The sequence below is a fragment of the Anopheles marshallii genome, chromosome X, assembly GCF_943734725.1.
Source record: "Anopheles marshallii chromosome X, idAnoMarsDA_429_01, whole genome shotgun sequence".
NCBI lineage: Eukaryota > Metazoa > Arthropoda > Insecta > Diptera > Culicidae > Anopheles > Anopheles marshallii.
The window spans coordinates 2,627,012-2,738,220 of record NC_071325.1 but is presented as its reverse complement, the minus strand read 5'-3'; the positions used below and the strand labels follow the sequence as shown (position 1 = coordinate 2,738,220).

General features: G+C 46.3%; 4 protein-coding genes across 4 annotated transcripts; 1 reads left to right on the top strand and 3 right to left on the bottom strand.

The window, feature by feature from the left end:
• Positions 1-19,184: 19,184 nt before the first annotated feature.
• On the top strand, positions 19,185-63,629 carry LOC128713029 (paired box protein Pax-1). The gene is made up of 2 exons (XM_053807929.1): positions 19,185-19,242; positions 62,605-63,629. Exons 1-2 carry the CDS (start codon positions 19,185-19,187, stop codon positions 63,627-63,629), a joined length of 1,083 nt encoding a protein of 360 aa, XP_053663904.1.
• An 8,410-nt stretch (positions 63,630-72,039) lies between these two features.
• On the bottom strand, positions 72,040-73,765 carry LOC128711548 (high affinity copper uptake protein 1). The gene is made up of 3 exons (XM_053806432.1): positions 73,706-73,765; positions 73,441-73,634; positions 72,040-72,241 (listed from the first exon to the last, which is right to left on the bottom strand). Exons 1-3 carry the CDS (start codon positions 73,763-73,765, stop codon positions 72,040-72,042), a joined length of 456 nt encoding a protein of 151 aa, XP_053662407.1.
• Positions 73,766-75,490: 1,725 nt separating this feature from the next.
• On the bottom strand, positions 75,491-76,359 carry LOC128712918 (splicing regulator SDE2). The gene is made up of 2 exons (XM_053807820.1): positions 76,267-76,359; positions 75,491-76,174 (listed from the first exon to the last, which is right to left on the bottom strand). The coding sequence occupies exons 1-2, from the start codon at positions 76,357-76,359 to the stop codon at positions 75,491-75,493; spliced, it is 777 nt and encodes a 258-aa protein (XP_053663795.1).
• Positions 76,360-84,531: 8,172 nt separating this feature from the next.
• LOC128712318 (signal transducer and transcription activator) lies at positions 84,532-92,276 on the bottom strand. Its single transcript, XM_053807217.1, has 7 exons — positions 92,149-92,276; positions 91,076-92,049; positions 90,865-90,988; positions 90,648-90,771; positions 90,046-90,535; positions 89,619-89,958; positions 84,532-85,270 (listed from the first exon to the last, which is right to left on the bottom strand). Exons 1-7 carry the CDS (start codon positions 92,274-92,276, stop codon positions 84,532-84,534), a joined length of 2,919 nt encoding a protein of 972 aa, XP_053663192.1.
• Positions 92,277-111,209: the final 18,933 nt, after the last annotated feature.

Genomic DNA, 111,209 nt, shown 5'->3' with positions numbered 1-111,209 from the left:
GCCCCGGGCCGGATGAATTCGGAAAAAACCCACAGGGAAACGGGTGTTTCGGTTCGGGCGGCGACAGTTCTCGTTCTACCGCTGGCTAGTGAGTACGGTTGTGGTACACCGAGAGAGAGAGTAGCGCGTGTGTGTGTACAGTGTTGCGTCGGCTTCCGGGGGAGCAACAGAAGAAGAAGAAAAACCGAAGAAAACCACACACCCACAGAAAACGGTAGGGAAAAAACCACCCCAGCAAACTACGGGCGGAAACTAGAATCGCGCGAAAAAACAAAAAACGAACACCACCACCGCCCCTTAGGAAAGCATAGAAAATACGCGGCGCGGCTAGTTGTGGGTGCATTTTTTTCAAAAACGCGCGCGCGACCAATTCGCGGGAGGTTCCCTTTTTGGGGGGGTTTTTTGTTCTGTTCCGTTGCCGTTCGTTGGGGGTGTTCGAATTTTCCACCAGCGGCTAAAGGTGGTGTGGTGGGTGAGGGTGGTTCGGCTACGTGTGCGGTGCAGGTGTTTCCGTGTGTGACCACCCACCTGGGTGTGTGGTGGATTTCAATCGTCACTCAACTATTGCTCATCAACAAACCACACCTGCTCGGACAGAACAGGCTGGCGAATCCTTTCGCTGTCGATGTACTCTGGGATCGGCAGCAGTACGCGACGACTGACTGCCGCTGCTGAGTGAAGAAGCATCAATAAAACGGGAGCGCAAGGTGTACGAAGGCACGTCGGAAGACTCCAGTTAGTGGAAGCCATCGCTAGTAGCTACATTGCGGTACCTGCCCGCATCCAGTACCTTCAAGACGCAGAGAGTGTTTTAAGTTGCGAGCTTTAGATCATCCACCGGGAATGAACAGCCTCACGGGTTTCACACCCCCCAGTGAAGCAGTGGCGTTAGGGTGTTAGACGAACGATGTCACACAACCGTTGGTGGACTTGCGGCAGCAGTCAGTGACCGGCAGGAAGGGCCCCACCCCGAAAGCATCCGTACGGACACCGAACCGGTCGGTTGTCGGAAAATCGTGCCTTAAAACCGTGGTGTTGTGCAGCACTCAGGGAAGAACACACTAGTGAGCGGCACGTCTGTAACGCGATACAAAGCCGGGTCCCCGCCGGGAATGACGGAACCGGCGGCCGTAGACGCTGGTGTCCAACTCTAAATCGCCTTCAAAGCATAAGCACAAAAACCTGAAATAATTAAGTACAAAAAAAGGGACCGTCTGAGTTCAGGGTTGGGTGATCATCTCCTCCCCCCTCACTCCCTCATTCTAAGTACCCTGACACACTAGCAACCTCATCCACAGCTGGGGGGGAACCTCCAAACCTTTACTCTATCTGTGCAGACGTCCTGTTCGGGGAGGGCAATCACTTCCGCGCATCGTACAGCATCAAAGACAACTCCCGCGTGTACAATCCGCCTGGACCGATGCAGGACCCCCCGAACCGGGCGAAAGTGTTGGGGCAGTGCCGTCGTCGGCGTACTTGCCTGTAAGCCAACACACGGTGGTTCCGTGCCGAATAGCTCCACCCGTGAGGATATTACAACAACAACAACAAAAAGGGGGTGGAAAATTCGCTCCAAAAAGAAAACCAAGCCCCTAGCAGCGTGCGTGTGCCCCCGGCCCGGTCGGGGTGTAAAATTCGCTCGGTGTTCGCGCGTGTTTCACTGTGTGTGGGTGGAAGGCGGGTGTGTGCGGGGTTCGGGTTTTGCCAACGGAGCCTGTCTAGTGTGCATGTGTGCTCGGATAGAGATCCCCGCGCCGCGTGGAGCGTGAGTGTTTGAAACAGCCAACGGGCCAACCCTTAAGGCGGGGTGGGCCACCCCCAACCCGGTTTGAAAAGGCAGCGCACCTCTTCAATCAAGGCGTTCTCACCGCAGAAGGGGAGACTGTAGCGACCCTCCAACAACCCCCCCCAAACCTCCTCCCCCTCCCCCCTTGGCCGTCGTTTTTGTTGGCAGCAAATCGGTTAGTGTAGCGTGCCACAAAACCCTTTTCGGACGGCTCGTTCGGAACTGTTACCGGAGTGCAGTGCACCATCAACTATCAACGCTTGACTCTGCTATCAAAAGAGCAAAACGAACCGAACAGCCCAGCAGCGATGGAACCAGGTAAGTGTTTGGGTTATGTTAAACCGCCTGATAGCGAACTCCTCTTCTTCGCCACCAACGCCACGCCACAGGGGCGTTAATTTTTGGAAGACTCCTGGGGAGGAAATCTTCGAACTCTTCTTGGTGCTTGGGCTCGTCTAATCAGCCGGGGGCACCAGTACTAGTCCCCAAACTGCTCCACATTCGTATCGACAGGCCTGACGCGACCAATAACTCTCACCTTCCATAAACTACCACAGCGAAATCGGGCAAAAACCTTTCGCTCAGCTTCAGGGCAAAACAAAACCCCGTCCGGGGTCGGACGAGCAAATCTTACACTTTTTTATCGAGTTGGGGAAAACCCGGTTTTTCTTTTCTCGGGGCGACCAAAAAACAAAATCGATAAAACCCATTTTCCAACGGACCATTTACCCGGGCCGCCCCGGAAAATGTTCCAGCTCGCGTGCCCACGTAAAGCAATCCGGCAAAAGGAAAGTACGTGAAATTGGTTTAGCGGCAAAAAGGGAAATGGGAAAATTGTACGCACAGCTACACCAACACACCAATCGTCCTTATTTTTATTTTTTTTTTGAACCAAGGACGAATGGCCGGAAGTGATCCTTTAAGAGGAGGCGACGGCGTTTTACGGTTTGGATTCTGCGCAAACAATGGATTTTGGTTGCGGGCAGTGAAATTGGAGTGAAATGGGGAGGGGGGGGGGGGGAGTAATGCTGTTATTATGATGGATGAATCCCCCCACACAGTCACTGGTCGAACAGGACCTTCCCGGCCCTTGAAGCCTCTCACAATTTTTCTTCGCTCGCGATCAAATTTTCCATCAAATCAAATTCGCGACCCACAAAACCCCCCCCTAGAGCTGTGATGCTATTACAACGCATGGTCCTCGCTCGTTGTAGCAGTCCACACTTCAAGAAAGCACCCGAAAGGAAGAGGCCGACGTGGGTTTTATTTTTTAAATTTCGGAAGCGTTTGATACTGATTTCGACTGGACACGAACAGACGCGCGTGCAAACAAAACAACCTGTTCGGGTCCGTCGCTGGCGCGGCATATGTGCTCCCGGGCCTGGCGGAGGAATGTGTGTTTAGGTCCGGTCACTAAGCGAACCTTCCGATCCTAAAACCAAACACCGGGAGCCCCTTGTTTCGATGGGACTAGCGGCCCGTCACCGCGCCGCCCTACACTCACAGGGGTCTGTGTGTGGTTTTGAGGGGTTGGGGGGGGTGGGGGGGAATGGCGGAAGGGGTGGTAAAAATTTGTTAATTTGTTAACTCCCGGTGGCCGCTACCGGAGATGAACAATAACAAGCGAGAAGGGTCCGAAAAAAAAGGGCGCACCGACACAGCGCACGAAACCACACAAAACCGCGGAACAAACCGTTGGGCGCGCGTTGGTGGAGCGTTTTCTGGTCGGACCTGGGAAAGGAAAAGGGGTAGAGAGAGAGAGAGACCCAAAAAAAAAAAAAAAACGCCCAGGAGGTCCTTCGGATGTGTTCTGTTTTCGGTGTTTGCCTTTCGCCCGTATGATGTTTGCGCACCGTTGAGGGAGTCTGGCCAAGAAGGGCGCGAGCGATGGTGCCGAATTCTTGGTGCTACTGGCCGTCGGACGATTAGCGCACGTTAATCGCTTCCGAGTTCCGACAAGAAGCCGAAAACTGTAACCCAACGCTGCAGTACTCGGAGTCGAAGAGGAGTGGAGCCGTAGACGACGGTGGGAAGATTTGACAAAAAATGGAGTGTTCTGCTGGAGGTTGAAGATCTTGGGGCCTCTGACACTATCCGCACTATGGGGCGCGACGCGGACAGACTAGAATTTAATCTCCAACAAGCACACACGTGTCGGAGTGGGAAAAGGTGTAAGCACCCAGCGGGAACCCGGCTCCAAACAACACTCCCGTTGTTTAAGGTTTCGAAAGGTATAAATAACGACTCAAACGATCCCTCCGATGACTGATAGGGAAGCTCCACTTGACAGCTCCAGGAGCACCAAACTGCCGGCAGTTTGCGAATGGTGAATTCCGACGTGTAGCATAAACAAATGCGCCACTGCTGGTTCACCCATCGCGGCCTCCGGTGAAGTCCGAACCCTTAACCGATCGATCCAACGTGATGTTTTTCGTTGGTGTCGTCTGGCCATTGTGTTGTGCTTGATTGTGGCACGGAGCAGCGCGAAAATCAGAAGGATTGCTAATCAAACGGGCGCAGTTCGTTAGCGGGCAGAACAAGCGAGTGGTGTGGTCCTTAGCCTGGGATGATGTAATTGTTTTCATTCTAATTTGTCGGCGTCATCGGACGTGTTTCTGGGGACTTGTGGAACCTAACTGGGGTGTAAGAAGATCGTTAACAGCTTTAGTATCTGACTGCTGGCGGTCAATTGGGGAGTTGATAGCATTTCATAAATTGAAGCTATTAAAGTAATTAACTTATAACCACTTTTTGTATGGATTTCTTGTTGGTATTACTTCAGAATCTTGAAGAATTAGTTACCATCCTTAATAAATTCCAAGAGTTCCTAAAGTTCGGAACTTGCCTCGCAGATTACTATGATCTCCAGAAAAACTGATGCCGTCCTCAGTAATCTCCAATATTATATTTGAGGTTTACTCCATTTTGGTATTGATTTTTTGTTGCAATTACCTCATAATATCGAAGAATAGGTTAGCATTCTACGTAAATTCCAAGAGTTCCAAAAGTTTGAAACGTGCCGCATAGATTAATGTAACCCCAGAAAATTTGATCCCGTCCTCAGTAGTTTCCAGAAGTTTATTTGAAGTTTACTCCTTTTTTTGTACTGATTTTTTGTTGCAATTACCTCATAATATTGAAGATGTTCTACGGCATTCTACGTAAATTCCAAGAGTTCCAAAAGATCAGAACGTGCCGCAAAACTTAATGTGATCTCAACAAAAAAAACCCGTCCTCAGTAATGTCTAAAATTATATTTGAGGTTTACTCACTTTTTGTACAGATGTTTTGTTGTAGTTACCTCATAATCTTGAAGAATTAGTTACCAACCTTCATAAATTCCAAGAGTTCCAAAAATTCGGAACATGCTGCAAAGGTTAATGTGATCTCCTGAAAAACTGATCCCGTCCTCAGTAATGTCCAAAACTATATTTGAAGTTTACTCCATTTTTGTTGCATTTACCGCACAATCTTGACGGATGAGTTACCATCGTTCATAAATTCCAAGAGTTCCAAAAGTTCGGAACGTGCCGCATAGATTCATTCGATCTCCAAAATTGCTGCTCCCGTCCGCAGCAATACCCACAGTTAGCGCACCAGTGTCACCTTTCATCGGAACCTGTGCCGGCTCTGCTACCTGTCAGCTGCCTGACAGTGCCAGACCTCCGGTCGATGACGGTGCCGCGGAAGGCCGCAGAAGGGCGGCGCAAAGCCAGATCGGGATGAAACCGATGGGTAGATAGAATTACATTTGTTTTGATTATATTTGCCGTCCTGTTCTGGTCGCCCACCTTCGCCCTCACGCGCCGGCCCCGTCCAAACTAACCTTTGTCGCCTGTCAGAAGCGATTTGAGTTGGTTGGGTGCCGCGTCGTCCTTCTTTCCCACTTTGTGTCCCTCGCTGTTTCGGACCTTCGGCGCAGATTTCGTGGTGCAACATCACGACGTGATGTAGATTGATGTTGATCCGGGGAAGGTTCTGATTAGTTGCTACCGTTTTCTGTTTTTGGACGTTGCTCGATTCCCTTTTTTTGTATTATTCTTTTGGACATGTCTAGACGACAAGTTGCGCGTTAAGATTCCAGCGGTTGTGCAGCAGTGTGTGTGTGTGTGTGTGGATGAGGATGTGATTGCTTTGCTGCTACACATCTAAATATCCATCGGAGCCACGTACGCGACATTTCGCCCAAACAGAGCTGTATTTACGCAAGACATCACGGCGCGCTTCGACACCGGAGCTACGCGAATCCCAACCAGCAATGGGAAGAGTTCGAAAAGACGGAAAAAAGTGTGCCCACAATAAGCGGTTTTTGGGGGTACAATCCTGTCAGCATTTACAACAACCCGGTTCGGTGCCGGATTCGGCCGGCAGGCCTTCGCCTGCAGCAGCCACTTGAAGTTCGGAGTGTCCACGGTTCGCAGCAGCGCACACCTGTAAGGCGAAAGATCCGCTTACGCAGGCGAGGCGAGGGGCGCACCCAGAATACAAATCGGGTGTACACGCGCTTAAAGCTATTATCGATTATCGACAATTAAGCCATTCATCGATAAGAGGGTTCTCCGGGGTCCCGGAAAGCTTAATACAGCCGGGGTGGACAAACATCCTTACGCCCGGCTCAAGTACCTGGCGATGTAACGCGCACGGACGAGGTACGCCACCGGCGAGTGCCAGCGTTGGATTGGATAAGCAAATTTGCCGTGTTCCATCAGGCCGCACACACGAAACCGAGCAGCCAGAGCACGGTTAAAGCCGTAGCCCAACAACCCACCGAGCCTCCGCCCACCACTCGAGTGGGCCACCAATGCTGGTAATAGTTTTAAGTGCGTCCGCGATCCTTTACAAATCCGCCTTGTTTCGTCCTAAATGTGATCCGGTTGTTGGGTTTTTTTTTTCAAAGCCTTTGCGATGAGGAGCTGAGTGCAGGGCGGCTGCGGAGGGGTAGGCAAGTCCATTTTCCTCATTTCGCACGAGGTCCTCGCATTGTTCTTCTCTTCGTTTCGCATTGTTTTTGGTGCTGTCGCACGTTTACTTTTAATATTTTTAGCGCGGTAAAGCGGTTACTGTGTGGCCGACCGTCCCTTCCCGGCCCTGCTGGCCGTCTAAGAGCCCGGGATCCTATTGGTATCCTTTCTGGGCATCAAAACCAGAGTACCGCTCCTATTGAGGTCCATTCCTGTATTTCCCGGGCCGTAAAAACCTCCTTGCATCGCACCGTGTTCGCCGCTGGCGGGATTAGAAATTGATCTGATGCGGCACTCGAAAGTAAATGAGTAAAGCCGACCCACCCGGTCCGTCTACTTGCCGTTGGAAGCAAGGGGGAAAAACACCAACAACCCAACCAAAAAAAAAGGATATTAGCCTAAGAACGGGCGGAATGGGCAAGAATGGGAACAATTTTCAAGCCCAATGATCCGCACATCATAATCAAACAACACAAACCATCATAATCATCATCCTCTTGAGCGCTTTTTCAATGGAGGACACGATCCTTTTGCGCGCGATCCTCTTTCGTCCTTACCGGTGGACCACTCGCCTAAGGGACTCTCTGCGCTGCTGTAAGGCGCAGGCAATACGAACGGAGGAAAAGGATTGGCCCGGCAGTAACCTTTTCTCCTCTCCCTCGTGCTGTTGTGGTGCTGTTGTGGCTTGTGGAATGTATCCTTGTGGTTTTTAAAAATTGTGCCCTTTCTGTTCCCTTTTTCATCGCGCCCCGCTTGAGTGAGGGATTTATTAATGTGCCCCGTACCGGGTATCTGCTGCCCCGGCCCTCCCGCACGGTTCCCTGGGTTTTTTTGTTGTTGTTGGTTGGTTTCGCTTTATTATTATTAGTATTATTATTACTGCACACTTTTCCCATCCTGATTATTAGCAAACGGCCGATAAAGGAGAGGATCACGCCGTAAGGATCATGCACAATGTTGCTTGAGCCGATGAGAGTGTTTCCCACTTGAATATTGCGGATTTGTGCATTTTCCCATTTCGATTTTTTTGTTGTTTTGCATTACGAAAGGCTCATGTGTGGGTTTGTGCATGCGAGCTCAATTTCACCTCCTTCTTAAGGACCCACACACACACACACACGACAGGCACCATTGCCAAGACGTTTCATCAAGCCATTTTCGGCGAAACAGTGTTACAGACAGATGTTAACACCGACTGAATGAAGGATGGCGTATTAATTTTATTTTTTTTGCCAGTAAATGACATCATCACCCCAGAAGGTTTTGCTTTGCGGTTATCCTTTTTTTTTTTTGATTCGCCTCCCGGGTATCCTTTCGCCGCAAGCTGCGAAAGTATTGTGCGCAAAAACAACGGGAGCGTTGAGATTAATCTTGCCCGGTGGGAAAGATCACTGCGGTTTGGAGTTCCATCTCCAGCAAGGTGATGACTTCATCGGTATCCTTTCTCGGTAGCCGCGAAGAATCCTTTTTTTTCCATTTCACTTACTGAGGTGTGTGCCAGGTGTTGGGTTAATCGGATTCAGACTCATGAAGCTGAATGAATCTCAATCTCTCCAAAGATTTATGATCCAAGGGGCTGGTCCGTTATGGACCTCCCACCCCCCCCCCCCCCTCCTCCCCCGGTCATCTGTTTTTAAACTTCCATCTCGCTAAGGGGCTCCAAAAAAAGAACAAAACTCCTCTGAGGATTCATGAACCTTTTGGGAGTCTAGTCCTGCTTTGAGTGATTTCTCGCTGAAGAGTCAATTGAATAACTCTTCTTATAAGACTCATTAAGCACAACGCCAGTAGGGGTGTTTAGAGACTTCAAAAAAGAACGCCACTTCTCTGAGGATTCATGAATCTTTTGATAGTCCAGTCCTGCTTTGAGTGATTCCTCACTAAAGAGTCAAATGAATGACTCTTCTTAAAAGATTCATCCAGCACAACATCAGTTTGTATAGTTTGAAGAATACATTAAGCGATTTTCTTGCAGTGAGAAGTTACGGTTCAAGTAGGAGTTTAAGCGATGGCAAGATATATTGAAGAAGGTTAAGGATAAGTTGGAACACCTGACAGTCTGGACGCTCTTCATGTATTTGGATGAAGTATAATTAAAGGATGCCAAAGAAAGTAACACATCCAATCCAGAACTCATCGAAAAGATGAGGATACACATCCACCATTTCGCCCTGCGAACCCTAGTCCTCCTGTTCCCGATTCCGCCCTATCTCGGCAGGATGAAAATTCCATCAATTTTCCGGCAAGAAGCGACGCATAGGAAAAAGAAAAATCACAACACCACTAGAAGCAGGCCAAGGATAAAACGAATTCTTCCCCTTGGAAACTGTGGAAAAGCACTTATCCGACAACCGACCAATCATGGTTCGCGCTTCACTTTTCTTCCGATCCCGCAACTCCCCTCTCCCCTCCCCCCAAAAACCGTCTCCTTCGCTCGCCGTCTGCTCCAGCAGCTTCGGTTTCGGTTCACCGCAATCCAATTCCACGAAAATTCGTCTTTGCTTTCCCTTCTTTGCTGCGTTTTCCCTCTTGAATATGCGGACCGGATCCGGAACAGTCTTCGCCTACTGCTGCTCCCTGCTTCCGCCCTGCTACACCCCCTACACGGACACACACACACACAGATACCGACTAGCGGATTTCATTTCGATTGCCATCAAAGGAAAAACAAATCGATATCCATTTCCCGGAGAGTTTGCCAGCTTTTCACGTCGCTTGTTGGAAGATCCTTATCAGCTCGTTGCGTTTCGCGTTCCCTCCCTGCCGTCCCCGTCGCACCATCCCACAAACAGTTAATCCCGGGGAGGGTTGCGTTAAACCATTCGCTGATCGGTGAAAAGTTTGTACGGGGAGGGCAAATGGAAAAGCGCGCGCTGGCGGGTTTGGAAAAATTCGTTCCCCTTTTCATCGCACCCGAGAGCCCGATATCCGATCAGCACCCGGCTGTATATGTATGTATGCCAGGGTACGCGATCTCTGCCAGCTGATAAGATGCAGGAACCACCACCGGAAAGCGGAAAACGGTACCGCGCAACAGTCGGTCGGCACAAGTGCCGGGCACGGTGGACAATAAAAACGCATTATTGTCGAGACAAATGGAAATAATTACTTTAATGTCACCGTCAGATAACACGCACCGGCGAGGGACGGCGTGGTAGGGGGTGTGTTTGCCACTTCCAGTGCCCGGGGGTGGGGGGCCAGCGGAAAACCTCCGATCGTACGGTTGCGATAGCCAGACAACGCCAGCGATTGCGATGTTTTGACGTTTTTCGGCTTTTCGTTCGCGGCCGTCCCGTTCAAGTGGCTGCGCGGCTGGAAGAATCTATATCTGCCCGCGGCCAGGGTGTGGCTGGTGACTGCCGGCGAGAGTTACAACGTCGCTAATCCCTTCACTCGCACATCTGCGTCACTTATGCTGGGCAAATGTATTGCGCCTGCTATCGGACAGTTTAAATCTCGCCCGAACACACGGCAATCTCTCGATCGGAGCGCGACTGTGCGACAAAATCCAGGGGGTGGAAAGGAGCACCCCTCCCGAGAGGCGAAACAATGCAACGGCACTTGGCGAACACAGCGCTCAAATGCGATTAGTTTGTTTCCGCATGTGCGTTGTTTTTTTTTGCGCCGTTTGTGTTCCTTTTTGTAATGCAAAGATTGATAATGGGTGCCATTGTGTGTGTGTGGGGAGGATTGCGAGGTCCGGAAAAAAGGGTGAAAAGAAAACTCGGTCCACAAAAGCTAGTTTTGGGCGAGTAATTGTTACCGAAACCGTAGCTCGTGTAATCAAATTGTGGCTCAAACAGTTGTGGCGAGGTTTGCAAAAGGGAAGCAGTAAGTTTGTTACTTTGGAAAATTATATCGTCTACAATTACCGTGCGTAAGCCGATAGGCATTAAGGGGAAACCTTTTGCTCTTAGTGCGTATTCGAGTATAAAAGGCACATTATTAAGTGCTTAACGAGTTTCTTCGGTCGATCCAGCGATAAGCCATTTCGCTCAAGAAAGCTGTTGCTTTGTGAAAGTTTACATTTTGAAATTAAATTGAATAAAGTGAAATGAAGGAAATTTAAAATTAATTAATAGACAAACAAGATTATCATACGTTTGCTATGCTACGCTGAGAATTGTCAACTAAATTCGATCCAGCGTCGTGTAATTGGCAAGTCCCTCCCTCAATATGAATCATCAGCCATAAACAACTATTCCATGCAATGTACTTCTCCGCATCGCTTCGAAATATGGCGATACAGGAACAGGACTATTTCCAGTGGGGATACCTGTGGGATTTATCTGTGAAGATACCTGAATGAGCTCTCTTTTATCATTGGAGATACCTGGAAGAACTTTCTTATCTTTGGAGATACCTGGAGGAGATACCAGAAGGGAATCTGTGGGGGTACCTGTGGGATTTATCTATGAAGATACCTGTAGGAACTCTCTCATTTGTGGAGATACCTGGAGGAGATACCAGAAGGGAATTTGTGGAATCCATCTGTGAAGATACCTGAAGGAACTCTCTCACCTGTGGAGATACCTGGAAGAACTCTCTCATCTGTGGAGATACCTGGAGGAGATACCAGAAGGGAATCTGTGGGGGTACCTGTGGGATTTATCTATGAAGATACCTGTAGGAACTCTCTCATCTGTGGTGATACCTGGAGGAGATACCAGAATCTGGAATCAGAATGGAGGAATCTGTGGGATCTATCTGTGGAGATACCTGAAGTAATTCTCTAATATTTGGAGATATCTGAAGAAACTCTCTCATCTGTGAAGATACCAAAAGGAAATCGCTGGAGATACCTGTGGAATCTATTGGTGGAGATACTTGTAGGAACTCTCTCACCTGTGGAGATACCTGACGAGGAACTCTCTCGGACTCCGTGGGCCAATTTTCCAAAACAAACATCCGTATTGATATCCATAGGCCAAACTCTCTCTACAACGCATCTACTCTCCGAAGACGCAATAAACAGGGAAGTAACAACCAAAACCCACTATTAATCCTCCTTGCAAAAGGTGAGCTTTGTATGAAAATAACATTCCCAACACCGTGCCACATGTCCTGCAGCAGTTTCTTCACGTCCAATAAAATGGAAAGGAAAAGATTAACACGGTATTCATTCAACACACCCGGAGTGGGTTGGGAAACCGCGAAACAGCAAACACCGCCAGCCCGGCAAAGGTGTTCGTATCTGCTTTCGCATCCATTGCTTCGTTTCTGGATGCTGAAGATGCAATTTTCCTATACCTTCCGGATGCGCACCCATTGATGGTTTGATTGATGCGCAAACACACACATATCTTCTTCGTTTCGAGTGGCGACTAGCGAGGTTTAACTTTCGCTTAGACGAGATCCTTCTTGCCTAAACAGCGAATGAAAAGAAGTTACTTTCGGAGCGCACAAACAAAACCCTCCCAATTTCCTTCTTACTTACGCAATGTGTGTGTGTGTGTGTGCTTTGGTACATTCCTTCACTGGCTGTCGGGTAGGCATTATTCACCATTCATCCGTCCAATAGAGACAGAGTAAGACAGTTTCGATTCCTTTCATTTTCGTTTTGCCTCGCAAAGTAATTTTCCTCAGGGGTGCGCCCGCACGCCCTGCTGGGTTGGTCCTGCGAACCGGAACGCCCGGGATTTAACGGCCGCTTCTGCTGGATATTCCAACCACGCCGCCGCAACAATGGAAGAGTGGCGGTTCTCGTCGGAGGGGTTTTCTTCATTGCTTTTTAGAAGCAGGATTAGCACCGGCAATTGTGTAAGAATCTCTTTTCGCTTGGCGGGAAAGACGGTTGAAGATTTGCCGAAATAATCTCTATCCCTCGCAACTCCCCGGGGAGTTCTACTTGCGCAATTGCGTTCCTTCATTTTAGATTTTCCTCTTTTTACGTGCGTGTTGCAACATTCAGCATGCCAAAAAGTGCATTTTGACGAGATGCTCCGGTGGATAGGAATTGCATCCTCATGGTGTATGCGTGTTGCATTATGCTGCACTACCCTGCGATCTTCAGAGATCTTCTTTCCCCTTCACTGATGCACACACACACGCACATACACGCACAATGTCGGTCGAGGTGACTCCGTTACCGGTGTTGAAATTCGATCTCGCACAACCGCCCCAAACCTCACCAGCAAAGGGTAAGATCTTCCATTCCTTAACCCAAAAGGGGGTTGATGATGTTAACATTTTTGCACGCATAATACAAAAATAAATTACCAACAAAAGAAAAAAAACAGAAATAGTATGAGTGCGTAAACCTTTTTTTTTTGTTTGGAGTTTGTTGCTACCATTGTCTCCTTCGGTTACCAATTTTCCACCGAAGGAAAAATATAATGAGGTCAAATTTAGGATCTTTTCACCTCGGCGAAGAGAAAGGATGACACGCAACGCGGTGCGGTTTGGCTCCCGATTGTTGGCTGTTGTTCGGTTCGGAAACTTTCTTCTAGAATCTTTGTGCCCTTTTCCTTCGGCTACCTTTTGTTTTTTTTTTATTTTTGCTCGTCGGAATCGAATTCGTGGCGCGCCCGTGCTCTTGGCAGAGGGTTGAACGGGGGAGGGGGTGGGTAAGGAAGAAAGGAAAGGGCAAGACGTCGTTTGTCGTCGCCGTTGCTACTGTACGCCAGCGTCATCAGCAGCAGCATCCGGGGGCAACATTGACTAACCGGTATCGGATGTCACACAAATCGGCGACCTAACCCCCCACCCCTCGTCTTGTTCAGTGTGAACCCCATGAAGGGGGAAGACTAGAGGGAGAGGGAGCAGAAGAGTGGATGGCCCCATCCCGAAGAACCCGTGGCCATTTGTTTGTCATTTAATATTCCGATCAATCAGCCCCATAAGCCCCGAGTGTGGAGTCGCGTCGGTTTGAGTCAACCGATCAAACCCGTCAGACCTTGCTGGACACCCCACGAAACACACAGCAAAAAAAAAAAATCGTACACAGACGTACGAGGGAGGCATGGATTTAATTTAGGTCTGTATATGTATATTTATGTGTGTGTTTTTTTATGATTGCTTACTCTTGTTGTTCCCTGCGCTGCAGTCAGTTCGGATCAGCTCAGGCTGGAAGGCGAAGAAGCAAACATAACCAAATATGCAGAGTTAAATAAAAACCCCAAATCTGATCCTCGGGAAGTTGGGCATTTTTTTTCTGTTGTTGTCTCGCCGTTGTTGGTTGAAACTTTCGATGCTACCGGTGTTTACTGCGACCGCACCGACGTTATTCGAGACGCACGGCGCAAGATTAGAGCACCGAACAGAACGTGCAAAAGGCAGCCCGATTGTCGGCATTGGGACGCACTGGTCCATGCTATCTGTTTTACTTTCCGAGGGGGTTGGGGCGCTATCACCCGGGCTCGAGCGCGGTGAGTCTGATCGGCGAGGGTCGGGGTGTATGCCACCTTTCACGAGCCGCATGAGCCACGCATGAAAGTGGATTCATGCTCAGACTAAACAAAGGATCCCCCTCGGTTTGAACCACACGGCGATGAAGGTGACACAATCGGGAAACACTGCCAATGTATGGAATTCTTGATGATTGCTCCCCGGGGCAAATGGAGCTGGTTTTGCAGTCGATAAAGATCTGTCCTCGCTGCGATAGAACTCCTACTCATCATTTTATCCACACAATCGGATGTATTGTTACAAAACGAATAACTGCATCACACTTCCCGGTATGTCTAGAATGCCTCTGTATCGGTAGCGGATAAGATCGCGTTAATAGACAAAGGGCACACAACTGCAATGGTGTTTTGAGCGATATGCAGCAGAAGAGTGGGACCGAGTAGCTCATTATAGTAGAAAGTGTCCAGGTGAACAGACGTGTCTTCTCCCCGCAGACTAAGGCTCCAAGATATTACTTACCAGAAGAAGGAAAGGTGTATCGTTTAGGATCTTAACAACTCTTGGAGCTGTGAGTTGTGAAATACTGACCGAAAGGCATCAAACTCCAACAAGAAGCAGGAAAAAGGGATTGTTTGTCTAAACAGTGAGACACTCTTGAACGATTTGCTCTGACAATTGTTGGTGATATTTGTCTGGAGATATTGGGAAGAATCTGTTGTGTAGCGTGTGCTCCAGGGTTCTTAAGAACTGTTGGATCTATTCATTAACGCGAGGTTGTGTGTTGTGAATTACTGAGCAAAAAAGTTCCAGCAAGAAGCAGGATAGCGAGCGAGATATTCTAAAGGTCTTCGCTTCATTGTGTCTGTGGAGTTGAAGAATTATCAGAATACAAAATCCAGCATTTAGTGCATCGTGCGTTAGGGTCTTAATCACTATTGGATCCCTAAATTACCGCGACTAGTGGCGTTGTGAATCGCTGTGAGCCAAAGACATCGAATCTAGAAGATCTGGAGATTGATCATCACCTCGAATCAGTGAAACAGTTGCTCACGATGGAAAATCAAGGACATCCCATACATCCCGATTACTACTCATGCACTGAACAGAGTTATGCTCAAATGTATGGTAAGTTTAAAAGGCTCTCAGTGAGAGCCTCAATTCTAGGAAATGCCTTAGCTGATGTTCCACGAACACTTCTTCGCTAATATCCTGAGGATAGCCTCGATAAAATTGAGAAGATTCACAGATTCTCAGATCCTCAGATCCTCAGATGAGAAGATTCGGATCCCCAGAAGCCACCTTAAGCGAATCTCGTCTAAGTTTTCGAAGGATTTAGACATCAGCACATCTCAGACATTACAGAAGTTCTTCGGTAGCGAAGTAATACAGCGCCAAAAAGGGCAGAATGTCCTGCCTTGCTGGACGACAACGGCAGAATATGTTACATCACACAAGCGCAGCAAATCTACAACCATCCATACCTCCCATCCCCACCCCACGCACATTCGCTTGCCGATGTATGGACAGAACCAAAAAGTGCGCGCACTTTGGAAGGGGGAGGAAATGATATGCGATTATTTATATTTGGATGACATTTAGGTAATGAATTGTGCCGAAAACATAATAACACGAAAACCCCGGGCCCGGGCCCTTTTTTTCGCTTTTGGTGATTTCTTCGCCCCTGCCCCTGCCCCTTACCCCCCCTCGGGGCCGCTGTGTCCTGCAGACGGTGGCAGATGGGTGCGGGAGAAAAAAAAACGCGGGAGCCGGGGCAGGGCGAGTTCGACGACAGCCGAGAGCTGACGAAGATGAATAATGGTGTTTCAAGTTGTTGTTTTGTTTTTTTTTTATTGTTGTTATGTTGCCTAAGAAGGGGAAGGAGGTTAACAAGTTGTAACTTCATCATGCTCGTCATCGTCGATGTTTTCCCCCTCGCTGCTGTATCTCTCTCTCTCTCTCTCTTTTGGACCTCAGAAAGGGATGTGGATTGTCCTGGCTCGCACCCCTGAGCGGGGGGTGGCGGTGCCCCGATCGAGTGACAGTGCTTTCGAGCGTAATTTATTATCCACTTTCAAGTGAGTTCGCTTTCTTCCCCCTTTCGGCGTTTGCGCCCCTCACTCCCTTTTTATATCCGCGGACGCATCATTGTGACGCGGGGACGGGAACAAACAAACCGAAAACAAACGGCTCAAAAACGGTTCGGCGGGAAAATAGATCAGCTACGGGCAGTGACGACGAAGTCAGCTTGAAAGCGGGCGAGTGGAGTGGATATGATGCTGCCAATGATGATGATGATGATGTCCCAGTGGGAAACATATGTTAACAGCGATTTTTCTGGGATGTAATTTTCCCCCGGACTGAATATGGTCGAGAGCCATTCGCTCCTCGGGCCAATGTCCCTAGGGGTCTGTTCCTGGCCTGGGTCGCGTCAAGTGGCCGGGACGAAGGAGTTCCGGTGCCATTGCACACCAATATACCACCCGGAAAACTACACAACCCCCGGAGCCGGGCGTAGCACACGTGTACCGATGACAGAACGCATCGCGAATGCAATTCCGCACGGAGAGACGGTGACGGGTTCTCCGGATGCACTTGAAACACAGCGAAAAGCGATGATCGATTCCCACACGCAACAGCATACGGCGTGTGGAGGGGGAGGGAAAACTGATGGTTGATTAATGAATGAATGCAAATGTTTGTGCGTCCGCTTGCTTTTTTTTCTCGTCTTAGTTGCGCTCCTCCCACCTACGCACCGTGCAGGAGAAGTGTAAATCAAGCGTTGGGAGTTAATCAATTTACGACCACATTCCTGTATTTTGTTGCTTTGCGTTGCGACTTTTTTTTTTGACAGTGACAGCTAAAGCAAGCTGAGCATATAATGGGGTTACTACGGTGCATCAGGTGTGAGTTATGTGTGCCGGAAGTGATGGTACTAATTGAAATTAACATATTAAAACTAACATGTAGCGGAGAGAGAGAGAGAAAGATGTCCGCGGAATGGCAGCAGGCTCGAAAAAAAAGGGCCAAACACACCCTTGGCGAACACTGACGAACGGAGAGAAATGAAGGATTTCGTTGAGTGAAAATGATTGATTAAGAAGCAGGCTAGCGGGAATTATTTCGACCACACACAGACTCAACGATATTTAGCGGGAGAAGAGGAGTCGGTTGGGAGGGACGGAACAAAAGGAAGGTGTGCGCAGCAAAAGGTAACCTTTTGTCACCTGGCAATCACCGAGCGGAGTGAAGCATGCACCTGTAGAAGCATAAATTACGGTACACGCGACCTAACCGAGAAAGCCGTCTCTGACTCTGGTTTTGTTTTTTGCCCTCCAGAATTACACCGTCCGGTGGAGAACAGCACCGCCAAGTGAGGCAGGGTGCGTGCGCGGGGTCAAAGAAACAGGCACCGCCGGGAAGTGCTAATTAAAAACGGTTCCGGAGCGCTTTGGCACAACGAAAATATTTCACCCGAAAGGTCTAATTTGCTTTTCGGTTTCTGTGCCTCCCCCTTTCCCCCATTCGACCACCCTGCCTGGAAATAGAAGAAGGGAATTGATTAGAAGGAGGAATGGTTAGTCGAACGGAATTTATGTCTCACGTGTGGATAGCTCACTTCCGGTTCCTTCGTTTGCCTGTTATCGCCTTTTTGTGTTTGTTTCAACGGGAATTAAAATCAAAACTGTGGTACTGAAATGTCACATCAGTAAATTTAATATCACTTGTATTCGCAACTGTCAAAATAGTAGCTAGGGACAGCACAGTTGTAAACAATCGTTTTTTTTTATAACAAACATCTGTCAAATGTATAGATACAAAGTTCATTAGTATAGATACAAAGCATTTACAATGTTAGGTTAAGGTTATCTGGCACTCAGCTGTCAAAGTGACAGATATTTTGGCAAACAATTTTTTATAGCACATGATAGTGTGCGCGTCCTGCTAAATCGTAATTTTGTTCGTACGTCCTCATAGTGAAAGCGTTATCCGGGAAGTTTTCAAATATAAAATATAAATTCATTAAGTATAAATATAATTTTTTTAATTCACGACGGACAATATTTTTATGACATAAATCTTAAAAACAAGTTATTGTCAATATACACAACACATATGAAAGGTTCATAAACAAAACCTCACCAGCTATAAACACCGCCCATAAGGTTCTTCTCGTCCCGTCTCCCCCACCAGTGGTAACACAATCCCCACCACCACCAGTAAAGGATATTCTCGCAACAATTGGTACACCCACCACCCACCACGAGGAGTCTACCACCGGAGGTGGTTAATTTCAGTATCAATAAATTGATTTCACTTGTGCGCACCCCGCAGCGGCGAAGAGACCAATCCGAGCCCTTCTTTCAATTAAGGGTTTATATCAGAGGGGGTGGTACGGTGGGGGATGTTTTGCGCCATCAAACCCCCTGGTTACGTTTTGATTGTTTTATTGCATTACGTGCGGCACATGGTCGTGTCGGTTTGGCGATCGTACCCCGCCACACCACGCCGCCCCGCCGCCCATCCAGTGAATCCGTTACTGTCATTGTTGTTTAGTGGCCGCAAAAGCGCCGGAAGCGGAACACGTTTTGCTGTCGGTAATCGCGCTGCCGGGGAGAGAGTTTTTCTTCGTCTCTCGCACACCGTGATGACCGCCCACCGGGAGTGCAGCAAACCCTCGGCCTTTGTGCTCATCTGCTCCGTCGGGAATCGTAACAGATGGATGCCCGAACCCGTGTCCGGGGATAAATTCGTGACCGGGTTGGCCGGGTTTGGGCCGCTGCGGTTAATAATAGTCCATTGTTCAACAGAGGTAGCGCCTCGGCGGACTCACACACAATCACTTTTTCGATTGGTGCGATAACAAGTCGATAAAAATGCCGAACATCCCCCGCGAAAGGGTCTGCCTGGTCGTCAATCGAACGCCAAAGGAAGAACCAAAACCGCAAGCCGTGAGAGCAAGGGAAGAAATGGAAATCCATCGGGGTTACATAGGTGGGGGAGGAGGGGGTGGGAGGGAGGAGTGGTTGAGGACGAGATTATGAGATTAGCCGATAAATCACATTAAAATAATTTGATTATCGACGAGAACAATGCCGCACCGTTGTGGTGCTGCCAACTATATGCCGGAGTACCTGCACCAGTTGGGTGGTAAGGGAACAGGGCTTCACAAATGCACATTTGGCTTTCTAGCCCACAATTCCTGAGCAAAACTGTCCCCCCCCCCCCCCCCCTTCTAAGCCCTTATTAAAGTGCTAAAGACGTTTTACGGGGGGAGTTGTGGGTGGGGGTTTGTTCCTGTAGCCTTGTAATCCACCACAAAAAAAAATCGCCCCAACATCAGCAACAACAAGCGAAACAACTCATGTATGGGTTTGGGACTGTATAGGTTAGGAAGGGCGGCTTGTTCTAATACGTTAAATAACACACCTCGAAGCGATTTTGCCCGCGATTAGCCCCAGGTAAAGCGGGATTAGACGAAGAAGGGCACAGGGGGAGGTTGCGAGAGGTGTCTTATCTTGACCGAGGGGGTAACCTCCCACCCCCGAAAAATGAACTTTCGTAGAAATCCACCCCCAGCGTGACTTTGTTCCACCTTCTTAAACCAGCAATGTCACATTCCCAAACGTCAAACGTAATGGGTCACATTACCCACCCCACCCCCCGGGAGGGTGCGCAGGATTAAGACCACCCCTGTTGGTGCTGTTGTCGTTTCATGGTGGTGGAAAAATTATGTTTTCCATATGCATAGCGCCACACCAGCCGCAGCAAAAATAAGCCTAAAACTGTGACTCACCAAAGCACCGAAAAAAAAAAACGGAAGCGAACAACTCCAAACTGTTCAACGCTTCAAAAGGTGCATTTTTGACACAAAAAAAAAAGAAATAATCACAACCGGATGGCCCATGGATACCGCCGGGAAGGGGCGAGCAAGGTGGAGAAATGCTTGGGCCGGGGAGGGGTTGAAGCAGTTGCACATGCTGGGCGGGGTGAGCGCGCGGCGTCTTGATTCAATTAGCGTGCTTAGGATAATTTGGACATCCGAACCGGTCAAACCCAAAACTCCAAACAAATCCATTTCCAGTGCGTGTGTTAATGCGGCATTTTGTGTGTGTGTGTAGATAGGAGCAAGGGATCCGCAAGAGGGGAGGAGAAAAAGGAAGGAAAAATAAAACAAACGAAATAGATGTTGGCATTGCCTTGCGTGTGTTTGCGGGCGAAGAAAAGGCGGATAGGTTAAGGGCTAATGCCGCTGCGCTGCCGTATTACATCACGTTAATTATATCGTATTTACATTTCATAAGCGCTGCCGCGCGCTGTACAAATAACGCGTTCGAAAGCAAATGAATCAACAAGCAATATATATACACACAGGGCGGTGGAGAAAAAAAATACATACAGGGGATGTGTGTATTATTAGGAGACGGCACCGCCAGGTAGGATGCGAGGTCTCCGGTACCGAAGGGGTGACCGACAACTGAAGTGATTTCTTCCGTAGAAAGGACATTGCTTGGAAGGCAACAGCAGCGGCAGCGTGCGCGCCAAATTTGCTTTAATCGCCCCGCAATACGGTAATGAACCTAACCGATAAATTCCCTTCCTTCGATACGGGAGCGAGTAGAGATTTACCTTTCCCGGGTTGCTACCGACCCGATGCACACCGACAGGCCAATATCGGGGACCAAAAATCCGCTAACAGTCGACAAATATTGACACAAAATCGACCTAAAGCTGCGTGTGCTTGTTATTTTACTGTTTTTTTGTTGCCGTTGCTTTTGCTATCCTTCCTTCCGAACTACGCGCACAATCATGGGCCTAACGGCCTCATAAAAACCATCCATTTCCATCAGTTTGCGCAGAACGGCGGAAACACAAGCCAACCGAACTTGCCAACCAACCAACAACAAAAAGCGGAAGCAAAAATCCCCTGCTCATTCTCAAACTCTCGAGAAAGTGATCCGAATCCGATTTTTCCCCCTTGCTTGCGGATGCCGCAGCAAATGTCCTCTGTTTGTCCAGGAGAATTTGTCGTCTGGTGCGGTGGTACATATATATATATATATCTCGGTCCCCGGCCAACGGCGGCATGTTTGTTTTCATCTTCTTAATTAACTTGTAGCTAAATATTGTTGCCCGGTGTTATTGATTTTCTACCCTCCCTTGGTGGGTTCCTACCAACACCGCCAAATGCTTACCCTGCGAGAAATGGGGTGTTACGGTGCCGACTCTCCTAGCGATCAATGGTGTGTGCCGAACAGCGAGGAGATGACACGGGTAGCCCAAACGCTCCGAATATCACGGGACTCCATCACGGAGACCCCGGCCGAACCATTTCGGATAGGTAGGACATTGTGCTTGAGATTTTGTTTGCAAAAGTGTGTAAGCGCTGGAACGATTGGGATATTTCGGATGAGAAGTGGGTAACATTTGGTTGAGCATGGGAGCCACTTTACAACCGAGTGGAATTGTAGAGGAATTTAAGATGTTTCCATTAGTGGCACAACCGTTGACTTTCGAAGTCTCAAGAATAAGACATTGTGAGGCATCTCTCCACGGACATTTTTAACAGATTCACCTTAAAAGTCTCAAGAATAAAACATTGTGAGACATCTCTCCACGGACTTGTCTGGACATCATTCACAAATTCACCATAAAAGCTTCAAGAATAAGACATTGTGAGGCATCTCTCCACGGACTTGCCTGGACATCACTAAACAAATGCACCTCAAGAGTCTTAAGAGTAAGATATTGTGAGGCATCTCCCCTCGGGCTTATCTGGACATCGTTCACAAATGCATCCGCGTTGTGAAACACCCTAGGATTTCGGGGCTTGTAGACTTCCGGACGCGATGATCGAGAGGTCAACTCTGGATCACTGGAAAACATACATACTCATGAAGAAGAGATCTTCGGATTTTTTGTCTTTTTTGGTGTTGCTTGGCCAGGAATGAAAAAAAGGTGTCCAATTTCACACACCCAAACCTCGGGAGGAACGTCATCCGAGACTTGCAACGCATCTCAATCGCCCTATGCTCCCTGTTTTCACGACGCCTTAAAGTTGTCGTTTACTTACATGATGACTTCCAACAACAACGGCGAGCAGAAAGCAGGAGAGAAGAAAGACTCAATTGGATTTATTTTCCAATGCTCGTAAAATCCCTTAATTAGTCTCATTATTTCGAACCATGCTCGCTGATACGTTCGAATAGACCCCGTTGCGTGTCTTCAACATGTAATGACGTCCCGAACAGCCGAAAAGCGACTGTCCAGTCCAGGACAATCTCCAGCAACAGCAAAAAAAAAACGAGAGGCCTCGAATAGAGAAAGGTCAATCCACCGGAGGCCGTAGACGTACGGCACGCAGCCGAGATTGCGTAGCAAATTTTACGCCCGATTGCACACCAGTCCAAAGCCTCCGAGTATGTGCAAGTACGCACCCAACCTGCGGCGGGGTTGGGCAATGGCGCAATGGGTGAGGTGGGTTTTGATTGCCGAACGGCGAACTGCGAACTGCGGAGATGCATGATTCAATTAGCCTGCCACTGGCAGGGTTTCTGGCCGGGGCGGGCAAGAGGAAGCACGGCAGCGGGAGAGTTGGTAAAGTCGTTTCACAAATGCTCTGGATGTGACACGATTAAAATCATTTGTCGTTCCAGCACGGTCGTCCACGCACCAGTCACCTACAACACCCGACCTCGGCAGGTCGGCTCGTTGAGTCGACCCCTCGTAGCGCACTGCTGGGTGTGCGTATGTAGGGTATCGTAAATTTTTATTGACTATACTTTAGCCGGGCTTACTGTGCGTATGCGAGAAAGCGCACTGCACCCGGTGCTTCGATCTCTTTCCCTGGCCAACTGGCACGGCACACTAGTCGGGCGAGTCCAACAAGTGGGGAGAACACACAATGTTACGAATAAAGGACGACGCGGGATGAGCAGTCACCGGCGGAGAACAACATAAAATCGAACGATTTATGGTATTTAAGTGCTACTGCTGCTGGGGGAACATTTTTTTTCCCGAGTCGTTCCCGTACATTCGGGTGCGTATCATCATGTCCAAGGGAATCCTTCCGCCGAAATCACCGAACTTTGACTTTCCTGGACGAGCGCGCGCGCGCTCGTCCCACGGAACAAGCAGCACCACACCGCTGATATCCAGGGTGCCTCTCTCTGCCGGGATTTTTCGCACGGGTGGGAGGACGGCATGGCCCGGGACGACACAACTACGGGAGATGAATTATGGGTGCCGTACAGCATCGCCGGGTAAAGGATACGGATGGACGGACGGACCACCTATTCCTGCCGCCGGATTTAGGGGTTGCGATAACATTAGTTTTATGTCAGTTTTATAGTCCTTTTAAAACTGACTCTACTCCTCCGGTCCCTCGCTGGCACTGCCACTAACCGAGGGTGCTTCTTTTGATTGTTTCCCTTGCTCTGTTCCTGCCTGCCATCACCGCGCCCGGCTGCGCCGTCTCCCGCCGTAGCAAAAGGTTCTAACTTTCGTCCACCGTGCGGCGACCCTTCACCAGGCAGAAGAAAACGGCACAGTGGAGCGAGCGCACGACTCAAAGGGTAATGCGGCAATTTGTTATCCAGTCAGTAGTGCACAATCGGCACAATGGCACCAGGGGGAAACCCACCACCGAGCGCACAAACCCGGCAGAGTTTCTCCGAGGTCCTTGCGTACTCCTTCACGTCAGCGGCTGGCTGTTGACTCACTAGAGTTTGTGCGTGTACGTATACCCCTCGGGACCGATACGGATACGGTTGTTGCGAGCGGCGTTGGGAAACACGGCCCAATGGTGGCAAAGGGACAGTCACATGCTAACCAGGCCGGGACACACAGCTACCTTCCCGTACGGTCCACGGGACCCTTTATTTTAAAAAGGTTATTTGTTGGCATTTGTGCAAATGTCCATAATTGAATACAATCAGCGCAACCGCTTTTGCACCAAGCTCCCGGCGGGCGGTGTTCGAGACATTTGTCGTGCTACCACCAGCGAGGACGCTGGCACCGAGGTGGCGAATCCTCCAGTTCCAGTGGTCCAACGCGTCCGAAACCACTCTAATTGACGTCCAATTCGTACGGGGGCGCGAAACATCTTTTCTCCCTCCACACGGCAGGGGCGGATGGAAGCGGGTTGGGGTGGCTCCGGGACGGGGTTTTGGGATGGTTCCGAATTTTCGACCAACCGCGCAACGAAATTAGTATCCCGGCGCCAATTGGAAAGCAGCAACGACAGTACTGCAGGATGGTGCGCGCGATTTTGCGTTTTTTTTTTTTTTGGGGGGTTTGCTTCTTTGACTTCGCATTTGGCAAAATACCTATTGAAGCACCCCGCACCATTTCGCACCCCGCATGTCTTTCGGTTGCCCGGTTGGCACATCAAAACCCAAGCACGCACGCGAGTTACCGAGGCGCCATTTTCGCCGCGACGTGGCGAACCCTTTTCGGTGGGTAGTAAACGGCATCAAAGCGAATCGATATGCTAAAATCCTTCGTACGTCATCGCTACTAATTATGAACGGTTTGAGATTTTCGCTCTGCCGGCAAGCAACGGGGAGAGATCGATGGGTGGGAGGGTGTTCGTGGGGGAAGGCAAAACTAGCAACAACTTGCGGCTGATTAATCAATATGTGCAACTATTTACTCTTGCTGACGAAAAAAACACTTGGAAGGTGAAACAATCAGAGCCTCCAAAACAGGCGGTTTGTAGTTTGAGGTTAGGTGTTTTTGACAACCTTGAAAGCTCAAATGTCGTCTATACCTTAAACAGAGTATTGAACAATCTAAAGGTGCTTTGAAGATAACTACAACTGAGCCTTAACTATCTAATAAACAGCTACAGATAATCAAACAGGTTGGTCTCTTGGTATTCTACTTTGGCGTCAGCTCTATACACTGGAGGTCGTGGTTCGAGTTTCAGAACAGGGTTGAGATATTGAATGACTTAGTAGCTATGATAGACGCAATAGAGGGAATTAACCTTTATGACACATATGAATAACATGAAGTTCCTCGTGAAGTTCCTCCAACATGAAGTGTTGTCCTTAAAGATATGACCTCATCCTACAAGGTATCTCTCCTCAGATGCCGAATGACCTGTTGTTCAGCTGACTGTTCAGCAGATGGCTCATGTAAATAACATCAAGTTTCCTGTAAGTCCTCAAAGAATTGACCTAATCCTCCAAGGTATCTCTCTTCAGATCTCGAAAGTCCTCCCAGCTAAAGCTAATCTAAAAATCGAAGAAATTAACCAAGCTTTTCTGCAGTTGACTCATGGACATCAAGTTTCTTTGTTCAATAAAACCCGCTCTGAAGGTGAGATTGCTAAACAACACGTTCAGCATCAAGATTACGCTCAGGTTGCTAGTATAAACGCGATCTAGACGTATAGACCCACTGACACTGATTTCCAAGGTCCGGACGTTTGTAATGTTCGCGTTGAATGCGCCACCACGCCAGCAGATGTAATGAGTCATCATCGAGCGTCGAACGTAAGCAAATGTCAAGAGCAATGTTTATTGGCAGCACCGTCTCGTCTAGCACATGCACTATATATCGGTCACTGTGCCAACACATCAAACACCCATTGAAGATATGCAACTTCAAACATTCCAGTGCGAGACGTCAAACACACACCTCGCCCAACTGTCAAAACAAATGGGTGGAAATTCAGCACGTGGGGATTTGTTGCAAAAAGGCCTGTAGTCTCGTGCATCTCGTGCATGCGTTGCGAAGAAAGCAAAGAAACGTCTTACGTCTTGCACATATTCGCTAGTGGTTAAACGTCAACCTCACACCTGCCAAAACATCACCCGAGGTTGTGGATGTTTTAATTCACAACAATAGCCGTGGACGATGGTTGCAAGTCCAAATACTGACACACCAGTACACGGGCGGCAGTCTCGGCAAGAAGAGCGGTGAATCCGGTATGTAAGAGGTATGCCATGCATCCTGGAACGCGTTACCTTCGGCGTGATAAACGTCAACAGTTAGAAACCACTCACAGCGTTCGTACTTCCACAGCAGTTTGGTGTGATAGCTGCGTTCCTGTGTGCGGTGGAAGGTACATGTGTACAGAGGGTTGTGCAATAAGCGGGAATAAAGGGGTGTCCCCTTCTACTTGAACACAACAGCGCACGATTATGGATGCAGGATACTACACAAATGCCAAAAATCATGATGATGATGATGATGTTGTAAAAAGGGTCGACTCGAGAGCGACCCGGCGAAATAGGGTCGTCGACGGTTCCCTGCCCGAAAAGGCCCCGGCCGGAGCGTTGGTGTGCTGGACGGGAGCGGCGCCCGAGTGGGCGATGTAATTTATCCAATACTAATTCAACAATGAAGTCAAGCCGTCCCAAGATGTGCTGGGATGACATTTCGCCCTGCCTGACAGGGGGTTAGAACAGATATTCCCGGCGCTCGCGTGCACTAGACAATGCCGCTCGATTTCACGACTCAATCATACACGTTTATTTAATTACTTCAGCGAGGCAATAAATCGCGGTAGCAACTTATAACAAAAAAATACACACACACACACACAGTGAGCATAACACGCGACAAACCCGGGGTGACACATTGGTTATGTTGTGTGTGCCTTTTTCCTTTTTGTAGTTTTTCGGTTCACCATCCACGCGTCACCCTTTTTTTTGGTTTAAGCTGCGTGCCTTTATGGGATGGTAAGCGTTAAAGCGAATGGAAACCGTCGCGAATTGGGTAGCGCATTCGCGTGGGCCCCGGGCGTTTCCGGCGCGAATTCTCCGGGTGGACAATTTTCCCAAGTGTGGAGAAGCAGAAAAAGATTTATTTACTTACCACTTGAAGGTATTGTTTTTTTTTTTTTGCTTTCGCGAATGATGTCGCCGAGCGAGCGAGCTTAGCGTGGCGCACGGGAGTGTCCCTTCCCTACCCAAGTAACGTTTGTGTTCGATAAGGAAGGAATTGGTTGTTGTTTTTTGGGAAGCGGTAACGAACAAAAAAATCACAAACCTTCCGTTATCAAGAGGGCGAGGGAAGTAAAGCGAGAGGGGTCGAACGGCGGTGCAGAGTTATTAAAGATCTTTAGGATCTAGTGATGCCTCATTTCGTTTGGTTTTTAGCCCCTCTCCGAAATGTCACTGTCATCGGCGTTTTGTGTACTTGTGTGTCATTAAAAAGTAAATAAATTCGTTGCCGCCCTTCACCGCGCGTACCCGAGCAGAATGCATTTCGTTCCGGTGTGCTTTAACATTTCACCGTACAGAATCGGTTACCTTTACCCGTCGGTTTGGATTCCTTTCCCTTCATAGTTTGATGCCCGCAGCCACACTCTTCCACCGGCGCTGAAAGGGGGAACAAAAACACTTGACAGCGCTACTCCTGTATTAGGCACGCAAAAATTGATCACACTACTACACGCAAGTGCAAGAAGAAGCACACAGCAAAGCGAAATAGAGAGAGAAGCAACAGAGAACAGACGCCGTCAAGTGTTCTGTTTTGTGTTCCAATCCGTACACTCGCACACAAGCTGCACACCACGATAGTGTCGTACGCGTACTGTACTCGCTGTTGCAAATGTCAAATGTTATCACAAATGGTTCCAAAAAATGCCCGGTAGCCGGCATCATTTGTGTTTTCTTCGCTCATTAAGCGCACACACACACGGTGCTTCCGTATTTGTTTCCGGTTGCGAGCGTTCGGAACCGCTGAGTCAACCCAATATTCTAATCTCCACACGCACACACCCAGGTCGGTGCAGTTTGCCGTGTGCAAATAAACGTGCCTAACACAACACAACCACCCGATCGGACGTCTGTGGACGGGAACGGTCGTTGCTTCTTAATATTGAACAAATTTGTTATCCCATTTCGGTCGTCCTCTCGAACGAACGCTGGAGAGGGATTATCGTTGGCGGGATTATTAGCCCCAGGATCGGTTATTCTTCCTCCATTTCAATCAGCCGAGATCTCTCGTCTATTTTTCGATCTCTGTTGGTTTTTCACTTATTCCACAGCGAAGCCTCCGGGACGGATCTCTCGTTCACGTTTTGTTTTCTGATCGGTAAAATAGCTAAAACCGGGAAAGCAAAGCAGTAAAAAAGGAAAGCTTAAAAGTCGAAGTCTGGAACAAAAAAAAAAAAAACCGAACAAAAGCAGAGGAATCGATCGCAAGGACTCCCCGGGACGGGGGGTGGGAGGCATATGTTTGTGTGTCCCTGTGGCACAGAGGTCGGCTTGTTTCTTCTTTTCTCTTTCCCTGTGTGTGTTCTTTTCCTGTGCGTGCATCTCGCTGCGTTTGTTCGGGCTTTTGTTTGTGTTCGCACTAAAACAGCGTAAGTGACTTGACAAACACTGCTACCGGGACCGCGCTTCTGGTGCTCGCTTACACACAAGCGGGGGAAAGATCATAACCCAGGCGGCCTCTATCGGGAGTTGAAGATGCGACCGGACAGAGAGAGAAAGAGAGAACAAGGTGAAGATGACGGATCAAGCTCTTGTGCGGCTTGATGGTGTTTACCTTCGACTCTCCTGTAAAGACTATACACACCATCGGCTCCTCCTGGCGACTGCTTTTGATGCTTCCATTTTTTTTTTCGTTGTTGTTCACCGTCTATATGCGTATCTGTTGACCTCCTACCTTCCCAAAGTTCCCGGCCGAACCGGTTTCGGCTGTCAATAGCCTAGAACTGGACGATTCGGTGGTCGGTTTGGTGATGCTTTGATGTCATAGATACCACCAGTGTTCACACACGGGTGGAGTAGCGCGGGTGTGCACATCTCGTCTGCGGCATCCCGGAACTGCCCAGGAGCCCCGCCAGCCCTAGTAACTCCGCAAGCAGACGGGAATCGGCGATCTGACACGCACAGATTGAACGGAATCGAGAGACAAACAGAACTCATCCGTGCGGGTCCACTGCTCCGGGCGCGACTCCCTGTCAAGTGTTATTAGTCGGCAAACACATAGCGCACAGCGGCTGATGAGACGGCGCAACGCGGAGCAGAGGTTCCCTTTTAAAGTGCCTCTGTCATCGAATCGGTTCGGATCGGATCGGAAACGGACATAATGATGGGTAATGGACGATCGGTCAATGTCTCCAAAAAGGAAGTGCCTTGCAGACATGGCTTGCAAGACGTATCTTCGTCTGGTTCGAGTTCGCGCTAATATAGTCGCACCTTCCAGTTTCTCAAGAGGGGGAGAGAGAGTCATGCATCAAAAAAACACCCCAAGATACCGCTACATTGTAACAAAATGTAGAATTCGTTACGGCTTGAACCACCGGCTGAAAAGACAACACAGCAATAGGTCAACAGGGGGACACGCGCGCGCTCTACCTTTCTGTTGATGCTGCGGTAGACATCTCACCACCATCTGCATCCACCGAGGCAAACTTTTGACGTGCTAATTATCGAATAATGAAGCGCGTGTTCGCGTAACGTTCGAAAGGCCGGAGCGGGAGCGGGAACTCTGCCGGCTTTTGTTTTGGACGTTAGGCGTTTACGCGCCCGCCCATATGCCTGCGGATCCGCATCTCTCCACGGCAAGAAACGCACACACTTTAGGCAAAAAACAAAGACACATGTCCACAGCTAGACGAGCTAAAAACCACCCACTAAAACAGGCACCGAAGCGTACGGTCGCGTCGCCACAATATCCTCCGGTGGCGCACAGCCACGCGGATCGATAAATTTGGGGGGGAATGTGTTTGAAGCAAACGAGACCACCTGAAGCTGCATTTGTGGAAGGTGGAAATTGAAAGACCAACCTTTAGCCGCCACATTTGCTGAGGAGTAGTGGGAGATGGAGTTGAAAATCTGTAAGCGACAATGGAAGGACAACATTGCTGACGCGGTGGCGTAAATAGCTGGACAAACGAAGGGCAAACAACACGGCAGAGTCAAACAAATCGGGACGACCTCCTCCCGCATCACGACTCCTATGCAGCGGACGATGCTGGAGAATCCTATACAGCCGGACAACATCAAACAGGGGCGGCTATTAGGAAGGAACCACCCTTCTGAAAACGGATCCTTGAGGGTCACTAATCGATAGAGATGGGTTCCACGGACGCGCAATGGTTTATAGTAACACAGGACAAACACTTTCGAGATGCGACGATCAAATAAATTAAGCCACGGATGAAGAGGCCTTCCTTTACTGCGGTCGACTGATCGGGTTCCCTTCTGCAAACCCACCGCATCAAGTCGTCCACAGGTATTTAGCCGCAGGGCTCTTAAACCGTTGCTATAGTGTGTGTTTGTGTACCTCTGGTGTCTTTGGAGATGAGCCGCGGTCTCCTTTTTAGATTGTCTTTGGCTAAGCTAACTCCGCAGATGCGTTGCGTAACGCTGGTAGCTAGACAGTAACGCACCGTGAAACTATTTGACTCCTCCGACAGATTTCTTCCACTCCACCCGTCATGTACATGAATCTATCAATACCTGAGGTGTCGGAACATGTCGGAACTGGACGGGGGCGACTTACAAATGGCAGTTAGTGTCCGATTGTGTTCCACAACGTTCTTAATTCACACACGCGAAATTTGCACCGACTTTGTCGGTGGTGCCGTGACCAGGAATATCGCTTACATTTCTCATTCGCACCTGCCGCTGCACCCGCGGACCCACCCACCCCCCAGAACAGCACCCGCAGGGAACAATCAGTGCGCCCTGGCGGCCGCGTCAATCGTGGCTTTCTGTTTGAGCAATGGCCGGGTAATCCACTTCTCCCACTCGCGCACTATTCCGACGCGCTGCAATGTGTAAGACACTTGGAAGCCGCGTGTGCCACGCCGAAGGAACGGATGAAGACATTACCCTTCACAAAGCGAACAACACGGCCGGGCAGCACAAATCCATTATCATCGCTAAATGGAACCATTAATAATGAATAAAAGCTTATCACGCTCGAGCCGATGCAGGGGACGGACACGCGCCCGTGCGGCGTTGCACACAGAGGAAGCAGAGGAGTACAGGAGGAGTCACAGAGAAAATGCTGGGAAAAAGTCATCGGCTGTGCGGTGGTTGCTGCTGCTGCATCACCCTTCCCTTCGTACGTACGCTAACTGCATTGCACCTTACCCCTAGCGCTCGGTCCCGTGCTGCACAAGCGAAAGGTGTAGTCGGCGCTTCGCGCGCCATTCACGAGTTCTCGAGTGGCACTAATAAAAATATCGCCGGCACACGTTTCAGCGGTCGCGCGACACAATGCTTTTCCATGTTTTTCTCCTCCAACCCCTCCCCCACCACCCTCCCTCCCGGTTGCAACACTCCGCACACTCTTCCAGCTTCAAAAGCGGAATGAATTTGCACACCCAAGCCACCACCCCGTTTTCCCATTGCCTCCCTCCCAGTGGTACCCGTGAGGCGCTTTGTGGCGCACGGCCAATAATTATTATGTTTTTGCTGCCTTTTATTTCGCATCCTGCTCCCGATGCCCGGAACGGACGCGTGAGCAGGAAGGCCTGTGTGTGTGTGTGCGCATGAAGGGCCAGGGCCATGTGACGAGGATCATAACGCGTGTGCGCGCTGTTCGGGTTGAGAAATTCAATAAAAGCATCGCTTACGCTATTTAAACGTAATTTGGCATGTGACAATTTTATGATACTTAACCGATACCCTTTTTCACCCTACATCCACATCATCTCGCTTTGCTTTACACCGCAGCGAGAAGCGAGAGGCGAGTGTGGTTGGCGGCGGCCTCGGTCACGTGTCGTCTGTTTCATCCCGAAAAGTCGACCGAAATTGCCAGCCGCCTGGATTATATCACCAATGGAATTGGGGTGGGAAGGGTGGGTAGGCGAGTGGGAAGCAAAGGAGAATAAGGACGCGATTATTGCGCCTCGAACCACTTCAGCTCCGATGTCCATCGACGGCTGTATAAATTGTACACCGCAATCGAGGGAGTTTTGCCAGATCACTATCGCGCACTGTCTGTTTTCAGTTATTAAACCATCAGAATCACGGATTGCCGCGTGCCACGAGTTCCGGGCGCGTGTTGCAGGAAACGGACTCCTTCCGGGCGAGGACTTCCTTCCCCCTCCCCCAGGGGTCTGCCACTCACACGCGGAATCTCCCGGCCAGGAACTGACATCATTTCGCGCCGACTGACAAATGCCGTCATCGGTTGGATATCTGCACCCGAGATCGATCTGTTTCGACAATGAAAATAGGATAAAACTTGAAGGATCTCCCGTCTGGCGCACTCAACACACACACACAGGGACAAGAATTCGCGAAGCACTTGGGAAAACAAAAGCCGGGAAGGAACGCAGGAGGGATTACACACCGGAAGCATAAAGGTCATGACACGACATTTCGCTCGATGTCATCGGTGGCTGCAATCACGACGACACAAAGCACACCCCTGGCAACTGACAGGGCCGACCTTTTGACAGCTCACTTCTTCATCGCCCAAGACCCGCGCAACAGCGGAACATCCAGCGGGGAGGGAGAATTCGGCAAAAGGTCCAGCCACACTCGGGCACTCCAGTGGGTACACGCCACCACCGCTCGCTTCCCAATGAATCCAAGGTCATTGCGGCAATTGCTGAGCATTCGTATCAAAAGTCTGCCAATAAAGCCAACATTTTGATAGCGATGTTGTGGGCAGCATTCTGTAATCGCCTCTTCCAGTGTTCCAGAGTTTTCCATTCTTCGGGGGGAGCGTGCTCCTAGACGTCGAGAGTTTGATACGTGTTCTTGGGAGTGCTTTACGCCGCCAATGAAGCCACCTATCAAACCATCGTCCAATCTCCGACGGAACGTGACAAATCGTTGGTAACGACATCTACCAAACAATACAAAAAAACCCTCGCCGGAAAAACTGCGTCGTCGAGCTCTTTCGAGTTCGGCGCAACTCCCCCCCGGGGTGGAATCTTCTGTGCGCTACTCTTCTTGGCGCCAGCAACCTCTTGCTGTGTGGCATTTCCAGAATCCGGTTATGAATGCTTTGCACCTGGAGACACACACACACGCACACATCAAGTGGGGTATCGGAGCAATAAATAGCTCGCTACCGGACATGGCCGTTAAACAACAGGAGAGTTGTCAAATGTTTAGTTTAATTTAACCCTCGCTAAATAAACACTCCATCCCGGCAGGTGAGGGGGTCTCTCACAAGACACGAGCAGTGCTGCGGCTGCTACCATAATGGCAGCCAGCCGGAAACACAGCGTAGTAAGACAAGTACCACGGAGCCCGCGGTGCCCCGGTGAAGAGGAGACACGGAGCATTCGGACATATGGTGAGGCTCCCGAACGCCCATCGCAATGGACGCTATGCGCCATACAGACCGCCGGTGGAGTACGGTCGGCACTTGCGATTCCACTACGCCGCTCAGATAAACATTTAACCAATAAACCATTTCTTCCATTATTTGCATTCCACCATATACGGTGCGACCGCTGGCGTCAATCGTCTGGGAGGCTACAGACCCAAAACGGGCTACCAGAGTTCCGAGCTGATAGTGTTTACTTTGTGGATGTCCAGGGATGTGTCATAAAAAAAAAAACACTTTTACTGGCGCGTATGATTTTTAGACGCAGCTAAAAGTTTAGAATTTGTTTTGTGTGAGGTCTAATGTCTAAGACAGCACACAGAGGAATTTATATCAGTGTCACTTACATCACTTCAATGCTGTTCATTGTAGCCAAATTGAGCATTAAAAGATTGAATTAGTCCAACCGACGATCAGTTTTAACCCAGGAAGGAGTCGAAGATTTGAAGTCTACTCCAAAAACTGACATTTTACATCACAAGCACCTATAGTTTATTATCGTCAGAAGTTGGGCGTTTGTTACTTTTGCCAACTGTCTTCAGCAATAGCGTCCTCTTCAGAAATAAAAACGAATCATTACAGCTCGTTCGCTAGAATTTATTCTGGCACTGGAATCAATTTGACGTCGTGAGACACACAGAAACACCCCGGAAGTGCCGTGAGCTACTTGAATTACCCAAATCCAAATCCAGCGCTGAGTGCGTTCTGCCCAAAACCATTCCAGGAATTTAGCCCACGTCCAAAAAAAAGCGCACTCTCCGAACGCGGACAGTAATTAACACACGTAAATGAAAGCTAATACCGGTGTTTAAGGCGACTCACAACCATTCCTGGAAGTTTGGTGCAACGGCTCGCAGCGAGCAGGTCGCACACTAAGTGCCCCTCGGCCATCCTTCGAACCTTTCAGGGTCAGAGAGGCCACCGCCAACGGCGCGCGGCCCGACGGATAATAACGTGGAATGGAGGGATTAACGATCAATCGCAAGTGCGCACGGGCAGTCCACACGACGGTACGAAGGTAAGGTGATCCAACAGCGGCACCGAGGAAGCCGTCGTCGTCACTGTGTCTGGTACGGTTCTCAGTGGGATCTTTTTATTTCCCCCCTCCCCCCTATTCCCGGTAACGTTGGAACACGTCGACCCACACCTTCAACTAGCGGTACGCGTTGTAAATTCTTGGGAATCGGCTCCAAACGGCCGATGGTTCCGACTTCCGGCAATGGTACAACGTTCCGGTTCACCCACACCGCTACACTTCCGGCCGGGTATGTGGGAAAGTGTGTGCGGGTGTTTAGCGGCTCAGCGTCACCTTTGGCACTGGCGGTACACCGCTTTGTTCCGGGAAGAAAGGAAAAACCTGAGACCTGAATTAAGAAATGGTTTGGTGCCGTGACCAGGATCGGGCACAAAATGATAAGCCATACGGGCCAGGGGCTTTCATTCGCCTTCCACGCGCACTCCACATAAATTTGACATACGCATGATGTGATTTGCAAAATTACATTAACACCGGAACAAGATGCTGGGGGTAGGTATACCGTTTGTCCTTCCGCGTCTTGACAATTTCCAGAGGACCTGGGCAATGAGAGCGAGAGCAAAAACCACCTGGCCCGGGGGACGATTTAAGCGCACAGCCAACCGGAGTTGGCAGAAACGTTCGTTTCCAGATGCCAGATGCCTAAAATTGTATTTCCTCGGCTTCTCGGTTAATGGGAAAAGCCTCACTTGTGTGTTCTACCCCCCCCTCCCCCCCTCTTTCAACTCCTAAACCCACCCCACCCCGCCCTCCCACGTGGGTCTCGTGTGTTTCGCAATGCGCAGGATCATCACTTTGCAGAATTGTTTCCCTCTTCCCACAACATCCCAGCTACAACAAACACCTTCCAACACACACACACACACACAGCACCCCCTTCTTTACTATCCACCCCCTTCATCCTCGCCGCACACACTTTTCGGTCGGTAAAGGCAAAATGGAATTACAACACAATTTTCATATTTCGTTCCGCTCGAAGGCAGCAAATCGCAAACCTGTCAAAAAAGGGACGAACCCCAGGGATACACACCCAGACACGCACCCGGGATGTGCGTTGGATGTGTGTGTGTGGGCCGGGTGGGGGGTGTGGAGAGAGCTGGGGGATTTGATATACACACGGGGGTTGCCGGCCATTTTCCTCCGGTTCGAGGGGCTGGAGGCGATTTTTCTTGCGCAAGTGTGAAGAAGGTGGTACAATGGGAGGACGTTAAGGGGGGGGAGGAAGGAGGTGATGAAAGGGAGGTACACCCAAAATGGTGGGTGAGCTGTCGCTTTCCTTCTCTTTCTGCCTCTCGAAGGGGGCGCGCGCACCAAATGTGTCTGGTTGGTCTGCGTTTTCTCAAAACGCGTTCTTAATTTGATTTTTCAAATGAAAAACTGCTTTTCCCGGTGTTTGTCATGTTTTCCGAATCGGTAAGGGATTTTAAGCGATTGATGTTGTGCATTATTTATTCTTTATGATTGAACGAAAATTTCATTACGTAAAGTAATTTGCTTACCTTCTTGACACTTTAATAATTCAACAATTAAATATTATTGCAAAGTACTTATGACATATTATTATTTAACCATTTAACAGAACTACACGGCTACTAAAGCCAAGGTATTGCTACAACAACATCCATTGCGGAAGTAGCACAAGTTGCTGGGCCGAGCCAAATATCGATCGAGCACACAGCGCAACCGAAATCCGTAGCCGAACCAAATCACGGCGGCTCCCGTATCAAACGAACGGTTGGCGCAATTGCTCCCACCAAAAAACAAAAAAACAACCTACCCACCCATAATTCGTTCGGTGAAACCTTGCAACCGAGACGTTTTCTCGGATTTTTGATAAGTTTCTCCCGTGATAAGTTGCGGTTGCGTTCGGTGGTTCGAGTGCTTTCGCTCCCCGGCCCATCATTATCACCCGAAAAGCGAGCAAAAATTTCAAACACAAACCCGGAGGAAAGCGACGTAAATGGAAACGGTCGGTAACACAGGCGGCCTGTGGTCGGTGTGTGTGCTTATCAACGTCAGCAAGTGATCTGATTTTTCCTCTCCCGCACGCAATGTAATGAATGTTGAAATCAATGCACAACGGCGCTCAATTTCTGTTGTTATTAATGCATTTAAAAAATCACATTTGTTTCGTAATGCTTATTATAAGCTCACTCCATCCTCCCATCAAACCGTGGGTAAGGTAATTCACCACATTAATTCATTTTTCGGCGGCAAACGGGCAAGTTTTGGGTGGATTGAGCCGCGCACCAAGCTAATTAAACGCTCCATCGAAATCGAACGACTTTGAACAATTCAGGACGGAGGAGATTGATTCGTTCGTATGTGTGTGTATGTGTGTGTGTGTGTGAGCGCACACGAGCGCAAAACAAACAAGCATTATGATTAGTGGTTGGGTCAGACGACAGATTATTATTATGATCGCTTATTAACTCGTCAACCCGGTTCAAGGTGGCGGACGGAGAGACTTGTTAGTGTTGAGAGACAGGCGTTGTGTTTAGACGACCGACTCGCGGTGCTTTATCGTCCACGGTTGTACATGAACCGGAAGATAATATCGAGAAAAAAATGAAGGGAATGTCTTTAAAGGCAAGATTTATAGCGCAACTTCGAACAGCAAAATAGTAACTCACGAAAAAAAGAACTTTCAATATTGAAATATTTATTGGAGAGATCTCGTCTAAATGCATTATCTCGTCCAGAAATACGTTCAGAGTTGGGAAATTATGCTCTTTGAAATTGCTGGTCCTTATTGATTAGGGGTTTTTTTGCTGATTGCCAACGAAGCTCTGACCACTCTGAGCTACAGCTCTAAAGTTGAAGCTAATCAACAAACATCAGATGCCTCAGATATCCTCTACATTATCCACAAAGAGTGAAACCTGGTAGAATTCCAATCCGGATTTGATTCCCTCCTGTTGGTTACCTGATCCGTTTTACAATCCGCATCCAGCACCCTATATATATACCCGGTCCCGGTCTAAAACCATCTGGTCACTGAGGTTCCAGCACTGAGGACCCGCCATTCTCCTTGGAGAATTATTACCGCTCCGAAGGTATCTGTTTCCACCCGCAGCAGACGAGCCAGTCAATGCGGCAAGATAAATTTCCACAGCGAAGAAGAAACAAATTGCACCCACACAGCGGTTAAACATCTTGCAGTCTCCCAGCGCCAAATCTGATCTGCGTTTTGTGCGTAAAGTCGTTATATTACGCTTCCAGTACGACGAGTCGGCACGGTACGCCAGATGATGGAGGACCGGTAAAGCGTTTTCCTGTACATCTGCGGGGTTTTTTTTGTTGGCAGGCTCGGTCCAGGAGTCCCCTCTTTTTTTTTTCATGCCCGTAACACGAACCCCGTAAGCAATAAGCTCAATAGAGCTCAGCACTCCCCAACCAACATAGAGGGAAGGATACATCGAGCTCTCTGTCTCCCTCTCTCTCTTCAGGGTCGGTTGGTTTGTGGAGTGGGGGCGTAATTTTGCTCAATCGTTTTCAATTATGCTCAAGTTTCGACAATTTCAAGTCAACAAGGTGGCCCCGAAGGGACTTTCCTCTTTCCGTTCCGCCCGCTCCGTTCGATTCCAAGCTATGATGAGCTGTAGGAAAAATTGAATGGAAAGAGAGAGAGAGAGAGAGAAAAACCCATTAAGTACCAACTGGCGGTGCGAAAGGTAAAGTTGGCAACAGTCGCAACAGCAGGCAGGGATTTCCATGAAACATTTTCCACAGTTTTCCGGATGTGCTTCACATTAATTTCCTTTTCTTTCCACCTCTTCTCGCCTCGTTCTCGCCCTGCTTTCCAAGCTGCGAAAGTCCACTCGAAATGCACTCTGCTCCTCGGGGTTACGCATCGGTGTAACATGCTTCGATAAATATTGTGCACACTTGCCGGCGCACCCTTTGCTGCTCGCATGGTCCCACTTGGCGTGGTAGGCACTGCCTCTCGACGGTGCACACACACACACGCACAAAAGCAACAACATGGCATTATCATAAAATTATGATTACTCGCTGATAATCCTCTGCTGTGCCAGCACATTTTGCTCAAGTGGATTCCACTCGACAAGGTGTTGGAGTTAGCGTTTTGTGATTGAACGTTTGCTGACAAACAACTTCCTCATCCACCCAATCTCTTTTCGATTAAGCGCCAAGTGGAAACCCGCGACGATATTCGATCATTTCAATTTTGTGACCAATGGAGGGAGTTGCTGTTTTTTTTGTTTTCGTTGGTGAAGTCTTTGGGTACTCCCAACCTGCACCTTGCTACTTTTCTCGTTTATCAAAGGATGTAAAGATGTAGAGAGATGGAAAACTAAGGGACCGGATGAAAAATCGCACCGAAACGAATCAAATTCGGGACGTCGCTCGGTGCACAATTTGCTACGGTTTGATGTAGTCGACAACCCCTTTCCCACCGCTGCCCAACAGCAACGGAGTTCGGAGTGCATTCGTTTACCAGAAACGCACTTCACCCTCTGCTCTCGGACTGCTGCAGGATATTGGGACCCCGGAGGTAAGGACCAACAACAAAAAAAGTCCCCCCCTCGACACTCGAACGGAAACCTGTTGACGTTTAGAGAACGTCCCACTTGACAACAAAAAAAAAACGAGACAGAAACACCGACCGAAACCGAAACCAAAGCGGGAGAGTAAAACAACATGTTGCCGAAGCAAAAACGGAGGATTCTTTTCGTGTTTCGCTTTTTGGCTGGCTTAAATGTACGGCGAAAAAATTTAAGAAAACACAAGAACGACCATCTCATCTCATCACTGTCAAGTGGTCAAGGGGGAAGGGTTGTTGTTGCGCGGTAGTCTAATTAAACGTTAATTACGGTGTGCGAGAGCGCAATTTGCTGTGCATCAGGTGCAGCGAACAAACAGCGAAGCGCAGAAACCTTATTTCATGGCAGATTACCATTCAATTTAATTTTATTGCACCGATTGTCGCAAAACCGTCATCGGCTGACATACTTTCGATTGTGGCTGAGAGCGCGTTGACGTTATACCACGTTGACAGATCGATCTCGGCAGCTCACCAAAATTGTGTCAACTTTGGTGATGACATGCAGTGATGTGTGAGTAGACTACAGAGAGAGAGAACGAGAGATTTAAAGAGAAAGCGAGAGAGTATAATAGTCCAAAGATGATGACAGTGATAACAAAATGTGTGTGATTGCTATCGGTGCGAGAGCGAGAGGTGTGCAGATGAATTAGACGAAAGAGAAGAACAACATCAAGTCACCTTTTTAAATGTCCCATAGACGCAAAATACAAATGTGACATTAGACTTTTTTCGTGTTGTGCTTAATGAATCTTTAGAGAAGAGTCATTTATAGGACCGTTTGATGCGGAGTTCTTCAAATCGACTCTCAAAGATTCAAGTGCATAGGTCCTGGCAGATTCATGATTCCTAGAGGATTCGTGAAGGCAGATGACGCTGGAGAGGTCGAAAGGCCAAGTCGCCACGGCCACGAAAAAAAAGGAACGGAGACATGAAGATATGAAGAGTGGACTCTTGGTCTACCCAACATAGAAGACTAGATCTCTGGTCCGTAAAATAGACGAAGAAGAGATGATTCTTTGAAGACATTCAGATTCGTGAATGTGACTCAGATTAACCCAACACCAGACTCTTTTAGTGGCTCAACACTAGACAATATACGCTATATTCTCCGGGAGTTTTTAGTTCTGGTCGCGTGGTCTAACTACAGCTGGTCTGGCCTCTGTCAGATGTAAGTGACGGCATTCCTCCAATTGACGGACACTCCGGCAGGACAAATCGAACTCTTGGCAGGGTCAGAATCGGCGAGCTCTCAGAACTCAACATTTGAGGTTTGAAGACTTCAATTGAAGTTCATCAAGCTGCTTTATCGGAGAGTCCTCAATAATTCACATTCTTCAGAAGTGCGCATCAATTTATTATTTGTCCGATACGATCATTAACTGCAATTAGTCCGCATGTTACGTACGGCAAAGACTTCATGACTCAACAACTTTCCTTCCGAAGATATTCTCGTAAGGCACTCGTCTAAAATCTTCCCCTCGACAAATTCGCGCATGTATGAAGATCCTGCTGGAAAATGCCTTTAAAATAACCCAAAAAAAAAAAAAAAACAATCCCAACACAGTGAACCACAGCGAATCACCCCGAAACACTATACCCCGGGCAAGGCCGGCAGATTTTCGCCGACAGCAAGAATGAAAGAAAAAAAAACCTCCGTCACGTCTGCCGTGGATTAGCTGACGCGTGAACACCGCCGTCTGACGTCACACCCAGTTTGGAAAACAGCATTCGCAAAGTGATCGATAATGCTTCATCATCCGTCACATTCGGACTGCTGGGCGACTCCTCAAACACCCACCCACGGCAGCCCGGTGCGATTGGGGTGTTCGGTGCGGGCGACGGGCCTCCCGTCCGAGGCCGTTGAGAACCGCACCGAATTGTGGGTAATTTCGGTGGAAAAATCACCACACCATCGGCACCACCTCACGCACGCATTTGCTATGGTACGAAACATCTCCCCGGGGTTCGTATCGTTTGTGGACCGCCAACTACTCCTGCTCGGGCTCGGGATCAAGGGACTGATTTGCGTAACGAATGTGCGAAAGGCCCCCGGAAGGCGAACGCTCTCTCTCGCCCGCTTTTGGGCTCCCTTCGCGCACAGTATTTCGCTCGGCAGTTGTGTGATTACCGGCCCGGGGGGGGTTGGGGGGGGAGGGGGGGGAGAGAGGAGTTTTATGAGGGTTGTTGGATCCGAGACGCGTGCGCGGTTTCGTTGCGCCCATCCGCGAATAATGAATGCTTTCACTTGTTTGCGTTTGCTGGTCCGATGGTGAAGGGGGCGCTAGGAGGGGTAGTGGGAGAAGGGGAAGGGAGGGATTTGAATCGATTATTCGCTTGATTTTTCGGGCCGACGCGCTACGCGGTGGACTGGATTTGGATTCGCTACGGAGGAAGTACACATTTGGGCCCCATATGCACGGATCCGCACTGGATCGTTCGCCAAAAAAAAAGGAGGTCACCCAGTCGGTTACGGCAGTCTAAAGCAGTCCAGTTTCGAGCCCAACGCGCGCAGATATCCGGGGCTGATTTATCCAGCAGTGAGCCAACGAACGATGACGGCCGTTGCCGGGCCCAGACGGGGCCACAGACGGCCAATGTCGACCAAACGAAACAAGTCCGACCATTGTGTGGACGAAATAAAGCCCCACTGTCCCCCGCATGCCGCACGCGCCACACAAACAATCCATCCGTCCAGACTGTGTTAGAATACCCGGCCCGGAACACCGTGCGGGCATGGGACTGAGCCAGTAGAGTAGCAGCAAAAACAAAGGGCCAGAGCAATCATTAAGCAGCGAAGAACAAAAACCACTGAAAACAAAACACTCCACACACACACATCTCGGGCGGCTTTGCTATAAAAGTTTGCAAATAATCTTCGCACCGGTGTATCGGCAGAGTATCTTAAGGTCCTCCTCTCTCGCGGGGGGTGGGTTTGGCATACATTAACGCTGAAGGTAGTTCCGTATTTGAGTTGGCGGAGTTCCCTGCAACGGCGTCCTACACGATGTTTGTTGATGCACTTTCCACGGGGGGGTGGGGGAGGGGGGGTTTGTTTTTGGCGATGCGAATTGCATGCACTGCTGCAACATGTTGCGAAATGCAGGGCATGTTGGTATTGCGCTGTTTGTTGTTTGCGCTGAATGGAGTGCATTCAGCAGCAACAAAAACTGGAGCTGCAGCACAAATGGACCACTTTTATGGCAAAGGACCATAGGGGGGGGGGGTTGGGGGGGGGGGGGTTTATAGCGGAGAGAGAGAGAGTGTTCCTGAAAAGGCCATCAGGAATTACCCCTGCTGTTAACAATCGAAAGTGTTATCCCAATCGCCTCACTCTTACGGAACCCTGAGATGCGTCCGAGCACTGCTTCACAGACACCAATATTCCAGGAGTTCCACTGCTGCAACACCGAGCATCTCGCACGAATGTGGATCACATCACATTCTCCAACTTAGCTTACACACACACCCCACACGCTCCCACACCCATCACCATCTTTGTCACCTTTCCCTCGCGATGTGACCTCTCGGCGACCGAGCGATTTGCCGAGATCGCACATTAAAGGCAATATAAATTGAACGGTTCACGACGCTTACAACCACAACAACACGGCACGGGAAGCAGTGTGTAAGGGCCGGGAAGGTTTGCCGGTGTAGATAGTGGTTGGTACCCGCGTAGGGGGGAGGGGGGGGGGTCCTGGAGGTTGCGATGTGAAAACAAATAATTATATGCCGTGATGATAATCGTTGAGGCTCATCGTCTACTCGCCCCCTTCTGTGTGTGTATGTGTTCTGGTTTTTACTTTTCGCGCTAGCTGTCCACTCCTCAGCTGCCGCATCCATCCACCAAAATCGAGGCGAAGATCTCTCGGGTGCGTTGGGTGATTATTGGCAAGAACTTTGACGCTGCAGTTGTGCTCTGGAGTACTCTGTGCAGTGTCTGTGGAGTCGGAGTCTTTACCACGTCGGATCTGAATGACATGCTCGTTGTTCTCAAATATAGCAGACTATAGCTCTCCCTGGATCGACTCTGGTCCACCATTAACTCAGGTTGTGGCGCATAATGGCCGGAACAGCGCAGTTTGGGAAGATCTGAAGTAGGAACTTATCGCACCCATACTTCAACCCCGGAGGGGCCAACTACATCACGAGCGTTTAATTTTTCATCTGACCCCGGTCAAGGAACGCCCGATCGGTGATGCGGCTTATTGGCAGCTATCGCCCAATATGATGCCCCCCACCCCCCTCTCCCTTCTTTTCATCCCGTTTGGCAGCTCTCTGCAACGCGGGAGCGAGTGCGTCTACCAGTACGAACCTGTTAGGCCACAATAATAACAAGCATCGTCGGGAAATATGCATTAAAAAAAAAAAGGTTAGAGGACGATAAGCTTCACTACCAGCAAATGAAGCGCGCTGTTCGGTAGGAGAGTTGCCGGTTCGGGGTGTCGTTTTCTTTTCGTTTTCGCCTACTGCTGCTGCTGCTGCCGCTTCGCGCCTACCGTCACCATTTGACAGCTCATCAATGTCAAACCCGTGTCGGGATCGTTAGCGGAGCCCCACCCCTCCCGCACCCCCTTTGCCAAGGGAAGGAGGAGGAGCAGGAGGAGGAGAGAGGGGCGGTGGTGTGCACCGAAATCGATTGCGCTCGAATCGCGGTCGGGTCGCGGTCATTGGGCGGGAGTCGAACAAGCAGGAACCTCCTTGACCTCGCGCCGTGAAATGATTATCAATGCGCCCGTTTGCTAGAATTTTGCCGGGCGGTGTGTGTATTCGGTTATCGCATCGTATTCCAGCTCACAAATGCAGCGTGCCCGGCGCGTTGCACTTGGTATGGGGAGGGGGGTCATGTAGATGCTGGATTGCAATGCAAGCAAACGAGAATTTTAAGGTTTTTAGTACCTCTTGGCGAGTTACTTTGATAACGCATTCCGGTGGCATCTCCGGTTGCTCAGCAAGAGATCTCAAGACTTGAGGAGAATTACCTCAAGTCATCACACTTAGATAAGAGTCTTATCTACATAGAAGTCCCTACTTTCAACTCTCCTCGAATATATCGCCAACTCCACTAGACAACTCCTTGCAAAGTCCAATATTACCTTCAGATTCTCTCCAATATTCTACAACGCCCCCTGACGGCAATTTTCACCTGTTTGACAGTGTTTTTTGCTATTGCCAAGGAAGAACTCCCACAAAAGAAAACTGCATACCATATGCCAACGCAGGAACACAGAGGAAGAACCCAACCGCAACTTTGTACAGCACATCTCCACCGAAGTCGCAATAGTCGGGATTCGTAAATTAATTTCGAGTCAGCACACTGCGACACTTAACAAATCCCGTCGGCATTCTTGCGAGGGCATCTGCTCTTCCCGGTTTTGGGTGGGATGGGAGCTTGAGACGCAGAGTTTCTAGGGGGGTTCATCTTAAGGGGTATCCCCCTCTTTGTCCTCTTCCCCTCGCGCCCCTAAACCTCCTCCTTCCCTTAGCCGGCAATTTCGCTAGAAATCTGCCGACTGCCGAGCGAATCTCCTCGCACCCGTTTTGAACACGCCCGTGTAAGCCGAAAACCACAGCCACAGGCGAGCGAGCCCCTAATGACAGTGATTTATTCATTTCATCCTATAAATTTACCAGCAAACTGTCCTTAGATCCTCCGGCCGGTATCCCGTCGACGGAGCGAAAAATGGCCGTTCCACTGTCGATTCGGAAGGTTGGGATCAGGGCAGGGACGGGGGGATGTGTGGAAAATGGGGGGGTGGGGGGACACGCCGGCTCATTGCGCGGCCTGTCATGTAAAACATGTGTAAAGCAAATCGCTGTCGCCCTCCTCTACCCTGTCCCTTTCCCCTTCCTTTCCCTCGCACTCCACAGTGCTCCTTCACTTATAGATTCACCTTGGTTTCTTGGTTCTAGTTTCACGTTTAGCCATGGTTGCAGTTTTGTCTTATTATGCGTTTTCTTGCATCTTCTTCCCCCAGCTCCCCCTCCTCCCCCTTCCCCCTTTCTCTTTCCCCATGAGGGACGGATATGATGCCGCGAGCAATTAGACGTCTACTCGCGACGAACGGGTGTATCGATCTTTTTTTCCTAATTCTTCCCCCCCTTCCCCCGGCTCCCTCCCTCCTTCACTGCTCCAACATCCCGTCTTCTGTTAGGCTACTCGTTGTTTGGGGTTTGTGGTGTACGGGAGGAATAGGAACGCACAAATTACGGTGAAAATGATTCGAATACGCGATGAAAAGCTGCATTTGCCACACACACACAACGCAGTCCGTCTAAAAACCATTCTCCCTGCCGCTTTCGGTGGTTTCGGTTGTTGTTGTTTTCTGTCTTCTTCTGCTACCCTTTATCATCTGCTTTCCGCCCATCAGCGGGCTGCAACGTTAAATGCGCGGCAAGCATAACGACAACGCACCGAACGCACCCGACAGGATGATAGGTGTGCACGCGCAGAAATGGAGACCCCCCCCCCCCCCCCCCCAAAAAACGGGGTGGTAAGGGAGAGAATAGGGGCGGATGGGTGGTACATAAATTTAAATCCGTCACCGCGGTCACCGTCGGGGGCTTATGCACAACGTTTTTGCTACCGACTGCATCAACTGTTGCATTCTTCTGCAGCGGATAATCGTTACTCCACGCCTCACCACAGTTGGGGAGGAGTTTTCTCTCTTTCAAACTCTGCAAATTTTCTCGACAGTGTTTTGATTTTTTTTCTACTGTTTTATAAGTTGTGTTTTATCAAGCTAAACATGGAGAAACATAATGGCGCCCTTGGACGAGAGAATAAAAAACGAAAAACGAAAATAAAAGGAAAATTTGCGAAACATTGGAACGGTGAAACGCAAAATGCAACAGAGAAGACACCAGAACACAACGTTGAGGTAGCACCCCCATTAATCCAGTGCAGTAATCGGAAAGAGTAAAGAAAAAGACACGCTGAAAAACGATGCAACGCCGCGTTTGGCAAACTGCGAACGAGACCCAAAGAGGCAAAACAACACGAAAGGAAATAAAAAAATACATGGCGACTGGTTAAGAAAATCTTGTACGAAAGTGGTTCAAAAAAGACATCTACATACAACGGTAGACCGGGCGCGCTCTTGGTGGTGACTTCTAATTTGTAAAATGTGATTTACAAATTGAATTAATTAAAGCACAGCGTGCCAGCAACGGTGGGGGGGAGGGGGGAATGGAACGAACTGGTGACGCGGCACAAAAATGTGCATGTGCGCGCAACGTTTAAGCACCAACCCGGGGTGGGTCCGTGTACGGGGGGTTTGCGCTTCTTTCCTTCATGTTCGAGCGCCATTTTGGGGTGGGGAGGACCATTATGTTGCAGTGTTCGGTGCACTTAGTCTGTGCGTAAAAGAGTGCAACTGTAAAAACACCGTTTGTTAGTTTAATGATATGGGAATGTTGGGTGTGGGCGGGGGAGGGAGAGGGGGTTGTAACAACAACATCCCAAAGCATACACACACACACACATACATCAAAAGCAAATGAAATGTTGGGTGGTGGGTGGGAAGGGGGCGCGGAAAGGGAGGAGTAGGTGGGGTGGTGAGGGATGGTTTCCGCGAATTTCCGGGCGAAACGCGTATCGTGCCATCATTTTTCACCCAGTACCCGGCTTTTCCGATTCGAACGATTTAATCTGTCTCTGGGGTCCTTCCTTCATGCACATCCTACCGCCCCCCCCGCCCACCTTCTTTTCTCCCTTACCTTCCTCCCAAGACCTTGTCCCGCCACCCTCATGTATCCAACCCCCAAAGTGGATGAGCGAGGGGGGAGGGGGTCTATTTGAACCCTTTTCATTCCCTATGATGGAAAGAGATGGGTGGTGCGCTTGTGTGGATCAGGAAAATGCCGTATACATCTCCTCGGGACTGGCGGGTTTTTGCAGATAGACCAAGAAATTTAATTATCACCACTCTAACCCCGTCCCCCATCCTTCACACACCCGTTTCGACACTTTTTTGTTGGTCGTTAAATACGAGAAAAGGGAAATTTTATTAAATCATACAAAAAAAGCTATAAAACTTGTATGGAAAACTATGATTTAATTTTTTAATTTAATTTTTCCGAATCCGTTCCGCTCCGAAACGTTGCGATCGAACCAGAAAAATAAACTTTTTTAATGCCACCCATTAAATGGGTGACACGACATATAGTCCAGGTTGCCCGCGTCACCCATCAAATGGGTGACGCCATTGTGCACTTGGAATAACATTTTCTTTTCTGCATTTTTAATACAGAAACAATAAAATAAGCAGCCTAGGGTTTATTAGACAAGAATCACTAAACAATGTCCAAAAACTTTCGAGTGAAAGTACTTTTACAACTATTATTTCGAGCAATTTATGCAAAATTAACAATATATAAATATATTTTAAATGCCTTGCAAATGGACCGCCAGGAAAACTTCACCGATTTGGGCGGAGGGCGCCGAAAATGTTACAGGACAACAGCAAGGAATTGAATTCTACCATTTGTAATTTTATAAATCCTGTCTTTCTCACCCCCTTTCCTCCCTTGTGAGGAACCTAATTTAAAAAAAAGGAACACAGATGTAGCAGCGAGCACAAAAACCACAAATATGAAAATGCGATCGGTGAAGAGATTTTAATTCCAGTGTTTCGGAGTTTCCACACATGGAGGAAAAATTCCAAACCCCGAAAGCCGGTTTTGAACGCTGGCGTGCGAGTGTGTGTGTGCCGGCCAGCGCTGCGTTTGACGGCTCCTCCCTGTCTCGTCTATTTAACTATTTCATCCATGCGTTCTCGCGCGCTCTGGAGCAAAGCAGCCAAACAGTGGTGCGGCAACATGGTAATAAGCTTGTTCGGAAGCAGAAAAAAAAACAGCACAACCCCTCTCCTCCGTCTACTTTTTTGTTCCTCCGAATTGAACGCGTGTGTGTGTGTGTGTCGGTGCACATTTTCCACCAATGCGTGAAACATGGCGTTGCGTTATTTGTCCTGGGCGATTCCATGTCCCCGTTTTCGCTTTACTGCACACCACTCTCTGGCTTTTGATGATGGGTTGGGGGGTTGGGGGGATGAGACCGCTCTGGAAAAGGGGTGTGCGGTGCCATTCGAGAAAGGGGTAAACAGCCTTTTTTTTTTGGGTTGCTGTTGCTACAATTCTTGCCCTTGTTTCTTTTTTTTTTATTGGGTGGGATTTGTATGTGCCGCTCTGTAGCCCATTTCTATCAGGCTTTACACTTCATTTTGATACCATGTGAATTTTGATACCGTAGCCCTCTCTCTCTTTCTGTCTCTCTATCTCTTGATGGGTCACATCACTTTTCCATCACACGCAATTTCATCTCCCCCTATTGACGAATTGCGCCCTTCCCTATCTGGCCGCATAAATGCAAACCAAGCCACACAACCGAGGGCACATCCTTTTTTTCGGCCCTATCTATCTCTCGTCCGCGCCCCTAGCATCTCCCGGTAGAAAAAAAAAGCCATTTTCCCCGCCTGGTTCGAAACCAGAGCGCGCAGTGCGCTTTAGTTCGATTTGATTACATTCACACCGCGGGTACACCTTTCCCGGTGTTCGCATTCGATTAAACCGGTCCGGTTCCGGTTGCGGTTGTGTCTGTGCGAGGCTCGGAAGTTTTCCTTCCTTTTCCCGGGTCGCAAGGGGGACCATGCTGCGGCACGGCCCAAAGAGCAAGTTCTAAAACAAAACAAGGATTAAAATAAACCGATTCGCTGTGCCGGACAGAAATAAAATAAAGCAACTGGCGGCAAACGATACGAAGAAACGGTACGAACACACACACAACAAGGGATGCCAAAGTAGGGAAATTCGTTCACTCGGATGGAAGGATCCCTTTTTTCATTGTGTGTGTCGTTTTTTATGTTTTTTTTTAAGATTTATTCTTACTGGGCTGTGTGTGATTTGGTGGCCGCTGTTTCGCAGCTGTAGAATGTATCTATGTAGACACTCTCGCACACATACAGACCCAACGAAAAAAAAAAACACACACACAAACAAAAAAGCAAGGGAAATTATCAAATTCGGGAGTGTTAAAACGAGAATGCCGTAGCCGGTAACAGTTTGTTTCCCGGGCGTGAGGAGACCAGGGCGAACGTTGTACATGTATTTAGAAAGAACCGAACGAAAGCAAACCCCTCCCTTTCACCCCCCCAAACGAAAAAAAAAACAAACCTCCTATAAACATACAGATGGAAACGGGGTTTGGAAAATCCACGGGGGTGGCAAGAGAGAGGGGCCTGGGGAAAATGGCACGGTTGGACGAACAAGGATTGGATGATTTGCTGCTGGAGCGACAGACCCACGCACACAGCAACAAACACCACCAAACGTAACCGGTGTGCTCGGTGGGAAAAAAGAAAAACTGGGACGCAGGAACGGGGGGAAAACCCATTTCTTCCTCTCTCTCTCGAAACCTTCACCGGCGCAAAGAAAATGCTACACAAACGGGCAAGGAAAATAACACCCCCTCCCGTGGGGGGTGTGGGGTGTGAGGAGGTAGAGGGGAGGGGGGGGGAACGATAAAAAGAAAATGGCGACCCCGGGGGTTGATATTTAGACGGTTGTGTTTCGGTTGTGTGGGTGTGTGTATATATTTCACCCTCCACCCCCAGCTGTGCCGATGATTTTCTTCACGGTGGTGTGCGCATGCCAGCGCACTTTTCCTCGGGTTTCCGTTTTCTTTTTTCTTTTTGGGTTAGTTTGGAATGATTTTTCGGGCCAATGTTTGGGGTGGATGATAACAGGCCAGGGGGGGAGGGGTTGAATTGGATTTTCTTCGTGTTTTCACCTTCCCATCCGCGCGAAAATGTCGAGCACAGTGCACAGTGTAGTCAATTCTACTGAGATTTGGCATGGTTTGGAAAATGATTTTCAATGAAAACGCGTAAAGCGATTTTTGTTTTCCACCAAGAGCGAGAGAGAGAGAAAAAACGTGAGCCACGCGCCTACTTAATGGTACCTATCATTCATCTTCCTGATGCGATTGATGTTTATCCTTTCTTACCTTACGCATAGGGTGAGGGAGGGAAAATTACTGTCCCAAATGTCCCCAAGTAAAGGGAAAACGCTTTAACGCGCATATACATTTTCCCCCCGGCCTGCACAGCAAAGGCCGTAAAAGAGTTTAAACGGGGAAATATTTCAACTACACCCTCCAACGCTTCACCTTCTCCTTTGGGTAGGTTTGGGGAGGGTAAATTTAGGGGAGAGAAACGAACAAGAGGATAGGGGCAAAATGAGCTTTCCCTCAATTTTAAAACTGAAGATAATTACTTTCCCGCAAGCCGTCAGTGAAGCAAAAAAAAACCCAAATCTCACCTCCGTTGGCGACATCGAATGACCTTTCTTGTGAACTTTGTTACGGCGGGCGGGTGCCCCAGTGCGGGGGTACGGTACACGGTGCCCTGTCAAATGCCAACACTATTCGAACAATCGTACCGCTCCCTTGTTCACCGCCCGCATGAAACATATCGAACAGCATCGATGAGCCATTAATTACAGCCGTGTGGCACGCGTTTGCCATCAGGGAAAGGTCGCGCTTACTTAACCCGCTCGCAGCGCCCCGGACGCCGGCAAGCGGGGAAAGCGCGCCTACATTTATGCACCGATCATCACAAATCACCTTTAACAGTGGTGGCGGATATGTCAAGGACGGCATTCCAGATGGTAAAACGCTTCTGTTCGGCAGTGTGGTTAAGGGGTGGAAGGAGAGAGAGAATGATCAAGTGGGGGGGGGGGGAGGTTAACATTGTTTGTGAAGGTATACCTCAACCACCACATCGTTCCTCCATGTTAAATACTTTACCGTTAATGAGTTTCAACCCGCATGAAGATAGAGAGGGTTGAGGGTGGAGGGCGCTAGGTTAACCTGCTGACGTCTCGTTAACGTCTTCCACAGGATGTCAGAAGTTCGATCGGTAAGTGTGTGTGTGTGTGTGCTCGCTTCATCACTCTAAGCGTCGGTAATAAAGGAGATACACACATCTTGGGCTCATTAAAATTTTCACACCATAAGGACCACCCCTTGCACTGGTGCGTCTTTTGATGTTGGAATGCCTTGCCGAGCGGAAGTGAATGCGCTTCTCGGGGTTTTTTTTGTCGCATTTCCCCGGACCGGGTTTTCCTTTCATCTTTCGTTGCAGCAGGGACCCATTTTCCAATTTGCAATTGGTTGCGCTTCCCGTAATCAATTCACAAACGCGTACACAATGCCCGTTTTGAATCGCGCGCGTGTTGGTATAAGTGGCCCAGATGCTTGTCGGCGTGTAGACCAAGGTGTGCCGAACGTCGTACTACACGTCAAATTATTCACCACATCAGTTTGCCAACGGATGCAGAGGAAACATTTTAGAAATGCCTCACAATATTCCCAACAACTGTAGAGCTCTTCTAGGCCTACTTCACTGTTGTAGTTGTTGTACAGTCGTGATTCTTCAAGAAATGCCTGATTTAATCAATATCTCACACAAAATTCTCTCAAGGTCTTTTGACTACATCTTCAGACATTCATTCTACACATCAGACGAGGAAAACTTGAAGTTCCTGAAAGGTATTGAATGATAAAATATTTACATCAGACGAAATCAGAAGACTTCTCCATATCAGATATATAATTCTCCTAAAGTTATAAGAATTCAAACTGAGACTTTCAAGGTCTTTGGACTAGATGTTCATCTTCAGACATTCATTCTACATCAGAACAATACTGAACGGTATTGTGTGTAATAATATTTACATTAGACAAAATCAGAAGACTTCAATAAACATTTCGCCCAAAGCTGTAAGAAGTTCTTTTGAGACCTTCAAGGTTTTCGGACTAAATCTTCATCTTCAGAGCTCCACTCTACAACACATTGAAGAAATCTTGCAGTACCTGAACCCCCGGCGGGGGAAAAAAAAGAACCAGAACCCGCCGATAAAGCAGCTGCGGCCTGCATGCTGCGACGGTCCAACAGTTCCAGGAAGAGCCGTCAACCGCATATGTGTGCATGATGCCCGTGTCTCGGTCAGTGCTTGGCGCCGCTGCAATACCAAAACCACCATCGACCGTCTCTGGCCGGGACGGGGCCGGGAACCCGCGGGGTATATAGATTAAATGGCCCTGATGCTCTCCTCGCCGAGCGCAAGTGCAGCGAGCCGCGAAACCAGCCCAGACACTGGCAATCCGCGGGTATAACAATCGACGCTACTGTGTTACTCCTCTCACGCCGGGGCACACACACACACACAGCCGCTTGGGGGAGGATGGGAGGGAGATTTGGCGCGTACGGCTACGGTTGCACCGCAAGCGCTCGACATCCGTGCTACACCTTCTGCAGCAAAACGACGCGATGTCTTCAGTATATGCCTGACATTTCGCATCAGATATATCATAGACCTCTGCGTCTGTCTTCGTTGCTCATCCCACGGTACCTCTCCACGGTCTAGATGTGTGGAAAATCTGGGCTAGCGTGAATCGATCGGTACCAGAGCACTCTGCATCCACCTCGAATCGCTTGATCGCTAACCGATATCCTTCCGCTCCCGGTACTGGGCAGATTTCCATCGACCCCGTTCGCTCCGAAAGTGTCGTAAAAGATCTGTATCGGTGGAAAGAGAATGCTTCCCCCGTAAGGATCTGGCCTGGCCGGCTCCAATGCCACTCGTCCCCTTTCTCGCTAACCACACAGGGGGGGGGGACGCACTACACATCTCGTTTCGCCGCGGTTGAACTGCAATGAATTCAACTCAATCAGCGTGTTCACAGCAAGGAAAAAAGCCCGGAGGGCAACAGAACTCAACAATAACAAGCAGCGGATAGAAAAAAAACCCTCTTCCCATTATCAATCCGCTTGGCAAAATGAGTAAATCTCGCCGTACCACACCGCGCGTGTGAGTCGATTGTGTGTGCCTTTTTTTTCGTTGCTTTTAATTTTCCCATTCAGCTTCATTATGGTTGGGTTTCCACCACCCCATCACGGCGGGAGGGGTTTTCGGTGTTCGTACGCGATTTATCAGCGGATCTGAATTTGAATGCAATTAAATGGTTAAATTATAAATGCGGCGATTGCTTGGCGGGACCCTCGCGCCACATTTCGGGCAGATTTCAAGATTTGCGGCCCTTCGCTAGTGGGTTGCTACCCTTCCCCGGTGTACGGGCGCTGTTCTGCGTTTGATTCTGACCGTAACGACACCTGACATCACAAGGAAAAACGGTTGCGGTGCGTGTGGAACAGCACGAAACATGAAAGAAAAGCCAAAATACAAAAAAAAAACCCCCAGCGCTGCATATAAAAGTGCAATGGAAAACCGGATCCCACCCAAAGAGGGTAGGGGTGGTCGCGTTTAAACGATGCCAAGCATTGTTCATTTGGCGGGCGTTTGAAAATGGATTTCCAATTTCCTTTCTAGCTTAGCGCTCATTACGTCCCGGTATCGGGGTTTGATTACGCTTTTTGAGGTTATACCTGCTTCTATTACTCGTACTCATCCCCCTTCCCTCCCCCCCCCTACCCCCACAACCATCAATCGAATTTTCTTTTCCGGCCTGCCTTTTTTTTTTGGTTTGGCAATTTCCACCGGCTGTTCTCTTTTGCGTTCTACGAACTAAAGAGGCACAACCACTCCCACGGGGGTGGGAAGGGGGTTGCATTAAGAACGCACAATGGAATGTTTGGTGGCGCTCTGCAGAAAGGAAAAGCGCAATCATTACCGCGTTGGGTTTTTGCGAAACGCAATTCCGCTTCGTAAGGGGAATGGCGGGGCGTGGCCCATCGTCCAACGCAATTAGGGGCTCGCACCCGCCAAAAAAAAGGGGTTTGCAGCGCAGCTCGGCTGTGGGTAAGCCAATTAGGCCCCGCAGCCCAGGACACCGAAGAAAGGAAATATTGTTCTTCCTACCCATTTATTATTGTCTCCAGATTTGCCCATTCCAGGCGGGAAATATGTTGCTTTATTTCATTTTCCTTCCCCTTTAAATCAAAACCATCAATTTCCACCCTGGATGATGGGAGGATAGGGGTGGGAGGGTTGAGGTGATTATAGCCTGAGGTTTAATAAAAAAAACGATGAAAATGACAAAAATCCCTTGCAAATCAAAGTGAGCTACAAATTGAAAATGTCCAACCCACCCAGAACCACAAACAAAAAAAAACGATGACTGAAAAAGGGGACCGGGAAGGGACCGGGAAAAGGGGACCCACACCTCACTAAACATCGCACAAAGTCTACAAAGGCGAGAAACAAACTGCTCTACAAATGTGTTTCGCACAAACGCGTGGGCTTTGGCGAGGGAAAATAGTTTAAAGCCGCAAGGGTACACACGCAAACCGGAACCTCGGAGCACAAATTCATTTACAACCAAACTCCCCGGGTAGCCGCTTGCGGGCAGAAAGGATACGAGCGCCGGGAGTTCCGATTCTTACCAACACGCTCTTCCCCTCCCCCCCCGGAGTAGGGATTGGATACCCGGAGGCGATGAAATGTTTTGTGGCTTTCCTTCTTCTGTGTGCAGCGCACAACCCGAAGTCAACCGCAAATTATTCAATAAATGACGCGTGCGCCAAAAAAGCCCCGGCGCAGAGCAATCGTCCATTTCCGAGGGTCGTTCCCTGGGATCGATTGTGTGTGTGTGTGTGTAATTGGAGCAACAACGTGGTTCACCATTTTCGTTGTGCTTCTTTTTTTGGTCGCTTTCGCTAAGGATTTCACGTGGGCTGATGGAGCCGGCATTGAGGTGTGTCCAGGTGAATGAATTATTCGCGCTTCTTTGCAACATTTATGTCACACAACATCCTTTGTGGTGGCCCTTCTAAGACCCTCTGCCAGAGAGTGTTTTACTATTCATTAATGAGTGTTGAGTGACTCTGATTTAGATTCTTGAAGCATAAAGACTGATGAATCTTTGACTCAGAATCTCTGTTCTGAAAATTCTTGAGAATTCCTCAGGATTTACGAATTCTCACAGTTCCGTTGAAGTTACTAATGTTGGATGAATTTGCCTTAGATTAATGAATGGATCTTCACACTGAATCTCAGAATGTTAAGTCTTCTTAGACTAAGAATCTCTATTCTGAAGACTCATGAGGATTCCTCAAAGATTTACGTATTCTCAAAGTTCCGTTGAGGTTACTGGTGTTGGATGAATTTCCCTTAGATTCATGAATGGATCTTCACATTGAATCTCTACCTATTAAGTCGTCTTAGACTAAGAATCTCTGTTCTGAAGATTCATGAGGATTCCTCAAAGATTAATGTTTTTTCAAAGTATCTAGTGTTGGGTGAATCTGACTTAGATTCATGAAGTTGAACGAATCGTTATATTGAATCTCCAACTGATGATTCTTAGACTCGGAATCTCTATTTTAGATATACATAAGGATACTTCAGAGATACATTTATTCCAAAAATTTGGAGAATAAACAAAAAATGACGACCCCTCATTAATCCTCAAGGAATTCCAAGACTTCTAGCATTTTTTTCTGTTGCTCAGCTTCTGAGTTGTGAACCTTTATAAAACTATAATAACCCATGTACAGCTAGCATTCTATTACGAGAATCTTCTTATGAATCTATAAAGACTCACCAATCTCCAAGGATTCCTGAACGATTTGGATGACTCCCTAAATTGAAGATTCACCAAACAACACCAACAATCAACAACAGTTTAATAAGAATTCCACAATAAAATCACTTGGAATTAGTCGTATCAATTCCAAACACAATCTTATTTAGGTTAGAGAAGCTTGGAGGTTAATATGTTATTGCAGCACACACAACTATCCTCATAGACAAGGCACGTCCAAATCGCTGCAATGTCGCGTAATGCTGTTTTATCGATAATCCATCGTCGCTAATCCAAATCCTCGTGTCAATCATTGGCGCAACCCCGGTACGCACAGAGGATTACACTATCGAGCCAAAAAAAACGTACAAAACTACAGAAACGGCAAACGTCAACATGCAGTCCCTTACCATAAACACATCGTTCCCTTGCCGGCAAATAGCCACTGCTTCCGCTAGGCCCTACCACACCCAGATCCTGTTTTTCTTTATCGTTGCTGAGCGCGTTTTTTTTTTTTTGTGTCACGTGTTGTTGCTTTGCCTTACCATAAAACGAGGAAAGAAAGGAAAACTAATTAAGTAGCGAATTGTTGTTACAGCTCGCGTAATACCTTGCGACAACATTTGCGCGACGTGCGCGTCCACAATCTCGAACAGGGGCAGATGGAAGTGAAAAAGGGAACACGGGCGCCGCATGGTGACATTGGGTGACAGGGGAAGAAGTGTGCGTGTGTGTGCGTATTTGTCCCTTTGATATGCCAAGACATGACGATCCGATATAGGCGATCTCTCCTCTTCGGCTGCTGCTGCCCGATGATGGCTGCCCGTCCACACTGTCGGCAAATTAGCGCACCAGATGCCTCCCGGCACTGTTTTACTGTTCGGGATTTTGGATCGAACAATTTTAAGACCGCAACACGGAATAGTTCGTGATTGAGTGAATCCGAAGGAAAGCAACAAACAATAGGGAATGAGATTTGATTTGCCACTCGGGTGGGGACACACCGCACAAGATCGTTGTGCAAACTGCAGTTAGGGCGGCGGAAGCATATTGACTGCCAAGGGGGAGTTCCAACAGAAATTCAAACATCCTAATTCTCACTCCATCCATGCTTTGCCCCTGCATTGGCTCTTCTGTTTTAATGCCGATCCTTCGTTGCGCACTGTTAAACTTGAGTTACGATCTCATGCTCAACCATGAGGTTTTTTTTTTTTATACATACATATGAGCTTCCATTTCACAGGGTGTCTTGTGCTTCCGCTCTTGCATCATCAAACATCAAATGATACCGCGACCTGTTCGATGGCATTTTTTGACGATTCTTGCTTCCTCCAGCGAGCGGAATAGTGTCAAACGAGCGAGAGAGAGAGAGCGAGAGCTGGGTGTAGGCAAAAAGCAGTCCATCAGTGCCTTCCAAGAATAAACGACAGTCATTTCTCGCGGTTGTCATTGTTCCGGGTGAAGTAGAGCTAACCGCATAGATACCGTGTGCCCCATCTATATACGGGAGGCTGACAACAATTTTCGTTACATTTTGCCATCATTTGTTTTTTCCCGCCTTTGCCCCAATGAACCGCGGCATTTTTGGAAGATACAACCACGGCCACAACACACGCTGTTGGCAGATGAGCGACCTTGTTTTACCTTTTTTTGTTTGTAACTCCTCACCCGGCGGCTAAGAAGCAGGAAGGTCGGTTTCGTTTGAATATTTTTGCACGAAGAACGGGGTTTCGGGTTGACGGCGAAGTTCAAGTTCGTGCTGAAAATGAGATACAGATGGTGTACGGCGGTACCGTACACAATGTGGTACAAATCTGGGTAAATTTGGACACTGGAGGAACGCGCGAGCGAGCGCAAAAAAAATAGGGGGCAGCAAATAGAATTGATGAGATCGATGAATTTGTATAATATGTCCGTGCTTTTTAATTAGACGCTAGGGAGCAACCTTCGATTGGGTGGATGTATTTGATGATTTAGAATTAAACCATCTCGATCTGTCAAAACAGCGTGCGCTAGAGTCTCGAAATGTGGCTCTCGCAGCTGCCACAAACAACCGTCGTGCAGTGTGGTCGATATCAGCACTATTCCAGCTGGTTCTGCAGTGACCCGCGCTAAACGACCGTGATACGGAGTCTTGAATTCCATTTCTGCTTCCCGTTCGCGACCTTCTTTCGTTGCCGATTGTGCTGAGTGGTACGTTGTCATTGGTCTCCGTCAGTCGGGCAATTAGTCAGTGAAATTTGAAAGCATTTTAGATTATATTCTGATCATAATTTATCTCCCAGAACTCGTGCAGGCTGGAAGACGAAACGTGAATCCCACGTCAGCTAATTTCAAATTTGCTATAATCTTAAAACCAATCAACCTTAGATATTGCTGTCTACCTTTTCTATTCAAGCAACTTGGACATGTTGAAGGATTTTGATCGGTAGAACAGCAATTGGGAGGAATTATCCTCATGAAAAACATTCGAAAAATCGCGTATCTTCAGGAACATGTCCAGTTTAGAAGACAAGCGTATCTAACCTCAGATATTGTTGTCTGCCAATGCTATTTGACCAACTTTGACGTAAAGAACCTCAGACATTGATGTCCACCTTGAATATTCAACCAACTTGGACATATAGAAGGGTTTTGATCGGTAGAACAGCAATTGGGAGGAATTATCTTCATGAAAAACCTTCGTAATATCAAATATCTTCAGGAATTCGTCTCCAGGAACATGTCCAGTTTAGAAGGCAAGTGTATCTAACCTCAGATATTGCTGTCTGATTTTCCTATTTGACCAACTTTGACATAAAGAACCTCAGACATTGATGTCCACCTTTAATATTCAACCAACTTGGACATGTTGAAGGATTTAACATCGCTAGAACAGCAATTGGGAGGAATTATCTTCATGAAAAACCTTCGTAATATCGCGTATCTTCAGGAATTAGTCTCCAGGAGAATATGCAACGTTTAGAAGACAAGCGTATCTAACCTCAGATATTGTTGTCTGCCTTTCCTATTTGACCAACTTTGACATAAAGAACCTCAGACATTGATGTCCACCTTTAATATTCAACCAACTTGGACATATAGAAGGGTTTTGATCGGTAGAACAGCAATTGGGAGGAATTATCCTCATGAAAAACATTCGTAAAATCGCGTATCCTTATGAAGTTCTGTTGGAGGTGCTTCGTACCCATCCGCGGGGCCCATTCTGTTCCAACACACCTCCGTATCTTCACAGTCGACGCGAAAACGCAGAAGGTCACACGCGCGAACTCAACCGGAGCGGTGCAAAAATCCTGCCGTAGCGCATCCCATGTCCCACCCAATGCCACGTTTGTCGGCTCCAGGAACGCATCTTCACCACCAAAACGAAAAAGAAAAAACGAAAGCGAAGGGGAAACAAAACGATAGTACACGCAGTGATGGTTAAAACCGCACGCCGAGAATTGCGTTTCGCCTCATTCCCTGACAGATCCGCCACGCCGTTCCCGTATCAGAAAGGGACATTCGGCACGAAGGACATGTCAAGGGGGGGGGGGGGGGGGGAAGATTTCTCCTTTCTTTCCTTTTGTACTCATTTCCGCACATCCAGCGTCCATGCCAGATGTCAGATGAAGAGGATCCCGACTGTCAGTCGCAGGCCGTATGCACAGCGCCGTATCCTTGGCGTAGAGTGCGAGCGAGAGAGACAACCCACGGTAAAAACCCCCGGGGGTTATTTCGCTGACTTCCAATCGGGGTTTTGCGATGAAGCACCCCGAAAAGGGCACGAAACGGGGCGAGCACCCGGGAATTGGTGGATAGAAGCGAACAAAAAAAAAACACACGGTAAAAATGGTATATCTCATCGCGCCCGCCGTTGCGGATTTGATGCGCTCCGTTCAACCGTAACACTATCCATCTCGCTCGCACCATTGGCGTGCTCGGTCTCTGTCAGGGGGTTTTTGCTCATTCCGCTTCTGGCACCGTTCCGGGGTCACAAACAGAGGGCCGAAATCATGTTTTCCGCAGCGCACGGTAACCTCACACTGCTTTCGGTTGTATTTTTATCCAAAAATTGGGTTATGCTTCACCTCTTCAAACGTTTGTCCAAATGTGTTTTTTTTTATTTACCGTCGGTAAACGTTTTGCGGTTAGAGCCTCCGGGCCACTGGCGCCATTTTGAAGATGCCGTGTCGATTCTGATCCTTAACGAAAATATTATTCCCCCCAAATTCGTGCGACTGGCGCTTGAAGCCGGTGTTCCTCAAGGCTAGGCAGCAAGGTTGCAGTTTGCAAAAAAAAAATACAACCTCGCTCTAAATGTATGCAACTAAAGTGAAGGTTTAGAAAAGCTTAAAACAAACCTCACAAAACCTCTCCATGGTGAAAAGGTAGAATTTGGATATCGCTTCCGAAAAGCAACAAATTTGCGGTAATTTCCTACCGTTGTTCTATGGACGGCTTTCGTTCATTCGAGTAGCACCGCATGATACGCTTTCTCTTTCTGCATCACACGCAACACACGAGAGACGCACCCCAAGTGGAGAGCATTGAAACACCGCGACGGACGGCTCGAGCAGAAAGAGAAAACAAATCAACGGGCTTGTGTGCAAGCGGATGGATACAATATCGCATCACTAAAAAAAAAAAAAAGGTGAGATAAAACGAACCAACACACGGCGGCGCAACGCATCGGTGCGCGGAACAGGGACGGAACCAAGCGTGAAACCCGAAAAATTTAACCGATAGCACAGCGCCGCTCGCACACATACACCGCGTAAGCGCAAGCGAGATCGAACGCGACACGGAAATGAACGTACGCAGCCACGCAAACGCGAGTGAAGAGCTGCACACACTATCGCAACTGAAGCAGTATTTTGACACGTACCTTTTGTTTCGTACCTTATTCCTTTTTTTTTTTTTGGAGGGAAACATGCTGTTCATCGCATAGCGTCACCGCAAAAATTCTCGTAAACCAGCAGAACAAAACGGGGGGGAAATCCCCAACTCACACGCGAGCAAAGTGATTCCAACAGCATTAAACGGTACGACGGAAATATAACAATTTCAGCGAAATATGTTTCCAAAGAGACGCTTTTTGGTAGATTGCCGCCACCGGCTGTTCTGCTGTACCCTGCTTCAACCACCGATCGGGAAACGCTTCCACAGCAAGTCCGCCAAATTATTCGGCCCGTTTGATTTTTGAGCAGCATCATGATAATTCGTTCGGTGTTACTTACCCGTCTTAATTATAACGCCACGGGGTTGTGTGCCTTGTGTGCTGCTGCTCTGACACCGCGAGCAGGCCAGCTTACTGCAAGCACAATACGAAACCACCAGGATCGACCTTTCTTTGCAGTCGAAGAAACACTTGACGCGTGTATTTAACACACTGATGCATCGAATTATTCACTGTACTGCACTAACTTCAATCACTCACGCTTAAAACGCTTTGCAAACGAGACAAAGTAACGATTTACCTAACAAGACACAAGACACACAAGCGTAATCCACGTGCAGTTAACGAAACGGAGTCCTTCACCCACGACGGTCGGCCATATGCAATTGATGACGTTTCGCGCGATCGCCACCGACAGGTAGGGATGGGCACGGGCTAATCAATCCGATCCGTCAGTGTATCAATTCGCTCCGGACGGTTCAAAATGACACTAGTTTCGGTTACGCGGAATTTTGTTCTGCTATTTATTTGATGAACTATTTTAGAGAGTTTAAAAATGGCGAATGAATGTAGAAGTATTAAAAATTGATTTTAATGGTGATGTCATGTTTATTTACCGCAAAAAGTTGATAAAATAGAAAGAAAAATTATTTTGTTTTAATGTACAAGCGACAATACCTATGCAAAACGATGAAAACTTGGTCGAAAATACCTTCTTTTGTCATATAAAACATTTGTTTTTTGAATTATTTTAAATGGATTCGTTCAAAAAGCCTCCCGATTAGCTGAATAAATTAAATGCAGAGAAGGATGTCAACTAGCTCACCTTGAAATATAAACAAATTTACTTCCGGATTCGACTTACGCGGCCATTTTCCCGTACTGTAGCGGTCGCTATAACAACGTGTCTCGGGGACCATATTAAAAATTAATATTTATTCTACCGTTGGGCAAATCTGTGTTTAAAAACATATATAAATAATAGAACGTCGATTATCCTTGACATAATAAAGTTGTCTAGACCATCTACGTCCTATTCTTTACAAAGAAGAGTTTATAGAATATACCGTCAAAGGCTTGTGACAATATATTTACAGTTCCTTCAAGGATTTCTGACACTATTCTCCCCAGTCTTTGTTTTGCGATCTTTGAAGTCCTTTAACGAACCTTTTGGGCACTGTTCTACAGACGAGGACTCCCAGAAAATGTCAAAGATTGAGTATAAATATTCTTAGTAGTGGGAAATCACACTTATCTAAGTTAGTAAACAAAATTGATAAAGTGTTGTTTATGAAAGTTTTATATAAACTTCAACGTCAAGGCACTTAGAATGCTTTTCTGGGCAATGTCTCCATGTCGGAGGTCGTCTTTCAAGGTTGCCTTGTGATGCCCTTCTGTGCACGAGTCTTCTCACGAGGCCCAGCCGCTCCAGTGTCTTGCCGATCGTTAACCATCGAGTCGCCGCGTTGCTCATGCAAAAGTGCACGCACTGGATGTGCATGCGCCTGCCGTCACACGCCGCTGACGGGGGTTGGCTTTGATCTCACCACGCACCAACACCGACACCGTCGGCGATTGCCAAGCGGGCGCAGCGCATTTACATTTTCCGCCGACGTACGTTCATTAGGGAAATTGATTTATGGCCGCACGGTTCATCGCCCGTTGCGCCGAGACCGCGCACCGACGCACCGGTGCTGGTGTCCAGTTACCGACGCGTCGAGAGGGCCGACGAGTCGTCCGGGGTGGGATAATGCTAGTGTTGCGTTCCGCGAAGGCTTCGGGTGTCTGTTCCGTGAAAAATTGGAGCAAAACCACGGGTGACCCGTGGCGCAACTGACCCCGATCTTCGGCGACTTCCGGGCACGAACTGGGCATCCTATTTCATCCCTCCACTAATCGTGTGTTTTGTTGTGCTGTTCTCTTTCTTCCCCGTTCCGGCCGCACAGAGAACCAGGCCCAGCAGTACGGCGAGGTGAACCAGCTCGGTGGCGTGTTTGTGAACGGGCGGCCACTGCCGAACAGCACGCGCATGCGCATCGTCGAGCTGGCCCGGCTCGGCATCCGACCGTGTGACATCTCCCGTCAACTGCGCGTCAGCCATGGGTGCGTGTCGAAGATACTAGCGCGCTACCACGAAACCGGCTCGATACTGCCCGGTGCGATCGGTGGCTCGAAGCCGCGCGTCACCACGCCGAAGGTCGTCACGTACATCCGCGAGCTGAAGCAGAAGGATCCGGGCATCTTTGCGTGGGAGATACGGGACCGTCTGCTGTCGGACGGGGTCTGCGACAAGAACAACGTGCCGAGCGTCAGCTCCATCTCGCGCATCCTGCGCAACAAGCTCGGCAATCTGGCCCACCACCACCACCACCACCCGCACCATCCGCACGCCGGTACGGGCGGGGGCGGTGCGCACACACCCCACGCACCCGCCCACCTCTACAACTCCATCTATCCCTCCTACCCGTACACGGCCGGTTCGCTCAAGTCGGAAATGTCGTGCGGCGGGAGCCCCTCACCACCGACCGGTGCGACACCGATCCGCAGCCCGCACGCCCACTGTCCCTGGCCCTCCTCCCACTCCGTCACCGACATCCTGGCGAACGTGCACCATCAGGCGACGGTGGCCGCGCTACGCAACGGCGGCACACCCACCTCCCAGTGCCACACGACCCCACCGCCGACCTCCGTCGGTGGGCAGCTGATGGGGGGTGGTCCGGGTGCGATGAACGGCACCACCACGGCCGGGTCGGCGTCCGCCTCGGCAGCCGCGGCTGCGGCAGCGGCCGCCGCCGCAGCGGCTGCCGCCGGTAATGCGGCAGTGGCGATGCACCAGCACCATCACCATCACCATCATCACCAGATGCAGGAGTCCGTCTCACCACAGTCACCCAACTCGTACAACTACTACATGTACCTGCAGAGTGGCGGCATGCATCACGGTGGGTTGGCCAGCGCTTCCGGCTTATAGGTTCCTTTCTGCACCCGTGCGTCCGGGGAGCGCTGAAGACGGTACGGCAATCCTTCCGCTTACAAACAACCAACCCCTTCCTCCCACATTTCCCCCACCAAACCGCCCGACTACCATCGGAAATGTCCTGGCAGCGACAACTCCCATATCGAACACATGTGACGCACATGTGTGGTCAGCACGTGCTAATATGCTAACACTAAATCGCTAAGTTTATCGATTAGATATACCAAACTGCTTAATTTAACATGCGCTAACGTACTACGTAAGGTTTTCGGTTTTTGTTTTCTTCTTTCGTTCAATTCGTTCACTTCACACAGGTTGGTTTTTTGTTTTGTTGTTAACAACCAGGTACAGGATTAAGTCGGTGTGAATGCTTTTTAGAACTTACGGATGTATATTTATGCAGTGCAGGCGTGATCTACTCTAATAGCGGCATCTGTTAGAACCATCCTGGTCACGGCACCACAAAATTATGTTCAATACAGTCAGTTTTAAGCCATTCGTTACAGTCCAGGGTTTTCTCTTCCCGGAGTGCCACTCTCCGTTTGCTGGAGCGTGAAAATGCTGTATTATCCTGGTCACGGCACCAACATATTTTCAAGCTATATCTATTGCTAGGCAACCATTTTCAGTTCATTTTGCCACCCAGAGCGATCATTTCCATGTATTTGGATGTGTTTCTCAATTATTTTTTGTTTGTAGGTCATTTGTTTCTCGAAATACAGCCTTTCTGAAGCGAAATGGAGCTGGCTCAGTAGCGGAACGATGCCCAGTGTAGTAGTTTTGCGGGCGACTAGAAATAAAATTTGCGCAATCAAACGTGTTGCAGCGTTGTGAAGCGAAATCCCGATGGCAAAAGTTGACCGGCCGTAGGAAAACACAAAGAAAAATTAACAAACAAACAAAAACAATGGAAAACTAAAGTACAAAACGCATTGTGGAACAATTCACGCGACAGGGAGAGCGAGCTTTGTGGACAGGGAGCGCGAGCGTGTGTTGGGAAAGCAACAAACCAATCAGTTATCAATCAGCAATCTTATGAACTTTGGGCAGCAAACGAAAGCAAACTTGCCCGACACGGCACTGCACGTCCATAACGCGCCGGTGGTGTTGCCGAAACACTGAAAAACACTCAAACGGTTGTTTCCAATTTTCGATTTCGGTTCTACGCGGCTTACATTGCTGCCATTTGCAACCCACTTGCTTTCATGCCCTAGGTCTTTTTGTGTCTGTCCGCTCCTGCGCACATGCGGACGGTATCTACCGGTTAGCCGTTTAGGGTGTAAAATGTCAGCCAGATGACTGCCGGAACGGTTGAGAAATAGGAACAATATTTACTAACAAGCATTCATCCACAACACACGATCGGCAGCGGCAGAAAGCGTATGCAACATGGCAACAGCTTACCAGTGTGCAGCGGCAAAAGCAAAACAAAACCAAACCGTGACCTCAAAATATGTAACTGGCGAACCTTATGAAGCGTAACGCAACTAGAGTTCAAAAATAAAACAACAACAACAGAGAAAAAAAACATAGAAAACTTTAAACAGAAAACCACTAGCAAATATCCACCGCACAATAGGTGCCTGGGGGAAGGGAGGAGTTGGGGTTCGTGGGTGGAAAAAACAAACAAACTAAAACGAACGAGAGCCAAGCGAGTAGGGCGTTGCAACAACTAGTGAATCACAAAAGTACAACAAACACACGCAGAATATCATTTAGCAAAACGGAGGGTCGGTTTTTGGAAGGGTGCGGTAAGGGTGTAACACATTTTAGGACGCGTATTTTGCGACAAAAATACAAACAGAAACCAATCTAAACGTTGGGAAGGTAAAAGTGGAACTGAGCTAGCGTTAGAGAAAACGGCAAATGGTTCGAGCGGTGATGGATTGAACAGAAAATCAGCAACAAAAAACATCAAACAATAGATTTTAGTACAGCGTGTACTAAAACTGTACTAAACGCTAACGACTACTACCAATTGCAGGCAATGCGCACCGACAGTCATGCTACTGGTTGTGACTGTCACTGCTGTCAAATACCACTGTAATGACAGCTACTGTCTCCTTGCCAGCAGACACACAATGCGCAAACGACAACAGGAACAAAATCCGTAACGTCCAGCGTGTGGGAACGGGGGGACGATAATGTGAAGCAATAAATACTACTACCTTAGTGCAGCCTGGTTACTGTGTGTGTGTGTAGGCTGTTGGCTTATTTTTCTCTTCTCTCACTCACTCTCCGTACTGGAGGTTGGGCAGCTCGCAATGGTTGAACCGAGAGGGACGCAGGGTAAAGCTAGAAAAGGGATGGTCATGAAGCGGATGGTAGTGACGGCAAGAGGCGGCAGCAAGTGAAGATGCGGTACAAGGATTTATATAACTGCATACGTATAGAGGTATATATGAATAGATTTATATTTATATATATACATACATATATATATTCAAGAAAAAGCATATTGATAGCGTGGCAAGAGGGAGAAAGCAAGAGCAACTGACAGTTGACAGTTCGGATGGAGGGAATTAGTACACGATAAAGTAGATAACGTTAGTACACGTGAGTGTGGGTGTGTAATTAGCGAGCATCACTAATATTTCTGGATGAGTATGTTGTATGATTGTATCGCATGTGTGAGTGACAACGCTACCGTAGGGAGTTTTGATATGAAATGGATCAATTATCAAACTCGCAACAACAACAACAACAAAAACACACAAAACAAAACAAAAACAAGACGAAACAGTGCGAAGTGTATGCGTTAAAAGAAAAGTGAATGTGAGGGAGCACTAGTGGTAGCGGGAATGTAAAACAGCAAACAAACAAACAAAAAAAAAGAAAAACAATTCAAAACAGTGGTAGTGTTTGAGGTATAGATAAATATTAACACTAAAGTATATATATATGTATATTATAGAGCTAATGATGTATCTCAAAAACAGATGTGTGCCTTTTTCTACCGAAATGAAATCGCAAACGGTTGCGTTTAGCGAGTCAAAAACAAAAAGGGAAATACTAAAACATAAACCGGAACGAAACAAAACACTTTTACACTGCAAATCGCAAGAGAAAAAAAAACCCAAACATGAACGAAGCGGGGCACGGAAAATGTGGAAAGCCCCGTAGAAATAACACAACAGGAAAATCTGTGAACATGTAAACAATAGTGGTGGAAAATGTACAGGGCCGTATGATGCATCAGGGCAGGAAGGGAGAAGCAAACGGGGCGGAGGAGACGGACGCGTGATTATTTTCCATATTGACAGGTTTCGTTCGCGCAAAGCAGGACCATTAAATCTAGTGTGAAACATAACCTCTACTGCAAGCACCTGCACCTCGGGACAACCATCTGGGAACGGTTGCGTGCCCGCAGTTTCGAGAGTAGTGAGGTGGGTGACTAGAGGTATAATGGCAATAATGGCGCAACATGACCCACTGCCGTTCTACGCCCCCTCTTGCGAATCTGGAACACCCGCGCCATCCACCACTGCGGCAGGAGGGAGGGGTGAAGGTTTTGGTGTGCTGTACCCGCTTACCAGCAACAAGCTAACCGCAGAAAAAACATACGTTCATCGAAACACGTTTTGTCGGTGGCTAGACGACCCAACCGTCCAAGATTTGTTACAAATTTGCGGTCCACCCGAAGCGAGCGAACAATTATTGACGGGGCTGTGTGAGAGGCGAGATCTGCGTCGATATGTCTACGTGCCGTTTTGAGTGCACATCTCTCTACCCCGTCCGTCGGAAGCGCATTTTCCACGTTTCCAATAACAACTTCCAGTTGCAAATGCGCTTACGCGTGCCCATTCGGCACATTCGCACGAATGCGGATCGCATCTGATCACCGAAACGTCACTTTGCGAGCGTTTACTAAACGTCAAATCGATCGTGACGGTGAGTGCGTGAGTCCTCCTTCGCGCCCGCACATCCCATCCCGAGCACCAACACACAGCAATCCAAGCAACAAACACTACCATAAACACACGAAACACACGAGCTTTGACGTTTGACCGTGCGTGTCGATAGAGGGATAGAGAGTGGTGAAGCGAATGTATGAGTGAGTGAGCGTGCGCTATTGGTGACCGTGTGGGCGTGTGAATGGTGAATGATGTAGATGTAATAGATTTGTGTTTTGATAGTTAAAGAAAAGAACAACAAAAATGGGCCGAGAAATCTTAACCTCATCATAAAAAGCAATCTCCTATCGATCGGTCAATCCACAATCCTCCTCAATCCTTCACTGGAGCTCCCGAATCTGTATGTAAAAATAAAACAAACAAAAAAACTCAAGGTAAATAAGGATGCAACTTGATAAAAAGGGGGATTTAAATAGTGCAAACGTGTATTTAAATTTTTTAACACTAGCAGTGTAGGTAAGCTCAGACAGGAATATCATAGTGTGCAAATAAAAGAGAGACCGAAAGAGAGAGAAAGAGCACATAAAATGCGGTTAAGTTGTAGGGAAAGTTATATAAAACGAGTAAAAAAGAAGAAACTAATAGTTAAACCAGGAGCATGCAATAGATATATAAATATATATATTTTTAGCGACAGCAAGGCACGGTGAAAAAGAAAACCAATGCAAACGCACCTTCAAACTACGAAAGAGTGTAAACTACACGAACACTCGTACAATAGAACCTCATGGAAAAGAAGTTTTTACCTCAAATTTTACAACAACAAAACAAAACCACAAAGGAAAACATAAAAGAACACGGTAACACAGATACTAAACCTAAACGTAGCACACCGGGCAGGGAGGGTGAAGAAAGAAAATGGCGAAATGATTGCAATACACTAAAAGCAAGTAGTATAATCACTGGCGGGAGGTAAAAACACACAAAATAATAAACCGTACACGGTAGGAAGACGGGAAATAACACACACACATTAAGAAAGAATAACAAAATGAAAGGTGAAATACAAATAGTGTTTTCGTTTGTTTCTGTGAATGATAACGAAATGGGAATGGAACGAGCTAGAAAGATAATGTGTATGTGTGTGAAAAAATAGAAGCAGAGAGAGAGAGAGAGAAAGAGCAAATAATGGGAAAAAGAACACATCCAAATACTGCAAAACTGTCAAAATGCGAACTTTGCATGGTTTTTTGATACAATGTAATTTATATTTAATTTAGTTTAATGTGGAAAAATTATAGCGTACAGTAATGCAAAGCGGGGAGGGAAATAAAACAAACACACCACACACGCACCCATCGCAGTATGAGTATGTTAGTATATGCGTGCGCATTGATGCAAGGCCGTGTAAGCAAACTACACAAACGAACACACACACACAAACAACAGTATAAATCTATATTTTGCATCCACTGTCCGGTGCGCCGGACCGCGGGAGAGTGGGCGAATGAGCGGGAAGAAACAAAAAAAAAATCCCAGTAATGCTAATGAAATAATAAAAATGGTGCGAAACGTGAAAAATTCAAACACAAGCGTCACCTTTTAGTCGGTGTTGTGCAATCCTCCGGTCGGTTTGGCCGGTTGGGTCGCTTGGAAAGAAATGGACCAGATGGCAAGCCGGTTGGTGTTAAAGCGGCTGGAGCAAACATTTTGATGGCAATTTTTCACTCTCGCCAAAATGTTTTCGAGTATTTACCCTAGCAACATACAACAACATAAAAAGAATTAAGGGAAAGAAATTTGCGGTTTTGCGGAACGTTGTACCGAGGATGGCCGGGAGGTGCTGGATTTCGTTTTCCCATTTGCAGTGGGTCATTTCACCGGAAGTGACCTTTTCGATTTTCTCGTCCCTTTCTTTTTACTCTATTTCCCTGCCAGGCAGCAAACCTATTTTTACACACGAAACTATCCGAAACGGGGCAGCGACGCTGTGCGATCTTACTTTATCGATGCGATCGATTGATATGTTGCGGAACTTCGATACCTACGGATACGGGTCGCTTTAATCCGCTTACTTCGCTGGGTACGGTGGCTGGCTATGGGAAAATTGCGGACAAACAACAAGCAGGGAGGGAATTGACCCGTACAAGTAGAGAATATTGCAATATCCTATGGTACTGCGCCTGCTAAACAGAAATAAACAACGCATTACACCACCTTTTCGGATAATTTTGCCGCATGGAATGTATGAGACATCGGGAAAAGGGCAATATTTACTAACAGTAATATAAGATTTAATTTGCTTAGCATAATAGCACTATTTGATGAATTAACTTCATCATTAACTTCTTACCGTCAGTTTTATCACATTTCTACAGCAAAGCGCCTGATAGGTAGGCAATCCAATAGCAAATACACTATGGATGAGGGTTAAGGGGGTAGTACACGCTGCTAGTGTGTTTTTGATCATAAATGCTATTTTGGCTTTTATTTTCAAAAATGTGTACTCTTTCGTACTCCAAACTTTAACTAAAGTTTGGAAGACACTCCATTTGAAAGTAAGAATATAAAAAAAACGAATCAGTGTAGTAGTAGCGCTGAGTAGTGTTACCTCGGTTGACAGCTAGACACTCGAAGTGCTTAAGGCTACTATACACGTAACCTTTAATTTGCATTCATTTCCGAAATTTTACACGATTATATTAAATTAAAAATATATATTATTATCGGTGTACAAATCGATGTTATAAGACTAGAACCGGTAGTAAAAAGTAGCTAATTAATTGCGCTTTAAATGTGTGCAACAAAAACTTTGTGAAAAGGGGAGAGATGCATATTTATTGGAGTTAATAATCTTTCGCTGTACTTATCGCGATAGAACGTAGATTGCATGCACTTTATCCGCTCCTTGACAAAGCTATTAAGCAAAAAAAAAACGCGCTGTAAACGAGACTTCCTGCTGGTTCTGGCACCATGGTGAGCAGTCGATGAGCCGCATCCCTGCACGATAAGATGAGTGTACCGCACGCTTGACATCTTCCGCATCCCACCCAACCGGTCCATAGCAACCGGTGTGTCCCCTTTTTTTTGTTGTTGCTACCACCTTGTAAAGGCCCAGTGTGGGCTGGTGTTGCAGGTAAGATGATTACCACACGTCACTAACGCCCGGTTTCCCACACTGGCAGCGCTGGGCCACTTGTCGGGCGAAAACCCGGAAACTCCCGCCTGCTGTGAAAAATCCGCCGAACAACCGTAAGGGCGTTGCCAGGGCGCAATCGGCCCAACGCAATCGGTGCGATGCAATCGAATGCGATCAGCGGCACGATATTACGCAGCAAACGTGGGCTGTGCAAATGGGCACAATAATCGGCCCGCGGGTAAGTATAATCAGCTTGGGTGCTGGGTGTAAATACGGAACGGGGCGGTGTTGCCGTGGCCATTGCATTGCAATTAACCAGATACGCCCCGATGACAGCGTTACTTATACGGGCGGTGAAAGGGAACGCTCAAGCACAAGTGGCTAGCGGAACTTGATGTCCTTTTGTGTATGTGCGTTCACTGTGGCAGTTAGGCAAGGTAAGGGATAACCAGACTACCTACACTGATGGAGGCCGACCGAATACGGTGGATACACACTAGGAACTCTAAAACATTCCTTGAATTCCTTGTGCGAATCAGGAGTTGCCAATAAAACGCGTAAAGTAATTGGTTATAAATATGTGATAATCGGTGGCTTTATTATAATTATAGTGATCCTGGAATGGTTACATCCGTACAGCCATCAAGAAGAACCAGGCCGCGATTGTAAATGCCCAAACGCGAGTGAATTTGGCTGCATCCGTGTTTGCAGCTGCGCTGATTGCATAACGCTAGGCGCATTGTGTGATGCGGATAGCGTCCATCGTTTCTTCTCGTTAGATAAGGGCGAACGAAGACGCTTTATTGAACCGCGCTAAGCATCTTACGCAATTATCTTAGCACCATGCATTTCAAGATGGTGGGAAATATTAAAGCGATCCAGGTGAGCTTAATTTTGGAATTTTACGTTATTGTTCCTGTCATCATGAAATCTTATCTTAAGAAAAAACACTTCAACTGAATGACATCATGAAGATATGTCCACTACACAACAGGTTGTCGGAGGTATCACGCTGCGAACCAGAGAGTTTCTCAGAGTAGGTCAAAAATACCCAAAAATCACCTTATTTCACGCGGTTAGAGTACACCAACCCCACTTGAAGCTGACATTTCTGGAAGTTAGTATTGTTTAGATCAGTTTTATTGAAGAGCTACCTTGAAAACCCATAACTGTGTCGACCACTGGCAATAGTGTGTTCGTTTCAGAAGTTTGTCCCAACAAACACGCTTGCAATACGCTTCTGTAATTACCCTTTTTAGTAATTGATGGACTATTTTGAGAGAATCAAACGCCAAACATTCAGGTAGGGTATGCACACTTAAGCTTTATTTTAAACGCTACTCATAAGTGGAGGTCTCATCAGATTGTGTTAGGGTGTTTGCTGTTGATCTAGCCGCACCACGTCCCACGCTCAGTTGCAGTGCTCGGTTGGATCGACGGAGCTGTTCCGGACCCATCCAAACACGTAGTAGCCACACATGGCACCCAGTACCACCGCAAGACACAGCCAATAGTTGTACGTCATGACGATCAGCATCAGGATGTAGGAGACGCTTACCTGTAGCAGGTGCAGCAGCGTCTGCACGAGATGGATGCGACTGAGCAGCGCTTGCCTGTTGACGTTCACGACGCAAGAAGAAGTAAAATCAGCAACGCGCGAGAGAGTCAGGGGGGCGTGAGCGTAAGGAGGTTTTTTTTTTTTGGAAGCCGTTTATCGATGCGTAACTTCAATGGGTGGTGTTCCGAAAAAAGGTACACCTACCACCGACATGCCCGCCTCGTTATCACGGTTGTGTAGGATCAAAAGAAAGATGAAACACTTTCTGCTCCACACTCGACACAGCCGGCCGTATGCAAAAAAAAGGGTTTTTTGCCCTCCTCGTTTGCATGGGGGAACAAAAGAAAGGTTCAAAGGCACCGGTCTTTAAGTAGTGACGAACGAACGTCCGTTTGGTATCGGTTCCAGAACGCAAACGTATCGCCTTTGTCTACGACCCCTGTGACGAAACGGATCGCACTTGTAACGGTTCACCGTCTTGCACAAAATGGCGTTTGGAGCGTTCGTTTGATTGTAGCGTGATGGTTGAAAGGGGAAGACTGCCAGGCACGGCAACTAGACGCTGCAGTAAAGCCGAACGCCTCATTACATGTATGCACCTACACAGGTTACTTGTGTGTGACAAACAGTGGCTTTCGCCCCGATTTCAGCTTCGCTATTCTTCGCAGCCTCAGTCATTCTTCACCTCATCAGCACAATAGCGACCGAGTGTTCGAACGATGCGTGCGAGGCGTGTGTCACGTTGCAAGAGGAGAAATCTAAATTAATAAATCACTTTGATTTGATCCAATGCTAACTCGCTGCCATACATATGTACGGGAGCAGTCGTGTCCTCTTCACTTCCTACCGGCAAGTACAAAAGAAAGCGAGATGAAAGCAATGAACGCTCGACAGAAAAGGAAGGTAAAGTATTTTCTGAAACCCTGAAACCATCCCTGTTACGCACGCACTTCCGGAACGCTTTTTTTTTCTTTAATTTTACTAGGCACGTGGCCGTCCATCGTCCGGAGACGCTGTCGAGATTCCACAGTACGCAGAGCAGGCATTGCATTAATTTGCGAGCTACCATGCAAAGCCGGCCGGATCAAACCAATCGGACCGTGGCAGTGTGTTGCATGGTACCGGTTGAAACTGTCAAGCGCACCCGCCACGCCTGGTCGTGACGACACCGGCCAAGAAACCCCGTTTTTTCCCGCTGATGACCGCTCCTACTCTGGGCTTATCAGTTATTGGCCCCCGCAGCACGTTACCTACCGGAGCGTACGCTTATCGTTGGCAGCGGTGCCGCGTTTCGATGCATCGGAGACGTGCAGCAGTTCGCGGCCGTATTTGAGACCCTCGTAGGCGAACGCGAGCAGGAAGAACCCGATGGTCGCCCCAACGAATGCACCGGCCTCGGTCGTAGCCCAACTGGGGAAGAGGATCACTTCGCAGCTGCCACCATGGAACTGGAACGATCGGAGCGTGGAGTTCCAGATGAGCGGTTGAGACAGGAGTCTCCACACCAGCCACTACCTACCGACATCTGCATCGGGCATGCCATCTCCATGTCGTCCGGACCGCCATGATTGTGATCCATTGTTTGATTGTTGCTCCGCGCCACGCACTTTCACGCAATCCCAAACACTACCTCAAGGACGTCTGCTGCTCGGAGTGTGTCTCTCACAAATGCGAGCGTAACCGGCACAAACGCATCTACCGACTGGTGGCGTTGGAATCGTAACGCTCCAATGTCTTATAAAGCCTCGCCAGTGCGAACAGGCTCAAGCTCTGTACAAATCAATCGTTGGGATTCAATCGATTAGATGTCGTGCAAGTTCTTCCGATACCCATTCGGACATCGATAAGCGCCTCGTATGTCTTTACATCGAGTGCTGATAACGGATATCGGGTAAGGTGTGTTGCTTATCAGCGACCGGGTTGAACGTTTCTTTTCCCGCACTGCATCACCCACACTTGCAACGCCGGTTTCTGACCCGGGCATTTGGTCAAGCAACTTGGAGCAGATATATGCGGATGTGAGGGTCTGCATCAGGTGGAATGGGATTTGCCGATTGTTTGCTAATGTTAGCCAACGAGAACCATGCGTCCGAGGTCCAAACGGCACGGTGTTCATTGCAAGACAATCGATTCCGTTGCACACAACGTACCGGCAACATCGGGGGCATATCGATAACAGCAGCCTACCTTTGTCTGGATGGTGTCTTAGAAGCCAGGTTTTGTTGGAGCCGTGTGCAAAGCCGAACAACCGAACCCGAGCAGTTATGGCTACGCATGGGTGCCGTGTGCAAACGAAATTCCTCCCACACGCCACTTTACAGCGCACTTGGCATCTACCTCGGCAGAGAATAAGCAATAGCTGCAATCGGGTTGTTGCCAACGGACTACCTTGTTTGCTTTGATAGGCCGAATCTAGCGGTGATTTACGTATAATTCCGTGTGTTTAAATTGGTAGTTTACTTCGATGACTTGCGTTTGAAAGTTTGAGGTACCCAAAAAGAGATTTGGAAAGGAGTCCAATTGAGCATAGGCCGCATATTTTGAGGCGCTGCAGTGATATTGAAGTACTTTTAAGTTATCCAATAAAGATACCTTTGAGACTAATATTAAAATTACTTTAAAAGAACATAACAGCTGAGAATAGAAATTATTATTATTATTCCGAAATCGCTACGCATAGGACGTATCGGAGTCCTCCTACTGCAATTCTATCTTACACCTACTGTGATGCTTGCAACTGCTGGAACTAATGAACCTTATACCGAATTCGCTGCAGCCACGTATCTACTGAACTTACTTGTTCTTGTTCCACCTACGGAATCAGACCCCATTTCGACCCCGATCTAGCGAACCCACGTATCGGAAGTGATATCCAAAAATCCGATATCCGACCGTACTAAGTCTGATATACGACGGCCGTATATCGGTCTGAAAGCATTGCTTACTGCGGTATTATTACAACACTGCGGATGAAATAAATCGTACCATAATTATAGCAAATGCACGAAAAATAATGAAATATTTCGTTACATGCCCATACCAAAGACGGTATCGGTCCAACTCCGACGGGGAGTTGTGCTCTAGTGTCGTTCGATCTTCGACATGCAGTTAAGATGCGGAATGTATACCAGGAAGATGAAGGGGCAATAAAGGTAGGATAAAATTACGGTAGAGAATTCATTAAATTGTATTTTGGAAAGTATTAATTCATGATTTAAACATACAGATTTCACATTGACGGTGAGGTTTGATATACTACGGTAAAAAAAAATGTAAACAAATGTGCAGTACTGTAAAAAGCACATTATGTGGCAACCAGTTTTCCTATAGTTAAGTCGTTATCTTCACAGTCCGTATCTTCATCCGTATCACTGGAAGTGCTTAACTCATCCGGACTCAGCCACATGCTTGATGCGCTCTTCTTCGCTTGCACCATTCCGTTGGCTTGGGCATACTTCCGTTTCCGTATGGACTGTAGACTTGTATTAGACTCGGAACTCGTCGCCAGGTTGCTTGTAGTTGCGCTTGGTACAAGTTCCAGCTCAGTTTGTGCCATCTCGAGCGAGATGGCCTTCTCCATACCCTCCTGTATCGCTTCATCTGATGCCACAACTAACTCACTCCTTGCGTGCTCGTACTCCCTGTCCTCAAACTCGTGCTTCGGCTTGGACAGCAGCTTCGTTATCTTCCGCTCCGCCTTCACACGCTCGTCATCACCCGCTTCCTCTTGCTTCTCCAGGTACGCTTTCAAACGTTTTTCCTCGTTTATATCACGCAGCCGACGTCCACTCAGATCCCGGCAGGCCTCCCGGTTGGTCGTTTTCTCAATCTGTGCACCGATGGCCCGCAGCATCGATCCGAAACCACCTTTACCACCTGGTAGCCGCTCCCAGACGCGAAGCGGAACATCCGGACGAACACTGCCATTGTCGAGCACTGCAATACGACGCCCATTCTGGGTACAATAATAATCCGACGGTTCAAGACCCTGTGGGATGATAGATTCAGATTAGGTGTGTTTACTTTCTACCATTCAGCTGGTGGAAAAAGTGCGTCACCTGCACCACACGAATGACTCACCGTCCAACACTCGATTGCCTGCGGGATATTACACGCAAATCCAGTTCCAGCTGCCACTTCCAAAACCTCGCCACAGTAAACAATTGAAAACATGTTGTTTTTTGATAACAAATAGTGTGTAAAAATAAGGTTCGTAGGTATGAAATATAAATTGTCAATACAGCATAGCGAATTGTTGTTGTTCTGCATATCCTTCATACCATAGCGGGGAAAGGCGATGTATATAATGCCCATTTCTGTACTTGAAATAAAAAAAAAAAACAGAGAAACAAATATCTTGTTAGAAATTATAGAGATTTTTTTTCTTATTATTTATTATTATTTATTGGTAATTATCTTTTAAAAGCAAAGAAACATTTTGGCATGTTTTTCATTTCAGAAAAAAAAGTTTATTATTGAGATCGAGCAGGTCCAGATGGTTGAAACACTGTGCAGCGTCGACAGTTTCATGCAAGCATTGTTGCATGCAACACGCACTAACCCCATTACCGTGCTTCATTTTCAACGGTCTTACCGGAATGCAGTATGCTATAAAATATGCTATAAAACATCTACTGCATATTGTGATTTCGAGATGGCTGAAACACTGTGCAGTGCAGTAATGTTAAAGCGGACACGTATCAATTGAGGCTTACAAGGGGCTGAAATTATTATTTCAGAAGCAATCCGTATAAAAATAATCTTAAAATCATGCATCCGGAAATATTCATAAATCTAAGAGGATTCATGAATGTTGAGGAGTCCTGATTCTTTGAGGATTCCTGAAGCTTGAGGCTTTCGGAAGCTATGAGGGATCATGAATCTTTGAGGACTCTTGAATCTATAAGGAGTCATAAATCTATGTAATAGAGATTCATTCAACCAGTTCAATGATTCATTTCAATTGCTGAATTTGAATCAATTATTTATAAATTATTATATTATTAAACACCGGAAAAAATTCAAATTCCGATTATTCCGATAGTTTCAGACAATTCTAATCATTCCAACGGTTCTGGAAGATTCCAACGGTACCGAAAAATCCAACAGCACCAGACGATACGAATGGTTCCGTTTAATGATATGCACAATGATTCAGAATGAATGAATGATGCAAATCTTTCCAGAGAGCGAGTTATTTAAAATCTCCAAGCATTCTTTTGCGATCTAACCCATTTGTAGAGAGTTGAATCATTGAAAATAATTCAGATTTAAAACTTTAACTCGCGATTTAAGTTATGAGAATCTCTTCAACGCTGAATTTCAACGGTTCCCGACGATCCCGAGCGTTTCGCACTACTCGGACGAAGACAAAGACCCAAAGGGTGCCAAACATCATCCTAGAACATTATATTACACGTTCATGGACAGAATAACAGCTTCCCCACCCCTATTTTCCAGTGATATACGATCGTTACGGCACGGTGTATTACGCTTTTACACAGAATTTATTTTTTAAACAGATAAAGTTGTTTTGCAACAAATTCCAAAGTACACGAGACCACACACACATCATACATCATTGTTACCCCTCTTACACATACATTCTCACCCTATCGCGCATCTCATCCGCCCCAACAGCACTTCGGCTTCGTATACTAATTAGCATTATTTAGCGTTTGGGTTTGGGTCATCTTTGTTTTGACAGTTACGTGTCGCATTAACTTATGCTGCTCGTTACTCCTCATTTGGCCGATAAGTGGTGGACACTAATCGGTGTGTGGTGAACCAACTGCACCGTAATAATGCATTGCGTCACCGCAGTGCGGGTGTATTGCTACACACCGAGAAAGCAAACTGGCCACATATTAAGTAAGTCCTTGACACTAGAGTTTCAGTTTTTCCTGCGGCAAAATAGAAAACAGACGCGTTCGGCGCGTTTGTAATGGTTGCTTTGTTATATTGAAGTCACTCCCCTCTTACACATGGAAACCGTTCTAAGCTCTTCACATTGTTTGGTATATAAGGTATGCGCATATACCTATCGACACTATTTGCCGTACGATCATATTGTAAATAGAGGGAACACAATCCATTCGTTTCGTTCTGTGTATGTGTGTGTTTTTCTTTTATCTAAGTGTATGTATGCACGATAAGGTATCGGCTTAATCAGTAGCATACTCGTCGTTCTGCATATATTATATCTTTCTTTGTGCTTTATGTCTGTTTGCGTCCCTGCGCCGGGAAACCGGATTTACAACACTTTAACCTTTAGGACCCTCTGCACACGGGAAAGTTGTTTAAAATTGTTCCTCGAAAGTACATTTTTTGTTGAAACCATTCTGTTAATATAAATTCATCCAGCAACATAGATATATATGTATGTACATAACATGTATCTTTTTAATTATTTAAAAAAATGAAGCTATTCCTATCTGCGTCCTACTTAAGCTAAACAAAGCCAATCGAAATATCTTACGCGGAAAACTTTTCTTCACCTTTCAGCACATTTGCTATAATAATTTCCACACCTTAACGGTTGAAAGAAATTTCCGTATCCCTTTAGTGCGTGCATTATACGCAGCAAAGAAAAAAAGTGCACTGCAAAAGTTAAACGGAACCGATATAAAGGCAAACCAACATCTCATTACAGTAACACACAGTCGAATTTCGCCTCTTTTGCGCTCGCGCTTACCGCACATAAAATTATTACTGGTGGCCTACTAAGAGAAACCATTGCAATGATGCTGCTTCATTCATCCCATTGACTAGTGGGTAACGAGCATAAATCGTTGCGTGTGTATGTGTCTGTATGTGTGCTTTAGTTGATCAAGGTGTTGCCGGGGTTAATGTCCGTTGATGGCCAAAGAACATCCCTCCTTTTCTCAGGTATTGTTTAGGCCCATTATGTTACTATTATTACCCAAGATAAGAGCCGCCTGCTAATCTGTCAGGCTCTCGTTGCATATGAAAAAAAACCCTTTGCAGTGTTTGTTAATATTTTCGTTCAGTTTTCGTTTTGGTTGTGTTTTACGTTTATAGCCTGCTAACTCTCACAATGTCGATTTATTTTCTCGCTTCTGTTTCTCTCAAATAGCCAGTCTATCTTTGGGATGGAGACACATAATTATTTCATTTTATGAGTTACACGCACACACCTATACATTTGAACGATTTTTTTTTGTACGGGAATAAATTGTACTTTCACTTTCTTCCGGTTCCACTGCCCGTTTTGTTTGCTCCAATCGGGGGGTTAGTTTTTTTGTTTTGCTTGGGGGAGGGGGGCGGTCTCTGGATTACCATCTAATTTTATTCAGTATCTTATTCGCCTTCATTTCGATGCAATCATGAACCAATACACCACACCGCATGAGATCAAATACACTTGACGTCTCGTTTTTTTTTGTGTACCGTTTATGCTTAACACCATTAATTGGTCACACATAAGAACGTAACGTTCGCATGGTTAAAAATGCTTGAGATGTGTACACACATACACACAGCACACGGAATGGAATCCAACCATCCACGATCCCGTCGGTAAAATGTAGGAAACACATTGCACAACGACCACTACTACACACTACAAAGCAAAAAGGAGGACGCACTACCACACTGTACACCTTTGCTTACAGAAATCTTATCATTTTCGTTTACGTTGTTTTGGGTTTTGTTTTCCTTATGTTGGTTTTCCTGTTTGTCGCTGTATATTCGTTGTATGTTTGTATTACATACTCTTAGAGATAATATGCTTTCCTACTCGGCGTAAACACTACCCCCTCCCAACCATTCGATAACACTGCCAAAGTGACGTTAAACGCACGCGCGGATGGACTATGTCGTAATAATTTGCACATTTCAATTGGACCTTAGTTGCAATAATATATGCTCGTTCACCATTTGTTTCTTTTTTACGTTTGTTTTGTTTTTTTTTTACATTCCAAATACACATCTAGCATATAAGTGGAAACACAGCAAGTCGAATATTTGTTAGCGTTTTTTGTTTTGTTTTTACCCTCTCTCCCATCTATCTAGGCAATATGCTTGCATTATTCGCATCGCTTCAGCATTCCGTGGTCCGAATAACGTCGGCCGAATGGAAGTAAATAGACAAGTGTAAATTAACAACAACACAAAGGCAAACAGCAGCTCATACCAGGTGCTGTGTTTACACATTCTCCTTATTCACGTTCACGGGCATATCAACAACTAGTTGGGTATGGTACATAGTAATATTTCGTTGCCTAGCTTTTGTGTTTGTATGTTTTTAAAGATTTGGTGAAACCGATCATTTCTGTGAGCAACTCCAGTCAATGTGTAAGCTCTTCGCTTTGCCTTTATGCTTAAATTTGCTACTTTACCCTAATGATCATTTGCGCTTGTTCTGCTAGCCACCTGTTTTGGTACATTTTAAACCAAACATTACGGCACATGCGCATATTCCGAAGAAAAAAAAATTGTTTGATGTATTTGCGCTATTAGGTTAGTAGCTTTGTTTATCCTATTTCCGTACTGACGGCACACATCTGCATAAAACTTCAGCTAACACAAACATGTGTAAGTTTGCGTCTGCTTGAGCTTATATACAGCATGTGTGTGTGTGGAACTATTGAAGTGGTCCAACTATCCGGCGGATATGGGCACGCATTTGCTGAGTAACAGTAATATGCTAGTAAAAAGCAACATTTATACATTTTTGTATAGCATATGTCCCTATAACCTTATTTTTTATCTATTTCTTATACATTTTTCTAATATACTGTCATACAAGTAAGAATTGTAAACACACACACACACACTTACACGTAAAACATTACTTTTTTCCTTAACACATCATATAATCTACTATTTTAGCGGTATAAAGAGCCCTATCATACTATAATTCTTCAACGCATTCAGACACAATCGCCATTGCAGTAACACAGACACAGGAAAATGGTGACATTTACGCATTTGTTTACAATTGAAATTCATTATTCTACCACTAGTTTCGCAGTAGTCATCGGTGCAAAGATCAAGCAGACTGATCGTTAGCTCCCGCAGCTGAGCTCCACACGTCAATCAACAAAGAAACAAAAAACATCTAACGCAAAGTGTGTTTTACGAGGAGGGAAAAACAGCAACGGAAGGGAAATAGTTTAAAAAGCTTTGATATGGCACAAGTACGCTATTACTCCGAATGCTCGCCGACAACCTAGACAGTTTGAGTTGTTAAAATTAATAATTGTATTAAAAGGATTTTAAAACTGAAAATAGCCATTCAAAGTTGTCAAAGTTTTAATATATTGCGCTGTAAAAGGTGAAGATTCTATCATCTTGTCTTGATTTGATTACTAGACTGAAAAAATGGTACTTATTGCCTTGTTCTAATCACAAAAGAGCACAAAAACAGAACTCCGGGCAGGCTCAAAACCGCAGGAGGCATCTAACGATTCTAATGACTGGAAACAGGGACAGGTTAATATGGCGTGTGTTTGGCTGCAAGCTGTGTGTGGGTTTTGTGTGTGCGTGTGTGTTTTTTAAAGATCTATCCTAAACATACCACTAAACCTAGTAAACCTTACGATACTAATGCAGTAGCTTAAATGTACAATACGACGTCTTTCGGCACACTATCGCACTGTCGCGCTATACCATACCAGGTTCAGTGATACTGCGACGAAAACATGCCGATGTTTTCGAGCTCGAAATCGTGCACCTGACCGTAATTTGTCTGACCGTAGCTGCGCACCGGCATCCATTTTGCAATCGCAATTCAAGCGTGTTCCCGCGAGGCGCCATTTTGTGTGTTGTCGTGTGTGTTGGAAGGTTGTGGGCGATGCGATGTTCAAGTGTTAGTTGTTTTTTTGTTGTTCATTCGATTTTACGGAAAATATATATACGCATATGTATAAAAACAAGAGGAAAAATACATTAAAAAATCACATTAAAACGCATTATATCATTGTGTGGAAGGTGGGGACGGTATCAAGAAAAATGCTAAAATAAGAAAAGATGTGAACATTTAAATCAAGAAGCAAAAAAAAACAAAAAAAAAACAGAAAAGAAGGTAATACATCTGCGCGGCAAAAACTAATATTAGTAAACAAGGTAACATTGCTAAAAAAAAATGCTGCTTTGTTTGTGTGTTGTTAGTTAGCACGGTGTGTTAGTATGTTCAGGTATCGCATACACCTTTGCTACGCAGCTAGCAGCGTACACGTACACAGATGGCGTTATCTGCCATCTTATAAGTCAGTGTGTGCTGTAATACGAGATTCTAGCAATGTTTAGTGTCCGGCAGCACTAGATAAAGCAAGCCGAGATGTTATATGCTAATGGGAAGTGGAATTATCTTCCTCCCTTCAACTACTCCCACAATCCCTCAAAGGTTTTAGTATTATATATTTGCATTATCTACCAGAGCACTACCCTTTTCTTTTGCTGTCCATTATAGCATAAGGCTCCACACAGTAAATATAAGTGATCCAGGATCCAGTAGGGATGCCGTATACCGCTAATTCTAGTACTACTAGTCTGTTTACTAAATTCTGATCAGGTCTAATCTAGACACAGAGCACATTACACTACGGTGGATCTGATCATCCATAAAGGGGGGCAAAACACTTTACAGTACGGGGCGTGTTTCAAATGTTTGCATTTCTGCTGCGTGATGATGGTGCGGTATGGACACTTATGGTTTTTCATTAAATTTTAAATTCGATAACAGTCATTTTTCAAACTTCTTCCACATTAAGGTACGTGTTCTTTTTTTTCTTGCTTTTTTTAAAGGACGAAAGCTCTCACATCAGGGGTTTGATATAAACATCACAATAAGGGTTTCTTTTTTTTTTGTTTGTTCTTTTACAATTACTGTTGCTGCATGATGTAGCTACACACATTATTAACAAGGGCTAGCACGGTTAACGGAGATGCCAAAGGTAAGGCGGTAAGTTTATGTTTATCGTTTACAGCGACAACACGCATTACACTCACAGTTTGGTTGGTTGGCACCGTAGTGCAGTTACGAGCAGTACGAGGGTATAACAGCAATTGTACGTAACGCAGGGCGTCGCTACAATGAGGCGACGCATTTATCTAAGTAGGTACCGGCTTATATGGTATCGTTTTGTGATTTCCCTTCAGAACCAGCGTTGCGCATGCTTTCGTTTGATTGAAATGCTTGCTTGTGTATGACTAGAGTACTCCTTAAACCATCCTTCGCCAGCACACACGGGAAGGTGCCCGGAGAGCGTTGGACATTATGTGTAGTTATATTACGTATTAATAATATTCATGAAGCTCTTCGCACTATATTCCCTTCGTTACGGGTCCGCGATGCTGGAGCGTCTAAAAGGGAATCATTCCTGTCTTTTCGTGTCTAAATCCTGCGTACAGATGGTGCGAGAAATCTTGTTTACAATCGATGTTTCTAACTGCTTTAGCATTATTACTAACTGATACTGTTATACTTCCCTTCTTATGCACTGATACTATTATACTTCCCGCCTTCGATATCTTAGAATGCATATTTAGCAGTTGGTAACCCAGCGGTGCGGGTTGTTATTGATCTTACAGAAAATGAGTTTGTTTTCTGTTGCGAATGTCGTACATCCGGAGTCTCTGTCCAGAGCTACGTGAATAACACTAATCAAAGCATCAACGGTTAAGGTATGGGTTGTAGAATCAGACCTAGTGTTGTTGGGTGCTGTTAGACACCATTAAAACAATTAAAATACAAAAGTAAGACCAAACTTCCAACTTGATTGGCCACAGTGTGCAACGCTAAGCGTGTGTGTGTGCGTGCGTGCGTGGATGGGTGGTGTACGTCTTTGACTCTACGGACCATCACAAGCGAAAGGGGTTCGTAATGCGTGAACTTTTTCCCCTCGTGCTCTAGGATCTCACGCAGGAAGATCACTTTCTTTCTTATAAATCTCCTGATGACACACGCGTAGGATCGACACCCTGACAGTAGGTTGTTGTTTGTTCCGCTAACACGCACTCACGCAGTGACAGAAAAGGGTAGGACAAACGTGGAATTTATTTCGTACAGTTTTAAAACGAGTATGGCTATGAACAATTTCTGTCCGTGTGACAACACCCGCTCCCACACACCTAAACGGTCCCTCTCCTGAATGAAACTTTCCGTTCCCGAAGATAACGCCCGACGGATGCAAGGTTTATTATAGAGGTCGTAATGGCTTGACCAGCTTGACTGCTTGGTGCCAATACATAACCTTGAAATCATCTTACATCGCTCAACAACCAACGCGAATGGATCCGTAAAGGGACGGAGCGAAGTGTAAAGTGACACAGCAGAGCAGGGACAGAGGTCGCGCCGACCCCATGCCATCCCACCGTCCCTCATGACGAACCGTCACCGATCCAGTTACTGTTGTTGTTCATATCCAACCAGTTGAGTTCCTCTAAACCGGCAAAATCCATTGCGGTTGACGTGGAAGCACTAGTAGCGGTGGATGATAACGAGGTTGTGCGGGAGGAGGTGGACACACTCTCAACACCATTGCCACTTCTTCGGGTGGTGGTGGTGGCTGCCCTGCTATTCGTCATACCGGACGAGCTAGACGGTTGGGTAAGTGTCCGCTGCTGGTTACTGGCACCGCCGTCCGGTAGGTTCTGTTGCTCACCACGGTCCGTAAAGGTAATGCCGGTAAACGAGAACGCTGCCGGTACGGACGGCAACAATTGCTGCTGCATTCGGTGCTCGGTCCCATCGAGACCGCAGTCACTGAGCGACGTATCCTCGTAGTGCTGAGGCTGCGACCGATGATGGTTCTGTCCACCGCCAGGGCTGTGTGCCGGCAGGATCGACATATGGCTGTGATGTGTTTGTTGCTGCTCCATCAAACTGTGGTGATGGTGGTGACCGGTGGTGGCTGTAGTACTGCTGCTACAGTTACTACTCGTCGACAGCACGCTCAGGGCGGGCGGTGGCCGTACCAAACCGGACAGTGTACCGCCAGTTGCCATCATTACTGACTGGGTGATACCGTCCGACTGCACGTACGGCTCGAAACTGGATGCGTACCGGTGTTGCGTACTGCCCGGTACGGAGTTGCCCGTTCGACAGCTCATGGAAAATCTGCAACACATCAAATGAAGGCGATGGGTGCATGTGTGTGTGTGTGTGGTGTTCATGTGGTTGCATTGTTGCAACATTGCAAATCGTTCAGCAATGTGGACAGTAGAGCCAGATAGGGTTGATTGAAGTTTTGTTTAAAATTTATTTCAGGTTTTGTGAGTATGTGTGGGTGTGTGTGTTTTTTTTTGGCAAATTAACACACCGAAACCGTTGGTAGGGGACGCGGTTGATGAATAAATGAGGGGAAGGACAAGAAACAAGAAATTAATAGAAGTTTTTCTTTTTGTGGCGCCCTCTTGCGCACTTTGTGGTCATTTTTACGTTGACGACACACCCGCAATGAAGCTATTTTCAAACCATGTTTTTTATTCGGCCGAAAAAGTATTGATTGCCTTTTCAAACCAGTTAGCATTAATGAGAAAGGATGTATGAAAGGAAGATATTACATTCTACAGCACTTCCTTTGACAAGGAAAGGCAGAGAACAAGAGAGCAGTGAGCAGAAGGGAGAGGGAATGGAATGTGATTAGTGTGGCACTTCACAAAAATAACGCGCGAAACACTTCCTACGCCCACACGCGTCCACACACATACGTACACACACACACAGGAAAAGCGAAGCCACATCGCACACACGCACGTACACACATACAGTACAACAAGCCCTGTCTTGGAGCGAATAGTCGCGGGACAAATGGGATTTTTTTTAAATGTATCGCCCAATGGATGATTTTGCAAACACAACGTATATTATGTTTTAAATAATATCTTCTTTTTCACATGTGGAACCCCTGTATTGTTCGAATGAACGATTCAAACAGGCACCAGATGGAAGATCAAACCCATGCAGTGCAAAAGTGTTATCGGTGCCCGTACCCCAGTCGGGTTATTCTCCAAAACTGGATGGGTTTTGTCAGTACCATTGTGTGGCATTTTTGTGGCCATCACTGTACCTTTTGTTCGCAATCGTGGTTGGGCTGGCGTGAGTAGTAGAAATAAGCAGCAATCAGAGCAGCAAAGATTAAACTATGATCGATTCATGTAACACCGCTCGCTTATCTTTTCGGCCATTTCAGCGCACAGAGTAAACAAAACTGACCCAACAATTGGTACCCCAAACGTTACCAAACAAGTTTATGGTTAAGCGTGTGGTTAACATAAATAGCCTATCGTTTTCTATCGTCGTTTCAGGGCCATGGTCAGGAAATACTGGTTAACATAGTAAAAACTTTGCGATGCTGATACACTTCAGACCAGCTCACTAGTAATTAGTTTTGTTTTCCACAATAAAAAAAATAACCTTATGAGTAACAGCTGTTGACGTCTAATTTGGTTTGACCGAGAATCGTGTTTTGTAGCGATTCAGAAGATTTTTTCAGCTGATGCTTGCTACTTTTGCTACTTCTGATTTAATATTGGTTTTGTGTGAAGAGATCGCGACATCGCTACCGCTAAACCGCTGGGGGTTACTACTGTTGCTTGCTTTAGTATAAACACGATCAATATAAACGCTTATATCAAGAGGCACGCTCTCACACAACCGCTCGTTGTTTTGTTTTCCCTTTTTCTTTTCTATTCGCTTCCTTTACTTTCTAGGCTTTAGCTGAAAGTTTCAATGACTTTTTATACAGCAAAAACGGGAATAAACAGTGCTCCCCGTTTTATGGGAATGTACACAACTTCTAGAGGGAATCCCCTAGTCTAATACCTATCTGAACAGTGCGTTGTCAATATCATTTCTTACCCCTTAGCTCATAGACAGATATAGTGTTTTATATGTCGATAAATATCAACCGCTCTGAAACCGGTTCGGTTAGCCATGTTTGTTCCTGTATTTCGAGTATTCGATACTCAGACGTTTTCTGGCACGAGTGCAGTTACTTCCGTCCTTCTGCTCTAGTTTCCGGATCATATCCAGTCTAGTGGTAACCGCCAAGAAGACATGCTTCAGTACCACTTTTTCGAAATAATACAAAATACGCTTTTATATTGGATTTAATCTTTAGTCCTACTACCCTGTTGGGACATCGGTCTTCATCATTTGTGTTATCTACGTACCAAAACATGTTTACTATCTGTTGGTTGGTATGAACCAATTCGCTTATCGATAACGAGTAACATTTACAATACGGCGAAAAGCCTTCATATACTGCAATAAGTAAATAAATAGATAAATAATAAATAACAATTAACACGTAATGATTTCACTATATAACCGGTTAGGCAATAACAGTACCAATCGAATGCCTAATTCTTAAACCGCAATACTGTTGGCTAATACTGTTTCTGTTCCACATTACATCACAATTTAATTGAAAAAGGTTATCAGCAGGCTTCAGTACGCTCTCTCTCCCCATATACACCCGGGCGGTAATAGATGAGATTCACCCAACATTTGGTCAGGTTTGGCGGTGAATAACGCCACAGATTATAAAAGTGAATCGTTAAATAAATATTTTTAAAACATTCTAAAACATTAATCTTGTTACTTCGCTTTGTGCGTTAATGCCATTTTTCTTTTGGCAATTTTGTCACGGTAGAGATGCAATTCTTCTGCGTCGTACGAAGCGCACAGCATGTCGCGGCTCGGAATCCGGTGCAGTTTAGCTTTTGTGAGTATGGGTTTAGCATAAATTTAATGACTAGAGGTGCATAATCGTACTGTTCTGATAGCTGTAAATGAAGCAACACGAAAGAAATGATTTTGTTAGCGGTTAGCCGGTGTTGGGCGGCCAGTGAATGTTGTACACGTAACACAACAAACGACAAGGGAGCTTATAATGGCTAGGTTTGGCTTTCTATCCCATGCTCACAAACACACATAAATAATGTTTATGGGCTGTCGTAGATACTTTAGTGAAATAAAAAAAAAATGAAACCAATTTTTGTCACGGGTTGTATGCTGTCGAAACATGTTTGGCCACCTACAAACGAAAGATATACACAGATCATTCCAATAACTACACTTTGATCTTAGCCTTTAGGCCGAGAAACGATAGATCATTCAAATAAATAAATATATGATTCATAGAAGTTGATGTTATGGAGTGTTGACGACAGGTATCTTGACACACACATCTTTTGTATCACATTGAAACAATATTCTAGACATTTATTTTTTTTAACTTTTCTGTCTACCGCATTATACCGACTACGAACTGAAATTACGAAGTCTCCCTTATCCTACCTAAATCAGTGATACATGCTAACATGCACATAGTCGCCTACAAACTAATATTAAACTGAAGCTAAAAACGGGTCACCTCGCAATAAAACTCTTTTTGACACGATTTCCCATACTTGAAAGTATTTACAACAGTTAGAAAAACAAATTAGAAAAGATTTTAGGCAGAGCATCTGTAACATCACTGTTCGAGGCACTGGTCTCACAAGAAGAGGGATGAAAATAAATAAATAATATTATTAACAATAAGTATAAATGAGATTTTAAAAAAATCGCGTTAAATAATAATCTTATGGTGGAATTAAATTAGAAACAAAATGATTTGATAATACAAATTTTGTTTCAATAAAAACTAAAAATATGTTTCTTCATGTCATACCGACCTACGGCATTAGGTCATACTTGCAGTGGCTTACTTATATTTTTACCACTTATCGCAATAACTAATTGATTGCTGCTGGAGACAAATTCCCTCCAGCTGGGATGAATGCTACCAGTATTGCCGTGTCCGGCAACATTTCTACAGCGGGGTATCCCAAAAAATAAAAATAATACAACATAATACACGCAGGCAAATAAGAAATAAACATCGATAGGTCGTTCGAATAGCGAAGCCGATTAGAAGCAACGGCGTTAATTAGCGTTAGTAACACACGAATGAAACCGTGTTTAAATGAGAGTCTTGCACACGCATACGCGTAAACTGTAAGGTGTTGTAGATATGATTTCTACGAAAAAGCTTAATATTTGAAAAATAATGCACAATTATAACCCATTTTTCATGCTTTGCACACACAGTATTATAAGCAGACAGGTGAAGGAAAATGTAATGACAAAATGAATTGTGCAAAGAAGTTGAAATTGCAAATAGATATGAAACAAATAACATTGACAGCTACTAACTAGTGCGTAAAAGTAAGTATACATGCTGCTACACTACGGTTTTTTGTTGTATTTTTTTTTTAAATAACCGTCCATTCATTCTATCTCCACACACACAGGCACACTCAATTTCCATTCATCTCATTTTCACTCGGTCCATCTTTTACTGCTAGATTTACTTTTCCAATGAATTTAAGCGTGCAGAAAGCGTAGTGAAGCAGAATACTTATGGTAAGGTATGAAGTTAAACAAATCCACAAAAACAACGCCACAAATAACTTACCCGCTCGAGGGTGTATCGCGCGACGCATCTGGCGATTGAATATTGTAGGACGGGGTGTTCGGGAAGCTATTCATCTGGTTGTTGGTCGGGCCGGGCATCAGTACGGCACGCACCTCCGACGCGATGTAGTTCTTGTTTCGCGGTGGTCCCGCCGGTGTCGTGTACCGATCGAACGCTTCATGCTTCGGCTTGTTCGGGTACAGATAGAAGAGATCGTCAAAGTCGCGAATGCGATCGGACAGCGAACGGGTGGAGAAATCCTTTGCCGTAAACGGTTGAATGTGCAGTATCTGTGGCTGACCGTCGTTACCCTCATTCACCCAGGCAATGGTAATACCACCTACAAAAGCAATAAAGGAGCAGGTTAGGTTTTCTGGAACAACGTTATAGAAAAGCTACGGGGGGTGATTTTGACCGGTTTGCTTACCGAGCTCACTGTCGGAGAAACGTAGCAGGAAGGTGCCCCGCGGGCACTTGAGCAGATAATCTTCTGCTTTGGATTTGTGTATGAACCCAATGATGCTACCGTCCATCCACGGACCACGCAGATGCTCGCGCGTTACCTTCATCGCCGCGTAAAACCAATCCCAGAACGTGAACGAACGGTCCGGGATCGGTTCCTTGCAAAACTGTGACCACATGATCGTAAGGTCATTCGGTACCGGGAATGGCAGGTTCGTTTTGAACGCTTTCTCACACAGGAAGTGCATATTTTCCGCCGTCAGCGAACGACCGGTCGAGGCGCGGAACTTCATGTTCAATGCTTCGGCAAGCTGGTTCCAAATCACTTTATCCGGCACCTGGAACGGGATGCGGTTTATGTCGGCGAACGCATTGTCCCAGGTAATGGTGGCCCATGACTGTGGTTCTTGATTTCCGTGTACGATCACCACTACTGGAAGGGAGATAGTCCACACCTGCATAAAACAACACGACGTCCCCAAGAAATAGAGAAGAGAAACAAACATCAGCTCGGTGCATAACTAACAAATAGATTGTAAAACGTATGCTGAAATAAGGTATACGAACTGAAAAGACGAGATCTCCATGGCCGACGGCAAAGCTGGACTGGAAGAGTAGTGCAAATTTTTCATCCATCACACACTCGGTGCCTTTCTTTTCCGCGCGCTTTATTTTCTTCAACTGCATGTTTCTGTGAATTAAATTAAACAAAAAATACAATCACACTGAACATTATCTTACCGCATCTTCATCTGAAGAAAGCAATCAAAAAAAAAAACCTTACCGGAAGCTCACTGACAGTTGCTTGGTCGTTTCGTTGTACTCCAGATTGCCGATGTTGTTCATAATTTCACCGCACGACTGTTCGGAAGCTTTGTTGGTCTGTTGCGTTTGCTGAGCTTGGGCCTCTGCAGATATAATTGAAAGAGAATACATTAGAGCCTCTTAATAACCTTGAGATACCTTGGCAGCTATTCGCACTCATGCACACTTACCGGAAATGATAGACACCTTCACCTGCGGGTTTACCATCTTGATGTTGAGCGTGTTGCCGACGAGCAGGCGCACGGTAGCGGCGAACCGCGTGTTTGTCTTCATCACCTGCGGCGGTTGCTTCTCGATGATGAACGTGTTGGTGATGAGCATCTTCAGCAGATTCGTCACATCAACCATCGCCTGCGGCAGCAGATCCGGCACGTCCTCCTGTTCCACATGCAGCTTCGACTTGTTCTTGATCGCGAGCCGTATCTGGTCCTTCGTGCTCCAGATGATCTCCGCCAAGCTTTCGCACCATGCCTGTATGGTGTCGAGATTGCTCGCGCTCATCATCGACGCACCGTTGCCGGCGAAACCCTGGTTAATTTTCCACTGCGACAGGTACTTGTTCAGCACCTTGTTCTGCACCTCGTCCGTGATCAGTATCGTCTTCCTGAACCCGTCCACCAGGGCGAGCCGCTTACCGGTGCACAGCTGCAACCGATCGTTCACCATCTTCTGGTGCTGGGCGAGCTGGTTATGTGCGTGCGCCCTCATCTCCGCATTCTCGATCGTTTCCAGCTGTGCCCGGTTCTTCTGCAGCTCGTGCACCTCCAGCAGTAGATGTTCGTACTCTTTCATCAGGTTCCGGTTGTCGTTCTCGTTCGTGCGCACCATTATCTGCAACTGTTGCACCGCATTGAACACCTCCGTCACCTCCGGGTCCTGCACATTCACGCACTCGTCCGGATAGGCGACACACTGCCGCTCCCTGTGCAGACAGTTCATCAGATGCTGGTACAGCTGGGCCGGATTGTGCGAGAACAGCTGACGGAAGTTGCGAGCCGATTCATTCAGCCGGATCTTGATGGTGAAGTTCGTCTCCGGCAGATTGATCGCCGTCCGTTCCAGCTCCATGATGAGCTGGTTGAGAAAGTTGGCCGCATCCTGCTCGTACACCGCCTCCTGATCGTTCGTGTACACCGGTGCATTACTATATTTTTTAAAGGGCGAAAAGAAGCAAATTGACGATTACTGTTTAACCACCGTTGTGTTACGATGTGCGGTCGTGCGAAAACGCCTATTTACTTACAGCAATCGTTCCTCGATCCAATCTGCTAGATAGTGGCGCACCTCTATCGGGAAGTTGCTGCCGTAGATGAAGCGTATCTGCTCCAGTATCGGCTGCGGCAGCTGATTTACCCGGGCCCACAGTGACATCGTTAACGGGAAAGGGGTTTTTCTCTCCTTTTATTGCACACACTACTTATCACACTATCTATTGCACAACAGTTTAGACCAACTCTGCTCGTCTAGTGGGTGTTCTACCGATGCTCCAGGCTCTCCTGATCCGTCCGGCTGCCTGCGTCTGATTGCTTAATTAACACACTAAAAGGGGTCCCGCTCTAATGAAGCACGACTGCAAACGGAATGGAGAGAAGAAGAAAAACATTAAGATTAGTCTCCGGGCGCTCCTATTATAACCCTTTGCGCGCCCACTGCCTGCACCCGGTGCTGATCAAGTTACGCTCAAGGTTTGCCCACTGTACCGCCACTACATTAGCACGTCAACACGTCTATCAGCGTTGTTGTTGCTTAAGCCTATGGAGAAACCCTCGCGTGCCAGTCCCAACGACAGGTCCCTCTCCGCCCGGCGACGCACGCACACATGCACCAGCTGATCGCAAAACCCGATAAGTCAACGTCGCCCGGGTGGTACAACCCGTACTTGCAGCAACTGCATAGCACACACATTGCAACTCTTCCTGCACGGAACGACTTCACACGAACCGTGCCCGTGTGCCGCTGCTGGCGGGGATTTCCTGCACCGTGTGCACACGGAGTGCGTGCCTTATATGCCGTACCTTACTATGCGCACTGGCCGGGAAGGACCGAAACAGTTCAATCGCTTGCCAAGATCTAAGAATGCTAACCCTATAAACTATTGGTTTTTCTCGTTCTTCCGTTCATTAAAATAAAAAAAAACATAACTTGTCGGTTTCATTCCACTTCTCGCTCTATCGCATGCCTCATACTGACCTCTGCGTGTTGCAACTTTACATGCCATGCATCCTCCCACTTCCTTGATTACCCCCAATCCCCCCGCTTCACTCTCGCTATCAAATTTATGGGCCAATCCGCAACAGTACACATTTCCTGGAAGCGGTTGTTTGCTATGCGCCCGGCATGTATGGATTGCACAGCCCCGTGTGCGTACTGGCTAATCATTTTAGAAGCACGTTAGACACACCGTCTCCCAATGCCACCGTGTTACGAGCCTGGCAAAAACCGAACCAGGACGTCCGGATTAATACAACGTTCTCCCTTGCTTCACACACGCAGCAAAAGTATGATGAAAGCGGTTTCTTCTATCGGTTTCTAGCATCGCTCAGAGTGCATTGTTGTCCCGATACCGCAGCTCGTAGCCATGGTTGACCTTCAAAAACACGGGAAACAGGGGTTCGCAGCAGGAAGAGTGTGGAGCTTTCTTTCGCTTTCGGCTACGTTGTCGAGACGTGCATTAATTCCCCATTAAGCACAAGCTTGGAGCTGGAGGTTAACTCCAACCAGTACGCCAAGGCTAACGTGCCTTGGGTTGCTCAAGTACTTAGAAGACGCATTTAGGCTTTAATTCCGTATAACAGCTACTGATTTGTGGTGTTATTTCCAGCTCCATCAGTATACCGTTTTGATAAGTACGTTTAATTTATCAGATTAAACTAGACATCCAACAGCTCGACCCCAAACCGTCAAGTTGTGGACTAATAAATTGCGGCTAGTGCTATGGCCTCCTGTTCGCCCTTGATCAGGTGAGGCCTCCAGATGCAAATTCTCGTTCTAGTTTATCAACACATTAGGCATCATTAATTTTACTCTCTAATAACGTAGAATTGGAAGGAACTCCTTGTATTTCCTAGATCTAAAGAATCAAAGATGCTCCAAGTTACAACACGGAATAGAACCTAATAATAAAGTTACAACCCAGAAGAATAAAATCCTCGTCATGCGGACACCACTTAATATCGATGTTCAAATACGATTTCCTTCAAAGAATTGCAGAATTTATGGAAAACCTATCATTTCAGGTTGAGGTTCCTCGCCAAATGTCCGAATCCGGAACAGACTCCGCAATGTGCTGGAATTCCTCCGGAGTGACTCCGAAAAACAAGGTTTCAAGGTTCTTTCATGGGCTCCACCTAACATTGCTACTATTTCTCATGCATCATGCGTTTGATGTTCTGCCGGAAGCAGTTGCTTCCTTCCATTGCAACAACAGCAACAGCAAAAAGAACCCCCCAAAGACACTAGAGTGCATCAAATTTATGCATGTAGACGCCAATTTCCAATGAAATTCTTGATCGTTCGATTAAACTTCTCGCTCGCAATCGCTACCTCGCCCCAGACACTTCTCATTTCTGGCTCTTTTGTTCTGTTTTCTTGTGTTTTTTTTACCGCAATCAAGTGTTCACACACCGTCAAGTTGTATTAAAATGTAAATCACGTCATGTTACGGTGACCGATGTCAACCAACGACCAATATGCCTCCGGAGCACCTCTTCCAGGCACTGGTAGTTATGGAATCTATAGAAAACTCTGCATATCTAGCACCACAATATGCGGGGGATCAAACGTTAACTGAACCCGGGAGGTTACCTAAGTTGGTGACTTTAATCACGAGATCTCCTAGTGTACCTCGGATGGGAGTTGTCCCCAATGATTCTGGTCCATTATTTTTTAATCAGAGACGCACTACGCGCCTTCAGACACGTGAGTAAATTGTCCATTGCCCTTATTTCAATCCAATTTTAACAACTTCTTTACAAACTCTCAATTGACGATAAATTAAACATTCCTTTCCTAAGCTATTCTTCCTCTCCCTCTGTGTTTCTCGCTCGGGTTGTTCGAAGCGATCGCAGAAAATTAAGCCATCGGCTTCATTCCTTTCTTCACCAGGGCTTCCCAGGAAAAGCTGATGCGTATCGACTCCCGTTCCTCACGCATCGCGCCCGCGTTGATCGTCTCCCACCGTACGGTGGCGAGGCACGTACGTGAATGCATAACTAAAACAAACAGCACAATTCTGCTGTGCGGCGACACGTTCAAGCCATCGGGTGGCCGATGCACGGTATGCATGATCAGCCCTTCTTCCTCGACGTCAGTGTCTGTGAAGGTGTATCGAATTACGCTGTGCAACAACACCAACATTATGAGACATGCACAGGAGAAAGAGACAGAAACGGCCGGGGAAATTGTTGGTGTAAGCAAGCGGGCAGAGGTTTCTGATTGCCAACCATCGACACCACCCTGATTCGTTCCCATTTTCTCCAAACTCCTCCACCTGGAACATCGGCGCCGGAAAGCCTACCGCTGGAAAGGGACTCGAGTACGCAAGGGAACCACGGTCCCACCCGGCGATGCGAAGAAGAAACACCAGAAGAAGGAACACCGAATGCCAGGGGTCAATATACCAAGAATTGTTTATAGAATTCGTACGCCGGTACTCCCTCGATACATGCGGGTCACAGCGAACTGCTGAGCATGACGTAAACACATTCCCCCTGGCGGGGGGTTGGGTGGGTTTTGGAGTATCCATGGGGGGGCAGTACCGCTACGAATGCTTCTTGCTGACTAATCGATAGCAAACATTGAACCTTCCTTCGCCAATGGACGGAAATAGCACCCAGAAATTGGAACAGCATTGCGGGGCCGGCAGCACATTTTGTTTTGTAGATTAATCCAACAATTATTATCGCGAATGTAAACTGTTGAGGTGGTAGTATTTGAAAGATAAAGATTTTTTTTTTAATCAGAGAATGTTGCAATCATGAATTTTAAGATTAGGATGAGAAATGGAACTTACTTAAGGGTGACGATCCTTATCAACTCGCGTCAACATTTCGAACCGAACGCTGTAAGTTCCTGTCGCTCTCTCTCTCTCTCTCTCTCTCTCTCTCTATCTCTCTCTCTGTATTGATCTCGCTCTCTCTCTCTCTCTCCGCCTCCCTCTCTTACTTACTCTCTCACTCTCGCCTTTTCTCTCGCTCTTTCAGTCTTGATACAGTTGGGTCTGACAGTCAGTCTAAGACTGATAATCGGGTCTGATAGAGGCGGTCTTTATTAAATCCATCTGATTATCGTCCTCCTACTGCTTTCCACATTCCACTGCTGAAAAGGATTCTAGTGCATGTGCGCAATGACAAGAGTGTGGAGGGCTCCTCTAAGCCTAACAGTCTAATCAGGCAGGGGTCGTCCACAAAGATCCATGAACCATTCAACATTCGTGAAGCCAAAACTTCTTCAGTTCCAGCAGCCGAACCTTTACAAAATACAAACAAAAACCTTCCTCTAGCCCTTAACGGTTGCCACTTCTCGAAGGGTGGAGTGACACAGTCAATGAGGTACGATGATTAATTGTAGCAAAAACTGGAAACCAACTTTGAAGCCCATTTCTTACGATGACTCAAAAAACACCACCCACAAACAACCTTTTAATTTTAATAATAATAAAATAAAAGGCAAACAAACTGCTCGAAATAGCGGGCGCAAAATGGCAAACGCAACACAGAGCAAGAGAGAAAATGTAAGTAATTAGAGGACAACATTTAGAGTGCAAATGGGGTGAACGGGTGTTTTTTTTTTTAGGAAAGGGGTTCTCGGCCGGGCGCCACAAATTAGCAAGTCTGGGTGTGAATAAGTATGTGTTTATGAGCCCAACGTGAGCACAAGCGCTAGTGAGAGAGCGATAAAAAAATAAGGATAAACGAAGGGCGAAAGGGCCAAGATCTTTACTTTCGTTATACACAACCTGTTGCTTGTGAAGAACAGTTTAACCAAAATAAAGAAAATATAAAAAAAAACATCTATTATCGGTGGGAAATAGTGAGAGGGAGAGAAAAAATCGCTAACTAAGCCTCCCACTCGGTACGAGGAGGTGCTCTAGACTACCCCACTTACACAAAAACACTTCAGACCGGAAGCTGCTCTGTTGACCCATATTTAAAACGAAAGATTTTCGCTCTTCGTATCCCCCATTATGCTCTCTCCCTCTCTTTCTTACACACACTCACACTCACTTTCGAAAAAAGGGCAGTAAAGGTGATTGATCCTTGTGCTCGCAACGTTTTCCGTGTCGGATAAGGTGTAACAACTCTCCGCTGGTAGGGAATCTTCTCAACAGTGTTTTCCCGTTTTGGGGCAGCCAGCAACCCGACAACGCTCACAATATCTCGCACCCTCTCCTTCGCACAATACAGGGATCCATCATCAGCGGCTGTAAAAAGGGCGCATGCTTCCCGGGGCGTCAAAGCAAAGCAAAAAAAAAAGGGCGCTCTAGTGTTTTATCTCTTTTGCCAAACCCAATTCAAGGCGCAAAGATCTACTGCGTGACATATCTATTCACACCAGTACATATATATATTTTTTCCGCAAAACCTTTTTTCCCTGTCTAATATGCTAAAATGACAGCATAAATTGTTGATGTGACTATAATAAAATAAATATACATCTATGTGCCAAATGATTGCAATATATTTTTAACGCCGTGAGAGACAGTAGAGCAAGAAGGCGAGATAAATGAATGAAACAAAACACGACACAGCTGGAACGGCAGTCCCCTCCCGGGGGAGAGCAAATGGATTTCCCAGAATATCCAGGCGTTGTTCCTTTTGCGTTAGGTTTTCTGCCCATTTTCAGTAGGAGGGAGGAAGGAGGAGGGGATGTGGGAGGAAGAAAAGCAAAAAAAGGTCTCTCCGGTTAATGCAAGGGATGATTTGTCCCATCGTGCAGTAATTAACGATGACTTCTGGTTAAACACCTGTACTCCCCTGTTTTTATAACGAATTACACAAAATCAGTGGAATTCAGCTTAACACGCGAACTATAAAAAAACATATTTCATTAAATGACAGTAAATAAAAACCGTTCCAACAAACCCTGCAAAAGTGACACTTCAATACTATTTGAAAGAATTTACTAACGCATTAAGAGTAGTGCATCGGATGAGATATTGCATGAGTTCCAGTATTGTTCAGTCTGCGTGACAGAAAAGCTGCCTCCGCCTCGGGTTATTTTTAATAGAAACTTTGACCTGTGCTGCTTCATACGCCTGTGACGGAGAGCAAGTTGATGGTCGAATAGATTGATAGATGAGTTACAACTGTAAGCTTGTTCCCATTCCTGCGACCGTGAGTGGGTTAATGTGCGTTACTGTACGTTACGATCTGGAGCCGGATCTCGCTGGCCCGGCCGTTGTCATGGTGAATTGACGCAGCTCGCCCCGTTACTGAACGATATGGCATCCTCACGCACACCGGAACGATGACTGACGTCACGAGAGCGATCTCGAACGCGCTCACCGTGACGTACTAAAATGCCGAGCGATTAGTTATCTTTCGCCTTTCCGGTAATATGCAATATCTGTTGCTTATCCACCCTCCGGTTCCATTCCCTGCCCCTGCATCAATCGGATCGGGTTGCGGTGCCAGTTGCATAGTGGTGCTCAAAATCCCGCATTTTCCCTGTGTAACACGACATGCAAAATGCGGTTTTTTTTTATTATTGTATCGTAAAAAAGGTACTGCGGGGCCCATTACTCTGTGTGTTCAGCAACCAACACTGCAGATTGAATCACACCCATCTCACATTCTGTCTCTCTCACCTGTAACTGCTATACACAAGAGAGGGAAAAATCACATCCATGAACTTTATCAATTATGCAAATTAAATCGCATTTTAAATGCGAACATTTTAATGCATCAAGAACCGGTAAAATGTGTGAAGAGATGTGACAGAGAGGGACAGAGAGTTGAAGAATGAAACGTGATATTGAGCGTGTATGCGTATAGAACACATTCGACCCTGCTCTATCTCCCTCTCTTTCGCTCGCTCTATACAGGATGCGCTTCTATATATTCCCTTCACACAGCAACGTGTTGCTTGTTGGCTGGGCATTTTAATGATTTCGTGTAAAGAGAGTGTTGGTTTGTGACCAAAATGACTAAAAAAATTCCTTTTGAGATTTGAGAGTCACGGAATATTTAACAAATCCCACAGAATCAACGAAAATCTTTACATTTTGAAGGTTTTAGGCCGCATTGCTTTGTCACACCTTCAATAACGAACGAAAAATATAACAGACACCACAATCAATGAAGAACGCCACAAGTAAACAATAACTTTTGAGCATAACTAAAGCACTCACTGTAACAAGCGTACAACATTCGACGAAAAGAAAAAAAAAACCGATTCACTTAGAGAGTAAAAACAACAATTGAAAGTCCCCACTAACCTAGAAAACCTAGTGCAAATCCGGACAAGTGCAACGTTCCGGCAGCGACACACTGTGAGCGATCCCGCCTTCTATTTTCTAAAACAAAAACAATTGCTTCGCACGCACGATGCGGCACCAGATGTGGGTGTATGTGTATAAAAGTACACTAAGCACTATTACCGCTGCCGTTACTTGCCGGACACACATTCACACGCGGGATCGGAAGCTTTTTACACATGATGCAATCACAGTACCATCACACATTCGATGCGTACAACTTCCCGTATCGAACTGACGTGAGTGACCGATTGATCAGTACGCTTTTATACGCCCACCGTCAACGCTCAACCTTTTGCTCGGTCGGCACAAACGCTACAACGGTGGGGCGCGGATCCAGAATCCAGCGGTTCGCAAGCGCTCTCGGGCCCGTCCGGTACGATACACTCACGCGACGGTGCGTCCGGGGGTCTCTGTTTGCCGGTTAGAACGGGGCACTCACCGACAACAAGCCGTAAAAAGCCCGGATTTCGGGGGTGAGCCTTTTCCGCCAAAACTCAAGTGCCGAACCCACCCCTCGGTGTATTTTTGTGTGTCACATAAAAACCCATCGTGCACAATGAAATCAGAAAAATGTTCTGCTGGATGATGGATGATTTTTTTTTTAAATGTGAATTACTTTAATTTGTACAACCAATAAACAAACAAAACAGAACAGTATCGCTGAAAACAGTCACAACCGTACGGGCGGTTGGGATGGCCAAGTGGCGGTGTATGAGAAAAAATAATGTTAATGTTTGTCAGGGCCCGGGTTTAGAACAACGGTGGCAGATGATATTGTTATCATAGCACATTATATCATACAAAGGATTTTTATAGATGACAGGACAACGCAAGCATCGATCACCACAAGTGCAGCACATGACATTTCAACGGCGTTAGAAGACACACACAACCCCAGCAGACATACTTCAATGCAAGCACATGATATCGCAATCGCAGCGCAGCTTACCGCAACACCAGTACGACGGTAGAAACGAAGTACGATCCGAGGAGTATAAACGCGCTTTGTAACCGATTTTCACAGCCAGATGATTATTGTTAGAAATATTTACTGTATTTTTCGTGAATTAAAGCACATCTTTTTCCATAAAAACAGTAAAAATTTGTCAAAATCCTTCCCGGAGTGCGTTTATACTGGACGGATCGTACTTGGCTGGCTTGTGATAGGCGCTTGCGTTATTCTGTCAACCGAAAAAAAAACCCTGTAAGCTTTCGTTGCTAGTGACACTGTGGTGAAATCATATGACATAAAATTCATTCCACAAATTAAGGGACTTTATTACTACCGTGCGACATTACTTTTCCCTGTGGCGTGGACGAGTTCCGCTTCAGTGACTTGCGAGCACCGTGAGTGCACCGGGTATGCAGAATGAAAAAAGTGTCTATCTTTCTACAAGGAATTTAAAAATAAACTAAAATATTTATATTAAAACAATAATTACATTGATTTTACATCATAATCCGGTGTATAAAGATCACAAACTACACTGCATACACCTGCTGCGCCATCGCCTGCAACAGGGATCCTCTGGGCGGTGGAAATGCTGTTGACGGGAAGCGCGAGACAAAAACAATTCGGTGAATTGTTTGTTTGACTCAGCGTTTGTTCCGTTTCCCGTTTTTCTTATCTGCACCGTTCGGGTGGTGATTTTTTCTACTGTTTCGCTTGCAAAAACACACGTGAGACCGCCGAGAGACTGCATCGCGCTGGTGCGTGTTCGCAAACATTGCGATTTGCGCTGTTTACCGATGCACGGAAAATAATAAACAAAGAGTGCCATCATAGCGCACCGAATCAAGCGGTTGTTGTTAAACATCGAAGGAAGAAACTATTTAATAGAGTTAAATTGTTCTATATAATGAAAATATTGCCATCCTAGCATTTCTTACTTGCCAGGCCTTTACACTACACCCACCTTATTCGCCTCAAATTATCCTCCCTCAGTATGGTCCTGCACCGGTGGTGGCGCCAGTTCCCTTACAATTCGACAAAGCGAACACGAAAAAAAAAACGGCACAAATCAGGGATGGGTTTTCCGACAGGCGGAGGGTTTTCCCCGAACGTCCCGAAAACACACGCATATAAATAAAATATACCCTTCGATGGAGGCCAGTTTGCCTACAGGAACGCCATACAGCGGGGACCAGAGAAGAGAGCATTACAGCTGGGCCGAAGGAAGTACCAATTAGTGAGCAACACACTTTTCCTTGCACTTTCCTGCGTTCCTTTCTTGCTTCATGTAGCTGCTACGTAGAAAAGAAAACATAAACCCAGCAGCAAAAACAAAAATAAAACATAATCAACAAATAGCAACTGAGGAGTGTAACATCCCGGTGTGAATTTTTCCTACAAATGGATTAAAAATGGGGTGCGGGGTAGAAGAAACAAAAAACATCTTGAAAACTCGTCCTTCTACCATTTACCAACATACATTTTCTTGGAGTACAAAAAAAAAACAGCGTTGTAGGGTTTTCCCGGAGAATGCTTTATTACAAGCGCTCATTTTCCCGGGCTTGCAGCACCGATTTGGAGAGCTGGTGTTGTGTATTTTTTGTTATGGTCCTTCCACCCGGTCGCTTTCCCACTCATTGAGAGGAACATTGTGAGTGACTATAGCGCTGAAATTCGTTCATTTGGGTGAAGCGAGAAGAAACCGAGGCTCAATTTGTCCGTATCGATGATTTATTTTCATAGTTATTATACTATACTAATTAAATTTCAAAACTCTCTTTCTTAATGTGACATTTAAGCAACTGAAATCCATCTCAATACTATCTCATATGCTCGGAACAATTTGCCTGCAAACCCTGCAAACCTATAAATGTCATAACGAGTACAAAAAAAATAGTTCAAAGTGTATCATGCACCTTAACAAAAGTAATATACTAGTCGAGTTATATAACTATATAATAGTCTGAATAGTCGAGCTTCGAAATAAAAAAAATGAGTTAACCAACTCTGAAATCGGCATTTTGAAACAAAAAATTGAATATCTTTTAAAGGAACTAACTGATCAACCCTCGTTTGGGGCACTCAAGTAACTCAATGAGCTTCTCTCTTCGATTTGGGTGGGTGCGTTGTGTGCGTCCTGGAAACAGCATTTAAAGGACGATTCACAGTATACAGCGTGGCTAGTAGGAGGGATAAATCAGCGGGGATAAATGTGTTGCGTTGAGAGGAAACGCAAATGAACGCCTGTTGCTATTCGCAACCGGAGCAATACATCCTGATCCGACATCCTCTGCAGGACACGCTACCAGAAAGAGTGAGAGAAAGAGAGAGAGATGCCAGTGGTAGTATTGGGTGGGGCCACACGTATCGAATACGTATCGAAGGTGACTGAAATTGGAAATTACAGATACTCGGAGGACACTCATGCACAGGCACAGGTCCATCAAAAACGCTGCCAGGATACGCGGCCAGGTGAGTGACTCAGAGTGTACAACAGCCTGTGTACACAGTGAGCTCGAGAATTATTTTTAGAACCATGTTATCGGGAAAAACACTCCACAGGTAAGAGGGAAAACGGAAGCAAAACGGGGGTGTGAGGATGGAGAAAGAAAAACGAACCTCCCTTATCCACTATCAATGTTTCCCCCCCAATGTAACGCATCATTATTAATTTAAAACACTTTGCTATGCTTTGTTTTTGTTACCTTTTACATCCCCCTATAATTGGAAAACGGAAGGAAATTGAAAGACGCCTCACGGCAAAGAAAACAAAACTATGAACAAAAGTAAATAGGGGCATTCAGCCATGAATGGACCTCCGGTACAGTTTTAATGTCCTGTGCACACACAGAAGTGGCACATCTAAAGCCACGGGGCCACGAGCGATGAGGATTCCCTCAAAACTCTAAACATTGAGTGACTTGAGTTTTGAGGGAAACCTGGCTCATCTACAAAAGTCTCAAAAATTTTTGAGACTTTTTTGACAGATTCGGCCAGTCAGCAGCTCAAAATGTAAACAAAACCTGTTGTATCTGCCGATGGTATGGCGAAAGAATAATGGTTTATTTTTTATACAAGTACACTTTTTGCGTACTATTATGAATGTACCTACATTCTGAAAGTGTTTTATGCGTAATTATGATTGTACAAGCACAATGTTTTGGCGTACGGTATGATGTTTTTATGTGTCCGCAACGTACCTTTTGGAACACTGTGTGACAAAAGTTGTCAACATGTTTTATAATTGAATTGATACTTTTCAACTGCAATATGATTGATCGATTAATCTCCTGTAATTAAGAAAATGATGATTTAGTTTTTAATCAAAAAACCACAATTTTTTTGACCATATTTTCCATAAAATTGAAACAAAAATATAGTAGAAACAAGAAATAAAAATACATGAAAAACATTTTACTCGTCACACACTGTATGTTGTCAACGTCAAATCCAGTAAGGCGTCACTGAACTGAAATTGAGGAAAACCTCAAGAGGCAACGGAGACTTTGGTTTTGAGTGACTTTTTGAGGTAAATGAGTGACTGAGGAGGTTTGAGACGCAGTCTCAACGCTCGTGGCCCCGTAGCTTAAGAATAGTAAAGTAAGGGATGGGGATGGGGGTGTCCATCCTCAGCAAATCATTTGACGAATAGTGTTGAGACATCTCAAGCGAAATTGACAACAGCATGAAAACTGCATTTACCTTTAGCCTTAACCCCATACCCCAACCAAACCAAACCCTTCAGGGGGGGATTTCTCGGGGTTTCTCTTCCCGGGGCCAAATATAGAATCAGTCGTGAGGAAATCGCTCCAGTTACATCAATAAAAGTTTGTCATTGGACAGTTAGCGCACGATTCAAATGGAATCAAAAAGCATCTTTGAGCTGAATGAATGAATCTGAATATCTACTTCAAAGATTCATGAGTCCTTCATGATTCATCGTCGTGTACACACTATTAACTGGTGTTGGATGAATCTGATTCAGATTCATGAATCAGACAGAATCTTTGAACTGAAGGAATGAATCTGAATCTCTACTTAAAAGATTCATGAGTCCGCTAAGATTCACCGTCATGTACACACTATTAAATTGGTGTTGGATGAATCTTATTCAGATTCACGAATCAGATGGAATCTTTAACTGAAGCTTTCTTTAAAAGATTCATGAATCAACCAAGACGTATGATCTTCACCTACTCTTCACCCCCAAGAGGTATGTGCCACCACTGCTCTGAGGATTCATGAATCTTTTGAGAGTCGATTCCATAACTCCGTACTAAAGATTCATATAAATTATTCGTACGTAAACCTAGCACGATTAATAGAATTGGAATGATTTATGACTCCACACTCCACACAAACAACAATAAAGTCAAGCAAGAGCACTAATTCAGACAATTTGTACCGTACCTGTTGCTTTTTGAACCTGTCAAAAAGTAGTACTCCGCCCACCCTTCCCTTTTGCGATCCCATTCACGAAAAGAGGGAGCCATACTGGTGCGAAAAAGCGGCAATTTGGTACCAATGTTTCTTATTTTTAAGGTTTTTATCGTTCACCGTTAGGGTGCCAATCCGTTTCCGTTCAACACCCTGAGACACCCTTGGCAACAGCAACACACCCCACGAAGGAACAGATCATAATGAAATGGATTGTTTAAGAAACGCTTGCTTCTACGCACACACAGCAAACCATTCCAATGGATATTCACGGCTGCATCAAACGTTTTCGCTGTTTGTTCGTACCATCCACACTCCAAAGGTTCATGTAAAGAAAAACTTTATTCCTTCTAAACGTTTCTTTAAAATTATTTTAATCTTTATGATTGTTGTTAACAATCTATAAAACTAATTTATAAAATTTTTAAAATTTAATTTAAATTTAATTAAAATTTAAATTAATTTTTAAAAAATGTGTTTTACAATTTACTTGCACATCCAATAGCGGTCTTGAATTACCAAACGCCAAATCGTTGACTCGATATGGTTATCAAAAACTCGCATAACAGACAGTATTATTTAACCTTGCCATTAACTAATTGGCCCATTCGGAAGGAAACTTCCCGCTGCTTCCGGTATATCAATTTTCCAAACATTTGCACTACATATGGGAAATATGGCACGGAGAAGATAAGCAAACAAGGAAACCTACCGATCACAACGCCGCACCACGTGCGCTCCCGCTAGCAACAAGCGAATTTGAATATTTGTTCTTCTTCACTATACCTTAGCCCATTCGTTCAAAATTATCAAAATGCAAGGTTATGCGACAAAAAAGATCGAGCATAGAATGGGTCGCAGTGTACGAACAAAAAAAAAGCATTACCAAAGCATGGAAGAAGTGAAGAAACGAAGAGACATAACAATAACAAAACGGTAAAGATTTGATGAGTTAACGAAGAACAAAAAGCACACACACATAAAACCTTCAACCCTAAATAGAAACCGTAAATGGGTAACGAAAAGGGCAAGCTTGTTGACGGGCAAGCCTGAAATTAAAAGGAACATGTAAATAGCAGCAGGCGAGTGATCTACGCAGGACGCAAAAACGTCCCGTCAGAAGGATCACCAGAAAAGGGGAAAGCCATAAAAGAAAATAATCGGATCTTTCACGAGAGCGAGACGCCGAAAAGTCATAAAATCAACGCGGCTGTGTAATGGCACAGTGAACAAAATACTATAAATACGTACACGGCAACGAAGGAAGCAAGGAAACGAGCCGAAAAGTGAAGAAGAAAAAAAAATGAGAGAGAAAGAAAAGGCATCGAAATAAACAACAAAAAAGGGTTTTTTTGTCTTCAAATCCTTCACTTCATTTAGAAGATCTTCTTTTGTTTCCTTTGTCAGTCACAGTTGCCTTCTTGGTGGTGCGATCGTTCTATGTGGGAGGGAGGAAGGATGGGCCCAGAGGGAAGGAGGCTCAATGCCTTGTATCGAATTACGCTTATGCCCCCAAACATAACCACAATGTCGTCTTTCGTCTAAGGTCACCATTAATAACGTTGCTTTTTTGTTCTAAGCATACTTATTCTGCTGGAAAGAGCAATATGTTATTTAACTTTTTTAACAATAAGGAATATTTTTTTGTTTTCTTTCCTGTGCACTGAAAACCCCTGCATTGCCAAGGCGGAAAACTTTCAAAAGTCGGCTTGGGATACCTGCCAGAAACGGCATCAGGAAAATTCCAAACAGACGAACACCCATGTAAAAAAAAAATCTTCAAACTATTCCTTTCCAGCTTCATGCCTCTGCCTCTTCTGTCACTTGCAACCCAACACCCTCAGTACAAACACAAACACAGCAAATTAAAACACGGATAGGGTCTGACGATCGTTGCGCGAGTTCCTGGAACTTACGGGCAGTTCTCGTTACACGTTACCCATACATGCAGAAACAACCATGGTGCGGAGACGTCACAGTCAATACCTTCAACCTGGGTTTTTTTTTAATATGCGTTTTGACGTTTGAAGGCCTAAAGGCTATTCTTCTTCTTCCTAAAAATTGATGACATTCCATACAATTTAACAACTTCAAAAACGCTTAAACGTACAAAGTACTTATACATTAATTTAAAAACATCTAGTCGTTAGTTAGCAGCGGTTGCAGGAGTCTTCCAAACCATTAACAGCCGAGGGCCATTAGCTGCGACACCTGCTCTGCCTGTGTAGATAACCCGAAAGATCTTTAATGTCTAGGTTGTCCGGTGTTATTCTACTGACATGACTAGCCTCACCAGAGTGATCTGGTTAGTACAATTCGATTGTCTTACGATAGTGAGCTCAGCTCGTCGTTGTATGTCGTAAGTATGTTCTTTTAATTCACCAATACACTAAGGCAAAATTAGAATGCTCTAAATTGCATATGTCAACATGTGAAACTACTCGCAAAGAAAAATTAACGAAACTAATTTACCCTCCATTGTTTCTTAAGTTACCTGTTAATTAAGCGATTATTCAGAGCTAAATTAACCAAGAAATTATCTCACGAGTGGATCTTTTGACAGACGTTTTCTGATTTGCATGACCCGTTACTAAAGATTCATATTAAAGACGCTTCTCAAAAGGTTCACTACGTACAACACTACTAGTGACATACATCCCAGTTCTAATACTTCGACGAGTGACAGCTTGTCGGGTCTCGTCTTGGAGCTTAAGCTTGCCAACTTAAACCGTATGATAGACCCCGGATTTTCTTGCGAAATGGAATTACATTAACATAACCCTTTTAAGCATGCTTCTTCAAAAGCGAAACTTATTTCTGTTGTTGATATGCCTTAAAAGGACTTTGGTCCTGAAAAAGGAATCCTTCTTACTGCATAACAGGAAGAACAAATTCATCTGTGGATATTGACATTAATCTATTGCAGTATAATATCTAACAACGGTATAAAGCTATCCCCAATACTTACAAGTAACGGTCGGAGCCGTGCGCACACGTTCAGCGGGTTGCGTGTTGGTCTCTCCTAGCTCCCCAACGTACCACACACACACACACACGCGCTCACACGCCGGTTCGCGGAAATGAAGTAAGAAAGTAGCGGAGTAAGGAGAGCGGCCAGCGCTGATAACACGCTCGCACCCTCTCTCTTTCTCTCTCTAGCAGTCGGTGTCGTACCACTGTTCGTATGATGGAGGTGCACGATTAGATCACTACCGTGTGGGTTGAAATTTATCTATTTGATCGCACACATCGAACACGCACACTTTTAAAACTTAAAAAAAACACGCATAACACATATACACACACAATTGCAGCTGCGTTTGATGGATGTTGGAGGCGGTATGTGACAGATTAGGTGCCCACTGCGAAATAAAGGCAAATTCGTTGCAATATGGTTGATTGAATGCCACCCGCCTAAACGCACATACACACACACACACTTGTCGAAGGGAAATGAATATGCTAACTGGGGATTTTTTTTCTTTTGCTGCATGTTAGAATCAATTTTTGTGGTGTGGGTGTGAGTGCGTCACGGCGATCCTTCGTTGATGGACGGAAAGTACTGTGGAGTAAGTGAGAGAGAGAGCGAGAGAGAAAAAACAGGGCAAGTGCATTTTCTGTGGCCAGAAATGTCTGAAAGAGACATGGAAAACATATCGCCAAAATCCTTATACATGAAATGGCAAGAATAAAGACAATAAACCACCTCATTCTTTCTCTCCATCTCTCTCTCTCTCTCACACACACACACACGGCCACATACACGACTGCAAAAAGCACTTTCTTTCGTTGTTCTGCTTCGGATTCTTTCGGAGTTTGTTTTTTTACTTTTTGGGAATAAAACAGTGATGAAAATCTATTGACTACGCGATTACAAAATAAACAAATTGTACGCGCATTTACACACCACCGTAGGCGCCACATTTCCACCCACACCCATGCGCCACACATGCGCACGCGGCTTCCCCACCCCCACAACCGGCCACTATGCTCCAGTCACACTTTCGCAACCAGCGATTAAGCGGCCCTCTTTATACTTATATGCCGGCAAAACAAATGGGAACAAAAATATGCATCTCTCTCTCTCTATCTCTCTTTCCTAGCCGGAAGTACAGTGTGACATAGGGTTTTTTTTAACATAAATATTTGTCATATTCTTATAAACCGCGTGCGCGTTTCATTGCAGCAAGCAGAAAAGAAAAGAAAAATACATATATACGATCCAAATGCGCGATCGAGAGTAAACTGTGAGTGTTTGTGTGTGCACTACTACTGCGGGCGGCACACACAGGCACAGCACAGTGTCGAGGTGGCGATCATGTCGCGCCGGGGTACAAAAGCAACAAAAAAAAATCAAGGGTACAGTAAGCGGGTGGAAAAAGGTCCGAAACAAAACGCAAAGGGATCGTTTTACTTCCTTTTTGTGTTTTATTTTTTATTTTTGCTGTAAAGAGCCTGGGCGTGGGGCGGTAGGAATATTTTTGTTCCTGAAGCATCATGTGTAAATGAGCTCCTTTTTTATTTTTTAACTTAGCAGGTTAGTAAAATGTACTTGATTTTCTGTGTGTGTATGCAAATTTAGAGGAAAATAATAGCGCTCTTACACACCGATATACACATACACACACTCGGGGAGCGTAAAAGAAGTAGAACCCAACGGGAATAGAAGTACCGGAACGCTTCATTCACCTTTCTCGCCCTTTGGGGAAGTAATAATTTCGTCCACAAAATTGAGAAAAAAAACTCGTATGCTGACAGGTGTCGCAGAAAAATACAAGGCACAATAAACAAACCAAAAAAAGAGGTAAGTGTCGCTATTGCTTTTCGCTGTTTTTCTACACTGAATGTCACACGCGTGCGATTCACAACACTACAGGTTTTTTTTTTTAATTCTAGGGACTATTTAAAATCCACGCACAGTACAGACGCACAACATGCATGGGCACAACTTACAGACGGACTGAAGGGCAAGTTGATCGATATGTTGGGGGAGCACCGAACGATATGTTGGTTGATGGTAGGTCGGAGGTTTCTTTTTTTTACCACCGCCATCTTGCCTTTTTTGACATCTGACAATTGTGGCATCTGTGGCGATGGTTCAAAGCCAGGGATCGGCAAAATGTGTGCAAGTGTGTTGTGATAGATAAAAAAAAAATTTGGAATTTGTTGCAGTTTGATAACTTTTTTCTCATTAAATTTATATAACTAGAACACAACTGTTACGCTGTCTTGGCTTGCATGCAAGCGTCCTCTTTTTCGATTTCTTCTATTGGTTTCTATTGGCCTTAGTAAATCTAAGGCATGTACTCAATCCCTCAAGTACCTCTGGGGGGTTTGATCACGCCCTTTCCCCTGTTTCACCATGCGCCACCATCCTCCGCGGTGAGAACGGGTCAGAATGGGAGTTGAGTGAAAGAACCTATAGGTCCTCTTGAAGAGGTTTCGAATCCCACCCTATTGCGGAGCAACAACAGCACTAATAAATCTATTTGCAAATTTGTACTTTTGAAGTGATTGAGACATTAATCCTCAAAGATCCATAATTCTTCTTAGGTTTATAAATTCCCGAAGATACATATATTCGGCAGGATCTTTCAGAAAGATTTCGTGTTTGGCTAAATGGCATCATTTATTATTTAGGAGGACATCTTAACTTACTACTTGAGCCCAATAAGAAGATTCTCATCGGTCATGAGTTTAGGAAAACATGATTGCGAGTCGAATACATATCGAAATGGAAGAAAATGGAAACATTGGAACACAGTTTTCACACTCTAATCATTGTGAATCAAACATTAATATCGGAAACCGTTTAATTTTATTCTTTTTAATTATGACGGCTCCATATAAACATCAACCGTAATCAGGACAATAAACTTAACAAACATAATGGTACGTAATAAATGATATTGGGAAATCAATCTAACTAGTGCAACTCCCCATAACCTAATCTACCTGTTCCAACGAAACATAAACTGCGTGTTCACTTTGCAACATGAGGTGAAATTAACGTTATAAATCAAATCCAGTATATCAAAGCCTATCAATAGTTGCACCATGACTTGAATTCCGGGAAATGTTAGCGTCATCCGTATATACGATATGCCGTCTCGTTCAATCAAGCAATGAAAACTCGGTTGGTTGTTTTTTTTTTGCGAAGAAAAAATAAAACACCATTAACCATTCGTATAAAATTAATTTCATTAATCTAATCACGCAACGCCCGTCTGATGGGATTGTTTGATAAGTTTGGTTTCCAGTTTAACCATCGCCTAACTCACGCCGCGTAAATACAATTTACGACCTTTCGTGTATCGTGTTTCTTTTATTGTTTTTAAAACGGGAAATCTCATTATGTACTGGGTAGGGGTTCGATGGTGCTGCTGCGCCGAACACCGTACATCACCCTCGGTAATTAATAAAGCCGTGCAAGCGG

Bases quoted from the DNA above. Each gene is read 5' to 3' on its own strand.
- LOC128711548 (XM_053806432.1), bottom strand. From the start codon at position 73,765: ATGGATCACAATCATGGCGGTCCGGACGACATGGAGATGGCATGCCCG. The intron at 73,635-73,705 runs GTAGGTAGTGGC...CGATCGTTCCAG, and splicing joins CATGCCCGATGCAGATGTCG to TTCCATGGTGGCAGCTGCGA. The intron at 72,242-73,440 runs GTAGGTAACGTG...GAACGTCAACAG, and splicing joins AACGATAAGCGTACGCTCCG to GCAAGCGCTGCTCAGTCGCA.
- LOC128712318 (XM_053807217.1), bottom strand. From the start codon at position 92,276: ATGTCACTGTGGGCCCGGGTAAATCAGCTGCCGCAGCCGATACTGGAG. The intron at 90,989-91,075 runs GTAAGTGTGCAT...TTATATCTGCAG, and splicing joins GAAGGTGTCTATCATTTCCG to AGGCCCAAGCTCAGCAAACG. The intron at 90,536-90,647 runs GTTCGTATACCT...TGTTTTATGCAG, and splicing joins ATGGAGATCTCGTCTTTTCA to GTGTGGACTATCTCCCTTCC.
- LOC128712918 (XM_053807820.1), bottom strand. From the start codon at position 76,359: ATGTTTTCAATTGTTTACTGTGGCGAGGTTTTGGAAGTGGCAGCTGGA. The intron at 76,175-76,266 runs GTGAGTCATTCG...ATCATCCCACAG, and splicing joins AGGCAATCGAGTGTTGGACG to GGTCTTGAACCGTCGGATTA.
- LOC128713029 (XM_053807929.1), top strand. From the start codon at position 19,185: ATGCCGCACCGTTGTGGTGCTGCCAACTATATGCCGGAGTACCTGCAC. The intron at 19,243-62,604 runs GTAAGGGAACAG...CCGGCCGCACAG, and splicing joins GTACCTGCACCAGTTGGGTG to AGAACCAGGCCCAGCAGTAC.